General features: G+C 42.9%; 4 protein-coding genes, 2 long non-coding RNA genes, 14 other non-coding genes and 1 pseudogene across 20 annotated transcripts; 7 read left to right on the top strand and 14 right to left on the bottom strand.

Moving 5' to 3' along the window:
- The first annotated feature begins 50,938 nt into the window (after positions 1-50,938).
- LOC139382695 (uncharacterized) lies at positions 50,939-54,447 on the top strand. The gene is made up of 4 exons (XR_011628652.1): positions 50,939-51,263; positions 52,985-53,109; positions 53,796-53,893; positions 53,987-54,447. It is a non-coding gene; the product is annotated as an uncharacterized lncRNA (long non-coding RNA).
- A 621-nt stretch (positions 54,448-55,068) lies between these two features.
- trnag-gcc (transfer RNA glycine (anticodon GCC)) lies at positions 55,069-55,139 on the bottom strand. The gene has a single exon. It is a non-coding gene; the product is annotated as a tRNA-Gly (tRNA).
- A 696-nt stretch (positions 55,140-55,835) lies between these two features.
- On the bottom strand, positions 55,836-55,906 carry trnag-gcc (transfer RNA glycine (anticodon GCC)). Its single transcript has one exon. It is a non-coding gene; the product is annotated as a tRNA-Gly (tRNA).
- A 695-nt stretch (positions 55,907-56,601) lies between these two features.
- Positions 56,602-56,672, bottom strand: trnag-gcc (transfer RNA glycine (anticodon GCC)). Its single transcript has one exon. It is a non-coding gene; the product is annotated as a tRNA-Gly (tRNA).
- Positions 56,673-57,368: 696 nt separating this feature from the next.
- Positions 57,369-57,439, bottom strand: trnag-gcc (transfer RNA glycine (anticodon GCC)). Its single transcript has one exon. It is a non-coding gene; the product is annotated as a tRNA-Gly (tRNA).
- Positions 57,440-58,135: 696 nt separating this feature from the next.
- Positions 58,136-58,206, bottom strand: trnag-gcc (transfer RNA glycine (anticodon GCC)). The gene has a single exon. It is a non-coding gene; the product is annotated as a tRNA-Gly (tRNA).
- Positions 58,207-58,902: 696 nt separating this feature from the next.
- Positions 58,903-58,973, bottom strand: trnag-gcc (transfer RNA glycine (anticodon GCC)). The gene has a single exon. It is a non-coding gene; the product is annotated as a tRNA-Gly (tRNA).
- A 695-nt stretch (positions 58,974-59,668) lies between these two features.
- Positions 59,669-59,738, bottom strand: trnag-gcc (transfer RNA glycine (anticodon GCC)). The gene has a single exon. It is a non-coding gene; the product is annotated as a tRNA-Gly (tRNA).
- A 694-nt stretch (positions 59,739-60,432) lies between these two features.
- trnag-gcc (transfer RNA glycine (anticodon GCC)) lies at positions 60,433-60,503 on the bottom strand. The gene has a single exon. It is a non-coding gene; the product is annotated as a tRNA-Gly (tRNA).
- A 696-nt stretch (positions 60,504-61,199) lies between these two features.
- trnag-gcc (transfer RNA glycine (anticodon GCC)) lies at positions 61,200-61,270 on the bottom strand. The gene has a single exon. It is a non-coding gene; the product is annotated as a tRNA-Gly (tRNA).
- A 695-nt stretch (positions 61,271-61,965) lies between these two features.
- On the bottom strand, positions 61,966-62,036 carry trnag-gcc (transfer RNA glycine (anticodon GCC)). The gene has a single exon. It is a non-coding gene; the product is annotated as a tRNA-Gly (tRNA).
- A 695-nt stretch (positions 62,037-62,731) lies between these two features.
- trnag-gcc (transfer RNA glycine (anticodon GCC)) lies at positions 62,732-62,802 on the bottom strand. Its single transcript has one exon. It is a non-coding gene; the product is annotated as a tRNA-Gly (tRNA).
- A 5,974-nt stretch (positions 62,803-68,776) lies between these two features.
- On the bottom strand, positions 68,777-68,847 carry trnag-gcc (transfer RNA glycine (anticodon GCC)). The gene has a single exon. It is a non-coding gene; the product is annotated as a tRNA-Gly (tRNA).
- A 696-nt stretch (positions 68,848-69,543) lies between these two features.
- trnag-gcc (transfer RNA glycine (anticodon GCC)) lies at positions 69,544-69,614 on the bottom strand. The gene has a single exon. It is a non-coding gene; the product is annotated as a tRNA-Gly (tRNA).
- A 696-nt stretch (positions 69,615-70,310) lies between these two features.
- On the bottom strand, positions 70,311-70,381 carry trnag-gcc (transfer RNA glycine (anticodon GCC)). The gene has a single exon. It is a non-coding gene; the product is annotated as a tRNA-Gly (tRNA).
- A 2,951-nt stretch (positions 70,382-73,332) lies between these two features.
- LOC139382685 (uromodulin-like) lies at positions 73,333-77,451 on the top strand. The gene is made up of 9 exons (XM_071126781.1): positions 73,333-73,789; positions 73,908-73,950; positions 74,043-74,150; positions 74,230-74,438; positions 74,655-74,812; positions 75,711-75,953; positions 76,154-76,328; positions 76,884-76,989; positions 77,316-77,451. The coding sequence occupies exons 1-9, from the start codon at positions 73,766-73,768 to the stop codon at positions 77,432-77,434; spliced, it is 1,185 nt and encodes a 394-aa protein (XP_070982882.1). The 5' UTR covers positions 73,333-73,765; the 3' UTR covers positions 77,435-77,451.
- Positions 77,452-82,871: 5,420 nt separating this feature from the next.
- On the top strand, positions 82,872-87,034 carry LOC139382677 (uromodulin-like). Its single transcript, XM_071126768.1, has 9 exons — positions 82,872-83,375; positions 83,494-83,536; positions 83,629-83,736; positions 83,816-84,024; positions 84,241-84,398; positions 85,297-85,539; positions 85,740-85,914; positions 86,467-86,572; positions 86,899-87,034. The coding sequence occupies exons 1-9, from the start codon at positions 83,352-83,354 to the stop codon at positions 87,015-87,017; spliced, it is 1,185 nt and encodes a 394-aa protein (XP_070982869.1). The 5' UTR covers positions 82,872-83,351; the 3' UTR covers positions 87,018-87,034.
- Positions 87,035-87,327: 293 nt separating this feature from the next.
- Positions 87,328-90,353, top strand: LOC139374517 (uncharacterized). The gene is made up of 3 exons (XR_011627681.1): positions 87,328-88,142; positions 88,548-88,778; positions 89,660-90,353. It is a non-coding gene; the product is annotated as an uncharacterized lncRNA (long non-coding RNA).
- Positions 90,354-92,425: 2,072 nt separating this feature from the next.
- Positions 92,426-96,608, top strand: LOC139374506 (uromodulin-like). The gene is made up of 9 exons (XM_071115511.1): positions 92,426-92,929; positions 93,048-93,090; positions 93,183-93,290; positions 93,370-93,578; positions 93,795-93,952; positions 94,851-95,093; positions 95,294-95,468; positions 96,024-96,129; positions 96,456-96,608. Exons 1-9 carry the CDS (start codon positions 92,906-92,908, stop codon positions 96,572-96,574), a joined length of 1,185 nt encoding a protein of 394 aa, XP_070971612.1. The 5' UTR covers positions 92,426-92,905; the 3' UTR covers positions 96,575-96,608.
- A 5,426-nt stretch (positions 96,609-102,034) lies between these two features.
- Positions 102,035-106,200, top strand: LOC139374498 (uromodulin-like). The gene is made up of 9 exons (XM_071115506.1): positions 102,035-102,538; positions 102,657-102,699; positions 102,792-102,899; positions 102,979-103,187; positions 103,404-103,561; positions 104,460-104,702; positions 104,903-105,077; positions 105,633-105,738; positions 106,065-106,200. Exons 1-9 carry the CDS (start codon positions 102,515-102,517, stop codon positions 106,181-106,183), a joined length of 1,185 nt encoding a protein of 394 aa, XP_070971607.1. The 5' UTR covers positions 102,035-102,514; the 3' UTR covers positions 106,184-106,200.
- Positions 106,201-107,186: 986 nt separating this feature from the next.
- LOC139378277 (matrix metalloproteinase-15-like) lies at positions 107,187-113,124 on the top strand (annotated as a pseudogene).
- The last annotated feature ends 10,429 nt before the right edge of the window (positions 113,125-123,553 follow it).

The following is a 123,553-nucleotide window of genomic DNA, read 5'->3' as shown; positions in this document are numbered from 1 at the left end:
TCTTATGCAATTCAGGAGCCTAATTCTAGAATAAATTCAGATTTTGTATATGATCCACTGATGTGCTATCACGGATCTAACATAGTTACGCCCATTTCATTTTATTACATCTTTCCCATTTACATTTTGAGAGCTGCAAAAGAAAATTGGATGATAGATTGCCAATAACTATCCAAGTTATAGAACACAAACCTCAATGAAGCATTGGAGGAAGAAGTATAGTAATTTTGGGAGGGAGCAGAGCAGAGCACTCATGAATGTGCATTTGTGATGCAGCCGGAGTCTAATTAAATATTGGGTAGAACCACCAGAGATCTCTCAGTAATGAAAACGCTCAATTTAAATGACACGAGAGAGCAAATAGTGCCGAAATATTACAGTGATACATAATGTAAGCTTTTCATTAACACATATCTCAGCAGGCAACCAAACAAAGTCTGCCCTGGAACTTCAACAATCTGAACCACCACTATTCTCCACTGTCTTTCAGGTGTGTAGAGAAGTGGTTCCTCAAACGCTTTTATGCTGTGACCCGCCTAAAGCTTTTTGGGGTTTTCTTGCGTGACCCACTATGTAAACAAGACACAATCTAGCCAGTCATCCCTCTGACCTTACACTTGGAAAACACTAGTTTAGATATTTTGGACATGAAATTCACTTCTTTGTCAGTTATTACTAAGTGACCTCTTTAGGTGTCCTGCCAACAACTAAAATATTTGTATGTAATATTCAGTTGGGTACCTTAACTTTAAAAGGTAAAAGCCATCTATCATTGCATTCATAAATTAGGGCTCACTATCTCCCCTTCCCAGACGAGACTGTCTGCAGATTGCTGAGGAAATAGTGTTAAAAGTGAACGCATCACTGTCTCCATATTAATGAGGTCATTACCGGTTCCTGACGTGCTCTACTCTGAATGGCAACAGGAAGAAAGCAATATCTAATTTCATGTTCCAAACCATCCCACCAATCCAGACATATCCTGTCAAAGAAGGAAATCCAGATGATTACTGACACAATAAACATTTGTTTGTAGGCTACTCACTGAGTATAAGACAGCCATTTCATACCATTAGGGCATTCATCGAGATAACATGACAATTCATGTTCATTAACGCCTTAGTATTGGTCATTGTAATGTAAAGTGTTCAATAGTATTGCTGTTAAAGTGTATTTTCATTATATTATAGCGACCTTAACCCAACACCTAGCAACCTCATCAAGGGTTTAGGACCTCTTGGTGTAACAGTTAAGGCGTTGGCTTGGCAGTTATTGGACCTGGGTTTGAATCCCAGTTGGGGCTACCCCCTGAATTTGTTACACTGGTGTCAGAAGTGGGATAGTGCCTGTGAGGCCATCTGAGTGGCGTGTACACGTGAAGAACTTGGTATAGAGAAGCGTGGGGACACACTCTCCTGAAGAAAGGAGGTAAGATTGCTACTTTAACCTAACTCCTAGTGACCTCAACAAGTGGTTTGGACCTCCTGGTATAATGGTTAAGGTGTTGGCTTGACAGTCACTGTACCTGAGTTCGAGTCCCAGGTGGGGCTACCCCCTGATTTGCTAAAATATGATGTGCCCAAAGTAAACTGCCTGTTACTCAGGCCCAGAAGCCAGGATATGCATATAATTGGTAGCATTGGATAGAAAATACTTTGAAGTTTCTAAAACTGTTAAAATAAAGTCTGAGACTATAACAGAATTGATATGGCAGGCTAAATTCCAAAGGAAATCCATTTTTTCTTTTGAGCTCCCAGGCTCCTATAGTGGGAACCTATTGTTTCTATGTAAATCCGTCTCCCAGATTGCAATTCCACTAGATGTCAGTCTTTATTCAAGGTTTCAGGCTTGTTTTTTGAAAAACGAACAAGTATTTGGAGTTTTTGTGAGAAGAGCACCGGAACAATATCAGTCTTATGGCGGGCGAGGGAGAGGGCATGCGCTTACTAATTTTCCTTTCCTATTGAACATACTACTTTCCGTATGAAATATTATAGTTTATTTACATTTTAGAGTACCTGAGGATTACATAGAAACGTTGTTTGACTTAGCGGTAGCTTTTTGGACTCTTTTTGTCTGCACGTTGAATGAGTGGATTACTGAAATCGATGCGCCAAATAAACTGACTTTTGTGGATATAAAGAAGGATTTTATCTAACAAAACGACCATTCATGTTGTAGCTGGGACCTTTGGGATTGTAAACAGAGGAAGATCTTCAAAAGTAAATGATTTCTTTAATCACTATTTTTGATTTTGTGAAGCTTGTGCTGGTTGAAAAATGTTGATATGGGGCACCGTCCTCAGACAATCACATGGTATGCTTTCACCATAAGGCCTTTTTGAAATCGGCCAAAGCAGTTAGATTAACAAGAATTTAAGATTATAAATGATAGAAGATATAAGACTTATATGTTCATGAATGTTTAATATTACGATTATTTATTTGAATTGCGCACCCTCCAATTTCATGGAGGCGATGTTGTCGGCTTGTGTCCCGCTAGCTGGACGCCTATCCCTAAGATTAAAAGGTGTGAATGGTTTATGCTTGCATTTCTGACTTTTCATTCTACATCCCTTGTCTAGAAACAATTGATCCTTGATTGCGATAGGGTTTTGAAACTCCTGTGTAAATCTAGACAGGGTGGCCCACGATCTAGTGCTTCATATAAGGAATATCGCATCAAATATTTCATGCTTGGGTCTGATGACACTATGAGCACACAGTAATTCTCTCAGGAGCAGAGGGGACCTTTAGAAGCTCCATGTGCAATAAGGTCACACACATCAAGCACAAACCACACTGTTAGGGCCATGCATGTAAAAGTAATAGAGGAAGATGCTGGCAATGCAACTCATCTGACTCTAAGCATGTTAACAGGCACGAATGTACCTAACCATAAACATCAATGCCTTCCTTAAAATAAATACACAGAAGTACAGTGGGGCAAAAAAGTATTTAGTCTGCCACCAATTGTGCAAGTTCTCCCACTTAAAAAGATGAGAGGCCTTTTCATCATAGGTACACTTCAACTATGACAGACAAAATGAGAAGAAAAAAAATCCAGAAAATCACATTGTAGGATTTTTTATGAATTTATTTGCAAATTATGGTGGAAAATAAGTATTTGGTCACCTACAAACAAGCAAGATTTCTGGCTCTCACAGACCTAGAACTTCTTTAAGAGGCTCCTCTGTCCTCCACTCGTTACCTGTATTAATGGCACCTGTTTGAAGTTGTTATCAGTATAAAAGACACCTGTCCACAACCTCAAACAGTCACACTCCAAACTCCACTATGGCCAAGACCAAAGAGCTGTCAAAGGACACCAGAAACAAAATTGTAGACCTGCACCAGGCTGGGAAGACTGAATTTGCAATAGGTAAGCAGCTTGGTTTGAAGAAATCAACTGTGGGAGCAATTATTAGGAAATGGAAGACATACAAGACCACTGATAGTCTCCCTCGATCTGGGGCTCCACGCAAGATCTCACCCCGTGGGGTCAAAATGATCACAAGAACGGTGAGCAAAACTCCCAGAACCACACGGGGGGACCTAGTGAATGACCTGCAGAGAGCTGGGACCAAAGTAACAAAGCTTACCATCAGTAACACACTACGCCGCCAGGGACTCAAATCCTGCAGTGCCAGACGTGTCCCCCTGCTTAAGCCAGTACATGTCCAGGCCCGTCTGAAGTTTGCTAGAGAGCATTTGGATGATCCAGAAGAAGATTGGGAGAATATCAGATGAAACCAAAATATAACTTTTTGGTAAAAACTCAACTCGTCGTGTTTGGAGGACAAAGAATGCTGAGTTGCATCCAAATACCTACTGTGAAGCATGGGGGTGGAAACATCATGCTTTGGGGCTGTTTTTCTGCAAAGGGACCAGGACGGGCCTGGAACCGTACAGTAGCTGAAGGACAAGAAGGTGACTGTCCTTGAGTGGCCTAGTTAGAGCCCCGACCTAAATCCCATCGAGAATCTGTGGAATGACTTGAAGAGTGCAGTCCATGAGCGGTCACCATGCAATTTGACTGAGCTTGAACAATTCTGCAAGGAAGAATGGGACAATATTGCACAGTCTGTGTGTGCAAAGTTAGTAGAGATATATTCAAATAGACTCATGGATGGTTCCACCAAGTTTTAACTCAGGGTGTTCACTTATCCAAATAGGGTATTTTACTGTTTTAATTTTAATACATTGAGTTTTTTATAAAAATGTTTTACTTGGATATTGTGGGTTACTGTGTGTAGAGTGTGCAAAGCTGTCATCAAGGCAAAAGGTTTGAAGAATCTCAAATAAATATATTTGTCTAACACTTTTTTTTGGTTACTACATAATTCCATGTGTTATTTCATAGTTGATGTCTTCACTATTATTCTACAATGTAGAAAATAGTAAAAATAAAGAAAAACCATTGAATGAGTAGGTACTGGTACTGTACATAGAGGTTGGGTTGGGTTTAATGAGGCAAATTGCTGTCAATACTGCCGTGGTGGTTCTGACTAAAGTTTTGTAAATACTTTTAATTCTGATTTTATATTTCATTTTATAGCTACCACTTTAAATCTAGTATTTTATATCCAGTTTGTATTATTTATTTTGAATCCAGCAATGCGAATAGCCACAATACTGGGACCACGAGATTTGTCCCTGGATCCTTTTAGTAGCCTATTTAGCTAGGAAGAAAATTGGCTGAACTGAGTGAAGGGTGTTCTCTCCTGATTCAACCCAATGAAGGACGATTCTGAAAACTTCATCTGCGTCAAATGCCATGAATTAAATGCTGTCAAGAAGAGGATCATTACTTTACTAGAGGAAATTCAGTGTCTAATTATGAATAAGGACACCACGTTTAACTGCATTTGTTGATGCCTCTTTTCAAAAAGACAACTGTAATGGAACTTTTATGGATCTTGAGCATTTCCCCACCTTACGGCCTTCTGAACTTAGCCAAAAGTCAGATGCTATCAGCTCTACCCCTGGCGGGCGTGAATGGAGTGTGATTGGATCCAGGATGAGGAAGAGACATCACATTAAACTCTCAAATCGTGACATTAAACTCTGATTAAAAACCCTCAAGAACTCTCAAAATCAAATCAAATGTATTTATATAGCCCTTCGTACATCAGCTGATATCTCAAAGTGCTGTACAGAAACCCAGCCTAAAACCCCAAACAGCAAGCAATGCAGGTGTAGAAGCACGGTGGCTAGGAAAAACTCCCTAGAAAGGCCAAAACCTAGGAAGAAACCTAGAGAGGAACCAGGCTATGTGGGGTGGCCAGTCCTCTTCTGGCTGTGCCGGGTGGAGATTATAACAGAACATGGTCAAGATGTTCAAATGTTCATAAATGACCAGCATGGTCGAATAATAAGGCAGAACAGTTGAAACTGGAGCAGCAGCACAGTCAGGTGGACTGGGGACAGCAAGGAGTCATCATGTCAGGTATTCCTGGGGCATGGTCCTAGGGCTCAGGTCCTCCGAGAGAGAGAAAGAAAGAGAGAATTAGAGAGAGCATATGTGGGATGGCCAGTCCTCTTCTGGCTGTGCCGGGTGGAGATTATAACCGAACATGGCCAAGATGTTCAAATGTTCATAAATGACCAGCATGGTCGAATAATAAGGCAGAACAGTTGAAACTGGAGCAGCAGCACGGCCAGGTGGACTGGGGACAGCAAGGAGTCATCATGTCAGGTAGTCCTGGGGCATGGTCCTAGGGCTCAGTTCCTCCGAGAGAGAGAAAGAGAGAAGGAGAGAATTAGAGAACGCACACTTAGATTCACACAGGACACCGAATAGGACAGGAGAAGTACTCCAGATATAACAAACTGACCCTAGCCCCCCGACACATAAACTACTGCAGCATAAATACTGGAGGCTGAGACAGGAGGGGTCAGGAGACACTGTGGCCCCATCCGAGGACACCCCCGGACAGGGCCAAACAGGAAGGATATAACCCCACCCACTTTGCCAAAGCACAGCCCCCACACCACTAGAGGGATATCTTCAACCACCAACTTACCATCCTGAGACAAGGCTGAGTATAGCCCACAATGACCTCCGCCACGGCACAACCCAAGGGGGGGGGGGGGGGGGGGGGGGGGGCAACCCAGACAGGATGACCACATCAGTGAATCAACCCACTCAGGTGACGCACCCCCTCCAGGGACGGCATGAGAGAGCCCCAGTAAGCCAGTGACTCAGCCCCTGTAATAGGGTTAGAGGCAGAGAATCCCAGTGGAAAGAGGGGAACCGGCCAGGCAGAGACAGCAAGGGCGGTTCGTTGCTCCAGAGCCTTTCCGTTCACCCTCCCACTCCTGGGCCAGACTACACTCAATCATATGACCCACTGAAGAGATGAGTCTTCAGTAGAGACTTAAAGGTTGAGACCGAGTTTGCGTCTCTGACATGGGTAGGCAGACCGTTCCATAAAAATGGAGCTCTATAGGAGAAAGCCCTGCCTCCAGCTGTTTGCTTAGAAATTCTAGGGACAATTAGGAGGCCTGCGTCTTGTGACCGTAGCGTACGTGTAGGTATGTACGGCAGGACCAAATCAGAGAGATAGGTAGGAGCAAGCCCATGTAATGCTTTGTAGGTTAGCAGTAAAACCTTGAAATCAGCCCTTGCTTTGACAGGAAGCCAGTGTAGAGAGGCTAGCACTGGAGTAATATGATCAAATGTTTTGGTTCTAGTCAGGATTCTAGCAGCCGTATTTAGCACTAACTGAAGTTTATTTAGTGCTTTATCCGGGTAGCCGGAAAGTAGAGCATTGCAGTAGTCTAACCTAGAAGTGACAAAAGCATGGATTAATTTTTCTGCATCATTTTTGGACAGAAAGTTTCTGATTTTTGCAATGTTACGTAGATGGAAAAAAAGCCGTCCTTGAAATGGTCTTGATATGTTCTTCAAAAGAGAGATCAGGGTCCAGAGTAACGCCGAGGTCCTTCAGTTTTATTTGAGACGACTGTACAACCATTAAGATTAATTGTCAGATTCAACAGAAGATCTCTTTGTTTCTTGGGACCTAGAACAAGCATCTCTGTTTTGTCCGAGTTTAAAAGTAGAAAATCTGCAGCCATCCACTTCCTTATGTCTGAAACACATTCTTCTAGCAAGGGCAATTTTGGGGCTTCACCGTGTTTCATTGAAATGTACAGCTGTGTGTCATCCGCATAGCAGTGAAAGTTAACATTATGTTTTCGAATAACATCGCCAAGAGGTCAAATATATAGTGAAAACAATAGTGGTCCTAAAACGGTACCTTGAGGAACACCGAAATTTACAGTTGATTTGTCAGAGGACAAACCATTCAGAGACAAACTGATATCTTTCCGACAGATAAGATCTAAACCAGGCCAGAACTTGTCCGTGTAGACCAATTTGGGTTTCCAATCTCTCCAAAAGAATGTGGTAATCGATGGTATCAAAAGCAGCACTAATGTCTAGGAGCACGAGGACAGATGCAGAGCCTCGGTCCGATGCCATTAAAATGTCATTTACCACCTTCACAAGTGCCGTCTCAGTGCTATGATGGGGTCTAAAACCAGACTGAAGCATTTCGTATACATTGTTTGTCTTCAGGAAGGCAGTGAGTTGTTGCGCAACAGCCTTTTCTAAAATTTTTGAGAGGAATGGAAGATTTGATATAGGCCGATAGTTTTTTATATTTTCTGGGTCAAGGTTTGGCTTTTTCAAGAGAGGCTTTATTACTGCCACTTTTAGTGAGTTTGGTACACATCCGGTGGATAGAGAGCCATTTATTATGTTCAACATAGGAGGGCCAAGCACAGGAAGCAGCTCTTTTAGTAGTTTAGTTGGAATAGGGTCCAGTATGCAGCTTGAAGGTTTAGAGGCCATGATTATTTTCATAATTGTGTCAAGAGATATAGCACTAAAACACTTGAGCGTCTCTCTTGATCCTAGGTCCTGGCAGAGTTGTGCAGACTCAGGACAACTGAGCTTTGAAGGAATACGCAGATTTAAGGAGGAGTCCGTAATTTGCTTTCTAATAATCATAATCTTTTCCTCAAAGAAGTTCATGAATTTATCACTGCTAAAGTGAAAGTCATCCTCTCTTGGGGAATGCTGCTTTTTAGTTAGCTTTGCGACAGTATCAAAAAGGAATTTCGGATTGTTCTTATTTTCCTCAATTAAGTTAGAAAAATAGGATGATCGAGCAGCAGTAAGGGCTCTTCGGTACTGCACAGTACTGTCTTTCCAAGCTAGTCGGAAGACTTCCAGTTTGGTGTGGCGCCATTTCCGTTCCAAATTTCTGGAAGCTTGCTTCAGAGCTCTGGTATTTTCTGTGTACCAGGGAGCTAGTTTCTTATGAGAAATGTTTTTAGTTTTTAGGGTTGCAACTGCATCTAGGGTATTGCGCAAGGTTAAATTGAGTTCCTCAGTTAGGTGGTTAACTGATTTTTGTCCTCTGGCGTCCTTGGGTAGACAGAGGGAATCTGGAAGGACATCAAGGAATCTTTGTGTTGTCTGTGAATTTATAGCACAACTTTTGATGATCCTTGGTTGGGGTCTGAGCAGATTATTTGTTGCAATTGCAAACGTAATAAAATGGTGGTCCGATAGTCCAGGATTATGGAGGAAAAACATTAAGATCCACAACATTTATTCCATGGGACAAAACTAGGTCCAGCGTATGACTGTGACAGTGAGTGGGTCCAGAGACATGTTGGACAAAACCCACTGAGTCGATGATGGCTCCGAAAGCCTTTTGGAGTGGGTCTGTGGACTTTTCCATGTGAATATTAAAGTCACCAAAGATTAGAATATTATCCGCTATGACTACAAGGTCCGATAGGAATTCAGGGAACTCAGTGAGGAACGCTGTATATGGCCCAGGAGGCCTGTAAACAGTAGCTATAAAAAGTGATTGAGTAGGCTGCATAGATTTCATGACTAGAAGCTCAAAAGACGAAAACGTCTTTTTTTTTTTTGTAAATTGAAATTTGCTATCGTAAATGTTAGCAACACCTCCGCCTTTGCGGGATGCACAGGGGATATGGTCACTAGTGTAGCCAGGAGGTGAGGCCTCATTTAACACAGTAAATTCATCAGGCTTAAGCCATGTTTCAGTCAGGCCAATCACATCAAGATTATGATCAGTGATTAGTTCATTGACTATAATTGCCTTTGAAGTAAGGGATCTAACATTAAGTAGCCCTATTTTGAGATGTGAGGTATCATGATCTCTTTCAATAATGACAGGAATGGAGGTGGTCTTTATCCTAGTGAGATTGCTAAGGCGAACACCGCCATGTTTAGTTTTGCCCAACCTAGGTCGAGGCACAGACACGGTCTCAATGGTGATAGCTGAGCTGACTACACTGACTGTGCTAGTGGCAGACTCCACTATGCTGGCTAACAGCCTGCTGCCTGGCCTGCACCCTATTTCATTGTGGAGCTAGAGGAGTTAGAGCCCTGTATGTTGGTAGATAAAATGAGAGCACCCCTCCAGCTAGGATGGAGTCCTTCACTCCTCAGCAGGTCAGGCTTGGTCCTGTTTGTGGGTGAGTCCCAGAAAGAGGGCCAATTATCTACAAATTCTATCTTTTGGGAGGGGCAGAAAACAGTTTTCAACCAGCGATTGAGTTGTGAGACTCTGCGTACACGTACGCTACGGTCACAAGACGCAGGCCTCCTAATTGTCCCTAGAATTTCTAAGCAAACAGCTGGAGGCAGGGCTTTCTCCTATAGAGCTCCATTTTTATGGAACGGTCTGCCTATCCATGTCAGAGATGCAAACTCGGTCTCAACCTTTAAGTCTCTACTGAAGACTCATCTCTTCAGTGGGTCATATGATTGAGTGTAGTCTGGCCCAGGAGTGGGAAGGTGAACGGAAAGGCTCTGGAGCAACGAACCACCCTTGCTGTCTCTGCCTGGCCGGTTCCCCTCTTTTCACTGGGATTCTCTGCCTCTAACCCTATTACAGGGGCTCAGTCACTGGCTTACTGGGGCTCTCTCATGCCGTCCCTGGGGGGGGTGCGTCACCTGAGTGGGTTGATTCACTGATGTGGTCATCCTGTCTGGGTTGGCGCCCCCCCTTGGGTTGTGCCGTGGCGGAGGTCATTGTGGGCTATACTCAGCCTTGTCTCAGGATGGTAAGTTGGTGGTTGAAGATATCCCTCTAGTGGTGTGGGGGCTGTGCTTTGGCAAAGTGGGTGGGGTTATATCCTTCCTGTTTGGCCCTGTCCGGGGGTGTCCTCGGATGGGGCCACAGTGTCTCCTGACCCCTCCTGTCTCAGCCTCCAGTATTTATGCTGCAGTAGTTTATGTGTCGGGGCTAGGGTCAGTTTGTTATATCTGGAGTACTTCTCCTGTCGTATTCGGTGTCCTGTGTGAATCTAAGTGTGCGTTCTCTAATTCTCTCCTCTCTTTCTCTCTCTCGGAGGAACTGAGCCCTAGGACCATGCCCCAGGAATACCTGACATGATGACTCCTTGCTGTCCCCAGTCCACCTGACTGTGCTGCTGCTCCAGTTTCAACTGTTCTGCCTTATTATTCGACCATGCTGGTCATTTATGAACATTTGAACATCTTGACCATGTTCTGTTATAATCTCCACCCGGCACAGCCAGAAGAGGACTGGCCATCCCACATAGCCTGGTTCCTCTTTGTTTCTTCCTAGGTTTTGGCCTTTCTAGGGAGTTTTTCCTAGCCACCGTGCTTCTACACCTGCATTGCTTGCTGTTTAGGGTTTTAGGCTGGGTTTCTGTACAGCACTTTGAGATATCAGCTGATGTACGAAGGGCTATATAAATACATTTGATTTGATTTGTAGAGCTCATCACTCCCCCTAACTGGGAGGGGGCCAGAAACAATTACTCGATGCCGACACATCTTTCTAGCTGATTTACACGCAGAAGCTGTTGCGCTAGGTGATCTCTGACTGTTTCATCCTAACATCGTTGGTGCCGATGTGGATAACAATATCTCTATACTCTCTACACTCGCCAGTTTTAGCTTTAGCCAGCACCATCTTCAGATTAGCCTTAACGTCGGTAGCCCTGACCCCCGGTAAACAGTGTATGATCGCTGGATGATTCGTTTTAAGTCTAATACTGCGGGTAATGGAGTCGCCAATGACTCGAGTTTTCAATTTGTCCAGAGCTAATGGTGGGAAGCTTCGGCGTCTCAGACCCCATAACGGGAGGAGTAGAGACCAGAGAAGACTCGGCCTCTGACTCCGACCCGCTGCTTAATGGGGAAAACCGGTTGAAAGTTTCTGTCGGCTGAATGAGCGACACCGGTTGAGCGTTCCTACAGCATTTCCTTCCAGAAACCGTGAGAAAGTTGTCCGGCTGCGGGGACTGTGCCAGGGGATTTATACTACCATCTGTACTTACTGGTGGCACAGACGCTGTTTCATCCTTTCCTACACTGAAATTACCCTTGCCTAGCGATTGCGTCTGAAGCTGGGCTTGTAGCACAGCTATCCTCGCCGTAAGGCGAGTACAGCGACTGCAATTAGAAGGCATCATGTTAATGTTACTACTTAGCTTCGGCTGTTGGAGGTCCTGACGAATCGTGTCCAGATAAAGCGTCCGGAGTGAAAAGGTTGGGGAAAAAACAAAAATATAAACGGTAATTAAAAAGTAAAAAACATAAATTTGTCAGGTAGCAAAACAGGTTGGCAACAAAACGCACAGCCCTCACTGTCCCCGCCGTCTTACCCAGGGCGTACGGACACTGGGTACGCAGATGCTGCAGCTTCGACACTGACGACCACCTCCACTACAGGCTACACTATGGGCTCTCGTGTTCACGGTGCCAGGTGGTTGGCAATAGGGATCTACTCGGAAGTCTCCCCAGCCGTTTTCTGCGGCTCCTGCCGCTAATCGGAGAAACGGTAGTGGGGGGATCCGACCGGTGCTCATTATTGGAAGCTCGATGGTAAGGAATATCTCCTTGGCAGGGATTAGAACCCTATGCTATCCGGGTGCAAAAGTAAAGGATATCACTACGCTACTTCCTGAAGCCAAAAACCAAAATCCACAGACAGATACTGTTATAGTACAGTTGAAGTCGGAAGTTTACATACACCTTAGCCAAATACATTTAATCACAGTTTCACAATTGCTGACATTTAATCCTAGTACAAATTCCCTGTCTTATGTCAGTTAGGATCACCACTTTATTTTAAGAATGTGAAATGTCAGAATAATAGTAGAGAGAATGATTTATTTCATATTTTAGTTCTTTCATCACATTCCCAGTGGGTCAGAAGTTTACATACACTCAATTAGTATTTGCTAGCATTGCCTTTAAATTGTTTAACTTGGATCAAACATTACGGGTAGCCTTCCACAAACTTCCCACAATAAATTGGGTGAATTTTTGCCCATTTCTCCTGATGTGTAACTGAGTAGGCTTTGTAGGCCTCCTTGCTCACACACTTTTTTAGTTCTGCCCACAAATTCTCTATAGGATTGAGGTCAGGGCTTTGTGATGGCCACTCCAATACCTTGACTTTGTTGTCCTTAAGCCATTTTGCCACAACTTTGGAAGTATGCTTGGGGTCATTGTCCATTTGGAAGACCCATTTGCGACCAAGCTTTAACTTCCTGACTGATGTCTTGAGATGTTGCTTCAATACATAAACATAATTTTCCATCCTCATGATGCCATCTATTTTGTGAAGTGCACCAGTCCCTCCTGCAGCAAAGCTCCCCACAACATGATGCTGCCACCCCAATGCTTCACGGTTGGGATGGTGTCTTTTGGCTTGAAAGCCTCCCCCTTTTTCCTCCAAACATAACAATGGTCATTATGGTGTCGTGGAAATGTCCTGTATTACCAAATCATGAGAGCAAACCACACACAAGTCAGAGTTATAAAGTCCATCTTTAATTCTATGAGCTTCACCATAGCCCTGTGACTCTCAGATGAATTCAGTGTCTATAAATGAATTCTCTGAGAGTGCTTACATATTGGCAACTGAGATCCTTTATACTGCAGCAAAGACACACATAGCCAGACAGCATTGGCTATAAATTATCATTCAGTTTGGTCTCCTAAACTAAGTTCCTATCTCGTTCTTGGTACCACTTAGAACCAAAAACATTACCTCATCCAATGGCATATATCAAATACACCACCTCCTGGACAAGATCAGAAAAGACAGTGAGCCTCTTAGGTCATATACTAAATCAAGATAAGGGCAACCTCAGAGGGGACATGTAAATAGTTAAACACATTCCCAGAAGACAAGCCTAACCTCTCCCCAATGGGAAAAGTTTTCCCACATAAGCATACTTAGAAAAATGATTTCTATTATTTATAAATGTTACCTAAAGGATTCTGATTCTGCTACCACAATGACCAAACGGTTCTATTTTTGTTTCATCAGACCAGAGGACATTTCTCCAAAAAATGTGCAGTTGCAAACCGTAGTTTGGCTTTTTAATGGTGGTTTTGGAACAGTGGCTTCTTCCTTGCTGAGCGGCCTTTCAGGTTATGTCGATATAGGACTCGTTTTTACTGTGGATATAGATACTTTTGTACCTGTTTCCTCCAGCATCTTCACAAGGTTCTTTGCTGTTGTTCTGGGATTGATTTGCACTTTCGCACCAAGGTACGTTCATCTCTAGGAGACAGAACGCGTCTCCTTCCTGAGCGGTTTGACGGCTGCGTGGTCCCATGGTGTTTATACTTGCGTACTGTTGTTTGTACAGATGAACGTGGTACCTTCAGGCATTTGGAAATTGCTCCCAAGGATGAACCAGACTTGTGGAGGTCTACAATTTTTTCTGAGGAGGCACAGAGTTTGAAGGTAAACCTTGAAATACATCCACAGGTACACCTCCAATTGACTCAAATTATGTCAATTAGCCTATCAGAAGCTTCTAAAGCCATGAAATCATTTTCTGGAATGTTCCAAGCTGTTTAAAGGCATAGTCAACTTAGTGTATGTAAATGTCTGACCCATGGAATTGTGATACAGTGAATTAGAAGTGAAATAATCTGTCTGTAAACAATTTTTGGAAAAATTACTTGGGTCATGCACAAAGTAGACGTCCTAACCAACTTGCCAAAACCATAGTTTGTTAGCAAGAAATTTGTGGACTGGTTGAAAAACTAGTTTTAATGACTCCAACCTAAGAGTATGTAAACTTCCGACTTCAACTGTACATGTGGGATTTAATGACACTAAGTTGGCCAGGTCTGAACAGTTTAAAGTGACTTCATGGAATGAATTGCAAAACTGAAATACCTAAACAAGACGTGGATATGGTAGATTCAGTAGGTTGCTTTCACTTCAGGTCTGGCTAAAGAGTTAATGTAACTGTCAATGTGGTCTTTATTGATAACTTTGACACTTTTTGGAAAGGGAAAAGATTCTACAATGAAGACGGAATTCACCCAAACTATCTTGGGGCGGCATTAAATCCCTGAGCTGACAAGGTAAAAATCTATTGTTTTGTCCCTGAACAAGGCAGTTAACCCACTGTTCCCCGGTAGGCCGTCATTGTAAATAAAAATGTGTTCTTAACTGACTTGCCTAATTACATAAAAGTTAAATGATTTTAAGGCTCAGAGATGGACTGGGATATAACCTGCACTCTACCCAGGTTATCCCAACCACCATCACACAAACAGTTTCTGATGTTAAATACTCTAGTCAAGGAAATATACATGAGCCCCGTCTTAATTTCAATGGGTTTTAAACAGCCACCAAAAAGATGCATCGGGGCAAGCTTTGATAAATGAATTCCTATCCTATGAAATCTCCGGACTTACTTAAAACCTCTCTGAGATATGTGGGACGGTATCGTCCCACTTGGCCAAAAGCCAGAGAAAATGCAGAGCGCCGAATTCAAGTAAATTACTATAAAAATCAAACCTTCATGAAATCACACATGTAAAGATACCAATTTAAAGCTACAAGTGTTGTGAATCCAGCCAACATGTCAGATTTCAAAAAGGCTTTTCGGCGAAAGCAAACAATGCTATTATCCAAGGATAGCACCTCCATTAACAGAAAAGAGAAAACATTTCAACCCTGCAGGCGCGACATAAAACGCAGAAATAAAAATATAAATATCATGCCTTACCTTTGACAAGCTTCTTCTGTTGGCACTCCAATATGTCCCATAAACATCACAAATTGTCCTTTTGTATGATTAATTCCGTCCATATATATCCAAAATGTCAATTTATTTGGCGCGTTTGATCCAGACAAACACCGGTTCCAACTTGCGCAACGGGACTACAAAATATCTCAAAAGTTACCTGTAAACTTTGCCAAAACATTTCAAACTACTTTTGTAATACAACTTTAGGTATTTTTTAAAAGTCAATAATCAATAAAATTGAAGACGGGATGATCGATGTTCAGTACAGGAAGAAAACAAACTGAAGCATGCTTTCTGGTCATGCGCCTCTATCAAACAGTACACATGAAGGGACCCTCGTTCAAGATGGCCGTACTGCTTCATTACACAAAGGAATAACCTCAACCAATTTCTAAAGACTGGTGACATCCAGTGGAAGCGGTAGGAACTGCAAGCAAGTCCCTTAGAAATTTGGATTCCCAATGAAAAAAGAGTGACCTCAAAAAAAAAAAATCGGAATGTTTTGTCCTCTGGGTTTCGCCTGCTACATAAGTTCTGTTATACTCTCAGACATGATTCAAACAGTTTTAGAAACTTTAGTGTGTTTTCTATCCACATCTACTAATAATATGCACATCTTATCTTCTGGGGATGAGTAGCAGGCAGTTGAATTTGGGTATGCTTTTCATCCAAAATTCCAAATGCTGCCACCTATCCTAGAGAAGTTAATGTTTGTAATGACCTAGTTAGGGTAAATATGGACACTCCTGCTGTTAATTCATTTAAAGGGCTGGGTTTGTTTCATTTAAATGTGATAAGTATGATGTCAAAATGGACTTCAACGATATCTGGATGCATGTTGAACACAAACATTCTTGTTTTAAATTAGACTTGGTTAAATGATTTGATCATGGATAAGGACATTGACATTGTTAATTACAACATTTTCAGATGTGATCGGCAGAGAAAAGCTGTAGGGGTAGCGATGTATGTGAAATCCACTTTTGTCGTATCGTGTGCTCTTTATATCACTATACCCCAGAAATGTGAAATCCTAGTTTTAGATGTGACCATGAGCCAAAACATGCATGCATTTGTTGCTGGAGTGTACAGGCCTCCTGCTGCTTTACTTGATGCAATTAGTATCATAACTGAGCATTTAAAATGTTTCCTATCATCTGAACTGGTGGTCTTAGGTGTCAGCCAGTCCAAGTTAAAATCACCTCTCTCAGACAACTTTAAGAACATTTGTCTTGATCTTAATCTAACCCAGCTAATCACAAAACCCACTTGGTTAAATGTGAAAAATGTAGATAGATCCTCATTATTAGATTTAATTCTCACAAAGACATGTGAGAATTAGTACATGTCTTTTGGTGTGTTTGTAAGTGACCTTAGTGATAATTGTCCTATTATTAGAGATACTGCCACAGCATAATTCTGATCCCCGTATTATTAGGAAGAGACATTTTAAAAACTTCTAAGCGTTTATGCATGACTTGTACTTTTCTGAACTTTTCTCCATCAAGCACTTCTCATCTATTATTATATCACTGGCAGATAATCACGCTCCTTTTAAACGCTATATATCCTCTTGCTCAGTTGTGCACCGGGGCCCTCCCACTTTCTGTTCTGGTTAGAGACAGTTTGTGCTGTTTTGTGAAGGGAGTAGTACACAGTGTTCTTGGCAATTTCTCACATGGAATAGCCTTCATTTCTCAGAACAAGAATAGACTGACGAGTTTCAGAAGAAAGTTCATTGTTTCTGGCCATTTTGACCATGTAATCAAACTCACAAATGCTGATGCTCCAGACACTCAACTAGTCTAAAGAAGGCTTTGCTTCTTAAATCAGCACAAGTTTTCAGCTGTGCTAACATATTTGCAAAATGGTTTTCTAATGATCAATTATACTTTTAAAATGTTTATTTCACCTCTATTTAACCAGGTAGGCCAGTTGAGAACAAGTTCTCATTTACAACTGCGACCTGGCCAAGATAAAGCAAAGCAGTGCTACAAAAACAGACAATTACTTGACATTTATATTGAATGGTATCCAATTGGTATCATGGCACCGGAGAAGATGGTTGACATTTTACGTGCTCCCAACAAACTGTTTTTATTAGTTTTTTTGCGTTGTTTGTAACTTTGTTTTTAACTTATTCTGTACATAATGTTGCTGCTACCGTCTCTTATGACCAAAAATAACTTCTGGACATCAGAACAGCGAATACTCACCAAGAACTGGCAGAAGCTTTTTTTTCCTTTAAAGAGTGTGATATAAAAATTACATATTTATCTGATTTGTTTGATATTAATAGTTAGCAATTGATACTTAACATATAGGATTGTCAAGTTCGTTATAAAGATGAGACCAAAGCGCAGCATGAGCTCCAAATGTTAAGAAAACCAAAACTCAGCAAACCAACCGCTATACAAATAGTGCAGCCAGGCAACTAAACATCCCACAAACACCAAAGGGAAATGGCTACCTAAATATGATCCTCAATTAGAGACAATGATAAACAGCTGTCTCTGATTGGGAACCAAATCAGGCCAACATAGAATTACAAAAACCCCTAGACCTACAAAACTCTAGACATACAAATACCCTAGACATACAAATACCCTAGACAATACAAAAACCAGAGGTTCTACATTTGTTAAACAACAGTTTCATAATTTTACTAAATTAATGCAACAGGTTAAACTGATAAGATTACCGGAAAGGGGCTCTGGGATTGTTTATTTTACACGGGGTCGGTTCCACTTAATGGATTCTTGCTACCAGTACTGATGGAAGTCCAATACAGTATGTATGTTAATTAAGGGTGACGTAGGAGACCACGTCTCAAACAACTTTTTAATAGATGCCTGGGATCAAATATCACTGATTCCTTACGCTGAGAAATTGACTACATTTGCGACAGAAAAAAGTATTACATTTAGAGGGGTAACAGGAACAATCTAAGGCGAAACAGCTATTACATATGTTGTTGGACATTGGTCTAGTAACGATACCAGGATCATTTTACATGTTTATGAATGGAGAGACCAGTCATATAATACGATATGGGAGTGAATTGTTAGACTCGGTGGCGAGATACATGTTGTCGTGTCTAAGGGTAGAGCATGCTAAATTAAGTGCACATAAACGTTGGGGTACATTGAAACAAACAATTAATGATTTGAGGGAGTACAATGGACTTGGCATTATCATGTTTTGTTTGTAGTTAAAACCTTTGGGTTGCTGATTATGATATTGGTATAGTGAATGCTAAAGAAATGGACACTTTCACTTCCAGGAGAATGGGGGTAGTCATTTTCTCTCTCTTTGAAACGTTTCCTGAGGCTATGGTCTTGGAAGAGCGGTAAGTGAAATTCGACAGTTTTATAGGTATAAAGGTATCCGGATTCAGTGGTAAAGAGGAGTTAACAAATTAAATAAGGCCTGGCCATTTTTGTTTGTTTTTGCCATATGATTTGCCACACACACACACACCAGCACGCACACACAACTTACTGGTTATGAATATGGGTTAGTGCCGAGGTATCTTAAAGGGGCACACACACATTGAATTTTATATGTTCTAAGTTTTAATTGAACATATGAAGTATTCTGATAAAAACATGTACTGAAGACCTGGAAATTGAAATGTAGGAAATGTTTTGACAGGTTTTAAGAATTAGTCTAATATAGTAAGAGACACTTATTTGAAGGGTTTGAATGACCTCTGACCTCTGTCCTGTCTTTCTAGTGTGGTTTGATCACCCTCGCTAGAAAGCTGAGAGACGGGCCTCCCGGGTGGCGCAGTGGTTAAGGGCGCTGTACTGCAGCGCCAGCTGTGCCATCAGAGTCCTGGGTTCGCGCCCAGGCTCTGTCGTCCGGGAGGTCCGTGGGGCGACGCACAATTGGCCTAGCGTCGCCCGGGTTAGGGAGGGCTTGGTCGGTAGGAGTGTCATTGTCTCATCGCGCACCAGCGACTCCTGTGGCGGGCTGGGCGCAGTGTACGCTAGCCAAGGTGGCCAGGTGGCCGGCGCATTGGTGCGGCTGGCTTCCGGGTTGGATGTGCGCTGTGTTAAAGAAGCAGCGGCTTGGTTGGTTGTGTATCGGAGGACGCATGACTTTCAACCTTCGTCTCTCCCGAGCCCGTACGGGAGTTGTAGCGATGAGACAAGATAGTAGCTACTACAACAATTGGATACTACGAAATTGGGGAGAAAAAGGGGTAAAAAAATTCAAAAAAATAAAAATTTAAAAAAATTTAAAAAAAGCTGAGAGACATTGGATGATGATTTGAAGGTAATTTGTAATGATGATAATTACGGAGATTAATAGTTATATTTGTGATTCGGAAAGAGAGGGCTGCCCTTGAATAGCCTGGAGGCTGTCTAGGGTCTGTTTTTGCAATGAAGTTATGGGTACAAATGGTGAGTCGTGTCAAAATTGGGGAATTACTGGTCTTTTGAGGTTTTTGGATTCAAGTTTACACACCTTGAGTGATATATAGAAATGTGATGTATGAAGGAGTGTATTGTTGCGTTGTTTGTTCTGTTTTGTTTTGATAAATCTCACCAGATTGGGTCTGCTTGATGATCGGGATAATTTCCTGATCCTATCAAATCATATCAAATGTTATTAGTCACATGTGGCAAATACAACAGTGAAATGCTTACTTACGAGCCCCTAACCAACAACGCAGTTAAACAAATATAGATAAGAATAAGAAATAAAAGTAACAAGTAATTAAAGAGCAGCAGTAAAATAACAATAGCGAGACTATATACAGGGGGGTACGGGTACAGAGTCAATGTGCGGGGGGCACCGGATCATACCATGAGACTATCTGCCTTGACAGAATCTCTAGCCTACCTAAAGTGCAGTCTGGCTGAGGGAAGCTGCAAACTCCCGTTGTGGAGTGTAGAACTGAGGGTGAAATGTAAAATACACAAAAGGTAAATTAAAATATGTTTGTAGTGACACTGGTTGACTTGCAACAGTTAGGCTACGTTTACAAAGGCAGCCGAATTCTGATATTTTTTACACTAGTCTTTTGACTAATCACTTCAGATCTTTTCACATCAGATATTTTTCACAGCTGATCTGATTAGTGAAAAAAGATCAGAATTGGGCTGACTGTGTAAACACCGCCATAGAGGCAGATATAGCATGAGAGAGAGATGAAACCCAGGCTTTGAAGCAACCTCCTTTTGTTTGCAAATGGAGCACAATTATTGCCAAGTGTTGTGAATGAGAAGGCAGCTCTTCTAAAATTAGTTATCTAAGCCATGTATGTTTTCAGTGTTTTATCTTCATAGGAGAATCAGAAATCGGAAACCAAAATAAGTCCTCAGTAAGCCGACAATGGCATAAGCAATGGCCCTGACAAAACTGCCCTGGCAATACACAACACATTTGAAGGCCAAAACCCACACAATTCCAGTCTGATTATTAAATCATATGCTACATGTTATTCCTAATCATAACATACACTGCTCAAAAAAATAAAGGGAACACTTAAACAACACAATGTAACTCCAAGTCAATCACACTTCTGTGAAATCAAACTGTCCACTTAGGAAGCAACACTGATTGACAATAAATTTCACATGCTGTTGTGCAAATGGAATAGACAACAGGTGGAAATTATAGGCAATTAGGAAGACACCCCCAATAAAGGAGTGGTTCTGCAGGTGGTTACCACAGACCACTTCTCAGTTCCTATGCTTCCTGGCTGATGTTTTGGTCACTTTTGAATGCTGCCGGTGCTTTCACGCTAGTGGTAGCATGAGACGGAGTCTACAACCCACACAAGTGGCTCAGGTAGTGCAGCTCATCCAGGATGGCACATCAATGCGAGCTGTGGCAAGAAGGTTTGCTGTGTCTGTCAGCGTAGTGTCCAGAGCATGGAGGCGCTACCAGGAGACCAGTACATCAGGAGACGTGGAGGAGGCCATAGGAGGGCAACAACCCAGCCGCAGGACCGCTACCTCCGCCTTTGTGCAAGGAGGAGCAGGAGAAGCACTGCCAGAGCCCTGCAAAATGACCTCCAGCAGGCCTCAAATGTGCATGTGTCTGCTCAAACGGTCAGAAACAGACTCCATGAGGGTGGTATGAGAGCCCGACGTCCACAGGTGGGGGTTGTGCTTACAGCCCAACACCGTGCAGGACATTTGGCATTTGCCAGAGAACACCAAGATTGGCAAATTCGCCACTGGCGCCCTGTGCTCTTCACAGATGAAAGCAGGTTCACACTGAGCACATGTGACAGACGTGACAGAGTCTGGAGATGCCGTGGAGAACGTTCTGCTGCCTGCAACATCCTCCAGCATGACCGGTTTGGCCGTGGGTCAGTCATGGTGTGTGGTGGCATTTCTTTGGGGGGCCGCACTGCCCTCCATGTGCTCGCCAGAGGTAGCCTGACTGCCATTAGGTACCGAGATGAGATCCTCAGACCCCTTGTGAGACCATATGCTGGTGCATTTGACCCTGGGTTTCTCCTAATGCAAGACAATGCTAGACCTCATGTGGCTGGAGTGTGTCAGCAGTTCCTGCAAGAGGAAGGCATTGATGATATGGACTGGCCCGCTCGTTCCCCAGACCTGAATCCAATTGAGCACATCTGGGACATCATGTCTCGCTCCATCCACCAACGCCACGTTGCACCACAGACAGTCCAGGAGTTGGCGGATGCTTTAGTCCAGGTCTGGGAGGAGATCCCTCAGGAGACCATCCGCCACCTCATCGGGAGCATGCCCAGGCGTTGTAGGGAGGTCATACAGGCATGTGTAGGCCACACACACTACTGAGCCTCATTTTGACTTGTTTTAAGGACATTACATCAAAGTTGGATCAGCCTGTAGTGTGGTTTTCCACTTTAATTTTGAGTGTGACTCCAAATCCAGACCTCCACGGGTTGATAAATTTGATTTCCATTGATCATTTCTGTGTGATTTTGTTGTCAGCACATTCAACTATGTAAGGAAAAAAGTATTTAATAAGAATATTTCATTCATTCAGATCTAGGATGTGTTATTTTAGTGTTCCCTTTATTTTTTTGAGCAGTGTATATGGCAACCAATAATTTGTGTGCGTGGTGTGGGTGTGTGTGCATGGCGTGCATGTGCGAGAGCCTCCTGTGACAGGCCTTGTGGGTAATCCTCAGACATGATGGATAATGGTGGTGCTCTGACTGCAGAGAGAGGTGATCCATAGCCGACAGAGAGGGCTTTAGGACAGATGAACAGAGTGAAATACGATGCCCATTTGGACAGATAAATAAAGCCCTTGATTCTTTCTGATCTCAACAAGATAAGTAATACATTCTACGTAATGATGCCACATCAAAACTTGAGCCATAAGTTTAAAGTCACCATGGTATTGGCAGGTAGTCTACCGGTTAGAGCATTGGGCCAGTGAACATAAGGTCACTAGTTTGAATCCCTGAGCCAAGGTGAAAAATATGTTGATGTGCCCTTGAGCAAGGCACTTACCTTAATTGCTCCAGGGTTGCTATTGATAATGGCTGGCCGTGACCCCACTCTCCGAGTGTGTATCGGGGCAGTTGGGATATGCCAAAAAACAAATTTCCAATTCACACATGTATAATGCTCACTTGTACATGAGTAATATAGGACAAATATTACATTTTTTTTAAATTGTGCAATTTTTCTCCCTAATTTTGTGGTATCCAATTGGTAGTTATAATCTTGTCCCATTACTGCAACTCTCGTACGGACTCGTGAGAGGCGAAGGTCGAGAGTTGTGCGTCCACCGAAACACAACCCAGCCAAGCAACACTGTTTCTTGACACAACGCACGCTTAACTCAGAAGCACCAATGTGTCAGAGGAAACACCGAACACCTGGCGACCGTGTCAGCATGCATTGCACTTGGCCTGCCACAGGAGTCGCTAGTACGCCAGCTGCGACAGAGCCTGGACTCCAACCAGGATCTCTAGTGGCACAGCTAGCACTGCGATGCAGTGCCTTAGACGACTGAGCCACTCGGGAGGCAATATAGAACAAACATAAGCACCACCTTATTATTATTATTATCATATTGGATGTACATCCTTTAACACTCACAAACCTTTACAGTAAGCATAAGGTGATGCTTTGCTCCGCTAAATTAGATCTATGGTGTTTAAGGTCTGACAGTAATACACCATGATACCTTGCCTTCACACTACATACAATATTGTTCTCTCTTGTAACGTTAAACGGATTCATCAATTGACATTGCCCATTGGACAATCAGAAGAATCTGTCAAATGTTTTAGGATAAACGGCCAAAGATTCTTGCATCACAAGTTTCTCTGAATACGTTGGTGCTGTTACATTGGCTGTAACATATCAATCTAAAATCTCTCCCTGTAACTGTAGTCTTCTGAAGGACACATTTCCATATCTTTCATCAATCCCAGCCCCGAATGGAAAGCATGAAACAAAGGATAATGAGAGAAGGCAGAGAGATAGGTGACATGTCAATCACAACACCATCAGCACCTTTCAACTTCAAGACAAAAGAGATCCCATGAGCACCTATTTCCCGGTGTGAATCATTTCTACAGAGACCATGAAATGACATTGGGTGTCCTATTCGTATTCTGTACCTGGTTGTATAGAGAGGTGGAAGAGGAATATCTAACCCTCTGGCTGAAACCCCCTTCTCCCCTTTTAGACTCTTTTAACGAATTGTTTTATCTACGCTTAGTGTACAAAACATTAAGATCCTTTTGTCTTCAGAACAGCCACAATTTTTAAAAATGTTATGTGTGTGAATTTGACCCTTTTTTCATGGTATCCAATTGTTTTAGTAGCTACTATACTTGTCTCATCGCTACAACTCCCGTACAGGCTTGGGAGAGAAGAAGGTTGAAAGTCATGCGTCCTCCGATACGCACTGCTTTAACACAGCGCCAGCCACACCAATGTGTCGGAGGAAACACTGTGCAACCTTGGTTAGCACGAACTGCGCCCAGCCTGCCACAGGAGTCGCTGGTGCACGATGAGACAAGGATTTCCCTACCGGCCAAACCCTCCCTAACCTGGACGACTCTAGGACAATTGTGCGTCGTACCACAGACCTCCCGGTCTTGGGCGGTTACGACAGAGCCTGGGTGCGAACCCAGAGTCTCTTGTGGCACAACTGGTGCTACAATACAGCACCCTTAACCACTGCGCCACCCGGGAGGCCCTAGAACAGCCGCAATTTGTCGTGGCAAAGTGTTGAAAGCGTTCCACAGGGATGCTGGCCCATGTTGACTCCAGTGCTTCCCACAGTTGTGTCAAGTTGGCTGGGTGGTGGACCATTCTTGATATACATGGGAAACTGTTGAGTGTGAAAAACCCAGCAGCATTGCAGTTATTGACACAAACCGGTGTGCCTGACATCTACTACCATATCCCTTTCAAAGGCACTTAAATCTTTTGTCTTCCCCATTCACCCTCTGAAGGGCACACACCCAATCCATGTCTCAATTGTCTCAAGGCTTAAAAATGATTTTTTAATTGTCTTTGCCACCTTCATCAACAGTGATTGAAGTGGATTTAACAAGTGACATCAATAAGGGATCATAGCTTTCACCTGATTTGATTTGGATTCATCCAGTGTTCATAATGTTTTGTACACTCAGTGTATATACAAACAGATAAGTAAACAAACCCTGTTATTGCATGTGATACATGCAATCATGATGGCAAACCTATGTTAAAGGCCTAGTGCAGTCAAAAACCTGATCTTCCTGTGTTTTATATATATTTCCACACTATGAGGTTGGAATAATACTGTGAACTGTGAAAATGATAATAATGCCCTTTTAGTGTAAGATACGTTTGAAAAGAATGCCTGAAATCTCAGCCTGTTTTAGTGGGATGGAGTTTTGGCCTGCCTGGGGACATCACAAGGTGGTAAATTAGTTAATAGACCAATAAGAAAGAGTTCCAAAACTCTCTGCCAACAACAGCTAGTTTTCAGTTTCTCCTCCTCACTCAGACCACTCCCAGATAGTCATAGCAAAATTCTTGCTTGAGAAATTGCTCTTTACTAAGAATATATTTTTGTTTCTATTTAACCATTTTAATTGAAAACAATCACAGTAAGGTACTTAACTTTTACTCAGAAATGATTTGATATTGAGATAAGAATGGCTGCATTGGGCAAGTGTTAAGTGATACACTGATTTTGACCTATGGTAGCCCTAGAGTTCCAATTAAAAGTTAGACCATGGAGAGAGACAAGAGGAGAGGGATTGGTATTTCAACAGAATATTAGTTAGACAGTGAAATAGATTTGGAAAATAATCCATGAATACGTTAGCATTCGGTATATGACATTGCCCTGTTGATCCCGAGTTTACAGGTCGCCATGGCCACCAACTGGAGGCACAAGGTGATCTAATGCCTAGGATGTCTTAGGCATAAATAATTACGGTTCCTTTCTACAGAGTGGAATGTTAGCTAAAGAGACTGGTACTCAGGCTATAGTCTGCCTGGTAAGAAATGACATTGGGCTGCCTAGATGGCTCTGGCGTAGTAAATATAAATGTGCCAGTGAGCCTGAGAAATGATGAAAATATGTCAGAAGAATTATTCAGCTGAGTGAAATGTAATAAAGCAATATGAAGGATACCAAGCCACAGCGGACAACCCCTGGCATCTGGCAATGTGTGTATTCTTCATTTTATGGCTCTCAATTCATCATAAGCTTGAATTTATATGAATGTTCTGAGCTGTGCCTTGGCCGCCAAGTGTTAATTACCCAAGCACCCACGACTTAAAGCTAATTTCTTTTTGCAATGGAACACTAAGTCAAAGTTGCTAATTAGTAAGATAGGGATGAAATGCTATTATATCTACATTTGGATGTCATCCATTCCAATGTGATGGCTACAAGACCTAAACCTGAACCTGAATAAGATCTGTAAGATAAACTATAAACCCAACAGTTTTGAGTGTGTTTGTGGTGTTTTTCACCTAATCCCGATAGGAGTGGCTACTGGCTACAGCACAGCACTTTGCAAAAGAAAGAAGACAGAAATTATACTAGCAATGCTATCCCTTAATCAGTCGTTAATGTATTTGATTTGGGAGCGCCAAGAGTGTTTCCATCCCTTTAATGAGAGAAGAAGTTGTATCTAAAGAAGAGGAGAAGGCCACTGGGCAGACTGTAACAGGAAGGGGAAATGAGACAGTTGGATGTGTCTGTGTGGCTGTCAGGTGCCTAATTTGCTCCTATGTGAATCTTGTAGAAAACTTGGCAGAGCCTCTTACCCCAGTCTTTAATTAAGAGTAAGTGGCCTTGCAGTGCCCTGCATTTACACTCCATGCTTCTGTAATCTTTCTGAGCATAAATACCAACTCACGTTGCTCTGGCCGGCTCTATTTAATCATGAGATTTTCACTGGTCTGCTTGACACTTGTCCTGTGCTTCCAAATGTTGAACGGAAATCTCCACAAGTGGAGGTTTGCTGCTGGGATTTAGCTGGACAAAAATTGAAATATTTTTATTTCAGTAAATTTGCAACTAATACTGGTCCTTAGATGGTTGAGGAGCCTACAGGCACAACGTCAGATAGCAGAGTTGGGATTAGCAAAGATTGTCTATAGATTTTCCAGCGCAGCCAAGAGGATTACTCTGTTCCAAGGACTTCTAGATTGTATCTCCAGAATGAGAAGGACTACTTTTAGTTAAAGATGAGGGCACCTGACATAAGGTCTATCCCTACGCAAGTCTAGTCCTGATCAATATCTTGTGTAAGAGTATCCCTCTAGAATGTAAACATGTTTGTGAATGTGTACATCCAATGATCAGCTCATGTTGGACAGCACGATAAATTCAATAAATACAATCTAACAGTGGAAGTCCTTGGCAGTCTGGAACAACTTGCAAAAACATCAGCCTTTTTAAAAACGTACTTGTAAACACAAACAATCCGATTCTGCTTGACTTGAATTTACTACCCTGCTCTCAAACTCACATTCAGTTTTGTCTGTTCATACTTCACTACGCACTAGAGTTCCCATGTTATATTGACATTGACAGGCCAAATTCCCTTAATACAGCTAATTAGTTACAAAAACAAGGACAGCGATGTAATAATGAGTAGGCATTGCCTCTTTGCTAAAGCAGACTACTGTGATGGTCAGGTAAGTACGACAAGTTTTAAATACAATGTAGCCAGGGCAACAGTGTTATGAAACCAGAGTATGTTTGATGGATGTGAGATTGAATGCGGGATTTGACATCTCGGTTGAGAGCCTGGGCACAGCTAGTTTCTATAGCACTTTAGACCACAAAGGCAGTGACAATGCTGAGGAAAGGAAAAACACAATACTTGATATGGTAATTGACCAGGTATTTTCTATAAAAACTGTGTTTTTATTCCTATACATTGCAGTATAAAACTAATAATAGTGTTCAGATAATGTACTGAAGGATAAATCGGTCATTGTGCAAAACAGTAAGTATTTTTCCCTGCAGTGCATCACTAATAAATCAAAGCCTTTATAAACATTAGGGCAGGAAATTGCTTTTTTAATGTTGAAATGGGAGGATTATTTTCTCTTTGTATTCTGTTAATAACATTAAATTCTAAAAGTCAAAATAGTCATTTTTTAAATAAAATCTTGATATATTCTGTCTGTAAGACTCCAACCAGCCCCAGGCATTTTACAAAGAGATACAAATTTGGGCTGATGAATATAGATCCTACACATAGACAGTAGTTTAATCGAATAAGTCCTCACAGTAGATGGTGTGTTGTTCAAAGGGCTTCCCAACTGAGACATAGTTCACCTTGGGTGAGAGTTTATGAATATCACATAAGCAATATGAGGAAAGGTTCATTGGCACACTGGTAGCACAGCACAGCATGGCACAGGTACATACTGTAGCTGCTATCCTCATTTTTGTAATTGAATGATGTTCATTAAATAGGCTTTTGTTAAACAACACAACAAAAATGGTATTCAATGAAGGCAGTGAACGCTACAGACAGTCAGTAGGCAACAGCTTGCTGTTATGAAGTGCTGTCAACTCAGTTCATAATCTGGCAAGTACCACACACACACACACACACACACACGCAGATGATTTAAATCTTGGTTGAGTATGTTTTCTTAGAAGTCCTGTGGTTCGCCATTAAGGATTATTTCTATAGTGCAATGTAATGAAGAAAAAATTATGCAAATGATCCGGTAGTAGTCTGTTACATACTGTGCAGCTGATGAGAACAACCACCATCGCCTATAGTGCACCGAGCCGAGCCATAAGTCAAAGGGGTACCGCTACACTGCCAGAGTCACCTGAAAATAAAACAAGGCAACAGTAAACATGTCGTCCCCCACGAATGATGCGGTACCCCTATGGGCCTTGGAACATTTTGTAAATTACGGTGCTCTATGGCTAAACACATCATTCACCCAGGTTTCATCAAAATCGGTCCAGTGGTATCTGATATATCACGTGGGTTAGCTAGACTCATATCCCTGAGCATGTGTGCCAAATGTCATCACTCTGAGTCAAACAGACCAAGAGATAAACATGTGCCTGTTATAGCTCCACCATGAGGTCGATATGAATGTTCTTGCATATGTTGAATCATGGCAGTGTTTGCAATATGTAATACGAATATCATTGACGGATTTATATGCATTTATGTGCCAGACCACGCAAACGTGAATGTTTATTGGTCAATAACGGCCATGTTGTTTTAGGTACTAGTATGGAAAATATTGCGTTGAGAGACCTTTGTCCATAGATGCCACATATCAAGTTTTGTGCAGATCGGTCATTCGGTGAAAGAAAAGTAGCATTTTAAGTGTTTTATCACAAAATGGTGGAAAATGAGGGGCGTGACCTTTCAAAGTTTGCATTTTCAATCTTTTATTATAGCGCCAAGATCTGGTCAAACAGGTGCATCATTCACCCAGTTCTGTGAGATTTCGCGTGTGACTAACATACGAACAAACGTACTAACATACTAACGCCATAACAGACGGACACTGATCAACAGTCCCCTCCACGATTTCACAGTGGGGGAGAACAAAAGGAAATATTTTGACTGGATGTCAGAAAAGCTTACAAAATCATTCATTTCCACCGAGCTGCCCGAAGGGGATCCGTTTTAGACAGAATGCCAGCCAAGCAAATGCCCCCTTGTTTTGTCCACAGTGAAGTGGAAAGTGATGAGATGAGATGAAGGTACTGTGGACTGGACTACATCTGTGGTTTATTGTCTTGTCGTCTACTCAATCGTTATTAGACCGGGGTCACACTGAGCTGCTCCTGCTGGGGTAGTGACACAGACTCGTTAAAGAGCCCATTTTCCTCTCCCCTTCTGGGAGGGCAAAGATAGAAAAACATCATGAAGAGATCTGTCATCATTACTCTCAAATACATCAGTACACCTCAGTAAGACCACGACCAAGTGCAACAAGAAGTTGATGAAGGTTTGGATGGATTGGCAAAGGAGAAATACTGACTAACAGGGATGTAAAGCTTTTTGTTCGCATGGAACATTTCTGAGATCTTTTATTTCAGCTCATGAAACAGTGGACCAACACTTTATATGTTACGTTTATATTTTTGTTCAGTGTAATTTACTGCAATTCTACACATTTTGCCATGTGGCTGAGAAAGAATTTGCAGTCCGAAACAAATTTCCTGCAATTATACACATTTTTCCATGGCTTATGCCATGTTCTTATGCTACCTAAGTGACTCAAACATGGCCCATTCAATGACATTTTTTTTTTACATTTTAGATTCTCCCTAACTGTCAAGTTTTTATTTTGGTAATTGTTAATTCTCAAAGATGATCTTATTTTGAAATATATTGCTCCATTATCTTTACTCCATACTTTATATCTGGTTTTAATCATTTAAGTTTACACTGAAAACATTTTACCATCCCCAAATATATATTTTTTTGCAGTGGTGGCCACAATTTAGCAGAGGCAGTGCGCTGCTGCTTAATGGCAGGCATAAGCTGACAACAAACACGCATTTTATCGATGGCAATTTGAATGCACAGAGATACCGTGACGAGATCCTGAGGCCAATGTCGTGCCATTCATCCCCCTCCATCACCTCATGTTTCAGCATGATAATGCAAGGCTCCATGTCGCAGTTCTCCCATGGCCTGCATACTCACCAGACATGTCATCCATTGAGCATGTTTTGGATACTCTGTATCGACGTGTACGACAGCGTGTTCCAGTTCCTGCAAATATCCAGCCATTGAAGAGGAGTGGGACAACATTCCACAGGCCACAATCAACAGCCTGATCAATTCTACGTGAAGGAGATGTCGCGCTGCCTGAGGCAAATGTTGATCACACCAGATACATGCTAGTTTTCTGAGCCACGCCCCTACTTTTTTTGTAAAGGTATCTCTGACCAACAGATGCATATCTGATTCCCAGTCAAGTGAAATCAATAGATTAGGGGCTAATTAATTTGTTTCAATGGACTGATTTCCTTATATGAACTGTAAACTCAGTAACATCTTTGAAATTGTTGCATACTGCGTTTATATTTTTGTTCAGTACTAGCCATAAGGACTTGATATTTCATGATATTTCTGGAGGTACTGTTGTAGGGGAATATCCTGGATCAAACAGCAGCTGTTTGCTGTAATTTGATGTTTCATAACTTTTTAAATTACAGTGTATTGATTCAGAAAACAATCTATGAGAAAATAAATTGGTTTAGCTATATGAGCCAGTCAAGTGGGACAAATACTTTACTTGTGATTGGTTGATTAACTTATCAGAACTGGTTGGGAAAGCCAAGCTTTAGCAAGAGACGTTATTATTTTTTCATTTTACTTGTACAGAAACTGTCTTTAGTCAGCAATGTGTTCTGTGTGTAATAGCTGTAGGGGGTAATGTGAGAAACAAAATGTTACAAAGACAAAGGTGAGCATTTAAATTCCCATTTAGTTTAGGGTAAAGTACAGAACAAAAACTGTAATCCCTGTCTATCTATGTAAGTGAGGGTCAGAGAATGATCATACACATGTACTGTATGTCCATGGGAAATTTTTCAAGTTATCAAATCAAAAGTATTGCATAAAGTATAACCTGGCAGTGAACCAACTAAAACCATGGACTGTGTAGAGTTCTGTACAATACAGTAAGGATCCAACTAGAGAGGAGGGGAACTAGGAATACTGAATGTGTTCTGTTCTGCCAAAGCAGTGGGCCTTCAGACTCTGCTTGTGCAGCGTACAGGGGGAAAGAGAGCATCTGCACACTGCATATCAAAGCTCTTCACCACACACAATCCATATTTAATTCCATATCATCAATATCCCGGAGGAAAACATCAGTGTTCACATGAAAAGCGTTCTTCACTCTGACCACATTTGATCAAAGCACAAGAGCATCTGAATGAATAAAGATTTTTCTTGTATTATTAGAACTGGCAAATCTCCTAAAACTGATATCCATGAAATGGAAATGCTTCAGTAACATTGACATACAGTGTTATATCTTCTGGGGTAAGGCAGGTAAGGAGTTGAGAGTATTTGGTTTGAATAATAAAGAGACATGAATGTCAAATAGGATGACACAAAATGTATAAATTAGTGGTATATGTTCTATTAAATGCATGAATAACTGCATACAGTTTAAAATAATTTACTGGATCATATTGTACCTCCTCCCATTATAAACTTCACCACCAAAGCTATGGTCAAATAAAGTTTCATTCATGAATTCAGCAGGGCTCAAGACTCCAGAGCACCTGTACTCTGATGATTAGATGGCTTAGTTTATTGGAAATGGACCATACAGTATAAATTGCCTTGCGTTGGTTCCGTTTTTCTGGGCTCCGTTTTATTTACTTAACAAATAAGGAATACTCAAAATGTGCACTTATAAATCATATCAATTTTAATCAAAATACAGCTGTAGACAGAAGTCAAAGATCATTCATCAAACATACAACTGATGTCTCTCATGAGCTGCCCCATAGGAAAAGTCCAAGTTGCTTTTATCATGCTTGTAGTCAACCCCCTGTGATGTCACTGCATACGTTGTTACCTGCTGCTCCTCAGACCAAGCCCATGCATACACAGCTATACAAACTTGCAAGAGATACAATAGTTCCAATGTTTTCTAAGGTTCAGCAGTAAATGTTTTAATAAGAGGCAGACTTAGAAAAGACTGTGGAATAATTATAAAATCTTACAATGAATATATATATTGTTAATCTGTAGTCTAGGACCCTATAAATGTAGAGGAGGAGGGGTCCCATAGCCCCTCCCCTTCTATTAAGACAACATAAGCATAATCAATTATTATAATACATCAAACATTTGGTGCAGCCCCTATCATGACCCCAATTTGACCCCATCACCTATAAGCCAATTAAAGTACCCAGACATTCACTTAACTGGACAACCATGAGTAAACAATTTTGAGTTCTCACATGCAAAACTTTTAATTGCTCAAAAATCTGTTTGGCATGTTAAACACAGTTTGTGTGTTTGTCTGCCTGCATTTACACAGGTAGACAATTAAGATTTTTTTCCCTCCACTAACTGATATCAAATCAGATATTTTTTAGAAATCAGAATTGGGCTGCCTCTACGCAGCCTAAGATCAACGCATAATGTGAAGAAATGGATAGGAAAACACTATGACTGCGTTTACACATGCAGCCCAATTCTGTTTTTTTCTCACTATTTGGTATTTTGACCAATCAGATTTTCTCTGAAACACCTCTGATGTGATTGGTCGAAAGACCAATTACTGGAGAAAACAAATCACAATTGGGCTGCCTATGTAAACATAGCCTGTGTAGTTTGTAGAACCATACAAGACATTACTTTTTTGTGTGTCTCGTCAAAAATTCAGAACTGTAATTGCATCCTAATATTTTCTACTCTGGAAACATCTGAACATACTGCTCCAGAGACTTATCTGCCCTAGTTTCCTCCACCAATCATTGAAGGATTATCTCAAATGGTTGCACCTGAGTAAGTTCCACCTTGCTGGTTTTGATTACCACCAGGTTAAGCTGCTTGAGAATTTGACAAATATACTTTCCATGACACCAACCAAATGTTTCTGTCAGCACAATAGTCTGTGGTGTTAAACACACATTTTTGGAAACAGATAACGAAACGCCAGCATAGCTTGTGTGCTGCAGCTCATTCATGATGGCTGTGTCTGTCTACCTTTTAAGGTAACTATGTTTCTATTTTAGTTTTTTCTTCACTTCTAAATTTCAATTCGATAGCCTAGTAATTATTTTGAAGTGATTTCTGTCCTCTTTTGCTGCATGGTTCTGTTTTGCCTGTTAAATGTAGCAGTAAACTGGATCTTTTCCAAGAGGTATGGGAATGTTCAATTGTCAATAAAAATAAATGTAAAAAAAGCTACAGTCTGGGATTGTCACATCCATGAAAATAATAATTATTCTGTTAACCCCATCTGAACCCAAAATATAATTGATGTTTGTAAACAATTTGTTTACAATTATTTTATGTAAAGCGTTAAAACATGGTAAATTTGGATCTCATGGACTTTCAATCCCTGCATCTAGACTACAGTCTGAATTTGAGGGATTACATTTTCCTAGCGTCATTCCTCAACTGATTAATGTAACAAGGGGTGGAATGGCTTCTTTAGAAAAATGTCATCCCAGGATGAGCCTTTTTAACCACTAGGAGATTGCACATAATCTTAGAACATCTGTATTTATTTGAATCTCCTAGTATGTTATACTAAAAGTATTCATTTATTTCAGGCTGCAGTTATGGCCATGCTGCGTGTACAGCGTCTCACTGTGGTGCCCCAGTACTACAGAGCTGCACATTATCCCAGCCAGCATGACCAGGTCCACAGTTCCTCAGCCTGGAGTAGCACTTTTCCTGCTGAACTCCGGTCAAAAAGTGTTCCAGTAGATTTCCGCTTAACTATACCCTTCCAACGCCTCTCAAGTCCACCGACAACCTCTACCAGTAGTCCTGGCTCTAATCAGAAAGGCGGCACCCCTTGTGCTGGTCCTGCTCAAACCAAGATTAGTCTGCCCCCAATGGCTCTGACACCCAGAGAGAAGTTTCCCATAGCCCCATTGGAAAGATCCAAGGTGTAAAGGGCAGTTGTTTTTTTTATCCCAGATAAGATGGAGCTAACGGATTTGACCAAACCCCAAACTGGAAAGACCAGCTGTGCCATTTACCCTATTCCCTTAGCCATTGGTCCCCCCCAGTATGAGACAAATCGCAGTGGCTATTACTCGCATACCACATCTTTCCCCATGTATTATTCAAACCCAACTTCTTCAGTTTACCCTGTTCCAATGTGGTATGGTCCCATTCAGGATGTTACGGTTCCCAATGGTTATAACCCAGGTCAGGTAAAGCCTCCCACTAACTTTGGCAAAGGACCATTTCTCCCAAACCAATCACTGCAGCTGGTCCTGCACCAGTTGGCTCAAGTATCCCCTCAGCCTGGAAATGTTCCTAGTGGACATTACCAAGGTCTGAAGAACCCCACTACTACCCAATTTGGGACACCCTAGACTGGAGGAGGACAGGCTGATAAGAAATCCTCTCCTGTCCAGACAGGAAATAAACCTGATTCCTCCAGAATGGAAAGCTCTCAAAACCTGCACTCCAGCGATATACCCCCAGCTATGGCCCTCCTTATAGTGTAGGTTAGTATAAATATAAACCCCCAACTCCAATCAAACCTGACCCTGTGCCCACCAATGTTGGCTATGGCCAAAATGGAGGAGCTCCTAGTGGTTACTACTACCTGGGTCAGGAAAACCTCTCCCCAGGTTATTTTGGCAAAAGACTGACTGAACAAACTATGCCTCCAAAACCTACTGTTGACCCTGTACCCAATACCACTGATCCTATCCACTATGGAAACTATTTTCTAGTTCAAACTAAACCTTCCATCTCAAATTCAGGAATAGGCCAGGCTGGTAAGAAACCTTCAGTCCAGAAAGGTAGTGAACTTGGTCCACCAAGCCCCCAAATAAGACCTGCCCCCCCAGAATTATACCCAAGCTATGGCTCTCCTTACAGTATGGATAGCCAATATACATCCCCCCCCCCCCCCCCCCCCCCCCTTAGACAGCAAACCTGCACCACGGAGTTATACCCCCACCTAAGATGCTCCTTATAGTGTTGGTAGCCAATATACCTGCCGAAGGCCAGTCAATCCTGACAAAACAGACTATCATTGAGTCCCTGTGCGCTCCAATGTTGGCTATGGCCAAAATGTAGCTCCTAGTGGCTACTACTCAGGTCAGCATCAACCCTCCACCAACTATTTTAGTCATGGACTGACTTGGCCAACCTATGCTTCCCATATCCATATTTGATGTCGGCCCTGTCCACTATCCTACCCACTATAGAACCTTTTACCCATGGCAGATGCAACTTTCCACCACCAATTCAGGAGGAAGTGGCCAGGTTGGTAAGAATCCCTCTCTAGGTCAGCAAGGTAGTGAACATGGTTCCCCAACCCGCAAATACAGCAGGCCTGTGCCCCCTACTTATAGCCCCATCTTAAAGCACAAGTGCCCCAAGGTCAGTAACTGCCCAAACAGACTACTACCTTGTGCCGTCCAATATTGGCTATAGCCAGAATGGAGGAGTGCCTATTAGCTACTACTACTCAAGTCAGGAAAACCCTTCCACCAGTTAGTTATATTGAACAAAACATTCCTCCCAAAGCTTTCATTAAAGCAAAACCTTACCCCAGCCAACGTTCCTCTGCACAAAGTATAGATGACCCAAGTAGGAACTCTCAGCCACCTTTTCACAGTACTTGGACCACAAACCTGCTTTGGAAGTCAACACGTTTGCACCTTTTCACAGTGGATTAAACCCAAATGCAGCCAACCAGTTTGCCCAGATTACCAGTGACTCAAGCATGGAGGCTGAGAGTGGTGAAGAGCCTAGTCCTGTCCAACCCACTCCTGAACCAGATGTAGGTGCAGGTCCCAGAGGATTTATGCCACAATACTTCCTCAGAGAAACTACGCCCATTCCTAGAGTGGAGGCTCCCGTGGTGATGTCGTTCTAGGAAGACCTGAATTCAGGATGACTTAAGTGCAGATATGATTGGCTTATTGACATCACAATTTTATTGTAGTTTCAAGATTAAGTTTATTTGTCTGCGTATTCCATAGATGGAAAGAGGACAAATATTTGTATCTGTGCCATTATGGTGTCTGTGATGGTACCATTGTGGCCATCTCCATGTTAAAGTAGTGAATTTTCATATAGTTTTAAAATAAACAAAATACATGCAATGCTAGTAAGGTATACACAGCATGCAGTGCTGGAGTGCTGAGCCAAATATTGTCATTTATTGTGGTCACTAGATTGAGGTGATGCAGCTTAAAGACATTTACAATTCATGGGCAACCCAATTTTAAAGAATGCTCTGATCATTGGCTAATCACTCCCATCACTCTATAGGAATCACCAACCCAGTTTGCTACTTTAAATTGGTGGAAGCCCTCAATGGCAATGTCATGCTATGACTGGTTGTATCAATCTACAGGCTTCTTTCTACCTCTATGGTCTATTCACATGTAATTCTGGGCACATTCATAAAGCAGAGTAAGAGTGGTGCTCTGGGATCGGTTTTAGATTATAATGCATGGACAGTGGGGACCTCATCCTAGATAGGCACTCTTACCCGGAGACACTTGAGGAATATGGGATCTGGTTTCTTATGGTCTAAAGGTATTCCAATTTATGCTGTAGCTTATTGTGTACTATATTAACTATACTTTGTATCTGACATGCTCGGTGATCTCCTGACCATGGACTTCAATTCTCTACAGCACTTTGATTACTAATAAATAATTCAATATTTCACTGGAGGTCCTTTGTCTATTAACTATGTGGGCTATTGGCTCTGACCAGTAAGAAACTTGGTCTAAACATGGCTCTTAAAGCTTTAGGGGCTTTGCGTGTCAAGAGTATCCAATATGGGTTACACTCAACCCAAGTTAGAGAAATATTTATTTAGTTGGTTTAAATGCATCTGCAGGGGTCTCATTACTTGCTTTGTTCTTTAGTAGTAAATACACTTTAATTTAATTAAATCAGATTTGTACAGCCAAAGCAGTGTTGGGCAAAACTGCATGTTAAAGCCCATGGCAATCAACAAGCTTTTTCTGTGTTTTATATACATTTCCACACTGAGGTTGGAATAATGTGAAAATAATGCAGTTTTGAAAAGAACACCTGAAATTTCAGCCTGTTTTGGTGGGATTGAGTTTTGGAAGTTAGACCAATTACTTTCAAACCTATGTCAATAATGGATAGTTTTTAGGTTACAGATCCCTCCCAATTAGGCCCTTCACTCAGTCCTAGCAAAATTCTTGCTTGAGAAATTGCTCTTTGCTAAGAAGCTTTTAAAAACCCATTTCTGACCATATCAATTGAAGATAACAGTATGAAGGTAATTCATTGTTACCTGAATTATTTTATATTGAGGTAAACTGCTGCATTGGACCTTGAAAGAATGGCATAAGCTTGAATGCACTAGGTGTGAGGAAATACCATTTGATTTTTGTTCAAACATCCTTAACATTTCTGGGATTACATCTTTATAATGAGGACTAGAAGTAACTCCACAGGGTTTAAGCTAACACTGCAATTACATTCTGTACACAACTGGAATTCACAGATTTGTGAAATACAATGGATGTCAAAAGTTGTCATGAGATGCCTTGCTCTATGGTCCATATCAGCTGCAAGAAACCTTTGGCACCATTACAAATGAGGATATTGTCTATTCAACCATGTATGATTTTGTCACTGAGTTGTAGCTGTGGGTGGCAGGTGTGGTAATTTGACTTGTCACGTGTATGGCATTTATGTGATAAGATGTCGCACTGCGCAGTTGCCGACATTGCATAGAGGGTGTGTTCAAAAGAACTCCAGATCAAAGAAATGCTCTTTTATTGGGGCGTCTCACAGGAGACACGTTAACTTCAAAGACTAACGAGTTGGAGCTCTTCCTTTGCTTGTTGCAATAGGTCTGGGCGGCATCACTGAAGCACATCAGCTGTAAACAAACCCTGCATATTCATAGGAACTGACATACCATGTCATCATTCTTGTTTAACATGAGCCCCCACCTATTTGGTCCTGTCCCACTTGTTACTGCTCTGGCTGCTAGCTACTGTATGACAAATAGTGATAATGGTAACTTTTTCAGTGTTTTGTTTTGTGGAACCCAGGAAGAATCGCTTTGGCAAAAGCTAATAGCGATCTGAATAAAACTTCTAATTCCTTGTATCTTAAATGGGCTAAAAGTGTAGTTGTGTAAATTATTTATTGGGAATCTACATAACACCTACCACAGATCAATCACTATCTATAAAAGTATGACTGACGCCACCTACTGTTCAGAAACTGATGCATAGAGTATACAAGCTAATGGAAAGTAAAATTATTACACATGGTCAACTTTATTTTTTAAAGTTTCACTTGATAAGACATCTGTCTGCAGCAGGGTTGCCCAGGAAGCAGATGTTAGCAATAAGAAGAGGAAGGTAACAAGCGTTCGAAAGAGAAAAAGGCTGTCAGTGAGGGGAAGAGACTGGCTGAAGAGAGGAGTATGAAATTAGAATGTGAGAGAGGGGAAGGATGGATTAGGGGGGCAAAAGAGAGGTTTTAATACTGTTCAAGAAGCATGTCCAGTTAAGCTTTGAGCAACAGAAAGAGCATAAAATTAGTCTGAGGAGCATAATCGTGCTGTCTCCATTGTACAGGGCTTTTGGGACCATTGCGGAATATGAGCTTGCCAAGTAACAAGCCTTTTAAATAGTAAGAAAAAACAAACGATGCAAGCGGTTTCCCCTGCCCTGAATTCAAGTTTGGATTGTCCTCCAGTCACAATAAGGTCCTCTCACTTCTCACAACTAGGGTTGGGTGGGCCTAAACTAATGTCCCAGCAGGGTTAAACAGGAAGGTATGTGCAGTGTCTGCATGAGAGTTTATGTATGCAACTCAACAAAAAAGCACTTAAAGGGATGCTTCTGGATTTTGGAAATGAGGCCTTTATCTACTTCCCCAGAGTCAGATGAACTCATGGATACAATTTTTATGTGTGTGTCCAGTATGAAGGAAGTTAGGGGTAGTTTTGCGAGCCAATGCTAACTAGCATTAGCGCAATGACTGAAAGTCTATAGTTATCTGCTAGCATGCTTACAATTCTTAAATGGTGTCCACGGGTTCATCTGACTCTGGGGAAGTAGATAAAGGGCTTACTTGTCAAAATCCCAAAGTATCCATTTAAAAAAATGATTGTTTAAAAAATAAAATCCACTCAATGTTCTTCATGCCTACAGTATTTATAAAGGCTAAAAACGATATAAGCACAAAGGTGCTTCTATATGAGTGGTGAGCAGTCTTCAATCAGTCCTTTAAGTTTGTGGTTGGTTGGGGTGTTTGCGTCTCCATCCGTGGGTGAAGGCTTGACGCAGTGCCCTGCCTCAGGGGTCAAAGTTTGTCCCACCGTGTCACAGCACCAACTTCCTGTCTCTGTGATTGGCACGGCTTGAGTGCTGGTGGCGCACCTCCAGGTGTTTGCTCATTGTAATCCATGTAAGCGTATGCCGGAAGCTTGATGCTAACAGACTTAGACTCAATGTACTTCGACTTATCCCTGAAACCAAAAACATGGGGATGAAATAAATAACTGTATAGGGAATAATATTGTAGTGGTAGTGGCCATGGGAATGGAATGCTGCACACTGTAGGCACACCAAATGAACACAATCATTAGTACTACTCACACTGTCCTCATGAGCTCTGGGTTAGGCATACAGCGCAGGCGGTGAGAGAGAAGCTGCAAGGCTCTGAAGCAGTAGCATCATCAGCAGGCCGTACAGGGCCTTGATCAGGTACGGATTGTTCTCCACCTCCAGCAGCTGAAGATATAAGTCTAGACAAACACAGAAAGATAAGAGACAGGTGTGTGTGTAGTGCTGTGTGATGCCGTTCAGTGTGTGTGTTCAGGTCTAATATTGGTGCTGTGAGACTCACAGGTAATGATGGAGCTCTTGATCAACTGAACAAGCTTGTCCACTTCCATGAGGAATTCCACAGTCACCTCCAAGTCACCACTACATGGCTAACATAAAGGAAATATAGTATAATATACACACCAATAGAAATACACTATGAGGTGTAATAATACTGATATGCAAAATGTATATCAAAGACAAGCAGAAAGGATACAACTTCTGGATGAGGTCGTAGGCATGGCGATAGTTCTTTGTCAGGAAGCAGTGGGACAAGGTGGCCACAGGGTTGTAACACCAGGAGCAGTACAGGCAGCAGAACAGGGCATTGCTCTCCTGCAGGGGGTGCCAGACACACACAAGGGCACCAGACACACATTACAACTCAATCCATTCAATAAATACATTGAAATTCAAGTCCTCTGTCACTTTTTCCCAATTCTTAATTTGTTTTATTTGGAAACTTCCTGAATTGAAAATGACCCAGATCCAGGTGGCCAGCCATACAGCATCATCCACTCAGATATTACAACTCTGCTTTCAACACCATAGTGCCCACAAAGCTCATCCCTAAGGTAAGGACCATGGCTCTAAACACCTCCCTCTGCAACTTGATCCTGGACTTCCTGACGGGCCGCCCCCAGGTGGTAAGGGGAGGTAACAACACATCTGCCACGCTGATCCTCAACACTGGGGCCCCTCATGGGTGCGTGCTCAGTCCTGTCCTCTACTCCCTGTTCACTCATGACTGCATGGCCAAGCACGACTTCAACACCATCATTAAGTTTGCCGATGACACAACAGTGGTAGGCCTGATCACCGACAACGATGAGACGGCCTATAGGGAGGAGGTCAGAGACCTGGCCATGTGGTGCTAGGACAACAACCTCTCCCTCAACGTGATCAAGACAAAGGAGATTATCGTGGACTACAGGAAAAGGAGGGCCGAGCATGATCTCATCGATGGGACTGTATTTCGTATTTGTATTTATGGATCCCCATTAGCTGCTGCCAAAGCAGAAGCTACTCTTCCTGGGGTCCAGCAAAATTAAGGAAGTTTAAAAACATTACAATACATTCACAGATTTCACAACACACTGTGTGCACTCAGACTCCTACTCCACCACTACCACATATCTACAGTACTAAATCCATGTGTATGTATAGTGTGTATGTGTGTGTGTGTGTGTGTGTGTGTGTGTGTGTGTGTGTGTGTGTGTGTGTGTGTGTGTGTGTGTGTGTGTGTGTGTGTGTGTGTGTGTGTGTGTGTGTATGCCTGTGTCTGTGCCAATGTTTGTGTTGCTTCACAGTCCCCGCTGTTCCAGAAGGTGTTTTTTAATCTGTTTTTATTCAATCTAATTTTACTGCTTGCGTCAGTTAGATATAGAGTTCCATGTAGTCATGGCTCAAAGTAGTACTGTGTGCCTCCCATAGTCTGTTCTGGACTTGGGAACTGTGAAGAGACCTCTTGCAGCATGTCTTGTGGGGTATGCATGGGTGTCCGAGCTGTGTGGCAGTAGTTTAGACAGAGTTTGCATTCAACAAACTCTCATAAATAAAAGTAGTGATGAAGTCAATCTCTCCTACACTTTCAGCCAGGAGAGATTGACATGCATATTATTAATATTAGCTCTCTGTGTACATCCAAGGGCCAGCCGTGCTGCCCTGTTCTGAGCCATTTGCAATTTTCCAAGTGATTTTTGAGCCAGGTGATTTTTCGTGGCACCTGACCACACGACTGAACAGTAGTCGAGGTGCGACAAAACGAGGACCTGTAGGACCTGCCTTGTTGATAGTGTAGTTAAGAAGGCAGAGCATCGCTTTATTATAGACAGCCTTCTCCCCATCTTAGCTACTACTGCATCAATATGTTTTGACCATGACAGTTTACAATATGGGTTACTCCAAGCAGTTTAGTCAGCTCAACTTATAAGATTTAGTTGAGGTTTAGGGTTGCGTGAGTGTTTTGTTCCAAATACAATGCTTTTAGTTTTAGAAATATTTAGGGCTAACTTATTCCTTGCCACCCACTCTGAAACTAACTGCAGCTCTTTGTTGAGGTTTGCAGTCATTTCAGTCGCTGTAGTAGCTTACGTGTATAGTGTTGAGTGAAATGAAATACATAGACACTCTGGCTTTACTCAAAGTCAGTGGCGTGTCATTAGTAAAAATGGGAAAAAAGCAAGGGGCCTAAACATCTACCCTGGGGAATTCCTGATTCTAACGGGATTATATTTGAGATGCTTCCATTAAAGAACACACTCTGTGATCTGCTAGACAAGTAACTCTTTATCCACATTATAGCAGGGGGTGTAAAGCCATAACACATACGTTTTTCCAGCAGCAGACTATGATCGATAATGTCAGAAGCTGCACTGAAGTCTAACAAGACAGCCCCCACAATAATTTTATCATCAATTTCTCTCCGCCAATCGTCAGTTATTTGTGTAAATGCTGTGCTTGTTGAGTGTTCCTCCCTATAAGCATGCTGAAATTCTGTTGTCTATTTGTTTACTGTGAAATATGATTGTATCTGGAGTGGAGCAGGTTGAGAGCTCCAAGATCCTTGGTGTCCACATCACCAACGAACTGTCATAGTCCAAACACACCAAGACAGTCGTGAAGAGGGAACGACAACGCCTATTCCCCATCAGGAGATTGAAAATACTTGGCATGGGTCCTCAGATCCTCCAAATGTTCTACAGTTGCACCATTAAGAGCATCACCGCCTGGTATGGCAACTGCTCGGTCTCCGACTGCAAGGTACTACAGAGGTTAGTGTGTACGGCCCAGTACACCACTGGGGACAAGCTTCCTGCCATCCAGGACCTCTATACCAGGTGGTGTCAGGGGAAGGTCCTAAAAATTGGTTGCATCACCGTCTGGTATGGCAACTGCTCGGCCTCCGACTGCAAGGTACTACAGAGGTTAGTGCGTACGGCCCAGTACACCACTGGGGACAAGCTTCCTGCCATCCAGGACCTCTATACCAGGTGGTGTCAGAGGAAGGTCCTAAAAATTGCCAAAGACCCCAGCCACCCTAGTTTGTAAGTAACCATTTCACTGTAAGGTCTACACCTATTGTATTCGGCGCATGTGACAAATACAATTTGATATTACCTGAGTGCGCAGGTGTTTGAGCTGGTTGCGCAGCTGAAAGAGCTATGCGGAGATGAGCAGGATGGTGTTGAGCCTCTGCACCATGGTGGAGGCAAACTTCAGGTCCTCCTCCTTCAGCAGGATGTCTGCCATGGAGTGGAAGATGTTCTCCGCGTGCAGGAGCAGACAGAGCTGCCTGGAGGGACGGAGAGCAAGGAGAGAGCAGTAACGTGAAACAAACTACAAACAATCCCAGAAGAGAGAGAGGTAATGGATAACAAACTACAAACAATCCCAGTGGCGAGAAAGGTAAGGCGTAACAAACTACAAACAATCCCAAAGTAATGGGTAACAAACTACCAACAATCCCAAGGGGTGGAACATTTGTGTGTCTTTAGTTGAAAGTTTATTAAATGTTTAGATATGTCTGTAATGTCTATGTTGTTTTTAAATGTATGTTAATTGTAAAGTATTTTTGTCTGTAATGTATTTTTCAGAAAATCTGGACCCTCTCTTTATAAAATTAACCGCCGCCATTGTTGCAACCCCTATTACTAGTCTGTTCAACCTCTCCTTCGTATCGTCCGAGATTCCTAAAGACTGGAAAGCGGCCACGGTCATCCCCCTCTTCAAACGGGGGAGACACTCTAGACCCAAACTGTTACAGACCTATATCCATCCTGCCCTGCCTTTCTAATGTCTTTGAAAGCCAAGTTAACAAACAGATCACTGACCATTTAGAATCCTACCGTACCTTCTCCACTGTGCAATTCGGTTTCCGAGCTGGTCACGGGTGCACCTCAGCCACGCTCAAGGTACTAAACGGTATCATAACCACCATCGATAAAAGACATTACTGTGCAGCCGTCCTCATCGACCTGGCCAAGGCTTTCGACTCTGTCAATCACCGTATTCTTATCGGCAGACTCAACAGCCTTGGTTTCTCAAATGACTGCCTCGCATGGTTCACTAACTACATCTCAGATAGAGTTCAGTGTGTCAAATCAGAGGGCCTGTTGTCCGGACCTATGGCAGTCTCTATGGGGGTGCCACAGGGTTCAATTCTCGGGCCGACACTTTTCTCTGTATATATCAATCATGTCTCTCTTGCTGCGGGTGATTCCTTGATCCACCTCTATGCAGACGACACCATTCTGAATACATCAGGCCCTTCTTTGGACACTGTGTTAACAAACCTCCAAACAAGCTTCAATGCCATACAACACTCCTTCCGTGGCCTCCAACTGCTCTTAAATGCTAGTAAAACTAAATGCATGCTCTTCAACCGATTGCTGCCTGCACCCGCCCCCCCGACTAGCATCACTACTCTGGACGGTTCTGACTTAGAATATGTGGACAACTACAAATACCTAGGTGTATGGTTAGACTGTAAACTCTCCGTCCAGACTCACATTAAGCATCTCCAATTCAAATTAAATCTAGAATCGGCTTCCCATTTCGCAACAAAGCATCCTTCACTCACGCTGCCAAACATACCCACGTAAAGTGACTATCCTACCGATCCTTGACTTTGGCGATGTCATTTACAAAATAGCCTCCAACACTCTACTCAGCAAACTGGATGCAGTCTATCACAGAGCCATCCGTTTTGTCACCAAAGTCCCTTATACCACCCACCACTGCGACCTGTATGCTCTCGTCGGCTGGCGCTCACAACATATTAGTTGCCAGACCCACTGGCTCCAGGTCATCTACAAGTATTTTCTAGGTAAAGCTCCACCTTATCTCAGCTGGTCACCATAACAAAACCCACCCGTAGCACGCGCTCCAGCAGGCATATCTCACTGGTCATCCCAAAAGCCAACACCCACTTTGGCTGCGTTTCCTTCCAGTTCTTTGCTGCCAATGACTGGAACAAATTACAAAAATCGCTGAAGTTGGAGACTTATATCTCCCTCACTAACTTTAAGCATCAGCTATCTGAGCAGCTTACCGATCGCTGCAGCTGTACATAGCCCATCTGTAAATAGCCCACCCAACTACCTACCTCATCCCCATATTGTTTTTATTTACTTTCTTGCTCTTTTTGCACACCAGTATTTGTACTTGCAGATCATCATCTGCACATCTATCACTTCAGTGTTAATTTGCTAAATTGTAATTACTTCGCTACTACGGCCTATTTATTGCCTTACCTCCTTACTCCATTTGCACACACTGTATATAGATTTTTCTATTGTGTTATTGACTGTACTTTTGTTTATCCTATGTGTAACTCTGTGTTGTTTTTTTGTCACACTGCTTTGCTTTATCTTGGCCAGGTCGCAGTTGTAAATGAGAACTTGTTCTCAAGTGGCATACCTGGTTAAATAAAGGTGAAATAAAAAATGTGTAAAATATTTACAAATTATGTGTCGTACCCCAGGAAGACTAGATGTTGCCATTAGCGCCGGCTAATGGGGAACCTAACAAAATCATAGGTTCCAAAACTATTTTTATCAGTGTTCTCTTGAGAAGCTTGTACTTATTCAAAAGCCTTTTCAAAATCAGCTATGAAAACCAGGCCTGGTGTCCCTGGTATTTCATTTTTATTCCATTGTTTCCAGTACTTGTCTTAAATTATCTCCAATGTATTGTCCATGTAAAAAACCTGTCTGATTAGGATTAATAATATATGACAATACTTTTTAAATTCTATGCGCCAAGCATTTTTTTAGGATTTTTGCATCACAACACTGAAGTGTAAGAGGTCTCCAGTTTTTTAAATGGACTGGATCTTTATATATACCATTTGGGTCCTGTTTCGGTAATAATGATATCAGACCTTCTTGTTGCATGTCTGATAATCTACCGTTTATATAGGAGTGGTTAAAACATGCTAATAATGGTCCTCTGAGCATCTCAAAAAAAGTTTTGTATGCTTCCACTGGTATGCCATCCAGCCCTGGAGTTTTCCCATCCTTAAAGGCCCCAATTGCATCAAGAAGTTCCTCTGTAATTTGGCCTTCACATGAGTCTTTCTGTACAGATGTTAATTTTACATTATTATTAGGGGAAAAAAACATACAATTAATTTCAGTTAGTGGAGATGGAGGAGACTGAAACGAAAACATATTCTTAAAGTACTTTACTTCCTTTTTCAAAATATAATTTGATGAATCATGCGTGACTCCATCAATAATTTTTGGGGGGTTGTCACGCTCGTCATAATGATTGGACCAAGGCGCGCGTGCGTAGAGTTCCACATATTTTAATTCATCGAAATTCACCAAACAAAACAAACAAGCACAAACAAAACATGAAGCTACTTGTGTGCACACAGGCAGATAGATAAGATCCCACAAAGCACAATGAGGAAATGGCTACCTAAATATGATCCCCAATCAGAGTCAACGATAAACAGCCCACTCTGACTGGGAACCATACCAGGCCAACATAAACCATTAATCACCTAGATGACCCACCCTAGTCACTATCATGCCCCAACCAACAGAGAATAAACAGCTCTCTATGGTCAGGGCATGACAGTACCCCCCCAAAGGTGCGGACTCCAACCGCAAAACCTGACTCAATAGGGGAGGGTCCGGGTGGGCATCTACTGTTGGGGGCGGCTCCGGTGCGGGGCGTAGTACCCACTCTGCTCGCAGATACGACGTCTTCCTCCATGGCGGCTCTGGTGCGGGGATCATCGCCGGAAGCTCCGGACCATGGATCATCGGCGGAGGCTCCAGACAGTGGATCGTGGCCGGAGGAACCGGACTGTAGATTGTCGCAGGAGGCTCTGGACTGAGAAACCCTGCTGAAGGCTCGGGACTGCAAACTGTCACTGGAGGTTCCGGACAGTAAGACCGTCTCAGGAGGTTCCGGACCATGGACCGTCTCAGGAGGTTCTGGACCGTGAAACGTCTCAGGAGGTTCCGGACTGTGAAATGTCACCGAAAGCTCTGGACCAGGAATCACCGGAAGCGTCGCCGGAAGCTCTGGACTGGGAACTGTCGCCGGAAGCTCTGGACTGGGAACTGTCGCCAGAAGCTCTGGACTGTGGAGGCGCACTGGAGGCCTGATGCATGGGACCGGTACAGGTTGCACCGGGCTGGTGACACGTACCTAAGGACGAGTGCGGAGAGGAGGCACAGGACGTACTGGACTGTGAAGGCACACTGGAGACACAGTATGTATGGCCGACGCAGGATATACTGGGCCGTGGAAGCGCACTGGAGGTCTGGAGCGTAGAGCAGGCACAACTCATCCTGACTGGATGCTCACTTTAGCCCAGCAAGTGCGGGGTGCTGGCACAGGACGCACTGGGCTGTGAAGGTGCACTGGCGATACAGTGCGTAGAGCCGGCGCAGGATATCCTGGACCGAGGAGACGTACTGGAGACCAGGAGCGCTGAGCCGGCACAACCCGTCCTGGCTGGATGCTCTCTTTCGCACGGCAAGTGCGAGGAGCTGGCACAGAATGCACCAGGCTGTGGATGCGCACTGGAGACACATTGCGTATCTCCGCAAAACGTGGTGACTGACTAGTCCCACGCTCCTCACGGAGACTGTCTTTCTCCAGACACCAAACCATCCACTCTACCTCATCACTCCCCTCAACTATCTCACAATACTCTTCGCTCAGTCTATCCCAATATTCCTCTTCGCTATCAGACTCGCCCCTCGGCTTCGCCGACCAACCCGTGTGCCCCCCTCCAAATTTTGGGGGGGGCTGTCTCTCGGGCTTCTGTCGTGGTCATGAACTTCGGAGTCGCCGTTGATCCTCCTTCGTTGCCTCTGTCTGCTTCCATGGCAGGGTCTTGTCCCCTGCCATAGCTTCCTCCCATGTCCATGATGTCCTCCACTCACTTTTCTCCTGGGCCCAGGATCCCTGCTCTTCCTGACCACGCTGCTTGGTCCTTTGTTGCTGGGATCTTCTGTCACGCTCGTCATAATGATTGGACCAAGGCGCAGCGTGCGTAAACCAAACCAAAACCAAACAAAACAAACAAGCACAAACAAACCATGAAGGGGCGGCAGGGTAGCCTAGTGGTTAGAGCGTTGGGTTAGTAACCGAAAGGTTGAAGTTCAAATCCCTGAGCTGACAAGGTACAAATCTGTCGTTCTGCCCCTGAACAAGGCAGTTAACCCACTGTTCCTAGGCTGTCATTGAAAATAAGAATTTGTTATTAACTGACTTGCCTAGTTAAATAAAGGTAATAAAATAAAAGCTACTGGTGTGCACACAGGCAACTATCCATAGACAAGATAGCACAATGAGGAAATGGCTGCCTAAATATGATCCCCAATCAGAGACAACAATAAACAGCTGTCTCTGATTGGGAACCATAGCAACCATTAATCACCTAGATGACCCACCCTAGTCACTATCATGCCCCAACCAACAGAGAATAAACAGCTCTCTATGGTCAGGGCGTGACATTGGTAGCATTTCTATATTGAAAATTGAAAAATAATTTGGTGCATTTTTCCCCAGATGGCTGTATGGAGGACAAGTAGTTTGAGAAACAGACACGTCATAAGTCCTCAACTTTTAAATAGTACCCGCAAAACAACAATATCAACAGCAAAGAGGCAACTCTGGGATGCTGGCCTTCTAGGCAATGTCTGTGTTATTTTGCCCATCTTAAAATGGCCAGAAACAAAGAACTTTCTTCTGAAACTCGTCAGTTTCTTTTTGTTCTGAGAAATGAAGGCAATTCCATGCGATAAATTGCCAAGAAACTGAAGATCTAGTACAACACTGTATACTACTCCCTTCACTGGCAAACTGGCGCTGTTCTGCCAGAATAGAAAGAGGAGTGAATATCTTGGCCATGTTCAGTTATAATCTCCACCCGGTACAGCTATAAGAAGACTGGCCACTCCTCATAGCCTGGTTTCTCTCTAGGTTTCTTCCTAGGTTTTGGCCTTTCTAGGGAGTTTTTCCTAGCCACCGTGCTTCTACACCTGCATTGCTTGCTGTTTGGGGTTTTAGGCTGGGTTTTAGGCTGGGTTTCTGTACAGCACTTTAATATATCAGCTGATGTAAGAAGGGCTATATAAATAAATACATTTGACTTGATTTTGAGTGGGAGGCCCCAGGGCACAACTAAGCAAGAAGACAAGTTCATTAGAGTGTCTAGTTTGAGAAACAGACGCCTCACAAGTCCTCATCTGGTCGCAAAACACCAGTCTCAACGTCAGCAGTGAAGAGGCAACTCCGGGATGCTGGCCTTCTAGGCAGAGTTCCTCTGTCCAGTGTCTGTGTTATTTAATATTTTATTTTTATTGGTCAGTCTGAGATATGGCTCTTTCTTTGCAACTCTGCTTAGAAGGCCAGTATCCCGGAGTCGCCTCCTCACTGTTGACATTGAGACTGGTGTTTTGCAGGTACTACTGTTTCTCAAACTAGACACTCGAATGTACTTGTCCTCTTGCTCAGTTGTGCACCGGGGCCTCCCACTCCTCATTCTATTCTAGTTAGAGCCAGTTTACACTGTTCTGTGAAGGGAGTAGTACACAGCGTTGTACAAGATCTTCAGTTTCTTGGCAATTTGGAATAGCCTTTATTTCTCAGAACAAGAACAGACTGATGAGTTTCAGAAGAAAGTTCTTTGTTTCTAGCCATTTTGAGCCTGTAATCGAACCCGCAAATAGTGATACTGCAGATACACAACTAGTCTAAAGAAGGCCACTTGGGTTAGCTAACACAACGTGCCATTGGAACAAAGGAGTGATGGTTGCTGATAATGGTCCTCTGTACGCCTATGTAGATATTCCACTAAAAATCAGCCGTTTTCAGCTACAATACTCATTTACAGCATTAACAATGTCTACACTGTATTTCTGATCAATTGTATGTTATTTTAATGGGAAAATGTGCTTTTCTTTCAAAAACAAGGACATTTCTAAGTGACCCCAAACTTTCGAACGGTAGTGTATGTAATAACTCAAAACATTTTCTGGGCTAATAATGTAAGAAATAACAGAAGAAGAAAAAAACGCAAAGTTGCCATCATACCATTACCATTAGGACAACTCAGAGTATGCTATTCTGTTTTTCTGAAATAGACTACATTTTCTTCATATCATGTTTCTTTAGACCTATCTAAAATAAATAATGGATTTATTGTGAAGGTGTAGGCTATACTAAATGGATTTATTAGACTTTTTAAAATGTAGATGTGGACAATCAAACAGCACTTTAATTTATATCTTAATTTTTTTGTTTCTTAATGAAACTGATCTAATGACTAAATGCACCATTCAAAATCACTTAGCACTTACCTTGTGGGAGTGAGAAGCAGATGTTGCTAAAACCCAGACTCCTGTGATGCAGAGCAAATCTGAAATCAAACAGAGGTTGTTTAAAATCAGAGCTATCAGAAAACTCTTTCAAGCAAAATAGCTGGGTGCACCTCTAGGTGTAAATGATGAATTGATTATTGCCAGTGATCACATTGAATGAAACAGAGCAATGTGATTACTGGAAATATTGTGCACTGGAAAACCATCAGAGGACAATAAACTAAAATATAAAAAAAAATTTTGGGGGGGAATACAGTAGAAACCTTTATTGAATCTGTTCATGGTACAAGACACAGCAATGCCAAATGTGTAATCCATGTACACAAATCCAGTACCAGAGCAAAAGGTGTGCGTGCATTGGCCGTGAATCAAACCCGGGCCTCGCGTGGGGATTATTTTGCTAAACCGCCCTGAACAGTTTCCAATGCATTGTCAATGTGGTTTGTAAACCAACCCGAATGTAATATAATTCTGGGCACATGTTGACTCATTGGCGCTTCTCCATGCGTGCTGCATGGAGGGGAGAGGGACGCACACTCTGTAAACAGGAATAGGTGATTCACTGGTCACTGAGCTGGCAAGCTAAAGTTAGCTAGTTAGTCACAGAAATGTACGTCCAGCCTGTTAATTATTTCAGTCCGATTTGATTTATCTTACGAAGTCAGCATGGCATAGTTTCTTTCGTTTTTGACCTTGACATAGTTGCTGGATATATACTTTAATTTCTGACATACTGGCGCTGCTAGCTAATGCTAACGACGCCAGCTGACCTCATATCTGGATGCCTCACTCTAGTCCCTGAGAGAGCAGCATACTGGTAAGTCAACTTTGCTTTCAAACTTTGTAATCATCTGTAAAGTTGTTTTACATGCAATCTTACAAGCTAGATATATATATTTGGTTTAAAAGCCTGTTGTCATTCGTTCTTTCTTTGGAGCTAGCTCTGCTATCACTAGCTAGCTAGGTGGGTAATAATGTGATGTACAGTAAGTTAAGCTAAAGTAACGTAACAGTTTTAACGTTACTGAATGACAACAATATAGCCTTGTCACTACTATTTGGCAAGTTGGTTGATTGTGGGGTGCAGTAGTAGGCTAGCGTCGTTGTTATTCGTTGGGTCCCTTGACAAAAGGGGCGGCAGGGTAGCCTAGTGGTTAGAGCGTTGGACTAGTAACCGGAAGTTCAAACCCCCGAGCTGACAAGGTACAAATCTGTCGTTCTGCCCCTGTTCCTAGGCCGTCATTGTAAATAAGAATTTGTTCTTAACTGACTTAACTGACTCAAATGTATTTTATAAAGCCCTTTTTACATCAGCAGCTGTCACAAAGTGCTTATACAGCCTAAAACCCCAAACAGCAAGCAATGCAGACAAAGAAGCACAGTGGCTAGGAAAAACTCCCTAGGAAGAAACCTAGAGGAACCAGGCTCTGAGGGGTGGCCAGTCCTCTTCTGGCTGTGCTGGTGGAGATTATAAAAGAGTACAACCATTTAGCCAGATTATTCTTCAAGACGTTTAAACATTCATAGATGACCAGCAGTGTCAAATTATAGAGGGTGCAATAGTTCAGCACCTCAAGAGTAAATACCAGTTAGCTCTTCATAGCTGAGCATTTAGAGGTTGAGACAGTAGGTCCGGTAGAGAGACAGGATCAAACAGCGGGTCTGGGACGAGTTAGCACCTCCGGTGAGCCTTGAGCAGGTCAGGGTTCCATAGCTGCAGACAGAAACAGCAGAGACTGGATAAGCAGCACAACTAGGTGGACTAGAGACAGGGACAGTCAGGAGTCATCATGCCAGGTAGTCCTGAGGCATGGTCCTAGAGCTCATGTCTTGCATCCTTTATTTAACTTGAGTGTAGCCTAATCCCTAGAGGTTTATAACTTCACATGATTTAGCCTAGTTGTCAATCCAGATTTGAATATTTTATATCCTTTTTACTGAACACTGTTGATAGTAATTTTTCCCTAGCTAATCACTGATTTCCTTCTACAAGGATGTGGTCAGGTTGACACTTCTAAGTCATAATAACACAACACACACACCAGATTGCAAGGGCAAGTACAATGAGCAGTTGGGAAAATTAAGTCTGCTACGTGGGTTGCCAGATACACACATACTTAATTAATTTGTTGTATTTATTATGGATCCCCATTAGCTGCTGCCAAGACAGCAGTTACTCTTCTTCGGGTCCAGCAAAATTAAGGCAGTTATACAATTTTTAAAAACATTACAATACATTCACAACACATCAAATGTGTGCCCTCAGGCCACTACTCTACTACCACATATCTACAACACAAAATATTTGTGTACAGTGTGTATGCATGTGTGTCTTCATAGTCCCTGCTGTTCCATAAGGTGTATTGTTAACCGTTTTTTAAATCTAATTTTACTGTTTGCATGAGTTACTTGATGTGGAACAGAGTTCCATCTAGTCATGGCTCTATGTACTACTATGCGCCTCCCATAGTTTGTTCTGTGTAGGTTAGTGTGTCGTATAGGCTTTGTCATTAAAATTATATTGTGCCTATTTTTCAGATCTTCCAACCTGCTCGGTGGGTGACTGGTAACCAACCGTCTTTCCACCATGCTGTTCCAGGCCTGGAGTGGCACGCTGGAACTTCCAGATGCTTGTAGACCTGAAGCAGTGTGATGTATTCCAGGTATTTATCAAACACACATATACACACTCAATCTGTTTTGTATAATTATTTTAATTTAAGAAAATTGTTCTTCTTTTAAATCTGACAACCACCGTCTTCACAGCTGCAGTCGTTTGCCCCTGCATCTGCTACACCGGCATGTATACACACATGCACACTCTCCCTTACTTGGGGCTCTATTCAATCACGTCCGCTTTAGCCGACATCCACATAGAGGTCGTTTTGGCGGTGTCTGAGGTGGAACTGTGTTAGAGCTGTCAAATTCACAAGCGGCTCCTGGCATTATACCTAACAGAGTCGCATTAACAGAAATCTCATGCAGCCCTGTTTACAAGTTAGAACACTGGAATTTGAGATGTAATCTACACCTCGATTAGGCTGATTGAAATCCTCATTATTTAGTTTAATGATTTTGAATTTGAGCGTCATTGTTTCTATATAACCTATACTTTCTAGTTTTGAACTTAATGCGAGTAGGACTGGTGTAGTTTTGTGACAATGATCAAGAACTACCGATTTGACAGATCCAACGCAGTTACACCTCAGACACCGCCAAAACATCTGTTATGCAGGTGTTGGTTATCGCCGGTTAACGCTTGATCTGATTGAATCTAGGTCTTCCACTCATTCAGTCTATTTAGTTGTATGATTATTGTCGTTAAGAAAATTGTGCCTCTCTATTTTAGATCTGCCATGCTCAGCAGTTCAGCTGCAGACACAGCAGTCCACTGGTGTGGTATTTAGTTTACCAGCTGCACTTTTAAGGATTACCAGATGGATACAGGTAATTCAGAATTATATTACATATGCTCACCCACACCAACAGACATGTTGTTGAGCTGTATACTTACTGTCACTTTGTGCCTCTGTCTTTCAGATCTGCCATCCTCTCCACCACTGCCTGACAGCTTCACCCAGAAGTGCATACACTGGGCCTATCAAGACTGACAAAGCAGAGATGGGTGGCTGACAAGGAAAAATAAAAAAACATGCACACACATTATCCACAATGTAAATAAGTTGTAATTACTTGTTTCTTTAATATTTGCTCCATGTTATTTTAGGATTGGAGATATCTACTCCTATATATCCATTATCAATATTTGCTCTAAATATCTATCAAATCAACGTGTGATTGATAATATTGTAAAAGACTTGTGTGTACAGTTTTAGGAAATTCTGTGTACTTTTTTCTGAGTTGAAAAATATGCCTCCCTCTCACACACACACACTAGCTAGACCCAATGTAAATCAATTGTAATAACTTGTTTATTTGATGTATGCTACATTTTATTTGAGGAAAATATCTTCAATAAAGTACATTTACAGTTAAAGCAATGTCTTTTGGTTTATTGGATATTTCTCCTAATACAATGTGTGACCAGAAGGAAGTCGGCAGACCTGCAACCCTTGGACTGTGTGCAGGTTTTGTCATCTGGAGCTTAAAAATAGAGTAGTGAGGAGAGATAGGGAAGGATGGGAGGAAGAGTGCAGTTTAAAGGTTTATCATTAAAAACTGACACAATTCTATAATTAATACATGTTATAATTGACCAAAAGTCACTATATTATGATTGTTTAGTGTTTTAGTTACTCAATCAAGTAGTGCCCCAAGGAGGGATCGATTGATTCCGTCTTACCCCCTCGCCGCTGCTAAAAGAGCTCGAAGACTCTTCTACATAAATATTTAGGGCTAACTTACTCCTTGCTACCCACTCAGAAACTAACTGCAGCTCTTTGTTGAGTGTTGCAGTCATTTCAGTCGCTGTAGTAGATGACGTGTATAGTGTAGAGTCATCTGCATACACATGGCTTTACTCAAAGTCAGTGGCATGTTGTTAGTAAAAATGTACACAAGGTCCAAAAGGAATTTGGCTTCCGCTCTAGTCCACGACTATTTTACAAGTAACAGTCACTGTCGAGTTCTGAAAACACTACCTGCCGCCCTAAAATTGGACATGCATTGGCCGGGAATCGAACCCGGGCCTCCCGCGTGGCAGGCGAGAATTCTACCACTGAACCACCAATGCTTAGATAGTGTGTTCAATGGGCTTCCCGGCCTCAAACAATGCGAGTAGGTGGAGTGACTAAAAGCAGAAGAACACCATTGTCAGGGAACAAGGAATTTCTCAAACTCCGTTGTGCCCGATTTTCCCGGTCAAACAGTACCCGTCAAAAAGTAGTCAAGGTGCAACAAAACTGTAGAAACTGCCTTGTTGATAGTGTTGTTAAGAAGGTAGAGCATCGCTTTATTATAGACAGACTTCTCCCAGTCTTAGCTACTACTGCGTCAATATGTTTTGACCATGACAGTTTACAATCTAGGGTTACTCCAAGCAGTTTAGTCATCTCAACTTGCTCAATTTCCACGTGACTTATTACAAGATTTAGTTGAGCTTTAGGGTTTAGTGAGTGTTTTGTCCCAAATACAATGCTTTTAGTTTTATAAATATTTAGGGCTAACTTACTCCTTGCTACCCACTCAGAAACTAACTGCAGCTCTTTGTTGAGTGTTGCAGTCATTTCAGTCGCTGTAGTAGCTGACGTGTATAGTGTAGAGTCATCTGCATACACATGGCTTTACTCAAAGTCAGTGGCATGTCGTTAGTAAAAATGTACACAAGGTCCAAAAGGAATTTGGCTTCCGCTCTAGCCCTAAGACTATTTTACAAGTAACAGTCACTGGCGAGTTCTGAAAACACTACCTGCCGCCCTAAAATGGAACATGCATTGGCCGGGAATCGAACCCGGGCCTCCCGCGTGGCAGGCGAGAATTCTACCACTGAACCACCAATGCTTAGATAGTGTCTTCCATGGGCTTCCCGGCCTCAAACAATGCGAGTAGGTGGAGTGACTAAAAACAGAAGTACACCATTGTCAGGGAACAAGGAATTTCTCAAACTCCTTGTGCCCGATTTTCCCGGTCAAACAGTACCCTTCAAACAGTAGTCAAGGTGCAACAAAACTGTAGAAACTGCCTTGTTGATAGTGTTGTTAAGAAGGTAGAGCATCGCTTTATTATAGACAGACTTCTCCCAGTCTTAGCTACTACTGCGTCAATATGTTTTGACCATGACAGTTTACAATCTAGGGTTACTCCAAGCAGTTTAGTCATCTCAACTTGCTCAATTTCCACGTGACTTATTACAAGATTTAGTTGAGCTTTAGGGTTTAGTGAGTGTTTTGTCCCAAATACAATGCTTTTAGTTTTATAAATATTTAGGGCTAACTTACTCCTTGCTACCCACTCAGAAACTAACTGCAGCTCTTTGTTGAGTGTTGCAGTCATTTCAGTCGCTGTAGTAGCTGACGTGTATAGTGTAGAGTCATCTGCATACACATGGCTTTACTCAAAGTCAGTGGCATGTCGTTAGTAAAAATGTACACAAGGTCCAAAAGGAATTTGGCTTCCGCTCTAGCCCTAAGACTATTTTACAAGTAACAGTCACTGTCGAGTTCTGAAAACACTACCTGCCGCCCTAAAATGGAACATGCATTGGCCGGGAATCGAACCCGGGCCTCCCGCGTGGCAGGCGAGAATTCTACCACTGAACCACCAATGCTTAGATAGTGTCTTCAATGGGCTTCCCGGCCTCAAACAATGCGAGTAGGTGGAGTGACTAAAAGCAGAAGAACACCATTGTCAGGGAACAAGGAATTTCTAAAACTCCGTTGTGCCCGATTTTCCCGGTCAAACAGTACCCTTCAAACAGTAGTCAAGGTGCAACAAAACTGTAGAAACTGCCTTGTTGATAGTGTTGTTAAGAAGGTAGAGCATCGCTTTATTATAGACAGACTTCTCCCAGTCTTAGCTACTACTGCGTCAATATGTTTTGACCATGACAGTTTACAATCTAGGGTTACTCCAAGCAGTTTAGTCATCTCAACTTGCTCAATTTCCACGTGACTTATTACAAGATTTAGTTGAACTTTAGGGTTTAGTGAGTGTTTTGTCCCAAATACAATGCTTTTAGTTTTATAAATATTTAGGGCTAACTTACTCCTTGCTACCCACTCAGAAACTAACTGCAGCTCTTTGTTGAGTGTTGCAGTCATTTCAGTCGCTGTAGTAGCTGACGTGTATAGTGTAGAGTCATCTGCATACACATGGCTTTACTCAAAGTCAGTGGCATGTCGTTAGTAAAAATGTACACAAGGTCCAAAAGGAATTTGGCTTCCGCTCTAGCCCTAAGACTATTTTACAAGTAACAGTCACTGGCGAGTTCTGAAAACACTACCTGCCGCCCTAAAATGGAACATGCATTGGCCGGGAATCGAACCCGGGCCTCCCGCGTGGCAGGCGAGAATTCTACCACTGAATAACCAATGCTTAGATAGTGTCTTCAATGGGCTTCCCGGCCTCAAACAATGCGAGTAGGTGGAGTGACTAAAAGCAGAAGAACACCATTGTCAGGGAACAAGGAATTTCTAAAACTCCGTTGTGCCCGATTTTCCCGGTCAAACAGTACCCTTCAAACAGTAGTCAAGGTGCAACAAAACTGTAGAAACTGCCTTGTTGATAGTGTTGTTAAGAAGGTAGAGCATCGCTTTATTATAGACAGACTTCTCCCAGTCTTAGCTACTACTGCGTCAATATGTTTTGACCATGACAGTTTACAATCTAGGGTTACTCCAAGCAGTTTAGTCATCTCAACTTGCTCAATTTCCACGTGACTTATTACAAGATTTAGTTGAACTTTAGGGTTTAGTGAGTGTTTTGTCCCAAATACAATGCTTTTAGTTTTATAAATATTTAGGGCTAACTTACTCCTTGCTACCCACTCAGAAACTAACTGCAGCTCTTTGTTGAGTGTTGCAGTCATTTCAGTCGCTGTAGTAGCTGACGTGTATAGTGTAGAGTCATCTGCATACACATGGCTTTACTCAAAGTCAGTGGCATGTCGTTAGTAAAAATGTACACAAGGTCCAAAAGGAATTTGGCTTCCGCTCTAGCCCTAAGACTATTTTACAAGTAACAGTCACTGGCGAGTTCTGAAAACACTACCTGCCGCCCTAAAATGGAACATGCATTGGCCGGGAATCGAACCCGGGCCTCCCGCGTGGCAGGCGAGAATTCTACCACTGAATAACCAATGCTTAGATAGTGTCTTCAATGGGCTTCCCGGCCTCAAACAATGCGAGTAGGTGGAGTGACTAAAAGCAGAAGAACACCATTGTCAGGGAACAAGGAATTTCTAAAACTCCGTTGTGCCCGATTTTCCCGGTCAAACAGTACCCTTCAAACAGTAGTCAAGGTGCAACAAAACTGTAGAAACTGCCTTGTTGATAGTGTTGTTAAGAAGGTAGAGCATCGCTTTATTATAGACAGACTTCTCCCAGTCTTAGCTACTACTGCGTCAATATGTTTTGACCATGACAGTTTACAATCTAGGGTTACTCCAAGCAGTTTAGTCATCTCAACTTGCTCAATTTCCACGTGACTTATTACAAGATTTAGTTGAGCTTTAGGGTTTAGTGAGTGTTTTGTCCCAAATACAATGCTTTTAGTTTTATAAATATTTAGGGCTAACTTACTCCTTGCTACCCACTCAGAAACTAACTGCAGCTCTTTGTTGAGTGTTGCAGTCATTTCAGTCGCTGTAGTAGCTGACGTGTATAGTGTAGAGTCATCTGCATACACATGGCTTTACTCAAAGTCAGTGGCATGTCGTTAGTAAAAATGTACACAAGGTCCAAAAGGAATTTGGCTTCCGCTCTAGCCCTAAGACTATTTTACAAGTAACAGTCACTGGCGAGTTCTGAAAACACTACCTGCCGCCCTAAAATGGAACATGCATTGGCCGGGAATCGAACCCGGGCCTCCCGCGTGGCAGGCGAGAATTCTACCACTGAATAACCAATGCTTAGATAGTGTCTTCAATGGGCTTCCCGGCCTCAAACAATGCGAGTAGGTGGAGTGACTAAAAACAGAAGTACACCATTGTCAGGGAACAAGGAATTTCTCAAACTCCTTGTGCCCGATTTTCCCGGTCAAACAGTACCCTTCAAACAGTAGTCAAGGTGCAACAAAACTGTAGAAACTGCCTTGTTGATAGTGTTGTTAAGAAGGTAGAGCATCGCTTTATTATAGACAGACTTCTCCCAGTCTTAGCTACTACTGCGTCAATATGTTTTGACCATGACAGTTTACAATCTAGGGTTACTCCAAGCAGTTTAGTCATCTCAACTTGCTCAATTTCCACGTGACTTATTACAAGATTTAGTTGAGCTTTAGGGTTTAGTGAGTGTTTTGTCCCAAATACAATGCTTTTAGTTTTATAAATATTTAGGGCTAACTTACTCCTTGCTACCCACTCAGAAACTAACTGCAGCTCTTTGTTGAGTGTTGCAGTCATTTCAGTCGCTGTAGTAGCTGACGTGTATAGTGTAGAGTCATCTGCATACACATGGCTTTACTCAAAGTCAGTGGCATGTCGTTAGTAAAAATGTACACAAGGTCCAAAAGGAATTTGGCTTCCGCTCTAGCCCTAAGACTATTTTACAAGTAACAGTCACTGGCGAGTTCTGAAAACACTACCTGCCGCCCTAAAATGGAACATGCATTGGCGGGAATCGAACCCGGGCCTCCCGCGTGGCAGGCGAGAATTCTACCACTGAACCACCAATGCTTAGATAGTGTCTTCAATGGGCTTCCCGGCCTCAAACAATGCGAGTAGGTGGAGTGACTAAAAACAGAAGTACACCATTGTCAGGGAACAAGGAATTTCTCAAACTCCTTGTGCCCGATTTTCCCGGTCAAACAGTACCCTTCAAACAGTAGTCAAGGTGCAACAAAACTGTAGAAACTGCCTTGTTGATAGTGTTGTTAAGAAGGTAGAGCATCGCTTTATTATAGACAGACTTCTCCCAGTCTTAGCTACTACTGCGTCAATATGTTTTGACCATGACAGTTTACAATCTAGGGTTACTCCAAGCAGTTTAGTCATCTCAACTTGCTCAATTTCCACGTGACTTATTACAAGATTTAGTTGAGCTTTAGGGTTTAGTGAGTGTTTTGTCCCAAATACAATGCTTTTAGTTTTATAAATATTTAGGGCTAACTTACTCCTTGCTACCCACTCAGAAACTAACTGCAGCTCTTTGTTGAGTGTTGCAGTCATTTCAGTCGCTGTAGTAGCTGACGTGTATAGTGTAGAGTCATCTGCATACACATGGCTTTACTCAAAGTCAGTGGCATGTTGTTAGTAAAAATGTACACAAGGTCCAAAAGGAATTTGGCTTCCGCTCTAGTCCACGACTATTTTACAAGTAACAGTCACTGTCGAGTTCTGAAAACACTACCTGCCGCCCTAAAATTGGACATGCATTGGCCGGGAATCGAACCCTGGCCTCCCGCGTGGCAGGAGAGAATTCTACCACTGAACCACCAATGCTTAGATAGTGTGTTCAATGGGCTTCCCGGCCTCAAACAATGCGAGTAGGTGGAGTGACTAAAAGCAGAAGAACACCATTGTCAGGGAACAAGGAATTTCTCAAACTCCGTTGTGCCCGATTTTCCCGGTCAAACAGTACCCGTCAAAAAGTAGTCAAGGTGCAACAAAACTGTAGAAACTGCCTTGTTGATAGTGTTGTTAAGAAGGTAGAGCATCGCTTTATTATAGACAGACTTCTCCCAGTCTTAGCTACTACTGCGTCAATATGTTTTGACCATGACAGTTTACAATCTAGGGTTACTCCAAGCAGTTTAGTCATCTCAACTTGCTCAATTTCCACGTGACTTATTACAAGATTTAGTTGAGCTTTAGGGTTTAGTGAGTGTTTTGTCCCAAATACAATGCTTTTAGTTTTATAAATATTTAGGGCTAACTTACTCCTTGCTACCCACTCAGAAACTAACTGCAGCTCTTTGTTGAGTGTTGCAGTCATTTCAGTCGCTGTAGTAGCTGACGTGTATAGTGTAGAGTCATCTGCATACACATGGCTTTACTCAAAGTCAGTGGCATGTCGTTAGTAAAAATGTACACAAGGTCCAAAAGGAATTTGGCTTCCGCTCTAGCCCTAAGACTATTTTACAAGTAACAGTCACTGGCGAGTTCTGAAAACACTACCTGCCGCCCTAAAATGGAACATGCATTGGCCGGGAATCGAACCCGGGCCTCCCGCGTGGCAGGCGAGAATTCTACCACTGAACCACCAATGCTTAGATAGTGTCTTCAATGGGCTTCCCGGCCTCAAACAATGCGAGTAGGTGGAGTGACTAAAAACAGAAGTACACCATTGTCAGGGAACAAGGAATTTCTCAAACTCCTTGTGCCCGATTTTCCCGGTCAAACAGTACCCTTCAAACAGTAGTCAAGGTGCAACAAAACTGTAGAAACTGCCTTGTTGATAGTGTTGTTAAGAAGGTAGAGCATCGCTTTATTATAGACAGACTTCTCCCAGTCTTAGCTACTACTGCATCAATGTGTTTTGACCATGACAGTTTACAATCTAGGGTTACTCCAAGCAGTTTAGTCATCTCAACTTGCTCAATTTCCACGTGACTTATTACAAGATTTAGTTGAGCTTTAGGGTTTAGTGAGTGTTTTGTCCCAAATACAATGCTTTTAGTTTTATAAATATTTAGGGCTAACTTACTCCTTGCTACCCACTCAGAAACTAACTGCAGCTCTTTGTTGAGTGTTGCAGTCATTTCAGTCGCTGTAGTAGCTGACGTGTATAGTGTAGAGTCATCTGCATACACATGGCTTTACTCAAAGTCAGTGGCATGTCGTTAGTAAAAATGTACACAAGGTCCAAAAGGAATTTGGCTTCCGCTCTAGCCCTAAGACTATTTTACAAGTAACAGTCACTGGCGAGTTCTGAAAACACTACCTGCCGCCCTAAAATGGAACATGCATTGGCCGGGAATCGAACCCGGGCCTCCCGCGTGGCAGGCGAGAATTCTACCACTGAACCACCAATGCTTAGATAGTGCCTTCAATGGGCTTCCCGGCCTCAAACAATGCGAGTAGGTGGAGTGACTAAAAACAGAAGAACACCATTGTCAGGGAACAAGGAATTTCTCAAACTCCTTGTGCCCGATTTTCCCGGTCAAACAGTACCCTTCAAACAGTAGTCAAGGTGCAACAAAACTGTAGAAACTGCCTTGTTGATAGTGTTGTTAAGAAGGTAGAACATCGCTTTATTATAGACAGACTTCTCCCTGTCTTAGCTACTACTGCGTCAATATGTTTTGACCATGACAGTTTACAATCTAGGGTTACTCCAAGCAGTTTAGTCATCTCAACTTGCTCAATTTCCACGTGACTTATTACAAGATTTAGTTGAGCTTTAGGGTTATGTGAGTGTTTTGTCCCAAATACAATGCTTTTAGTTTTATAAATATTTAGGGCTAACTTACTCCTTGCTACCCACTCAGAAACTAACTGCAGCTCTTTGTTGAGTGTTGCAGTCATTTCAGTCGCTGTAGTAGCTGACGTGTATAGTGTAGAGTCATCTGCATACACATGGCTTTACTCAAAGTCAGTGGCATGTCGTTAGTAAAAATGTACACAAGGTCCAAAAGGAATTTGGCTTCCGCTCTAGCCCTAAGACTATTTTACAAGTAACAGTCACTGGCGAGTTCTGAAAACACTACCTGCCGCCCTAAAATGGAACATGCATTGGCCGGGAATCGAACCCGGGCCTCCCGCGTGGCAGGCGAGAATTCTACCACTGAACCACCAATGCTTAGATAGTGTCTTCAATGGGCTTCCCGGCCTCAAACAATGCGAGTAGGTGGAGTGACTAAAAACAGAAGAACACCATTGTCAGGGAACAAGGAATTTCTCAAACTCCTTGTGCCCGATTTTCCCGGTCAAACAGTACCCTTCAAACAGTAGTCAAGGTGCAACAAAACTGTAGAAACTGCCTTGTAAATAGTGTTGTTAAGAAGGTAGAGCATCGCTTTATTTTTACAGGCAATCTCCCATAGTCCATGCCACTACCTGTACCCGTGATGCAACTGTAATTGCCCCCATATGCCTTAACACCCCAAGGGGCCCAGTAAGGAGGTACTGTAGGAAACACAAGGCTCAAAGAGGAACAGAGGGTTGAATTGGTCTGAACCTGGTAAAAACCTCTCAGAATACACAACCACCCCTCTCCTTCTCCTATAGCAAATGGGTGTGTAGCCAGAACAAGTCTAGCATGACTACAAATAGTGCAGTCCTTTCTTCTCAGGGTTTTAGCTGTGTACCTCATATAAGACAGCCACAAATTGTCCCTACCATCAAAACCAGTCTCAGTGCCTAATTGATCAATAGCTGTGTAGTCTCTAACATTAATTACCTGAATGGGATTTTTTAACACAGTGGTGGTAGGTGGCAGGTTCGGTCCAGGTGTGGTAGAGGAGTGTGTCTGCCCTGGTTCGTCTGGGACCTCTGGTTTTGGCAGCTCCCTAATAGAAAACACACCCATCGTGTCTGTCCCGGTCCTTTGTAGTCCGAGGGTGTAAGTGCCTGCATCAGAGAGCTTAATAGTTTTGATGGTTAGTAGGATTTCATCACCTTTACAAAGTTCAACAGTGCTCCCAGGTTTTCCCCATATGATGGAAAACCTATCCACCTTTGTGGGATCCCCTATGCTATAAGAATACCCTCTTCTCCAATCCTAGAATTGTCCCAAGTTGGTTATCATGTAATCCCCATATGGACACCCTCCCCCATTACACAGGTACACTGACACTCCTGTAAAGCCCCACCCTCTCCCAGAGAACACATCACTAGCAAGAGCCAGACACATCTTCGCTTCTATGAACAAAAACAGGGGTGACAGGACAGGGAGGGTTACTTCATTTGAGAGATGGCCCCCGGAATCCTGTTAATTCCAGTTCTCCTCTCGAACACTGTTTATTGTTCGACAGTGTTAGTGTGTCCTACCCTCCCCCGTGCGATATGAATCCGGGTAGCTCTTTCAGCTAGCTGTCACCAGGAGTCCTTGTATGGTCCCCCCAACAAGCCTCTGGGACTGGATTGAGTGACTTCACCTGTAGTTCACCTGTAATGCATAAAATCCTGGACATACAGGCTTGGTTAACAAACAGTTTCTCATATGTTTTATCTGATTATATCTTTAGTTTCTTATCCAATAGGCCCCATCCTATCCTAGACCACAATTTACCCATCCCCCTTTTGATACCTGGCTCTGCCCAGGTAACAACCTTACCTACTCTAAATAATGACTTAGGTAAGATTAGTATATTATCCTTCTGTTCTGACATTATCATGTAGGAGCGCCCCTTTCATTTTCCACATGTCCAATTCTCCCTTTTGTCTCCACTCAGTAACTGTTATCTACACATTCTGTTATCTTTGCTCGTCCTGGCTCCCTTTTAAAACTTCTCCTCTCTGCTCTCCAACCTTCAAGGTCTCTGCAGTGCAGGGGAGGGCTCTTCTGTCTGCCTTTTCCCCTTATCTGTTTGTAGCTCGTTTTCTCATGTTTCCAAATTTGAACTAAATGTCTCACTGTTTGGCTTTATCTAAACTCATGGATTTTTTTTAGAAAAACATGTCTATGGTGGCACTTTCTAAAGTCCTTATATAGGTTAATTAAACCCCACTATAATAAAAAAATTAAAAAAAACGTATTACCCATGACCACAAATTAAATATTCAAATGGCACCCCCTATACACAGGTGTTAAAACCAAACACAAATATCTCAATTTCTTCCCTGCCCTGTTGGCTCAAAATATGTCCCAAATACTTAACATGAGTCTACCATAAATAAAACTTATCCTAGCTAAATTTTCACACCACGTTCATCAGAGAAAATATATTGACACTATAATGTAAATTTCACTGCCTTTTTGTATTAAATTACCTTAATATCAGTATTACAAATTACCCTAGATTCTCCATCCAAATGGCTTTCCAATGAGGCTGATCAGACCACAAAGGAAAGTTACAATGGAGGTCATAAGTCATACCACCCCTTCAAAGAAGTGTTTCTTACTATATTAAACAACATTCCTCTATCAAAAGATTTCACCTATTTAATTAAGACTCAGAAAATAAAAACGTATAGTATTTCATATGTGAGTGTACCCCTTTAAGATATCTTGTCTCTGGGAACATGGAAATCCCCTTAAACCCAAAACGTTTGCTACAAACAAAACCTAATAATTATAATAATACCTTCAAATAATTTGTTTTAAATTTCCTCAATGTTTCATGTAACTCATTCAGTCTTTAAAGGATTGTCTCCCCAAAATGCTTTATACCCTGCCAATAAACTCACACAATTGTGATAAACGTGCACTGTCCCTTTAACATAAAATAATATCAGCCTGCAATCCACTCTGCGGGCCTTTCATTGTTCCCCATAATGAAAACAGATTCTAATGTTAGTATACCTTAACCTCCTGTTTAATTTCAGTGGTGTTATCTGAACAATCAAACCAAAATCAATAACCGGGAAGTACTTGTGTAAATTAATTAAAAGAACAAAATAAATCTACCTTATTTCTCAGCACTTGGTTAGAACATCACTCCCGTTTTACATCGACCACACCCTTCGCCCCGTCCCTAGTGTATATCTTATCTATTATTCAGTGGCTCAATTAATGTTTAACGTAAGTATGTTCAGATGTTGATTATGTAATTCTACAATATTAGTATAGTTCAAACCTCATAATATAAATCTACACACAGAATTTTACGTTAATAGAGTTTAACACTTTTTCCAACAGTCATGCACACCCCCTCAATATTCTATGATATAACTCCCATCAGCAAGCCTGCAACTTTTTCAACATTCTCACCGGTACCACATCATTCATACCGATATTAGTTCCCGACTGAATATCAAGCGTATTTCATGCACCCCAGCAAGCAGACCAGTGGGAGACACAATGGCCCCGCCTTCTGTCCATTCTCCGTACAGCTTCTCACCCCGTCTCTTCCACTCCTTACCCTCTCTGCCTTCATTCAATTCTAGAGTGGACTTCAGCGTTTTCAACACCTTTTCTATATTCAACGATATTTTATGTACATTACAATACTGTCAACAACCTATGCCTTTACTAAAACTGCCTCACTCAAACTTGGTAGTCAGTGCGCCGACTTTACTACCCGATGTACTTCACACACACACCTATGCTTTGTTAGGACCTTAGAGAGACCCTTTCCCAAAGGCTAAATCGGTCTCAAGTCCGAGTAATCAATTCAAATATCCGTCATTCACACTTGGCCCTGCCTAGTACATCACATTCGCATCATATGGCTTTCCATTCGCACTTTGGTGGTCACTCGTTACCCACCATTCATACATGTAGTAAGTGTTCTCTGTTACCACCTACCAGCCAGGCATACTAGTACATCCCATACACAATGCACCATTAAGTATTGTCGATCAATAATAAAATTGCAGTTGCCAATAGAGATATTACTTTCTCAACTATTTTCCAATCTCACACATCATAATAGTTTAAATTTAGTAATTTACATCAAACAGCAGAGAGGGATTTGGCGACATCTCCTGAGGGAGGTCCGTCAGCTCATCTTCCCCCTCTGTGGGAGTAACCACCCCCATCATTTCTGGTTTCTTATTCAGTTGCACTCTGCGCGTCTCCTCGATAGCCCAAGTTCCTATTTTTTAGTTCCGCTTCTGCTCTTTCTCTCTGTTTAGTCCCTTGATTCTTAAATAAACGGCTCTTGTTTCTTTCTACCTCCTTGTCTTTAGCCTCCTGCAACGTCTCTCTTAACCCACATTCCATTGTTTTCAACTGGGCCCCTGTTGGCGGCCCCCCTCCTAGATAACCTGCTTGTGTCCATCTTAACTTCAATCCCTCCCAAACTTTCTTGATATGCTTCCATTGTTCCTTTCCCCCTGATCTATATTCCATTTTTTGGTCTAGGAAATCATTACATTTCAGCTTAGGAGTGTTAGGGGTCGCCATGGTGAATTTGCTTTAATCGGAATTAAATGTATCTTAATTTGAATTTAATCGGAATTTAATCGGAATTCTCACAGACTACCTGAACATACTTAGCCCGTCGTTAGTTAATATCAACGATGTATTCTTGGAGACACTATTGCTCGTACTCTGCCTTATCTCAGAGCTTCTCCTTCGTATATCCAGAATTTTCAACAATAATGGTTTAATGATTGGATAATACTTTTAGAATTTAGGAAATAATAACAGGGTCTTGTGAAACTCCGTTTACATTTATACTATAGTCGATACACGAACATTCTTACATACATATAGAATTAACACAACATATTTTGCGACTTCTCACAATTTTACATTTATCACATCATTTCACTGTTCACATATTATTTCATCATTCTCATTTCAAGGACCTGACTGGGCGCTGCCAGACCGGACACACTAGCCGGACTATCGGTCCACTACGTATTTACTTTTTATAGACCACCTTACCGGACTCTGCCGGACCGGACACAATGCCGGACTGTCGGTGTTACAAATCTATTGCCCAATTATAGACCACCTTACCGTCTGCCGGACCGGTCACTAGCCGGACTATCGGTGTTACAAATCTATATTGACTATATTTTATTCCTTACTGGTCGCTGCCAGACCGGTCACAGCCGGACTATCGGAATATTCTATATCTACTATCACTTATCCCTGACCGGACACTACCGGACCGGACACAAGCCGGACTATCGGGATATTCTAATTCCCACATATGTTTACTTCACTGTCAATTTCAAGTCAATTATTTATGTTAAATTTACACAAAAATTCTTACCCACACTCGGTACTACTGATCGTAATTTGGTATGACTATTCGACAATATGCAAAGTTCGATTTAACCGGTTTTGCTTACCTTATTTTGTGGTCGACCAGAGATCAGTTTCCCGAGTTGAGCAGAATTGTTGTCCTCCCCCTAAAGTTTTCACCTGTCCTCCGGGAACCGTCCTTTCACCAACTCGCCCCCTCACACCCACATCAACCACTCTGGACTGGGTCGTTAGTAAACCATCCTCTGCTACCAAGATTCTGTTGATAATGGGATATGTAGGAGGGTGAGCCGGCCAAGGATCGATTCAGACAAGGTGGTCTATTGTATGACAAGTGACAGTTTAATTATGAGTAAAGATATCTGGTACAACGTATACGGGCCCATTTCATTCGGTTCTTAAGGAACCAGCAGAAAAGAAGCCCCGATAACAGAGTGCATGTATGTTATATACAGTACAGAAAGTAGGTTGAGTCTAGAAGTTCTGGTCTTCTGGTTGGTCCTGTTGGGCCGTCCGTCATCCCTCTGAGTTTTGTCGTGCCGTTCCTTGTCACACAATGTTCAGCTAAGAACGAGATTAGGTGTGTGCGCTGTCCTCAGTCACACAATGTTCGGCTAGAAAGGAGATTTGGTGTGTGCGCTGGTTTCTGCAAGTCAAGGCTGTCTCTTCCTCCCAATGTGTGGGTGTATGTCTTATCTGTGTGTCCTCGGCGGTTAGTGTGTGTAATGTGTGTGTGCTGTGTGTGTGGGTGTGGGAGCTATCCTGTATGGGACCTAACATGTTTTACTGTGAAAATACGTTGTCTCAGTTATAGCAATGTAATAGCAGTAGGCTGGTCACCTGCATAAGAAATAGCACTTCCTTACACTTCCGCTCTAGCCCTAAGACTATTTTACAAGTAACAGTCACTGGCGAGTTCTGAAAACACTACCTGCCGCCCTAAAATGGAACATGCATTGGCCGGGAATCGAACCCGGGCCTCCCGCGTGGCAGGCGAGAATTCTACCACTGAACCACCAATGCTTAGATAGTGTCTTCAATGGGCTTCCCGGGCTCAAACAATGCGAGTAGGTGGAGTGACTAAAAACAGAAGAACACCATTGTCAGGGAACAAGGAATTTCTCAAACTCCGTTGTGCCCGATTTTCCCGGTCAAACAGTACCCTTCAAACAGTAGTCAAGGTGCAACAAAACTGTAGAAACTGCCTTGTTGATAGTGTTGTTAAGAAGGTAGAGCATCGCTTTATTATAGACAGACTTCTTCCTTGCTTAGCTACTACTGTGTCAATATGTTTTGACCATGACAGTTTACAATCTAGGGTTACTCCAAGCAGTTTAGTCATCTCAACTTGCTCAATTTCCACGTGACTTATTACAAGATTTAGTTGAGCTTTAGGGTTTAGTGAGTGTTTTGTCCCAAATACAATGCTTTTAGTTTTATAAATATTTAGGGCTAACTTACTCCTTGCTACCCACTCAGAAACTAACTGCAGCTCTTTGTTGAGTGTTGCAGTCATTTCAGTCGCTGTAGTAGCTGACGTGTATAGTGTAGAGTCATCTGCATACACATGGCTTTACTCAAAGTCAGTGGCATGTCGTTAGTAAAAATGTACACAAGGTCCAAAAGGAATTCGGCTTCCGCTCTAGCCCTAAGACTATTTTACAAGTAACAGTCACTGTCGAGTTCTGAAAACACTACCTGCCGCCCTAAAATTGGACATGCATTGGCCGGGAATCGAACCCGGGCCTCCCGCGTGGCAGGCGAGAATTCTACCACTGAACCACCAATGCTTAGATAGTGTCTTCAATGGGCTTCCCGGGCTCAAACAATGCGAGTAGGTGGAGTGACTAAAAGCAGAAGAACACCATTGTCAGGGAACAAGGAATTTCTCAAACTCCGTTGTGCCCGATTTTCCCGGTCAAACAGTACCCGTCAAAAAGTAGTCAAGGTGCAACAAAACTGTAGAAACTGCCTTGTTGATAGTGTTGTTAAGAAGGTAGAGCATCGCTTTATTATAGACAGACTTCTCCCAGTCTTAGCTACTACTGCGTCAATATGTTTTGACCATGACAGTTTACAATCTAGGGTTACTCCAAGCAGTTTAGTCATCTCAACTTGCTCAATTTCCACGTGACTTATTACAATATTTAGTTGAGCTTTAGGGTTTAGTGAGTGTTTTGTCCCAAATACAATGCTTTTAGTTTTATAAATATTTAGGGCTAACTTACTCCTTGCTACCCACTCAGAAACTAACTGCAGCTCTTTGTTGAGTGTTGCAGTCATTTCAGTCGCTGTAGTAGCTGACGTGTATAGTGTAGAGTCATCTGCATACACATGGCTTTACTCAAAGTCAGTGGCATGTCGTTAGTAAAAATGTACACAAGGTCCAAAAGGAATTTGGCTTCCGCTCTAGCCCTAAGACTATTTTACAAGTAACAGTCACTGGCGAGTTCTGAAAACACTACCTGCCGCCCTAAAATGGAACATGCATTGGCCGGGAATCGAACCCGGGCCTCCCGCGTGGCAGGCGAGAATTCTACCACTGAACCACCAATGCTTAGATAGTGTCTTCAATGGGATAATGGCTGTAAAAAAAAAAATGGAGGGAGGCTATAGACACTGAGCTGAGAGGGGAAAGGGTTTGGACACATGGAATGCCTGGCAAAGGTTGTCTAACGCAGGTATCTCATAATTCCTCCTCTCCCACCAAAGTCCCACCCCAGCTAATGCTTTTCAAAGCTGTTTCCTATAGTGAATAAACAACTATTCCATTTTCATCAAAAGGGATAGGTACTTGTGAAGGAGAATTAAAAATAGTCTCTAGTCCAAGTGAAGGCTTCTCCTTCACAGTACTGTAACTATTACTAATGGTGAACAGGACTAGCACAGGTCTGCAATGACAGTATCCTGTGAACTGTGATGAACTTGTCAAGAGTTGGAGCAGAAGATGCATACCCAAAGAAGGTTAACAGACTAATGACTCAAACTTGAAAAAATGAACAAATAGCATTTCCACAGTAAATTCCCTCTGTGCTTTTCAACATTTGCATCAACAATATTTGTCTTCCCTACCCAGCTTACACATACTTCTACAAGCGCTCCAGGGACTGGAGGTTTGATAACCAGAAGATGAAGGATGACCCAGACTACCCCAGATCCATCCTTAAAGACTTTATGGGCTGTGATGGAGCCCCAGGCGTGGACCCAGATACATATGACACAGTTACAGGCCGCAAGTGGCCAACAGTGGACCAGCCAAAACCACAACCACCAGTTGGCTCAGTCCCGGATGAGGTGGACAGAGAGACCAATTAGGATTACACCAACGATGTGGATTATGAACCTGATGCGAAGGACAAAGGGGTGGATGTGGTGGTGAGGATGGCTGAGAACGAGGCCAAGGTTATCACCCTGATCATAGTGACCGTGCCCCTGGTCCTGGTGCTGTTCATCCTACTATTGATCTATGCTATTATCAACACCCTGCAGAAGAAAGAGGCGCACATTCCATTTGAACACATATATACACACAAGCATTACATAACAATACAAGCACACAGTTTCCCTATCTTTCCTCTATGGTGCTTTACCCGATCTTGATTTAAGCCTGTTTATAACAGATAATATGCACCGTGTTTAGATTTTTGTTAGTTGCGGTTGTAGTTTTAAGCGTGTTTAGCTACAGATTTCCGTGAATGTCCTTATAAAACAAGAGTGGTGGTGCGTGAATGTCTAACAGTTGTGTGTTCTGTAAACACAAGACCACCGTCTCCCACTGTGTCTCTCACATAGGCAACGCGCACACACGCATCGAAACGTTTCACTACGTTATCTAGAGTAGACAACTCAAAAATAGTTTCCCCCCACGTTTACATTTGAAATTCAATGCCACTTGTGTGCAATACACGTAATCACTAGCGAGGTTTCCATCTAATTTGCAACATGTTTTCATGCAAATATTCTAAAATGTGCTTTACATTTTTTTAAATTTCCCACCAGAAATGCATTTCTATCAATAGGATTTATTGAGGATAGAAGTCTGTGAGCGATGGTGTAGTGAACATAACAATTACTTTTGTGGTTAAATTCCCATTTTACATTTGAAAAATACAAGTTAAATGGGTTTCCATGATGGTTTTGTCACAAAATCTGTTATATAGCAAATGGGGTCTTGGCACGTGTGCTCCAGACAACAGCTGGCAAATACAGTTGAGACAGGCTAACTACATTATGAAATGACATATAAGAGCAATATCCATTACACAATGCAGATAGCCCGGTTAGCCAATGTGCAGGAGCACTGGTTGGTCGGCCCAATTGAGGTAGTATGTACATGAATGTATAGTTAAAGTGACTATGCATATATGATAAACAGAGTAACAGCAGCGTAACAAGAGGGGTTGGTGGGGGCACACAATGCAAATAGTCCGGGGAGCTATTTGATTACCTATTCAGGAGTCTAATGGCTTGGGGTAAAAACTGTTGAGAAGCCTTTTTGTCCTAGACTTGGCACTCCGGTACCGCTTGCCATGCGGTATAGAGAGAACAGTCTATGACTTGGGTGGCTGGGGTCTTTGACCATTTTTATAGCCTTCCTCTGACACCGCCTGGTGTAGAGGTCCTGGATGGCAGGCAGCTTAGCCCCAGTGATGTAATGGGCCGTACGCACTACCCTCTGTAGTGCCTTGCGGTCAGAGGCCGAGCAATTGCCATACCAGGCAGTGATTCAACCATGCTCTCGATGTTGCAGCTGTAGAACCTTTTGAGGATCTCAGGACCCATGCCAAATCCTTTTAGTTTCCTGAGGGGGAATAGGCTTTGTCGTGCCCTCTTCACAACTGTCTTGGTGTGTTTGGACCATTCTAGTTTGTTGTTGATGTGGACACCAAAGAACTTGAAGCTCTCAACATGCTCCACTACAGCCCTGTCGATGAGAATGGAGGAGTGCTCGGTCCTCCTTTTCCTGTAGTCCACAATCATCTCCTTAGTCTTGGTTACGTTGAGGGTTCGGTTGTTATTCTGGCACCACCCAGCCAGGTCTCTGACCTCCTCCCTATATGCTGTCTCATCGTTGTCGGTGCAAACTTAATGATGGTATTGGAGTCGTGCCTGGCCATGCAGTCATGGGTGAACAGGGAGTACAGGAGGGGACTGAGCACACACCCCTGTGGAGCTGTGTTGAGGATCAGCATGGCAGATGTGTTTTCATTCCTACCCTCACCACCTGGGGGGCGGCCCGTCAGGAAGTCCAGGATCCAGTTGCAGAGGGAGGTGTTTAGTCCCAGGGTCCTTAGCTTAGTGATGAGCTTTGAGGGTACTATGGTGTTGAACGCTGAGCTGTAGTCAATGAATAGCATTCTCACATAAGTGTTCCTACCTACCCTCACCACCTGGGGGCAGCCCTAGAGTAGAGCAGAGTACCCTTGCAGAGCTATAGCCTATGCAGACTAGTAGGCCTAGGCCATCTCCATTGGAAGACCATACATTTTTTTGACAAACATTGTGAAAATAAAATTCCCTAAATTATCAACCTCTCTATTAAGCCATGTCTCTCCCTGCAATGTTTGTTCTTCTGAATAGGAGGGGTTCTTCAATTGACTGGTGCAATTAGGTTGCTGATAGGCTGGGAAAGATGGGGTGACTTAATTTCTGTGCTTGGCCAATGAGGTTACTCGATGGAAGTTGGGGCGCTCCGAGGGAAATGAAGGTGTGTGACTGGGGGTAGGCTTATTGCTCAGATACAAATAAACAGGTGTTTTACATTCAGGTAATCACCTAGGTCTATGGTAATTACAGCTCCAGGCCTTTCGATCTGTTGAGTATATAAGGCTACGTTTTATTTTTTGTATTCTTCAGACAGGGCTATGTTACTTTGACCTTCCAGTAATTCAAGTCAGTACAAAAATAAATATATATTTTGGAAACAGATTGCAAATAACCAATGGCGCTCAAATTCAACTTGAAGGTGTGTAGATACTGTTATGCTTGTATTGAAAGAAAAGGACACGTTTAGAAACTACAATGTAGAAAATTAATTAAACCTGTTAAATGTCATGTAGGTTAATTGCTGTGGAATTTACCAGGTATTTTTGGTCCTCGTCATTTTCTGCTGTGACTGTGTCCTTGGTGAGAAACACATTTGTCTGATTTCAATAGCTTGCGAGTATTTACTTGATCATTTCATGAGTGGCCTCCATTGATGTCATGTTTTCTCTCAGGAATATGCACTGTCACACACTGCACTGACACAACCAAGTGTTTGCTATCCCTCGACAAAAGCAACTGCAAATGTGCTGTTGGCTACTATGGAGACCTGTGTGACAAAGGTTTAAACATTTTGGTAGACCAGAATAACTACAATAGTTCTATTGGAATTTGTTCTAAAACTGTTTTAATTTATTTTAGTTGCTACCATCAATGTCATGTGTGGCAAAGACTACATTACTATCATGGTGAATGAGGACTTTTTCCAGTACTACAAAGTACCTATGGAATCTCTGCACTTGAAGAATGAGTCTTGTCGTGCCCAAAAGGAGGTTATGTCTGATGTCCCATACTACATTGTGCGGATATCAAAGGATCAGTACGTTTCCTGTGGCGGTAAACCACTGGAGGTAAGTATGATTCATCCCACACTTCATATTATCCTTTGATAATCCTGTCTCAGAAAAGGCCTAATCTCAAGGCTCAACACTGATCTATAGTTGTCATGTGCCGATTTTGAGGGCAGGAGTTTTTACCCTTGTTATCGCAGCAAGTCCAAGTGGTGACTTATTTATGAAGCTGGAAGTTTGTTTTTACTGGCATTGTGCTCTCTCTTTTTACAACAGAAAAACATCACTCACATTGCATACGCCTTAACTCTCATGTCGGCCCCTCAAGTCTATGGAAATATAATAAGAGACCCAATGATAAAAATTGAGTACACGTGTATCTACCCATACATCCGCACTGTCAGTTTGCCGTACCCCATCATCCCCTTCTCTAGGTAAGGCCCACTCTCTAAAAATGGACTTGATCACAACTTAATGTACTTAAAGTTTGTCTTGGTCTATTACTGGAACGACCTAACAAGTAGACTCACTTGAGATGCAATTTGTCACATTGCCTTATTTGATACTCGGGTTTCCTCTCCAGGAACAATTCTGGGCTCTAGTTTGAGCCTGTACAATAGGTCCAGGAGTTATTCTTGCTAGTCTGACATTACTGATGTTCCAGCTGTTGATGGTGTTAAGGGTAAATGTTATACTAATCTTGGTTATTATTTCTCAATTCCCTTCGTGAAAGCCACCACTGTCTTGTAACCCTCCATGGCTAGTTGTAGGTGGTTGGTTGGAATTTAGAAAATGCTGTTTATTTCACTTTTGCCATGTGACGCAATCTTGATTTCAATTATTCTCATTGATTGAGACAGGTGGGTGTCCACACAAGTGCTGCATGTCATGAGTGTGACTCAGAAATAAAGCTTTGTGTTGAATGACACTTGTCTGTCTCAATGGGAGAAGATTTGAAATGGGGAAGATGGTGGCATACACCGTTGTTGCATTACTTCCTTGAGGATAATGTATTGACTTTAACTGGGCATTTTCTAAATTCCAACAAACCACCTGCACCTAGCCGTGAACTTTTAGAAGACAGTTGTGGCTTTCAAGTGGGGCATTGAGGAATATTCACTTAGTGAGTGTTGGTAGAATATTTTGCTTATCCTTAATTTGTTTTATTTTTACCTTTATTAATACTACCTAGGTAGCAACGTCTATCCGCCATCTGGGACAGCGAGTAATGTCGGACTAACCACTGATTTATAAGCAGGAGTTCTTTCGGTTCAGGTAATGTGGATATGACCAGCATTTCTCTCACAGTAATCCTGTGCTGTTTTGGTTCAGTGAGACTGTGATGCGGATGGGTGAGTTGGATGCCAAGGTGGAGATGGCCCTCTTCACAGATCACACCTACACAGAGGCGTTCCAAAGCTCACCGCTGATCCACCTCCGGGACAGGGTGTATGTGGAGATCAAGGTCGTGGAGCTGGAGGACGTCTTCCACTTGAGGGTGAATGAATGCTGGGCCACACAGTCCCCCAAACCCAACCAGACAGACGGCTCTGTTCACACCCTGCTGCGCAATGGGTGAGTGGACAATCAACATTTATCCCTGGGAACATGTACGCCTACTTCTGCTCTTGAAACATGGCATGAACAAATCATTTAGCATGCTGTGAGCAATTCAGTTGAGCTCAATTTGCCATGTCTGACTAATTGTGGCAGATCAGTGTTAAATTTGATGAAGGTCTTGGATTTATTCAACCCAAGACACTCCCCCCTCACAGGTGTGTGAATGACGACACTGTCACCTTTCTCAATACGACAATGGGCGCCAATGGAGAGGCCTCAACCATCCGGTACAGCTTTGACATGTTCCGCTTTGTTGTGGAGCCTCATGACCTGTACCTGCACTGCACAGTGCGCTTGTGCTCCCTGGACGATGACGAACCCTGCATTCCTGTAAGTTCACTGGCCTTTGGTGCAGCGGGCTAAGGCACTGCATAGCGGTGCTAGCTGTGTCACTACAGATCCTGGTTCGATTCCAGGTTTTGTCGCTGTGAACGGGAGACCCATGAGGCGGCGCACAATTGGCCCAGTGTTGTCCGGGTTAGGGGAGGGTTTGGCTGGCCGGGTTGTCCTTGTCCCATCGTGCTCTAGCGACTCTTGTGGCAGGCCAGGCGCAATGCACACTGACACGGTCGCCAGGTGTACGGTGTTTCCTTCGACACGTTGGTGCGGCTGACTTCCGGGTTAAGTAAGCATTGTCAAGAAGCAGTGCGGCTCGGCGGGGTTGTGTTTCGGAGGACGCACAGCTCTCGCCCTTCGCCTCTCCCCAGTCCGTACGGGAGTCGCAGCAATGGGACTAGACTGTAACTACCACTTGGATACAATGAAATTGGGATGACAAAAGGGGTTAAAAATGCTCAAATATTATTTCTATTCATGAAGAAAATGCCTTTTCAGAAGTTTGCATGGCATACAAGATTGTCTTTTATTAATGCTTTACTGCTACAGGAGTGCAAATCTATAACCAAGAGGGCAGCAGTGCGTGGAGACCCAACTCAAGGTCTACTGTCATATGGACCAATCAGGATTGACATACCAGACCGACCCCAATCTAGTAAGGATTTGTGTTTCGTTATCTACGTAAGATTAAAATATATTTTCTTGCCGGGCTCAAATGTTGCCCTTGCTCACTCTACTTGCCTGCATTTCTTTTTTTTAATGATTGTGACGTAGACCAGAGGGCTATACTACAAAAGCTCAACATGGGTATATGTTTTTGGTTGAGTCATTCTTTCACTTTTCAAAATGGTTATGTAAGACTTTAGGCACGTTAGCTGGCTAAATCATTGATCCTACATTGTAGTATACCCCTCTGGGCTCATGTTGCAGCTAGAGGCAGGGTGGTGTGAGGTGTTTTCAACAGTCTTGACTTTGTTCCAGATCTGCTGCTGCTGATGATTCCTGTGGCTGGCATCTGGGTCCTGGGCCTCTTCCTCCTCGCCCTAATCACCATCGCTAAGGCAGGAAACCGACGACTGTCACAGCTAGCAAACCGCTGACATCCAACTTGAATAAAAATAATTTCTATGACAATTAAATGAGTCCCTCTCACATTTTATAAACATGACTTACCACAGAGCTCTGAGCATTCAGCCCTGTAGTTCAGTGTGGCTGTGGGTTACAAACAAGTTCAAACATTCATCAAAAACCAACTCCTATTATAGTGTCACTCGATTTGATCAAATGGTGTAGTGATTCTTAGCTATCAGCAGATGGCAATAGGAGCCAACTGAGGGGTCAGTCTATAATTCATCCCCAGGGGGAGGGGAGTTTATTTTCAAGAGAAATTGCTTTGTCTAATAGACTTCCCACAGTATCTAGGCTACATTAACTTTCCTCCCGATTTTCTCTAGCAGAGTCACTGCTCTGTTTGTATTCTCAGACGGCAGTGAGTTTATTGGACTATCAATGTAATCCAGGATAGCCTGCAAGAGGCATGCGGTGGTTTAACTCAAATCTAACAGACTTTCTGGATACTTGGAAGTAACTTGTAAGACAATTGTATTTTGTTTGAGGGTATCCTCCACAATTACGTTCCGAGTATAGTACGGCTACATTTTACCAAGAACAAAACATGACGCTTGACACCTTTTTTCTCTCTACTCTTCCCTCATCGTGCAGGAAAGCTATTGACTGAAGGGGAAGTAGGTAACACACGTGCCAGAAGAAATGCTGTTCTTACCTTTAGCTCGTGTGGGCCATTAGGAACTGGGCATAAATGGACAACTGACTCAGGCTTTAAATAACCCATGATCACATATTTGGGGATAATTTCTACCAGTTCTAATCCGAGCTGTTTCGCAAACGATCCGATTTCAGCGCGCCACGACCCAATGCCCAGTGGTTGAACTGCGGAGAGAACTTCAACACAAACTGGATTTTGAACTTAACCAAAGAGTTTGACTATGCAGTCACATAGCAGATCACTCATCACTTGACGGCAATTTTCAATCACATCTGAATGACAGTCCATTGCACGGGCGAACGAGGCTGCATAAAAATGGCATCTCTCTGGAGAAGCGCTTCTCCGGGGCTGTGGAAACAAATAATGGCCTCAATCGTCTTGCTCTTGTGCAACAGGCTTGTTACCAATGAGGACGAAGGCCATTTCAACGCAGAGGTACAGTATGTTGTATACGTGTGTCCTTTAATGTCAAAATATGGACGTTTTTATGGTGCGTAAATATGTAGAATTGTGGCCGTCGCCTTATGAACTTAGTTTCCTTTAACTGAAACGTTGCATGAACATGATCTCTATTATCCTGGTCAGGAAATCTAAACTGATCTTGCATTTTATGTGATCTAATGACTTCTCATGCGCTGATTCATGGACATATTTGATGCACACATGACCCTTGACCTTTCCAATAATGGATATTGGGCAACATTCCCACTTCATGCATGGCAGGCATATTATTAGGAGTAATTGTGTGTTGTGTAAAAGTTTGACCTCTATGGTTAAACCCTATTTACATGCTTGTAAACCACAATGTGTTCCTCATCTACTGTACTGCTTATCCTGCAGGCATGTTGTGCAAGATATCCAGAAGGAGGCCAATTCCTCCTTTGGTCGTCTTTCCTTCCAGTTCTCTGCTGCCCATGACTGGAACGAATTGCAAAAATCTCTGAAGCTGGAGGCTCACATCTCCCTCACTAGCTTTAAGCACCAGCTGTCAGAGCAGCTTACAGATCACTGCACCTGTACATAGCCCATCTGTAAACAGCCCATCTATCTACCTACCTCATCCCCATACTGGTATTTATTTATTTATTTTGCTCATTTGCACCCCAGAATCTCTACCTGCACATTCATCTTCTGCCGATCTACCATTCCAGTGTTTAATTGCTATGTTGTAATTACTTCGCCACCATGGCCTATTTATTTCCTTAACTTACCTCATTTGCATTCACTGTATATAGACTTTTTGTTTTCTTTTGATCTACTGTATTATTGACTGTTTTGTTTATTCCATGTGTAACTCTGTGTTGTTGTATGTGTCGAATTGCTACGCTTTATCTTGGCCAGGTCGCAGTTGCAAATGGGAACTTGTTCTCAACTAGCCTACCTAGTTAAATAAAGGTGAAATAAATAAATAAAGGAGCCTTCCTCAGCGATGATGGCGGTGAGTGAGTTGTTATAGGGGATAATGGCTGTAAAAAATGGAGGGAGGCTATAGACACTGAGCTGAGAGGGGAAAGGGTTTGGACACATGGAATGCCTGGCAAAGGTTGTCTAACGCAGGTATCTCATAATTCCTCCTCTCCCACCAAAGTCCCACCCCAGCTAATGCTTTTCAAAGCTGTTTCCTATAGTGAATAAACAACTATTCCATTTTCATCAAAAGGGATAGGTACTTGTGAAGGAGAATTAAAAATAGTCTCTAGTCCAAGTGAAGGCTTCTCCTTCACAGTACTGTAACTATTACTAATGGTGAACAGGACTAGCACAGGTCTGCAATGACAGTATCCTGTGAACTGTGATGAACTTGTCAAGAGTTGGAGCAGAAGATGCATACCCAAAGAAGGTTAACAGACTAATGACTCAAACTTGAAAAAATGAACAAATAGCATTTCCACAGTAAATTCCCTCTGTGCTTTTCAACATTTGCATCAACAATATTTGTCTTCCCTACCCAGCTTACACATACTTCTACAAGCGCTCCAGGGACTGGAGGTTTGATAACCAGAAGATGAAGGATGACCCAGACTACCCCAGATCCATCCTTAAAGACTTTATGGGCTGTGATGGAGCCCCAGGCGTGGACCCAGATACATATGACACAGTTACAGGCCGCAAGTGGCCAACAGTGGACCAGCCAAAACCACAACCACCAGTTGGCTCAGTCCCGGATGAGGTGGACAGAGAGACCAATTAGGATTACACCAACGATGTGGATTATGAACCTGATGCGAAGGACAAAGGGGTGGATGTGGTGGTGAGGATGGCTGAGAACGAGGCCAAGGTTATCACCCTGATCATAGTGACCGTGCCCCTGGTCCTGGTGCTGTTCATCCTACTATTGATCTATGCTATTATCAACACCCTGCAGAAGAAAGAGGCGCACATTCCATTTGAACACATATATACACACAAGCATTACATAACAATACAAGCACACAGTTTCCCTATCTTTCCTCTATGGTGCTTTACCCGATCTTGATTTAAGCCTGTTTATAACAGATAATATGCACTTTTAACATCCCGTGTTTAGATTTTTGTTAGTTGCGGTTGTAGTTTTAAGCGTGTTTAGCTACAGATTTCCGTGAATGTCCTTATAAAACAAGAGTGGTGGTGCGTGAATGTCTAACAGTTGTGTGTTCTGTAAACACAAGACCACCGTCTCCCACTGTGTCTTTCCTCTAGTCTACCCCCTCGACCACAACAGCCCAGACTTTATCCACAAAGGGGAAACATTTGATAGACTCCCTCGGGCGAGATTAAATGCGGGGGTTATTATCATATACATCGTGCACATATTTAGGAAGGGTTAAAGCCTGATAGAACAGAGCTGGGTCTGGGTTACATTTCCCAGATGTTGCTAATTTAGTTGTTTTGGGTGCAGAGCCAGGGAGGGGTTAGGAGGCATGCCAGCATTTATTTTGCCCAAGTTAGAGTTCTAACAGGCTTGCTCATGTAGCCATACTACCCGGCTCACATGACTTCCTTGAAGGGCGGCTAGTCAAGCGCCGATGTGGAGATCTGTTTTGAACAGCACGTGCAAATAAATGGGAGCGCTGTAAAATCTGTGGAATGACGTCTCACATAGGCAACACGCACACACGCATCGAAACGTTTCACTACGTTATCTAGAGTAGACAACTCAAAAATAGTTTCCCCCCACGTTTACATTTGAAATTCAATGCCACTTGTGTGCAATACACGTAATCACTAGCGAGGTTTCCATCTAATTTGCAACATGTTTTCATGCAAATATTCTAAAATGTGCTTTACATTTTTTTTAATTTCCCACCAGAAATGCATTTCTATCAATAGGATTTATTGAGGATAGAAGTCGGTGAGCGATGGTGTAGTGAACATAACAATTACTTTTGTGGTTAAATTCCCATTTTACATTTGAAAAATACAAGTTAAATGGGTTTCCATGATGGTTTTGTCACAAAATCTGTTATATAGCAAATGGGGTCTTGGCACGTGTGCTCCAGACAACAGCTGGCAAATACAGTTGAGACAGGCTAACTACATTATGAAATGACATATAAGAGCAATATCCATTACACAATGCAGATAGCCCGGTTAGCCAATGTGCAGGAGCACTGGTTGGTCGGCCCAATTGAGGTAGTATGTACATGAATGTATAGTTAAAGTGACTATGCATATATGATAAACAGAGTAACAGCAGCGTAACAAGAGGGGTTGGTGGGGGCACACAATGCAAATAGTCCGGGGAGCTATTTGATTACCTATTCAGGAGTCTAATGGCTTGGGGTAAAAACTGTTGAGAAGCCTTTTTGTCCTAGACTTGGCACTCCGGTACCGCTTGCCATGCGGTATAGAGAGAACAGTCTATGACTTGGGTGGCTGGGGTCTTTGACCATTTTTATAGCCTTCCTCTGACACCGCCTGGTGTAGAGGTCCTGGATGGCAGGCAGCTTAGCCCCAGTGATGTAATGGGCCGTACGCACTACCCTCTGTAGTGCCTTGCGGTCAGAGGCCGAGCAATTGCCATACCAGGCAGTGATTCAACCATGCTCTCGATGTTGCAGCTGTAGAACCTTTTGAGGATCTCAGGACCCATGCCAAATCCTTTTAGTTTCCTGAGGGGGAATAGGCTTTGTCGTGCCCTCTTCACAACTGTCTTGGTGTGTTTGGACCATTCTAGTTTGTTGTTGATGTGGACACCAAAGAACTTGAAGCTCTCAACATGCTCCACTACAGCCCTGTCGATGAGAATGGAGGAGTGCTCGGTCCTCCTTTTCCTGTAGTCCACAATCATCTCCTTAGTCTTGGTTACGTTGAGGGTTCGGTTGTTATTCTGGCACCACCCAGCCAGGTCTCTGACCTCCTCCCTATATGCTGTCTCATCGTTGTCGGTGCAAACTTAATGATGGTATTGGAGTCGTGCCTGGCCATGCAGTCATGGGTGAACAGGGAGTACAGGAGGGGACTGAGCACACACCCCTGTGGAGCTGTGTTGAGGATCAGCATGGCAGATGTGTTTTCATTCCTACCCTCACCACCTGGGGGGCGGCCCGTCAGGAAGTCCAGGATCCAGTTGCAGAGGGAGGTGTTTAGTCCCAGGGTCCTTAGCTTAGTGATGAGCTTTGAGGGTACTATGGTGTTGAACGCTGAGCTGTAGTCAATGAATAGCATTCTCACATAAGTGTTCCTACCTACCCTCACCACCTGGGGACAGCCCTAGAGTAGAGCAGAGTACCCTAGCAGAGCTATAGCCTATGCAGACTAGTAGGCCTAGGCCATCTCCATTGGAAGACCATACATTTTTTTGACAAACATTGTGAAAATAAAATTCCCTAAATTATCAACCTCTCTATTAAGCCATGTCTCTCCCTGCAATGTTTGTTCTTCTGAATAGGAGGGGTTCTTCAATTGACTGGTGCAATTAGGTTGCTGATAGGCTGGGAAAGATGGGGTGACTTAATTTCTGTGCTTGGCCAATGAGGTTACTCGATGGAAGTTGGGGCGCTCCGAGGGAAATGAAGGTGTGTGACTGGGGGTAGGCTTATTGCTCAGATACAAATAAACAGGTGTTTTACATTCAGGTAATCACCTAGGTCTATGGTAATTACAGCTCCAGGCCTTTCGATCTGTTGAGTATATAAGGCTACGTTTTATTTTTTGTATTCTTCAGACAGGGCTATGTTACTTTGACCTTCCAGTAATTCAAGTCAGTACAAAAATAAATATATATTTTGGAAACAGATTGCAAATAACCAATGGCGCTCAAATTCAACTTGAAGGTGTGTAGATACTGTTATGCTTGTATTGAAAGAAAAGGACACGTTTAGAAACTACAATGTAGAAAATTAATTAAACCTGTTAAATGTCATGTAGGTTAATTGCTGTGGAATTTACCAGGTATTTTTGGTCCTCGTCATTTTCTGCTGTGACTGTGTCCTTGGTGAGAAACACATTTGTCTGATTTCAATAGCTTGCGAGTATTTACTTGATCATTTCATGAGTGGCCTCCATTGATGTCATGTTTTCTCTCAGGAATATGCACTGTCACACACTGCACTGACACAACCAAGTGTTTGCTATCCCTCGACAAAAGCAACTGCAAATGTGCTGTTGGCTACTATGGAGACCTGTGTGACAAAGGTTTAAACATTTTGGTAGACCAGAATAACTACAATAGTTCTATTGGAATTTGTTCTAAAACTGTTTTAATTTATTTTAGTTGCTACCATCAATGTCATGTGTGGCAAAGACTACATTACTATCATGGTGAATGAGGACTTTTTCCAGTACTACAAAGTACCTATGGAATCTCTGCACTTGAAGAATGAGTCTTGTCGTGCCCAAAAGGAGGTTATGTCTGATGTCCCATACTACATTGTGCGGATATCAAAGGATCAGTACGTTTCCTGTGGCGGTAAACCACTGGAGGTAAGTATGATTCATCCCACACTTCATATTATCCTTTGATAATCCTGTCTCAGAAAAGGCCTAATCTCAAGGCTCAACACTGATCTATAGTTGTCATGTGCCGATTTTGAGGGCAGGAGTTTTTACCCTTGTTATCGCAGCAAGTCCAAGTGGTGACTTATTTATGAAGCTGGAAGTTTGTTTTTACTGGCATTGTGCTCTCTCTTTTTACAACAGAAAAACATCACTCACATTGCATACGCCTTAACTCTCATGTCGGCCCCTCAAGTCTATGGAAATATAATAAGAGACCCAATGATAAAAATTGAGTACACGTGTATCTACCCATACATCCGCACTGTCAGTTTGCCGTACCCCATCATCCCCTTCTCTAGGTAAGGCCCACTCTCTAAAAATGGACTTGATCACAACTTAATGTACTTAAAGTTTGTCTTGGTCTATTACTGGAACGACCTAACAAGTAGACTCACTTGAGATGCAATTTGTCACATTGCCTTATTTGATACTCGGGTTTCCTCTCCAGGAACAATTCTGGGCTCTAGTTTGAGCCTGTACAATAGGTCCAGGAGTTATTCTTGCTAGTCTGACATTACTGATGTTCCAGCTGTTGATGGTGTTAAGGGTAAATGTTATACTAATCTTGGTTATTATTTCTCAATTCCCTTCGTGAAAGCCACCACTGTCTTGTAACCCTCCATGGCTAGTTGTAGGTGGTTGGTTGGAATTTAGAAAATGCTGTTTATTTCACTTTTGCCATGTGACGCAATCTTGATTTCAATTATTCTCATTGATTGAGACAGGTGGGTGTCCACACAAGTGCTGCATGTCATGAGTGTGACTCAGAAATAAAGCTTTGTGTTGAATGACACTTGTCTGTCTCAATGGGAGAAGATTTGAAATGGGGAAGATAGTGGCATACACCGTTGTTGCATTACTTCCTTGAGGATAATGTATTGACTTTAACTGGGCATTTTCTAAATTCCAACAAACCACCTGCACCTAGCCGTGAACTTTTAGAAGACAGTTGTGGCTTTCAAGTGGGGCATTGAGGAATATTCACTTAGTGAGTGTTGGTAGAATATTTTGCTTATCCTTAATTTGTTTTATTTTTACCTTTATTAATACTACCTAGGTAGCAACGTCTATCCGCCATCTGGGACAGCGAGTAATGTCGGACTAACCACTGATTTATAAGCAGGAGTTCTTTCGGTTCAGGTAATGTGGATATGACCAGCATTTCTCTCACAGTAATCCTGTGCTGTTTTGGTTCAGTGAGACTGTGATGCGGATGGGTGAGTTGGATGCCAAGGTGGAGATGGCCCTCTTCACAGATCACACCTACACAGAGGCGTTCCAAAGCTCACCGCTGATCCACCTCCGGGACAGGGTGTATGTGGAGATCAAGGTCGTGGAGCTGGAGGACGTCTTCCACTTGAGGGTGAATGAATGCTGGGCCACACAGTCCCCCAAACCCAACCAGACAGACGGCTCTGTTCATACCCTGCTGCGCAATGGGTGAGTGGACAATCAACATTTATCCCTGGGAACATGTACGCCTACTTCTGCTCTTGAAACATGGCATGAACAAATCATTTAGCATGCTGTGAGCAATTCAGTTGAGCTCAATTTGCCATGTCTGACTAATTGTGGCAGATCAGTGTTAAATTTGATGAAGGTCTTGGATTTATTCAACCCAAGACACTCCCCCCTCACAGGTGTGTGAATGACGACACTGTCACCTTTCTCAATACGACAATGGGCGCCAATGGAGAGGCCTCAACCATCCGGTACAGCTTTGACATGTTCCGCTTTGTTGTGGAGCCTCATGACCTGTACCTGCACTGCACAGTGCGCTTGTGCTCCCTGGACGATGACGAACCCTGCATTCCTGTAAGTTCACTGGCCTTTGCAGCGGGCTAAGGCACTGCATAGCGGTGCTAGCTGTGTCACTACAGATCCTGGTTCGATTCCAGGTTTTGTCGCTGTGAACGGGAGACCCATGAGGCGGCGCACAATTGGCCCAGTGTTGTCCGGGTTAGGGGAGGGTTTGGCTGGCCGGGTTGTCCTTGTCCCATCGTGCTCTAGCGACTCTTGTGGCAGGCCAGGCGCAATGCACACTGACACGGTCGCCAGGTGTACGGTGTTTCCTTCGACACGTTGGTGCGGCTGACTTCCGGGTTAAGTAAGCATTGTCAAGAAGCAGTGCGGCTCGGCGGGGTTGTGTTTCGGAGGACGCACAGCTCTCGCCCTTCGCCTCTCCCCAGTCCGTACGGGAGTCGCAGCAATGGGACTAGACTGTAACTACCACTTGGATACAATGAAATTGGGATGACAAAAGGGGTTAAAAATGCTCAAATATTATTTCTATTCATGAAGAAAATGCCTTTTCAGAAGTTTGCATGGCATACAAGATTGTCTTTTATTAATGCTTTACTGCTACAGGAGTGCAAATCTATAACCAAGAGGGCAGCAGTGCGTGGAGACCCAACTCAAGGTCTACTGTCATATGGACCAATCAGGATTGACATACCAGACCGACCCCAATCTAGTAAGGATTTGTGTTTCGTTATCTACGTAAGATTAAAATATATTTTCTTGCCGGGCTCAAATGTTGCCCTTGCTCACTCTACTTGCCTGCATTTCTTTTTTTTAATGATTGTGACGTAGACCAGAGGGCTATACTACAAAAGCTCAACATGGGTATATGTTTTTGGTTGAGTCATTCTTTCACTTTTCAAAATGGTTATGTAAGACTTTAGGCACGTTAGCTGGCTAAATCATTGATCCTACATTGTAGTATACCCCTCTGGGCTCATGTTGCAGCTAGAGGCAGGGTGGTGTGAGGTGTTTTCAACAGTCTTGACTTTGTTCCAGATCTGCTGCTGCTGATGATTCCTGTGGCTGGCATCTGGGTCCTGGGCCTCTTCCTCCTCGCCCTAATCACCATCGCTAAGGCAGGAAACCGACGACTGTCACAGCTAGCAAACCGCTGACATCCAACTTGAATAAAAATAATTTCTATGACAATTAAATGAGTCCCTCTCACATTTTATAAACATGACTTACCACAGAGCTCTGAGCATTCAGCCCTGTAGTTCAGTGTGGCTGTGGGTTACAAACAAGTTCAAACATTCATCAAAAACCAACTCCTATTATAGTGTCACTCGATTTGATCAAATGGTGTAGTGATTCTTAGCTATCAGCAGATGGCAATAGGAGCCAACTGAGGGGTCAGTCTATAATTCATCCCCAGGGGGAGGGGAGTTTATTTTCAAGAGAAATTGCTTTGTCTAATAGACTTCCCACAGTATCTAGGCTACATTAACTTTCCTCCCGATTTTCTCTAGCAGAGTCACTGCTCTGTTTGTATTCTCAGACGGCAGTGAGTTTATTGGACTATCAATGTAATCCAGGATAGCCTGCAAGAGGCATGCGGTGGTTTAACTCAAATCTAACAGACTTTCTGGATACTTGGAAGTAACTTGTAAGACAATTGTATTTTGTTTGAGGGTATCCTCCACAATTACGTTCCGAGTATAGTACGGCTACATTTTACCAAGAACAAAACATGACGCTTGACACCTTTTTTCTCTCTACTCTTCCCTCATCGTGCAGGAAAGCTATTGACTGAAGGGGAAGTAGGTAACACACTAATGTGCCAGAAGAAATGCTGTTCTTACCTTTAGCTCGTGTGGGCCATTAGGAACTGGGCATAAATGGACAACTGACTCAGGCTTTAAATAACCCATGATCACATATTTGGGGATAATTTCTACCAGTTCTAATCCGAGCTGTTTCGCAAACGATCCGATTTCAGCGCGCCACGACCCAATGCCCAGTGGTTGAACTGCGGAGAGAACTTCAACACAAACTGGATTTTGAACTTAACCAAAGAGTTTGACTATGCAGTCACATAGCAGATCACTCATCACTTGACGGCAATTTTCAATCACATCTGAATGACAGTCCATTGCACGGGCGAACGAGGCTGCATAAAAATGGCATCTCTCTGGAGAAGCGCTTCTCCGGGGCTGTGGAAACAAATAATGGCCTCAATCGTCTTGCTCTTGTGCAACAGGCTTGTTACCAATGAGGACGAAGGCCATTTCAACGCAGAGGTACAGTATGTTGTATACGTGTGTCCTTTAATGTCAAAATATGGACGTTTTTATGGTGCGTAAATATGTAGAATTGTGGCCGTCGCCTTATGAACTTAGTTTCCTTTAACTGAAACGTTGCATGAACATGATCTCTATTATCCTGGTCAGGAAATCTAAACTGATCTTGCATTTTATGTGATCTAATGACTTCTCATGCGCTGATTCATGGACATATTTGATGCACACATGACCCTTGACCTTTCCAATAATGGATATTGGGCAACATTCCCACTTCATGCATGGCAGGCATATTATTAGGAGTAATTGTGTGTTGTGTAAAAGTTTGACCTCTATGGTTAAACCCTATTTACATGCTTTTAAACCACAATGTGTTCCTCATCTACTGTACTGCTTATCCTGCAGGCATGTTGTGCAAGATATCCAGAAGGAGGCCAATTCCTCCTTTGGTCGTCTTTCCTTCCAGTTCTCTGCTGCCCATGACTGGAACGAATTGCAAAAATCTCTGAAGCTGGAGACTCACATCTCCCTCACTAGCTTTAAGCACCAGCTGTCAGAGCAGCTTACAGATCACTGCACCTGTACATAGCCCATCTGTAAACAGCCCATCTATCTACCTACCTCATCCCCATACTGGTATTTATTTATTTATTTTGCTCATTTGCACCCCAGAATCTCTACCTGCACATTCATCTTCTGCCGATCTACCATTCCAGTGTTTAATTGCTATGTTGTAATTACTTCGCCACCATGGCCTATTTATTTCCTTAACTTGCCTCATTTGCATTCACTGTATATAGACTTTTTGTTTTCTTTTGATCTACTGTATTATTGACTGTTTTGTTTATTCCATGTGTAACTCTGTGTTGTTGTATGTGTCGAATTGCTACGCTTTATCTTGGCCAGGTCGCAGTTGCAAATGGGAACTTGTTCTCAACTAGCCTACCTAGTTAAATAAAGGTGAAATAAATAAATAAAGGAGCCTTCCTCAGCGATGATGGCGGTGAGTGAGTTGTTATAGGGGATAATGGCTGTAAAAAATGGAGGGAGGCTATAGACACTGAGCTGAGAGGGGAAAGGGTTTGGACACATGGAATGCCTGGCAAAGGTTGTCTAACGCAGGTATCTCATAATTCCTCCTCTCCCACCAAAGTCCCACCCCAGCTAATGCTTTTCAAAGCTGTTTCCTATAGTGAATAAACAACTATTCCATTTTCATCAAAAGGGATAGGTACTTGTGAAGGAGAATTAAAAATAGTCTCTAGTCCAAGTGAAGGCTTCTCCTTCACAGTACTGTAACTATTACTAATGGTGAACAGGACTAGCACAGGTCTGCAATGACAGTATCCTGTGAACTGTGATGAACTTGTCAAGAGTTGGAGCAGAAGATGCATACCCAAAGAAGGTTAACAGACTAATGACTCAAACTTGAAAAAATGAACAAATAGCATTTCCACAGTAAATTCCCTCTGTGCTTTTCAACATTTGCATCAACAATATTTGTCTTCCCTACCCAGCTTACACATACTTCTACAAGCGCTCCAGGGACTGGAGGTTTGATAACCAGAAGATGAAGGATGACCCAGACTACCCCAGATCCATCCTTAAAGACTTTATGGGCTGTGATGGAGCCCCAGGCGTGGACCCAGATACATATGACACAGTTACAGGCCGCAAGTGGCCAACAGTGGACCAGCCAAAACCACAACCACCAGTTGGCTCAGTCCCGGATGAGGTGGACAGAGAGACCAATTAGGATTACACCAACGATGTGGATTATGAACCTGATGCGAAGGACAAAGGGGTGGATGTGGTGGTGAGGATGGCTGAGAACGAGGCCAAGGTTATCACCCTGATCATAGTGACCGTGCCCCTGGTCCTGGTGCTGTTCATCCTACTATTGATCTATGCTATTATCAACACCCTGCAGAAGAAAGAGGCGCACATTCCATTTGAACACATATATACACACAAGCATTACATAACAATACAAGCACACAGTTTCCCTATCTTTCCTCTATGGTGCTTTACCCGATCTTGATTTAAGCCTGTTTATAACAGATAATATGCACCGTGTTTAGATTTTTGTTAGTTGCGGTTGTAGTTTTAAGCGTGTTTAGCTACAGATTTCCGTGAATGTCCTTATAAAACAAGAGTGGTGTTGCGTGAATGTCTAACAGTTGTGTGTTCTGTAAACACAAGACCACCGTCTCCCACTGTGTCTTTCCTCTAGTCTACCCCCTCGACCACAACAGCCCAGACTTTATCCACAAAGGGGAAACATTTGATAGACTCCCTCGGGCGAGATTAAATGCGGGGGTTATTATCATATACATCGTGCACATATTTAGGAAGGGTTAAAGCCTGATAGAACAGAGCTGGGTCTGGGTTACATTTCCCAGATGTTGCTAATTTAGTTGTTTTGGGTGCAGAGCCAGGGAGGGGTTAGGAGGCATGCCAGCATTTATTTTGCCCAAGTTAGAGTTCTAACAGGCTTGCTCATGTAGCCATACTACCCGGCTCACATGACTTCCTTGAAGGGCGGCTAGTCAAGCGCCGATGTGGAGATCTGTTTTGAACAGCACGTGCAAATAAATGGGAGCGCTGTAAAATCTGTGGAATGACGTCTCACATAGGCAACGCGCACACACGCATCGAAACGTTTCACTACGTTATCTAGAGTAGACAACTCAAAAATAGTTTCCCCCCACGTTTACATTTGAAATTCAATGCCACTTGTGTGCAATACACGTAATCACTAGCGAGGTTTCCATCTAATTTGCAACATGTTTTCATGCAAATATTCTAAAATGTGCTTTACATTTTTTTTAATTTCCCACCAGAAATGCATTTCTATCAATAGGATTTATTGAGGATAGAAGTCGGTGAGCGATGGTGTAGTGAACATAACAATTACTTTTGTGGTTAAATTCCCATTTTACATTTGAAAAATACAAGTTAAATGGGTTTCCATGATGGTTTTGTCACAAAATCTGTTATATAGCAAATGGGGTCTTGGCACGTGTGCTCCAGACAACAGCTGGCAAATACAGTTGAGACAGGCTAACTACATTATGAAATGACATATAAGAGCAATATCCATTACACAATGCAGATAGCCCGGTTAGCCAATGTGCAGGAGCACTGGTTGGTCGGCCCAATTGAGGTAGTATGTACATGAATGTATAGTTAAAGTGACTATGCATATATGATAAACAGAGTAACAGCAGCGTAACAAGAGGGGTTGGTGGGGGCACACAATGCAAATAGTCCGGGGAGCTATTTGATTACCTATTCAGGAGTCTAATGGCTTGGGGTAAAAACTGTTGAGAAGCCTTTTTGTCCTAGACTTGGCACTCCGGTACCGCTTGCCATGCGGTATAGAGAGAACAGTCTATGACCATTTTTATAGCCTTCCTCTGACACCGCCTGGTGTAGAGGTCCTGGATGGCAGGCAGCTTAGCCCCAGTGATGTAATGGGCCGTACGCACTACCCTCTGTAGTGCCTTGCGGTCAGAGGCCGAGCAATTGCCATACCAGGCAGTGATTCAACCATGCTCTCGATGTTGCAGCTGTAGAACCTTTTGAGGATCTCAGGACCCATGCCAAATCCTTTTAGTTTCCTGAGGGGGAATAGGCTTTGTCGTGCCCTCTTCACAACTGTCTTGGTGTGTTTGGACCATTCTAGTTTGTTGTTGATGTGGACACCAAAGAACTTGAAGCTCTCAACATGCTCCACTACAGCCCTGTCGATGAGAATGGAGGAGTGCTCGGTCCTCCTTTTCCTGTAGTCCACAATCATCTCCTTAGTCTTGGTTACGTTGAGGGTTCGGTTGTTATTCTGGCACCACCCAGCCAGGTCTCTGACCTCCTCCCTATATGCTGTCTCATCGTTGTCGGTGCAAACTTAATGATGGTATTGGAGTCGTGCCTGGCCATGCAGTCATGGGTGAACAGGGAGTACAGGAGGGGACTGAGCACACACCCCTGTGGAGCTGTGTTGAGGATCAGCATGGCAGATGTGTTTTCATTCCTACCCTCACCACCTGGGGGGCGGCCCGTCAGGAAGTCCAGGATCCAGTTGCAGAGGGAGGTGTTTAGTCCCAGGGTCCTTAGCTTAGTGATGAGCTTTGAGGGTACTATGGTGTTGAACGCTGAGCTGTAGTCAATGAATAGCATTCTCACATAAGTGTTCCTACCTACCCTCACCACCTGGGGACAGCCCTAGAGTAGAGCAGAGTACCCTAGCAGAGCTATAGCCTATGCAGACTAGTAGGCCTAGGCCATCTCCATTGGAAGACCATACATTTTTTTGACAAACATTGTGAAAATAAAATTCCCTAAATTATCAACCTCTCTATTAAGCCATGTCTCTCCCTGCAATGTTTGTTCTTCTGAATAGGAGGGGTTCTTCAATTGACTGGTGCAATTAGGTTGCTGATAGGCTGGGAAAGATGGGGTGACTTAATTTCTGTGCTTGGCCAATGAGGTTACTCGATGGAAGTTGGGGCGCTCCGAGGGAAATGAAGGTGTGTGACTGGGGGTAGGCTTATTGCTCAGATACAAATAAACAGGTGTTTTACATTCAGGTAATCACCTAGGTCTATGGTAATTACAGCTCCAGGCCTTTCGATCTGTTGAGTATATAAGGCTACGTTTTATTTTTTGTATTCTTCAGACAGGGCTATGTTACTTTGACCTTCCAGTAATTCAAGTCAGTACAAAAATAAATATATATTTTGGAAACAGATTGCAAATAACCAATGGCGCTCAAATTCAACTTGAAGGTGTGTAGATACTGTTATGCTTGTATTGAAAGAAAAGGACACGTTTAGAAACTACAATGTAGAAAATTAATTAAACCTGTTAAATGTCATGTAGGTTAATTGCTGTGGAATTTACCAGGTATTTTTGGTCCTCGTCATTTTCTGCTGTGACTGTGTCCTTGGTGAGAAACACATTTGTCTGATTTCAATAGCTTGCGAGTATTTACTTGATCATTTCATGAGTGGCCTCCATTGATGTCATGTTTTCTCTCAGGAATATGCACTGTCACACACTGCACTGACACAACCAAGTGTTTGCTATCCCTCGACAAAAGCAACTGCAAATGTGCTGTTGGCTACTATGGAGACCTGTGTGACAAAGGTTTAAACATTTTGGTAGACCAGAATAACTACAATAGTTCTATTGGAATTTGTTCTAAAACTGTTTTAATTTATTTTAGTTGCTACCATCAATGTCATGTGTGGCAAAGACTACATTACTATCATGGTGAATGAGGACTTTTTCCAGTACTACAAAGTACCTATGGAATCTCTGCACTTGAAGAATGAGTCTTGTCGTGCCCAAAAGGAGGTTATGTCTGATGTCCCATACTACATTGTGCGGATATCAAAGGATCAGTACGTTTCCTGTGGCGGTAAACCACTGGAGGTAAGTATGATTCATCCCACACTTCATATTATCCTTTGATAATCCTGTCTCAGAAAAGGCCTAATCTCAAGGCTCAACACTGATCTATAGTTGTCATGTGCCGATTTTGAGGGCAGGAGTTTTTACCCTTGTTATCGCAGCAAGTCCAAGTGGTGACTTATTTATGAAGCTGGAAGTTTGTTTTTACTGGCATTGTGCTCTCTCTTTTTACAACAGAAAAACATCACTCACATTGCATACGCCTTAACTCTCATGTCGGCCCCTCAAGTCTATGGAAATATAATAAGAGACCCAATGATAAAAATTGAGTACACGTGTATCTACCCATACATCCGCACTGTCAGTTTGCCGTACCCCATCATCCCCTTCTCTAGGTAAGGCCCACTCTCTAAAAATGGACTTGATCACAACTTAATGTACTTAAAGTTTGTCTTGGTCTATTACTGGAACGACCTAACAAGTAGACTCACTTGAGATGCAATTTGTCACATTGCCTTATTTGATACTCGGGTTTCCTCTCCAGGAACAATTCTGGGCTCTAGTTTGAGCCTGTACAATAGGTCCAGGAGTTATTCTTGCTAGTCTGACATTACTGATGTTCCAGCTGTTGATGGTGTTAAGGGTAAATGTTATACTAATCTTGGTTATTATTTCTCAATTCCCTTCGTGAAAGCCACCACTGTCTTGTAACCCTCCATGGCTAGTTGTAGGTGGTTGGTTGGAATTTAGAAAATGCTGTTTATTTCACTTTTGCCATGTGACGCAATCTTGATTTCAATTATTCTCATTGATTGAGACAGGTGGGTGTCCACACAAGTGCTGCATGTCATGAGTGTGACTCAGAAATAAAGCTTTGTGTTGAATGACACTTGTCTGTCTCAATGGGAGAAGATTTGAAATGGGGAAGATGGTGGCATACACCGTTGTTGCATTACTTCCTTGAGGATAATGTATTGACTTTAACTGGGCATTTTCTAAATTCCAACAAACCACCTGCACCTAGCCGTGAACTTTTAGAAGACAGTTGTGGCTTTCAAGTGGGGCATTGAGGAATATTCACTTAGTGAGTGTTGGTAGAATATTTTGCTTATCCTTAATTTGTTTTATTTTTACCTTTATTAATACTACCTAGGTAGCAACGGCTATCCGCCATCTGGGACAGCGAGTAATGTCGGACTAACCACTGATTTATAAGCAGGAGTTCTTTCGGTTCAGGTAATGTGGATATGACCAGCATTTCTCTCACAGTAATCCTGTGCTGTTTTGGTTCAGTGAGACTGTGATGCGGATGGGTGAGTTGGATGCCAAGGTGGAGATGGCCCTCTTCACAGATCACACCTACACAGAGGCGTTCCAAAGCTCACCGCTGATCCACCTCCGGGACAGGGTGTATGTGGAGATCAAGGTCGTGGAGCTGGAGGACGTCTTCCACTTGAGGGTGAATGAATGCTGGGCCACACAGTCCCCCAAACCCAACCAGACAGACGGCTCTGTTCACACCCTGCTGCGCAATGGGTGAGTGGACAATCAACATTTATCCCTGGGAACATGTACGCCTACTTCTGCTCTTGAAACATGGCATGAACAAATCATTTAGCATGCTGTGAGCAATTCAGTTGAGCTCAATTTGCCATGTCTGACTAATTGTGGCAGATCAGTGTTAAATTTGATGAAGGTCTTGGATTTATTCAACCCAAGACACTCCCCCCTCACAGGTGTGTGAATGACGACACTGTCACCTTTCTCAATACGACAATGGGCGCCAATGGAGAGGCCTCAACCATCCGGTACAGCTTTGACATGTTCCGCTTTGTTGTGGAGCCTCATGACCTGTACCTGCACTGCACAGTGCGCTTGTGCTCCCTGGACGATGACGAACCCTGCATTCCTGTAAGTTCACTGGCCTTTGGTGCAGCGGGCTAAGGCACTGCATAGCGATGCTAGCTGTGTCACTACAGATCCTGGTTCGATTCCAGGTTTTGTCGCTGTGAACGGGAGACCCATGAGGCGGCGCACAATTGGCCCAGTGTTGTCCGGGTTAGGGGAGGGTTTGGCTGGCCGGGTTGTCCTTGTCCCATCGTGCTCTAGCGACTCTTGTGGCAGGCCAGGCGCAATGCACACTGACACGGTCGCCAGGTGTACGGTGTTTCCTTCGACACGTTGGTGCGGCTGACTTCCGGGTTAAGTAAGCATTGTCAAGAAGCAGTGCGGCTCGGCGGGGTTGTGTTTCGGAGGACGCACAGCTCTCGCCCTTCGCCTCTCCCCAGTCCGTACGGGAGTCGCAGCAATGGGACTAGACTGTAACTACCACTTGGATACAATGAAATTGGGATGACAAAAGGGGTTAAAAATGCTCAAATATTATTTCTATTCATGAAGAAAATGCCTTTTCAGAAGTTTGCATGGCATACAAGATTGTCTTTTATTAATGCTTTACTGCTACAGGAGTGCAAATCTATAACCAAGAGGGCAGCAGTGCGTGGAGACCCAACTCAAGGTCTACTGTCATATGGACCAATCAGGATTGACATACCAGACCGACCCCAATCTAGTAAGGATTTGTGTTTCGTTATCTACGTAAGATTAAAATATATTTTCTTGCCGGGCTCAAATGTTGCCCTTGCTCACTCTACTTGCCTGCATTTCTTTTTTTTAATGATTGTGACGTAGACCAGAGGGCTATACTACAAAAGCTCAACATGGGTATATGTTTTTGGTTGAGTCATTCTTTCACTTTTCAAAATGGTTATGTAAGACTTTAGGCACGTTAGCTGGCTAAATCATTGATCCTACATTGTAGTATACCCCTCTGGGCTCATGTTGCAGCTAGAGGCAGGGTGGTGTGAGGTGTTTTCAACAGTCTTGACTTTGTTCCAGATCTGCTGCTGCTGATGATTCCTGTGGCTGGCATCTGGGTCCTGGGCCTCTTCCTCCTCGCCCTAATCACCATCGCTAAGGCAGGAAACCGACGACTGTCACAGCTAGCAAACCGCTGACATCCAACTTGAATAAAAATAATTTCTATGACAATTAAATGAGTCCCTCTCACATTTTATAAACATGACTTACCACAGAGCTCTGAGCATTCAGCCCTGTAGTTCAATGTGGCTGTGGGTTACAAACAAGTTCAAACATGAGTTACTGGTTTAAATCATAACTGGTCTCATCAAAAGCCAACTCCTATTATAGTGTCACTCGATTTGATCAAATGGTGTAGTGATTCTTAGCTATCAGCAGATGGCAATAGGAGCCAACTGAGGGGTCAGTCTATAATTCATCCCCAGGGGGAGGGGAGTTTATTTTCAAGAGAAATTGCTTTGTCTAATAGACTTCCCACAGTATCTAGGCTACATTAACTTTCCTCCCGATTTTCTCTAGCAGAGTCACTGCTCTGTTTGTATTCTCAGACGGCAGTGAGTTTATTGGACTATCAATGTAATCCAGGATAGCCTGCAAGAGGCATGCGGTGGTTTAACTCAAATCTAACAGACTTTCTGGATACTTGGAAGTAACTTGTAAGACAATTGTATTTTGTTTGAGGGTATCCTCCACAATTACGTTCCGAGTATAGTACGGCTACATTTTACCAAGAACAAAACATGACGCTTGACACCTTTTTTCTCTCTACTCTTCCCTCATCGTGCAGGAAAGCTATTGACTGAAGGGGAAGTAGGTGACACACTAATGTGCCAGAAGAAATGCTGTTCTTACCTTTAGCTCGTGTGGGCCATTAGGAACTGGGCATAAATGGCCAACTGACTCAGGCTTTAAATAACCCATGATCACATATTTGGGGATAATTTCTACCAGTTCTAATCCGAGCTGTTTCGCAAACGATCCGATTTCAGCGCGCCACGACCCAATGCCCAGTGGTTGAACTGCGGAGAGAACTTCAACACAAACTGGATTTTGAACTTAACCAAAGAGTTTGACTATGCAGTCACATAGCAGATCACTCATCACTTGACGGCAATTTTCAATCACATCTGAATGACAGTCCATTGCACGGGCGAACGAGGCTGCATAAAAATGGCATCTCTCTGGAGAAGCACTTCTCCGGGGCTGTGGAAACAAATAATGGCCTCAATCGTCTTGCTCTTGTGCAACAGGCTTGTTACCAATGAGGACGAAGGCCATTTCAACGCAGAGGTACAGTATGTTGTATACGTGTGTCCTTTAATGTCAAAATATGGACGTTTTTATGGTGCGTAAATATGTAGAATTGTGGCCGTCGCCTTATGAACTTAGTTTCCTTTAACTGAAACGTTGCATGAACATGATCTCTATTATCCTGGTCAGGAAATCTAAACTGATCTTGCATTTTATGTGATCTAATGACTTCTCATGCGCTGATTCATGGACATATTTGATGCACACATGACCCTTGACCTTTCCAATAATGGATATTGGGCAACATTCCCACTTCATGCATGGCAGGCATATTATTAGGAGTAATTGTGTGTTGTGTAAAAGTTTGACCTCTATGGTTAAACCCTATTTACATGCTTGTAAACCACAATGTGTTCCTCATCTACTGTACTGCTTATCCTGCAGGCATGTTGTGCAAGATATCCAGAAGGAGGCCAATTCCTCCTTTGGTCGTCTTTCCTTCCAGTTCTCTGCTGCCCATGACTGGAACGAATTGCAAAAATCTCTGAAGCTGGAGACTCACATCTCCCTCACTAGCTTTAAGCACCAGCTGTCAGAGCAGCTTACAGATCACTGCACCTGTACATAGCCCATCTGTAAACAGCCCATCTATCTACCTACCTCATCCCCATACTGGTATTTATTTATTTATTTTGCTCATTTGCACCCCAGAATCTCTACCTGCACATTCATCTTCTGCCAATCTACCATTCCAGTGTTTAATTGCTATGTTGTAATTACTTCGCCACCATGGCCTATTTATTTCCTTAACTTACCTCATTTGCATTCACTGTATATAGACTTGTTTTCTTTTGATCTACTGTATTATTGACTGTTTTGTTTATTCCATGTGTAACTCTGTGTTGTTGTATGTGTCGAATTGCTACGCTTTATCTTGGCCAGGTCGCAGTTGCAAATGGGAACTTGTTCTCAACTAGCCTACCTAGTTAAATAAAGGTGAAATAAATAAATAAAGGAGCCTTCCTCAGCGATGATGGCGGTGAGTGAGTTGTTATAGGGGATAATGGCTGTAAAAAATGGAGGGAGGCTATAGACACTGAGCTGAGAGGGGAAAGGGTTTGGACACATGGAATGCCTGGCAAAGGTTGTCTAACGCAGGTATCTCATAATTCCTCCTCTCCCACCAAAGTCCCACCCCAGCTAATGCTTTTCAAAGCTGTTTCCTATAGTGAATAAACAACTATTCCATTTTCATCAAAAGGGATAGGTACTTGTGAAGGAGAATTAAAAATAGTCTCTAGTCCAAGTGAAGGCTTCTCCTTCACAGTACTGTAACTATTACTAATGGTGAACAGGACTAGCACAGGTCTGCAATGACAGTATCCTGTGAACTGTGATGAACTTGTCAAGAGTTGGAGCAGAAGATGCATACCCAAAGAAGGTTAACAGACTAATGACTCAAACTTGAAAAAATGAACAAATAGCATTTCCACAGTAAATTCCCTCTGTGCTTTTCAACATTTGCATCAACAATATTTGTCTTCCCTACCCAGCTTACCCAGCTTACACATACAGGGACTGGAGGTTTGATAACCAGAAGATGAAGGATGACCCAGACTACCCCAGATCCATCCTTAAAGACTTTATGGGCTGTGATGGAGCCCCAGGCGTGGACCCAGATATATATGACACAGTTACAGGCCGCAAGTGGCCAACAGTGGACCAGCCAAAACCACAACCACCAGTTGGCTCAGTCCCGGATGAGGTGGACAGAGAGACCAATTAGGATTACACCAACGATGTGGATTATGAACCTGATGCGAAGGACAAAGGGGTGGATGTGGTGGTGAGGATGGCTGAGAACGAGGCCAAGGTTATCACCCTGATCATAGTGACCGTGCCCCTGGTCCTGGTGCTGTTCATCCTACTATTGATCTATGCTATTATCAACACCCTGCAGAAGAAAGAGGCGCACATTCCATTTGAACACATATATACACACAAGCATTACATAACAATACAAGCACACAGTTTCCCTATCTTTCCTCTATGGTGCTTTACCCGATCTTGATTTAAGCCTGTTTATAACAGATAATATGCACTTTTAACATCCCGTGTTTAGATTTTTGTTAGTTGCGGTTGTAGTTTTAAGCGTGTTTAGCTACAGATTTCCGTGAATGTCCTTATAAAACAAGAGTGGTGGTGCGTGATTGTCTAACAGTTGTGTGTTCTGTAAACACAAGACCACCGTCTCCCACTGTGTCTTTCCTCTAGTCTACCCCCTCGACCACAACAGCCCAGACTTTATCCACAAAGGGGAAACATTTGATAGACTCCCTCGGGCGAGATTAAATGCGGGGGTTATTATCATATACATCGTGCACATATTTAGGAAGGGTTAAAGCCTGATAGAACAGAGCTGGGTCTGGGTTACATTTCCCAGATGTTGCTAATTTAGTTGTTTTGGGTGCAGAGCCAGGGAGGGGTTAGGAGGCATGCCAGCATTTATTTTGCCCAAGTTAGAGTTCTAACAGGCTTGCTCATGTAGCCATACTACCCGGCTCACATGACTTCCTTGAAGGGCGGCTAGTCAAGCGCCGATGTGGAGATCTGTTTTGAACAGCACGTGCAAATAAATGGGAGCGCTGTAAAATCTGTGGAATGACGTCTCACATAGGCAACGCGCACACACGCATCGAAACGTTTCACTACGTTATCTAGAGTAGACAACTCAAAAATAGTTTCCCCCCACGTTTACATTTGAAATTCAATGCCACTTGTGTGCAATACACGTAATCACTAGCGAGGTTTCCATCTAATTTGCAACATGTTTTCATGCAAATATTCTAAAATGTGCTTTACATTTTTTTTAATTTCCCACCAGAAATGCATTTCTATCAATAGGATTTATTGAGGATAGAAGTCGGTGAGCGATGGTGTAGTGAACATAACAATTACTTTTGTGGTTAAATTCCCATTTTACATTTGAAAAATACAAGTTAAATGGGTTTCCATGATGGTTTTGTCACAAAATCTGTTATATAGCAAATGGGGTCTTGGCACGTGTGCTCCAGACAACAGCTGGCAAATACAGTTGAGACAGGCTAACTACATTATGAAATGACATATAAGAGCAATATCCATTACACAATGCAGATAGCCCGGTTAGCCAATGTGCAGGAGCACTGGTTGGTCGGCCCAATTGAGGTAGTATGTACATGAATGTATAGTTAAAGTGACTATGCATATATGATAAACAGAGTAACAGCAGCGTAACAAGAGGGGTTGGTGGGGGCACACAATGCAAATAGTCCGGGGAGCTATTTGATTACCTATTCAGGAGTCTAATGGCTTGGGGTAAAAACTGTTGAGAAGCCTTTTTGTCCTAGACTTGGCACTCCGGTACCGCTTGCCATGCGGTATAGAGAGAACAGTCTATGACTTGGGTGGCTGGGGTCTTTGACCATTTTTATAGCCTTCCTCTGACACCGCCTGGTGTAGAGGTCCTGGATGGCAGGCAGCTTAGCCCCAGTGATGTAATGGGCCGTACGCACTACCCTCTGTAGTGCCTTGCGGTCAGAGGCCGAGCAATTGCCATACCAGGCAGTGATTCAACCATGCTCTCGATGTTGCAGCTGTAGAACCTTTTGAGGATCTCAGGACCCATGCCAAATCCTTTTAGTTTCCTGAGGGGGAATAGGCTTTGTCGTGCCCTCTTCACAACTGTCTTGGTGTGTTTGGACCATTCTAGTTTGTTGTTGATGTGGACACCAAAGAACTTGAAGCTCTCAACATGCTCCACTACAGCCCTGTCGATGAGAATGGAGGAGTGCTCGGTCCTCCTTTTCCTGTAGTCCACAATCATCTCCTTAGTCTTGGTTACGTTGAGGGTTCGGTTGTTATTCTGGCACCACCCAGCCAGGTCTCTGACCTCCTCCCTATCTGCTGTCTCGTCGTTGTCGGTGCAAACTTAATGATGGTATTGGAGTCGTGCCTGGCCATGCAGTCATGGGTGAACAGGGAGTACAGGAGGGGACTGAGCACACACCCCTGTGGAGCTGTGTTGAGGATCAGCATGGCAGATGTGTTTTCATTCCTACCCTCACCACCTGGGGGGCGGCCCGTCAGGAAGTCCAGGATCCAGTTGCAGAGGGAGGTGTTTAGTCCCAGGGTCCTTAGCTTAGTGATGAGCTTTGAGGGTACTATGGTGTTGAACGCTGAGCTGTAGTCAATGAATAGCATTCTCACATAAGTGTTCCTACCTACCCTCACCACCTGGGGACAGCCCTAGAGTAGAGCAGAGTACCCTAGCAGAGCTATAGCCTATGCAGACTAGTAGGCCTAGGCCATCTCCATTGGAAGACCATACATTTTTTTGACAAACATTGTGAAAATAAAATTCCCTAAATTATCAACCTCTCTATTAAGCCATGTCTCTCCCTGCAATGTTTGTTCTTCTGAATAGGAGGGGTTCTTCAATTGACTGGTGCAATTAGGTTGCTGATAGGCTGGGAAAGATGGGGTGACTTAATTTCTGTGCTTGGCCAATGAGGTTACTCGATGGAAGTTGGGGCGCTCCGAGGGAAATGAAGGTGTGTGACTGGGGGTAGGCTTATTGCTCAGATACAAATAAACAGGTGTTTTACATTCAGGTAATCACCTAGGTCTATGGTAATTACAGCTCCAGGCCTTTCGATCTGTTGAGTATATAAGGCTACGTTTTATTTTTTGTATTCTTCAGACAGGGCTATGTTACTTTGACCTTCCAGTAATTCAAGTCAGTACAAAAATAAATATATATTTTGGAAACAGATTGCAAATAACCAATGGCGCTCAAATTCAACTTGAAGGTGTGTAGATACTGTTATGCTTGTATTGAAAGAAAAGGACACGTTTAGAAACTACAATGTAGAAAATTAATTAAACCTGTTAAATGTCATGTAGGTTAATTGCTGTGGAATTTACCAGGTATTTTTGGTCCTCGTCATTTTCTGCTGTGACTGTGTCCTTGGTGAGAAACACATTTGTCTGATTTCAATAGCTTGCGAGTATTTACTTGATCATTTCATGAGTGGCCTCCATTGATGTCATGTTTTCTCTCAGGAATATGCACTGTCACACACTGCACTGACACAACCAAGTGTTTGCTATCCCTCGACAAAAGCAACTGCAAATGTGCTGTTGGCTACTATGGAGACCTGTGTGACAAAGGTTTAAACATTTTGGTAGACCAGAATAACTACAATAGTTCTATTGGAATTTGTTCTAAAACTGTTTTAATTTATTTTAGTTGCTACCATCAATGTCATGTGTGGCAAAGACTACATTACTATCATGGTGAATGAGGACTTTTTCCAGTACTACAAAGTACCTATGGAATCTCTGCACTTGAAGAATGAGTCTTGTCGTGCCCAAAAGGAGGTTATGTCTGATGTCCCATACTACATTGTGCGGATATCAAAGGATCAGTACGTTTCCTGTGGCGGTAAACCACTGGAGGTAAGTATGATTCATCCCACACTTCATATTATCCTTTGATAATCCTGTCTCAGAAAAGGCCTAATCTCAAGGCTCAACACTGATCTATAGTTGTCATGTGCCGATTTTGAGGGCAGGAGTTTTTACCCTTGTTATCGCAGCAAGTCCAAGTGGTGACTTATTTATGAAGCTGGAAGTTTGTTTTTACTGGCATTGTGCTCTCTCTTTTTACAACAGAAAAACATCACTCACATTGCATACGCCTTAACTCTCATGTCGGCCCCTCAAGTCTATGGAAATATAATAAGAGACCCAATGATAAAAATTGAGTACACGTGTATCTACCCATACATCCGCACTGTCAGTTTGCCGTACCCCATCATCCCCTTCTCTAGGTAAGGCCCACTCTCTAAAAATGGACTTGATCACAACTTAATGTACTTAAAGTTTGTCTTGGTCTATTACTGGAACGACCTAACAAGTAGACTCACTTGAGATGCAATTTGTCACATTGCCTTATTTGATACTCGGGTTTCCTCTCCAGGAACAATTCTGGGCTCTAGTTTGAGCCTGTACAATAGGTCCAGGAGTTATTCTTGCTAGTCTGACATTACTGATGTTCCAGCTGTTGATGGTGTTAAGGGTAAATGTTATACTAATCTTGGTTATTATTTCTCAATTCCCTTCGTGAAAGCCACCACTGTCTTGTAACCCTCCATGGCTAGTTGTAGGTGGTTGGTTGGAATTTAGAAAATGCTGTTTATTTCACTTTTGCCATGTGACGCAATCTTGATTTCAATTATTCTCATTGATTGAGACAGGTGGGTGTCCACACAAGTGCTGCATGTCATGAGTGTGACTCAGAAATAAAGCTTTGTGTTGAATGACACTTGTCTGTCTCAATGGGAGAAGATTTGAAATGGGGAAGATGGTGGCATACACCGTTGTTGCATTACTTCCTTGAGGATAATGTATTGACTTTAACTGGGCATTTTCTAAATTCCAACAAACCACCTGCACCTAGCCGTGAACTTTTAGAAGACAGTTGTGGCTTTCAAGTGGGGCATTGAGGAATATTCACTTAGTGAGTGTTGGTAGAATATTTTGCTTATCCTTAATTTGTTTTATTTTTACCTTTATTAATACTACCTAGGTAGCAACGGCTATCCGCCATCTGGGACAGCGAGTAATGTCGGACTAACCACTGATTTATAAGCAGGAGTTCTTTCGGTTCAGGTAATGTGGATATGACCAGCATTTCTCTCACAGTAATCCTGTGCTGTTTTGGTTCAGTGAGACTGTGATGCGGATGGGTGAGTTGGATGCCAAGGTGGAGATGGCCCTCTTCACAGATCACACCTACACAGAGGCGTTCCAAAGCTCACCGCTGATCCACCTCCGGGACAGGGTGTATGTGGAGATCAAGGTCGTGGAGCTGGAGGACGTCTTCCACTTGAGGGTGAATGAATGCTGGGCCACACAGTCCCCCAAACCCAACCAGACAGACGGCTCTGTTCACACCCTGCTGCGCAATGGGTGAGTGGACAATCAACATTTATCCCTGGGAACATGTACGCCTACTTCTGCTCTTGAAACATGGCATGAACAAATCATTTAGCATGCTGTGAGCAATTCAGTTGAGCTCAATTTGCCATGTCTGACTAATTGTGGCAGATCAGTGTTAAATTTGATGAAGGTCTTGGATTTATTCAACCCAAGACACTCCCCCCTCACAGGTGTGTGAATGACGACACTGTCACCTTTCTCAATACGACAATGGGCGCCAATGGAGAGGCCTCAACCATCCGGTACAGCTTTGACATGTTCCGCTTTGTTGTGGAGCCTCATGACCTGTACCTGCACTGCACAGTGCGCTTGTGCTCCCTGGACGATGACGAACCCTGCATTCCTGTAAGTTCACTGGCCTTTGGTGCAGCGGGCTAAGGCACTGCATAGCGGTGCTAGCTGTGTCACTACAGATCCTGGTTCGATTCCAGGTTTTGTCGCTGTGAACGGGAGACCCATGAGGCGGCGCACAATTGGCCCAGTGTTGTCCGGGTTAGGGGAGGGTTTGGCTGGCCGGGTTGTCCTTGTCCCATCGTGCTCTAGCGACTCTTGTGGCAGGCCAGGCGCAATGCACACTGACACGGTCGCCAGGTGTACGGTGTTTCCTTCGACACGTTGGTGCGGCTGACTTCCGGGTTAAGTAAGCATTGTCAAGAAGCAGTGCGGCTCGGCGGGGTTGTGTTTCGGAGGACGCACAGCTCTCGCCCTTCGCCTCTCCCCAGTCCGTACGGGAGTCGCAGCAATGGGACTAGACTGTAACTACCACTTGGATACAATGAAATTGGGATGACAAAAGGGGTTAAAAATGCTCAAATATTATTTCTATTCATGAAGAAAATGCCTTTTCAGAAGTTTGCATGGCATACAAGATTGTCTTTTATTAATGCTTTACTGCTACAGGAGTGCAAATCTATAACCAAGAGGGCAGCAGTGCGTGGAGACCCAACTCAAGGTCTACTGTCATATGGACCAATCAGGATTGACATACCAGACCGACCCCAATCTAGTAAGGATTTGTGTTTCGTTATCTACGTAAGATTAAAATATATTTTCTTGCCGGGCTCAAATGTTGCCCTTGCTCACTCTACTTGCCTGCATTTCTTTTTTTTAATGATTGTGACGTAGACCAGAGGGCTATACTACAAAAGCTCAACATGGGTATATGTTTTTGGTTGAGTCATTCTTTCACTTTTCAAAATGGTTATGTAAGACTTTAGGCACGTTAGCTGGCTAAATCATTGATCCTACATTGTAGTATACCCCTCTGGGCTCATGTTGCAGCTAGAGGCAGGGTGGTGTGAGGTGTTTTCAACAGTCTTGACTTTGTTCCAGATCTGCTGCTGCTGATGATTCCTGTGGCTGGCATCTGGGTCCTGGGCCTCTTCCTCCTCGCCCTAATCACCATCGCTAAGGCAGGAAACCGACGACTGTCACAGCTAGCAAACCGCTGACATCCAACTTGAATAAAAATAATTTCTATGACAATTAAATGAGTCCCTCTCACATTTTATAAACATGACTTACCACAGAGCTCTGAGCATTCAGCCCTGTAGTTCAATGTGGCTGTGGGTTACAAACAAGTTCAAACATTCATCAAAAACCAACTCCTATTATAGTGTCACTCGATTTGATCAAATGGTGTAGTGATTCTTAGCTATCAGCAGATGGCAATAGGAGCCAACTGAGGGGTCAGTCTATAATTCATCCCCAGGGGGAGGGGAGTTTATTTTCAAGAGAAATTGCTTTGTCTAATAGACTTCCCACAGTATCTAGGCTACATTAACTTTCCTCCCGATTTTCTCTAGCAGAGTCACTGCTCTGTTTGTATTCTCAGACGGCAGTGAGTTTATTGGACTATCAATGTAATCCAGGATAGCCTGCAAGAGGCATGCGGTGGTTTAACTCAAATCTAACAGACTTTCTGGATACTTGGAAGTAACTTGTAAGACAATTGTATTTTGTTTGAGGGTATCCTCCACAATTACGTTCCGAGTATAGTACGGCTACATTTTACCAAGAACAAAACATGACGCTTGAGACCTTTTTTCTCTACTCTTCCCTCATCGTGCAGGAAAGCTATTGACTGAAGGGGAAGTAGGTAACACACTAATGTGCCAGAAGAAATGCTGTTCTTACCTTTAGCTCGTGTGGGCCATTAGGAACTGGGCATAAATGGACAACTGACTCAAGCCTTAAATAACCCATGATCACATATTTGGGGATAATTTCTACCAGTTCTAATCCGAGCTGTTTCGCAAACGATCCGATTTCAGCGCGCCACGACCCAATGCCCAGTGGTTGAACTGCGGAGAGAACTTCAACACGAACTGGATTTTGAACTTAACCAAAGAGTTTGACTATGCAGTCACATAGCAGATCACTCATCACTTGACGGCAATTTTCAATCACATCTGAATGACAGTCCATTGCACGGGCGAACGAGGCTGCATAAAAATGGCATCTCTCTGGAGAAGCGCTTCTCCGGGGCTGTGGAAACAAATAATGGCCTCAATCGTCTTGCTCTTGTGCAACAGGCTTGTTACCAATGAGGACGAAGGCCATTTCAACGCAGAGGTACAGTATGTTGTATACGTGTGTCCTTTAATGTCAAAATATGGACGTTTTTATGGTGCGTAAATATGTAGAATTGTGGCCGTCGCCTTATGAACTTAGTTTCCTTTAACTGAAACGTTGCATGAACATGATCTCTATTATCCTGGTCAGGAAATCTAAACTGATCTTGCATTTTATGTGATCTAATGACTTCTCATGCGCTGATTCATGGACATATTTGATGCACACATGACCCTTGACCTTTCCAATAATGGATATTGGGCAACATTCCCACTTCATGCATGGCAGGCATATTATTAGGAGTAATTGTGTGTTGTGTAAAAGTTTGACCTCTAGGGTTAAACCCTATTTACATGCTTGTAAACCACGATGTGTTCCTCATCTACTGTACTGCTTATCCTGCAGGCATGTTGTGCAAGATATCCAGAATGAGCACTCTATGAGTCACCATTTTGGTGGCCTGAAGCTGTTTTTATTTCTCTCTCTCTTGCCCTCTCTCTGTGTGTGTGTGTGTATGGGTCTATGTGTGCAGGTGTGCAGTGCATGCTTGTTTACAGAGAAAGTATGAGCTCTCTGGTTGTGCTCAGTGGGCCCATTTGTTTTTAAATTCCCCTGTCAAGGCTTTTGCAAGGCAAGCTCTCTGTGCTGTCTTGGCTGGGTCTCTTGTTTCCATTGGATTATCAATGGTATATTAATATTGTACGCCAGACTTTACAGCCAGACACACGTCTGCTTGTGGCTATATTAATGGTATATATTGTACAGTCGAATTTAGACGGTTTATGTAGAATTTTTGTTGTAATTTACATGGATTAAAATCTGTATATCAGTGTTTTGTTTTGGGTTAAATGCTTACATTCCAAAGCTTTTACTCTTACACCCAATGACGTCTGCTCTATCCTATTATCTGTTGGGCCGACCCTGAGGTTATCTAAACTGCCAATAAGAAGGTGTGACTCAAAGAGTAATGCCATGAAGTAATATAAACCATCTGTTTCTCTGTCCTCTCTCTATATATTTTAACTGCTCTCCCTTTGATGTTGCTCTCAATCTCTCAATTCTCTTGTCTCTCTATTTGTCTCTCTTTCTCTAGCTCTCACGCCATCTATCTATCTGTTGTATAATTGTAGTCGTGGTTGCGGAGGTTTGGCTACCTGTCTCAAGCCAGCAGACAGATATCAACCATGCAGTCCTCTCAAATTCTGCCCAATGCCGTCAGTGACATGCAGCGCTTCTATGGCCTAGAGGTCACTGGAGAGATGGACCCTGCCGCACTGAAGTATGGATGCCACTGGCAGCCTCAGTTATACTGTACAGACTGATAGAAACTAAATTGATAATGATGTCAAGATAATGTAATGTACTGTCATGATTACATTATAGAGCTATTCTGAGACAGAGAAAAGTTGCACCTCCTGGTCTAGCACTGTGGAACCACTCTAGCCTTAAATGAACAATGTATCTGATCCTATATATCTATGTGGTTATCTGGGCTCTATTCAATTGTGTTTTCCACTCCCCTTTTAGGGCCATGAGAAGGCCTCGCTGTGGAGTCCCAGACAAATCTGTGTAGCAGGCTGAGAATGGTGTGAGGCGGAAACGCTACGCTCTCACTGGCCAGAAGTGGGACAAGAACCTTCTGACTTACAGGTGTGTGGTAGGCCTATGTATGCTGGGGGATTCTAAGAAAACCATGTAGGGAATCTCAAACAGATTTCCCCCTGACTGGCATGCAAAGCGTCAGTATAAACAACACTGCAATGAGACCTGAATTTCCATATGTGTATAGACCACTGACAACATACGTAATTTGTAATGACCCTCTGTATATACACTACCGGTGAAAAATATATTTTCTATTTGAGATTCTTCAAAGTAGCCACCCTTTGCCTTGATGACAGCTTTGCACACTCTTGGCATTCTCTCAACCAGCTTCACCTGGAATGCTTTTCCAAGGAGTTCCCACATATGCTGAGCACATATTGGCTGCTTTTCCTTCACTCTGCGGTCCGACTCATCCCAAACCATCTTAATTTGGTTGAGGTCAGGGGATTGCGGAGGCCAGGTCATGTGATGCAGCACTCCATCACTCTCTTTCTTGGTAAAATAGCCCTTACACTGCCTGGAGGTGTGTTAGGTCATTGTCCTGTTGTAAAACAAATTATCGTCCCACTATGCCCAAACCAGATGGGATGGCGTATTGCTGCAGAATGCTGTGGTAGCCATGCTTGTTAAGTGTGCCTTGAATTCTAAATACATCCCAGACAGTCTCGCCTTTAAAACACCCCCACACCATAACACCTCCTTCTCCATGCTGTAGGGTGGAAAATACACATGCAGAGATCATCCATTCACCCACACCACATCTCACAAAGACACGGCTGTTGGAAACAAAAATCTCCAATTTGGACTCCAAACCAAAGGACACATTTCTACTGGTCTAATGTCCATTGCTCATGTTTCTTGGCCCAAGCACGTTTCTTCTTATTATTGGTGTCCTTTAGTAGTGGTTTCTTTGCAGCAATTCAACCATGAATAACTGATTAACACAGTCTCCTCTGAACAGTTGATGTTGAGATGTGTCTGTTACTTGAACTCTGAAGCATTTATTTGGGCAGCAATTTCTGAGGCTGGTAACTCTAATGAACTTATCCTCTGCAGCAGAGGTAACTCTGGTAACATTCCTGTGGCATTCCTCATGATAGCCAGTTTTATCATAGCGCTTGATGGTTTTTGCAACTTTCAATGTTCTTGAAATTGACCTATTTTCCGTATTGACTGACAGTAATAATGGACTGTCGTTTCTCTTTGCTTATTTGAGCTGTTCTTGCCAAAATATGGACTTGGTCGTTGACCAAATAGGGCTATCTTCTGTATACCACCCCTACCTTTTCACAACATAACTGATTGGCTCAAATGCATTAAGAAGGAAAGAAATTCCACAAATTAACTTTTAAGAAGGCACACCTGTTAATTGAAATGCATTCCAGGTGACTACCTCATGAAGCTGGCGAAGAGACTGCCAAGAGTGTGCAAAGCTGTCATCAAGGCTAAGGGTGGCTATTTGAAGAATCTCAAATGTAAAATATATTTTGATTTGTTTAACCATTTTTTGGTTACTACATGATTCCATATGTGTTATTTCATAGTTTTGATGTCTTTACTATTATTCTACAATGTAGAAAATAGTAAAAAATAAATCAAGAAAAACCCTTGAATTAGTAGGTGTTCTAAAACTTTTGACCGGTAGTGTATGTGCTAAGAATATTTTGTCTTATCCTCAACCCCCTCTCCCAGCATTATGAACACCACCCCAAAGGTTGGTGAGGTTTGGACACTGGAGGCCATCCGCAGAGCTTTCGAGGTGTGGGAGCGCGTGACTCCACTGAGCTTTGAAGATGTTGCTTTCCAAGACATCACTAACAGCAGCCAGGACACGCTAGATATCATGCTGTTGTTTGCATCTGGTTTCCATGGAGACATGTCTCTGTTTGAGGGCGAGTGGGGGTCTCCGGCTCATTCCTACTACCCAGGGTCTGGGATGGGCGGAGACACGCACTTTGACGCTGATGAACCCTGGACCCTTGACAACCACGATCCATCAGGTTAGATAGACATTTCGTCCCGTTTTCCCCCATTTCCCCCCCAATCACTATTACTGCTACTATTTCCTTGTTCAAAATGAATATCCTATTGATATCTTTTGATATTCTTTTTCTTTCTTTCTCCTCTTCCTATCTGTGTATGTGACCAATACCATTTTATTTCATTTTATTTACCCTACCATAACTGATCTCAACTGACTGACTGATGAGCTATCTTTTTAAATCTTAAATGTTATTGATAAATATCATTCATCTAGTCAAGGGAAAACAGATTTAGCCCTGAGTGTTAAAAGACAGAGACCTGAAGAAAAGGGCGTTTCTTGTGAGAGTCATTAGTCCTTTGTACCACACGGTTTCATGATCGTTTCACACCGGTGACAGCGACTACCGGAAACCTGTCTCCAGGTGGGGCAAGGTCCCATCCTCTCCTAAAGGAGCCTTCCTCAGCGATGATGGCGGTGAGTGAGTTGTTATAGGGGATAATGGCTGTAAAAATGGAGGGAGGCTATAGATACTGAGCTGAGAGGGGAAAGGGTTTGGACCCATGGAATGCCTGGCAAAGGTTGTCTAACGCAGGTATCTCATAATTCCTCCTCTCCCACCAAAGTCCCACCCCAGCTAATGCTTTTCAAAGCTGTTTCCTATAGTGAATAAACAACTATTCCATTTTCATCAAAAGGGATAGGTACTTGTGAAGGAGAATTAAAAATAGTCTCTAGTCCAAGTGAAGGCTTCTCCTTCACAGTACTGTAACTATTACTAATGGTGAACAGGACTAGCACAGGTCTGCAATGACAGTATCCTGTGAACTGTGATGAACTTGTCCAGAGTTGGAGCAGATGATGCATACCCAAAGAAGGTTAACAGACTAATGACTCAAACTTGAAAAAAATGAACAAATAGCATTTCCACAATAAATTTCCTCTGTGCTTTTCAACATTTGCCTCAACAATATTTTTCTTCCCTACCCAGTTTACACATACTTCTACAAGGGCTCCAAGTACTGGAGGTTTGATAACCAGAAGATGAAGGATGACCCAGACTACCCCATATCCCCAGCGTGGACCCAGATACAGATGACACAGTTACAGGCCGCAAGTGGCCAACAGTGGACCAGCCAAAACCACAACCACCAGTTGGCTCAGTCCCGGATGAGGTGGACAGAGAGACCAATTAGGATTACACCAACGATGTGGATTATGAACCTGATGCGAAGGACAAAGGGGTGGATGTGGTGGTGAGGATGGCTGAGAACGAGGCCAAGGTTATCACCCTGATCATAGTGACCGTGCCCCTGGTCCTGGTGCTGTTCATCCTACTATTGATCTATGCTATTATCAACACCCTGCAGAAGAAAGAGGCGCCCAGACTTTTGGTCCACTGCAAACGATCCCTGCAGGAGTGGGTTTGATCTGCTCCAGAAATGGATTCACACACACGCAAACACATACACACACCATACATAGGCACCTTCCATTTGAACACATATATACACACAAGCATTACATAACAATACAAGCACACAGTTTCCCTATCTTTCCTCTATGGTGCTTTACCCAATCTCTCCCTTTGTTACCAACTCTTTGTGTGCCAACTTCTCTCATTCAGAGACCAAATACTTTTTATACAACACCCAGAGTGCAATTGTTGTATTGTGCAATTGACAGATGAAGACCAATAGTTAAAGGTTTTTCCTCAGCAAAGACACTATCACATGTAAAAAACAATGGTCGTATATACTTCAGGTTTGTGGTCAATTTTGTATCAACAGTGTTCTGTCATTTATTGTTTGTGTTTTGTATTGGTTGGCTGTTGGAGAGGAAGGAATACTTGAAATTGTAGTTGTACAAAAATGTTTTTATTCCAGTTTTTAAAATTTGTACATTTGTAATGTGCTCTCTGTTCGTTAGCAGAGTTCAATGATGCATGCAGGACATGCTCTGTGAAGCTTTTACACAAATATATAAAGATTTTGCAATAAAACATGAATTAAGGCAAACCATGCATGCAATATTGGGTGAAAATGCTATTAGGAGTAGGCAGACTATAGTGCATTCAATGTATTTATATATACAGTTGAAGTCGGAAGTTTACATACTCCTCGTTTTTCAACCACTCCACAAATGTTTGGTTAACAAACTATAGTTTTGGCAAGTCGGTTAGGGCATCTACTTTGTACATGAACCAAGTAATTTTTCCAACAATTGTTTACAGACAGATTATTTCACTTATAATTCACTGTATCACAATTCCATTGGGTCAGAAGTTAACATACACCAAGTTGACTGTGCCTTTAAACAGCTTGGAAAATTCCAGAAAATTATGTCATGGCTTTAGAAGCTTCTGATAGGCTAATTGACATAATTTGAGTCAATTGGAGGTGTACCTGTGGATGTATTTCAAGGCCTACCTTCAAACTCAGTGCCTCTTTGGGAAAAAAACATTATGGGGAAATCAGCCAAGACCTCAGAAAAACAATTGTAGACCTCCACAAGTCTGGTTCATCCTTGGGAGCAATTTCCAAACGCCTGAAGGTACCACGCTCATCTGTACAAACAGTAGTAGGCAAGTATAAACACCATGGGACCACGCAGCCATCAAACCGCTCAGGAAGGAGATGTGTTCTGTCTCCTAGAGATGAACGTACTTTGGTGCAAAAAGTGCAAATCAATCCCAGAACAACAGCAAAGGACCTTGTCAAGATGCTGGAGGAAACAGGTACAAAAGTATCTATATCCACAGTAAAACGCGGAAACCTGAAAGGCCGCTCAGCAAGGAAGAAGCCACTGCTCCAAAACCGCCATGTCGTGTTTTTGGCATCATTAAACTGAAGACTGTTATTTTATCAAATCAATTCTCTGTAACTATTATTACGTGATTAACCTCTCTTTGGTAGGGGGCAGTATTTTGATCTCTGGATGAAAAGCGTGCCCAAAGTAAACTAACTGTTACTCAGGCCCAGAAGCTAGGATATGCATATAATTGATAGATTAGGATAGGAAACACAAAGTTTATTAAAATGTTAAAATTATGTCTGTGAGTATAACAGAACTGATATGGCAGGCGAAACCCAGAGGACAAACCACCCACCCAAAAAAAATTTGGGGGCCCACCACTATTTTCAATGGCTATCACTTTTATTATAAGGCCAAGTCCTCCCAGATTGCAGTTCCTAGGGCTTCCACTAGATGTCAACAGTCTTTAGAAAGTGTTTCAGGCTGGTTTTTGGAAAAATGAGCCAGAAATTGTAGTTTTTCTAAAATGGTGTAGTACATTTTGGCTGTAGTGTTTCCAAGCAAGTGGAAGAGAGCGCGTTCTTTGGTATTTTTCTCTGGTAAAGACAATAACGATTCTCTGTCTTATATTTTATCGTTTATTTACGTATTAGGGTACCTACGGTTTGATTATAAACGTTGTTTGACTTGTTTGGAAAAGTTTTTATTAGTAACGTTTGGGATTCATTTTGTATGTATTTTGATGGAGGGAAACTGGGTGGATTATTGACTCAAGCGCACCAGCTAAGCTGAGTTTTTATGGATATAAAGGACATTATCGAACAAAAGGACAATTTGTAATGTAACTGGGACCTTTTGGAGTGTCAACATTAGAAGATAATCAAAGGAAAGACATTTTTTAAATGGCTATTTCTGACTTTCGTGTCGCATCTGCCTGGTAGAAATGTGTTTTTCATGTGTTTGTATGTGGGGCGCTGTCCTCAGATAATCGCATGGTGTGCGTTCGCTGTAAAGCCTTTTTGAAATCTGACACAGCGGCTGGATTAACAAGAAGTTAAGCTTTATTTTGATGTATTACACTTGTGATTTTATGAAAGTTAAATATTTATAATACTGTAGTTTGAATTTCGGGCACTGCAATTTCACCGGATGTTGGCCAAGTGGGACGTAAATGTAATTAACTAGGAAGTTTGGGCACCAAGGAAAATATTCAGATTACAAAGTTATCATTTTCCTAATATAACTTTCAGATATTTTAATATCTGATCAATTAGTCTTCTAATTAATGAATTATTCTCATTCCAAACGCTGTAAATTGTTGGTTATCTGCACGAACCCAGTCTTCACTATGAATCATCCATAAATCAATTGTCTCAATCATTTATTTACTAACTAACTAAATAATCACATAAATGCATAAACAAACAAACAAAGTAGATATGGTTACAGGGAAATGATAGGGAATGTGCCCTAGTGGGCTAAACCGGTATGGTGGCTTGGTAGACAAAGGGACTGAAGGGCACGAAAGACAAAAGACACTACAGAGTTGATAATTCTAACAATTGAAATGCTAATCCTTTGCACATGAACGCTCACTCATTTGGGAATAATTGCAATCAATATACACTGCTCAAGAAAATAAAGGGAACACGTAAACAACACAATGTAACTCCAAGTCAATCACACTTCTGTGAAATCAAACTGTCCACTTAAGAAGCAACACTGATTGACAATAAATGTCACATGCTGTTGTGCAAATGGAATAGACAACAGGTGGAAATTATAGGCAATTAGCAAGACACCTCCAATAAAGGAGTGGTTCTGCAGGTGGTGACCACAGACCACTTCTCAGTTCCTATGCTTCCTGGTTGATGTTTTGGTCACTTTTGAATGCTGGCGGTGCTTTCACTCTAGTGGTAGCATGAGACGGAGTCTACAACCCACACAAGTGGCTCAGGTAGTGCAGCTCATCCAGGATGGCACATCAATGCGAGCTGTGGCAAGAAGGTTTGCTGTGTCTGTCAGCGTAGTGTCCAGAGCATGGAGGCGCTACCAGGAGACAGGCCAGTACATCAGGAGACGTGGAGGAGGCCGTAGGAGGGCAACAACCCAGCAGCAGGACCGCTACCTCCGCCTTTGTGCAAGGAGGAGCAAGAGGAGCACTGCCAGAGCCCTGCAAAATTACCTCCAGCAGGCCACAAATGTGCGTGTCTGCTCAAACGGTCAGAAACAGACTTCATGAGGATGGTATGAGGACCCGACGTCCACAGGTGGGGATTGTGCTTACAGCCCAACACCGTGCAGGACGTTTGGCATTTGCCAGAGAACGTTCTGCTGCCTGCAACATCCTCCAGCATGACCGGTTTGGCGGTGGGTCGGTCATGGTGTGGGGTGGCATTTCTTTGGGGGGCCGCACAGCGCTCCATGTGCTCGCCAGAGGTAGCCTGACTGCCATTAGGTACCGAGATGAGATCCTCAGACCCCTTGTGAGACCATATGCTGGTGCGGTTGGCCCTGGGTTCCTCCTAATGCAAGACCATGCTAGACCTCATGTGGCTGGATTGTGTCAGCAGTTCCTGCAAGAGGAAGGCATTGATGCTATGGACTGGCCCGCCCGTTCCCCAGACCTGAATCCAATTGAGCACATCTGGGACATCATGTCTCGCTCCATCCACCAACGCCACGTTGCACCACAGACATCAGGAGCATGCCCAGGCGTTGTAGGGAGGTCATACAGGCACGTGGAGGCCACACACACTACTGAGCCTCATTTTGACTTGTTTTAAGGACATTACATCAAAGTTGGATCAGCCTGTAGTTTTGGTTTTCCACTTTAATTTTGATTGTGACTCCAAATCCAGACCTCCATGGGTTGATAAATTTGATTTCCATTGATAATTTTTGTGTGATTTTGTTGTCAGCACATTCAACTATGTAAAGAAAAAAGTATTTAATAAGGATATTTCATTCATTCAGATCTAGGATGTGTTATTTTAGTGTTCCCTTTATTTTTTTGAGCAGTGTATATCCTTACTCTAGGAGCAGAATTACTGTCTTACCTCAATTAGCCACGAAATCCCTAGTTTGAAAGCAGCTGTTTACTGGAAGCTGTGCAGCGCAATTTTCCTTACATTTTCCCCCAAGTGTGCCAGCCCCCTAGCAATTTGAGTTCCAGTTAGGGCTGTGGTAGTCATGAAATGTTGTCAGCTGGTGATTGTCATTCAAACAACTGCTTGTCTCACGGTAATTGACCTTAATTAACATAAACACTTTTAGCATCTCCAGCTTCCATGCATTGCCTACAAGCCACTTATGCTGACATTTGGAACACCTACATTTTAAAAAGTCTAATAATGTGTGGAATTATTTTTTAAATTTAGAATGGCCCACAAAAAAACATCATCCATAGCCTGCACTGGAATAGCGAATGGAGTTCATGTGTAGTTACTTTTTTAATATGCCAGGTATGCTACACCGTTTGTAAAGCGGATTAATGTGCTTCATTTTTAACAATTGAGCAATACATTTAGCAGCACGAGAAAGCTGGTATCCACTTTTGTTATATATTGGCCAGTCAAAACTCTGCTTTCACACGCAATTGCTCAATGACTGGGCTTATAAATTGGGTTTATAAATTGGGTTTGTAAATTCCTCTGTTTTATTTCCCAATCAAAATAAACACTCTGTCAATGCATTCGAAGGGTTTGTAAGACCCTATATTTTATAAGAATGGACAGAGCCCCGGTCTTAAAAGTCAGGTAACAGCCTTTAATTCAAGAGAGTACTAAGTTCATACACATTTTGCAACTGAAAATGACTGAAAATGACGTCAGCGTTTTCTAAATGTTCCGTCTCTTCTTGACACTGGTAGAAAGGCTCTATAGCTCTCAAGCCTTCCCTCCTCGCCTAGAGCCAAGGTCAGCCAGTGTAGATTAGCATTCTAGACAGTCTGGAGATAGTTTATTCATTTGTACAAAGGAACAGACCGTCATTGTACTAAACTCCTGACTACATTATATTCAATACTGAGAGCAACAGAGAAAATTCATACATGTACAGTAACATACGTCTTTTAATTCATCCTGATTGAAATGTATACATAATTAGTCATTATAGATAAAAATTCCCTTAACAGACGTTTAAACCAGGTGATGTCACCGCATATGTGGGAGGTGGAACCAAATGGTTGGTTAAGGCATATTGAGCAGGGCTAGAGGCTCTACAGTGAAATAAATCAATAATCATTAACCAGAACAGTAATGGACAAGGCATATTGACATTAGGGAGAGGCATGTGTAGCCGGGTCATCATAGGGGTCCAGCGAGTGGTTAGGCTGGCTGGAGACTCAGCATTTCAGACAGCTAGCAGGCCGGTGCTAGCAAGCTAGCAGAAGGGCCTTAGAGGGACGTAGAGGAAAGTCTGTTTTAGCCTCCGCGTGTGGTGACGTCAATAGACCAGTCGTGATGGATTAGTAGGGTTCCGAGTAGCAGAGGGGTCCAAGTCTAATTGGCAAAATAGGTATAGTGGCTCAAGAAATTGGCCGATGGATCTATCCAGCTAACAGTCCAACAGGCTGCGGCTAGCAGGCTAGCAGATTGACATTCAGGGGACGTTGCGATTTAGGGGCCAGTTGAGTACCCCCTTGAGCAGATTACGTTGTAATCCAGTCGTGAAGGATCGGTAGGGTTCCGTGCCCCGTACTGGCAGTAGAAGGGGTCCAGGTATTGTAGCCCACGAGTGGCTGATGGGCCTCTTCAGCTAGCTGGGAGAATGGGCATAGCATGGGCTAGCTCCAGGCTAATTGGTGCTTGCTTCGGGACAGATGATTAGCCAGGAGTAGTCACTTGGATAGCAGCGAGCTAGCTGTGATGATCCAGGTGAAAAGGCCCAGCGCTTGCGGTAGGAATCCGGGGATATGGAGAGAAAATAGGTCCGGTATGCTCTGGTTTGAGTTGCGTTGTACAAACTGGCGAGAGCTTTCCGAGCTAAAGGTTAGCTGATGACCGCTAGCAGTGGTTAGCTGACTACTAGCTAGTAGCTAGTGAGCTGACTAGCTTCTGTTGGGGGATTCCGGTTCCGAGGTGAATAAAAATACTTCAGAAAAAACAGATCCACACCACATTTGGGTGAGGAGAGTATTTTGAAGTTGAGGTTCTACGGAGGGCCGAGTGTCTGCAGGTTTTTGTTTTTTCCTTTCAATTAAGACCTAGACAATCAGATGAGAGGAGTTTCTTACTAGTTAGTGACCTTAATTCATCCATCAAGTACAAAGGTGGAGCGAAAACCCACAGACACTCTGCCGTCCGTGGAATGAGTTTGACACAGCAATCGCAAATGGCTGCATGTTTTCCAGAAATCTGTGGATGGTTTATATCATCTGCAGAAGTCAATTAATAGTCCCTGTCTGCAGGGGCCTTTTGTAGGGTCTGTTAGATCCTCTATAACTCCGGTCCTCGAGTACCCCCAAGTTTGCACATTTATTTTTCTATCCCCACATAGGCAAATCTGATTCAACTACTCAACTAATCATGAAGCCCTTGGGTTAGTGGAATCAGCTGTGCATATGTGGTGCTAGAAAAACAATGTGCAAACTTGCAGAGTATCCACAAGTGGAGAAAATGAGAAACTATTTTCTATGGCTCTGTCCCTAGGTGGAGTTGTATAGGACTGAGCAGCTAAAAGGCAGGAGATCCCATAAAGAGATAAAGAAAGGATAAGCCAGGAGTAATAAGGCTATGACCAGAATGGAAGAACAAACATGGTGGTGCAATTACTGTCCTTGCATCTGATTGGATAACATGTAGTGGAGACAGTTAGTTAGATTAGATTTGTTTTATTCATTGCTTTAGCACACTCTGCAAACCCGGATGTCCTAGCCATGTCTGAATCCTGGCTTAGGAAGACCACCAATACCCCTGAAATTTCCATCCCTAACTATAACATTTTCCGACAAGATAGAACTGCCAAAGGGGGCGGTGATGCAATCTACTGCAGAGAGAGCCTGCAGAGTTCTGTCTTACTATCCAGGTCTGTACCCAAACAATTCAAGCTTCTACTTTTAAAAATCCACCTTTCCAGAAACAAGTCTCTCACCGTTGTCACTTGCTATAGACCACCCTCTGCCCCCAGCTGTGCCCTGGACACCATATGTGAATTGATTGCCCCCCATCTATCTTCAGAGCTTGTGCTGCTAGGGACATGCTTAACACCCTGGTCATTCTACAATCTAAGCTTGATGCCCTCAATCTCACACAAATGATCAATGAACCCACCAGGTACAACCCCAAATCCATAAACACGGGCACCCTCATAGATATCATCCTAACCAACTTGCCCTCCAAATACATCTCTGCTGTTTTCAACCAAGATCTCAGCGATCACTGCCTCATTGCATGCATCCGTAATGGGTCTGCGGTCAAACGATCACCCCTCATCACTGTCAAACACTCCCTAAAACACTTCAGTGAGCAGGCCTTTCTAATCGACCTGGCCCGGGTATCCTGGAAGGACATTGACCTCATCCCGTCAGGAGAGAATGCCTGGTTATTCTTTAAAAGTGCCTTCCTCACCATCTTAAATAAGCATGCCCTATTCATAAAAAATGAACCAGGAACAGATATAGCCCTTGGTTCTCTCCAGACCTGACTGCCCTTGACCAGCACAAAAACATCCTTTGGTGTTCTGCATTAGTATCAAATAGCCCCCGTGATATGCAGCTTTTCAGGGAAGTTAGGAACTAATATACACAGGCAGTTAGGAAAGCTAAGGCTAGCTTTTTCAAGCAGAAATAAATCCACTATAATTGAGAATTTCCATAAGCATTTTCCTACGGCTGGACATGCTTTCCACCTGGCTACCCATACCCCGATCACAGTCCTCCGCCCCCCACAGCAACTCGCCCAAGCTTCCCCCATTTCTCCTTCAACTAAATCCAGATAGCTGATGTTCTGAAAGAGCTGCCAAATCTGGACCCCTACAAATCAGCTGTGCTAGACAATCTGGACCCTCTCTTTCTAAAATGATCTGCCGAAATTGTTGCAACCCCTGTTACTAGTCTGTTCAATCTCTCTTTCGTATCATCTGAGATTCCCTGTTGATAGAATTTATATGAATGACTAGAATAATCCACCCTGAACCCTGAAGCCGTATAATCGTATGAGTATGAAATGTATTAGAATGATGTATAACATAGTCTAGAAATGTTGTTTGAATAACAGACAGACTGTCTGAGCAAGATTCGGTGCCGACCTTGGCTGGGGCCACTGAGAGTACTTCCCAGCGTCTCCCTATCTTGAGGGAGGATGGGGAGTAAGTCTCCCGGAATCCCCTAATCTTTGTCGGATGGGTAGCAGGACATGAGAAGCCAGTATAAAATGAATTGTTTTGTACAATAGAGGAGCTCGCTCTCATCAATAGATTTTCTGACTGTTGTAGCTGGGCCTCTGGGTTTCAGGCTGAGTAGTTAATTGAATTGGGTTTATGAACATTGAGAACATATTCTCTTAACAATTGGTCCTTCGAGCCTGATCTCAATACCTGCCTCTGTCGTCCCAAGGAACTGCTGAAAACCGTGCACGGGCGGATCCAGGATCCGTAAGACAAAGACCTGACCTCTGAATTGAGGGTTTATTTCAGGCCAGTGGTGAACTGGTACACGACAGAGGGGGTGACGAGATCCAACCTACATTGCTTTTCCCAGTCTACGAGAAGGTCAGTAAATCTTTATTCACGAATTTGGGGAATTGACACTCGGGCTACATTCAGAAATATATTTGATTGTTTTTGTGTAGTTTAAGTGTTGATTTTAAAAATCCCACAGGGCATTCTTACCTGGTGACCTATTTTTAGAATTTTGTGTCAAGAACCCTGATATAGGTAATATTCTAGGCAATTGGAAAATAGGAATTGGGTGTAGAGCCACCTAGGCAGCAGGAGAAGGGGGTCCGTAACGACCCAAGGTATCTGTGGCCACTACCAATAAACTATCTAATGTTGAGACCTAACCGCTAAATTGGTCAAGATACATTAGCCGGTCTAACATACTAAGAGCTAACAGCAATTAATCTGGAGTATATTAGCAGAAAGGTGAGAGTCAGAGCTACGCACATCTAGGTCTGATCATCCAACGAAGAAGGGAAGCCTAATATAGCGGAGGGAGATACGAGATATTAACGTCAAAAGAACAGGCAACAACAGAAAAATAGGCTGCTGACTAGGGATTTACGATCCCTGGAAAATAGCTTATAGTTGTGTACGGGTGAGACCTAATGTCCGATCGACACCTCTATAGATAAAGTTTCAAGAAAGGAATTTAGCAACATAGGTGCAAAATAGGTCTGACTATTCCACGAAAGGAGAGACCCACATAGATTAAGAGATTAAAGAGACCACACACATAGTCAGGCAGGAGAGCAACTATAGTAATTGGATATAATTAAAGAGCACATACATAGATCATAGAAATACATACACATAGATTGTGAGAATGAGACAGATACATAAGGCATGTGGAGACAAGGCAGATAAACAACAGGCCGAAGGGCTAGACATAGAGAGGGTCAAAGGCAAGAACAGAGAGAAAGGTCAGGCGCCTACAGCCAGACCCAGAGGAGGAAAAGAAAGAAGCAGATCACCTCAAGATAATTGTAGATAAGCATGAAGGATGCTTTAAGGAAAAGGAAGAAAGAACAGACAGGAGCAGAATGTTTCATCGCCACTCTTGGAGAAAGAGCAGGAAAGATTTTAAACATAAGGGGACATACAGGGAAAAAGAGAGAGGCAGAGACAACGAGAGAGAGAGAGAGTAAGGAGAATCCTCGCTGGGGAAACGCTTGGACCTTTAAATTAGGGCTATTTCCTGGGAATTGTCTCGGGTAGTATGCGACAGAGTTTGCGACTACAGACAATTATAATAATAGGGTTGTTTGCGGGGAGGCGTCGTCATTCCAATAGTGATGGTGGTCCAGCGGTAAAATTCTTGCCTACAACGCGGGAGACTTGGGTTTGTATCTCAGCCTATGCATCAATAGACTAAAATTCATTCTGATTGTAATTCAAATATTGATATGTTTTGCCGGGAGAGATACAGTTGTTAGTGTTTGTTTAAGATATAAGCTGAACGTTTTAATTGCTCTTTTATGTTAATTTGAAGGACTAATTCATTCTAAATAATAGCGAGGCGATTTCGATGTAATACGTTGTCTTGCCTAAATGGTCCGCTGGAATAACGTATTGAGAATGGAGTCGTATTTAAACGGCTGAATCATAGAAGAGACAGTTACCTAAATCTAATGAATTATTTTGGATTGACTGACATACGTTATACATTTAGCGAAGTACATGGTACTTTTACATTTTGGAGTAGAGAAAGTTGGAAACTTTGGTTTTACTCTTACGATAGAATTTAAGCAGAACTCAGTCTGAGTAGGGGTATATTTTTGCATAGAGGCAGGAATACGAGAGTTGGTTGCAGTGTTGCCAACTAATTTTCAGGGTAAATTGCTGGAGGCAGGTTGATTTGTTGCTAAATGACGTTGTGATATCATTGCGCGATAACGTGAAACTGCGTCATTACGTAGAATACACAATAATGTTACTCAAATTGATTTGACAGTTGTTCAGGTACAGACTCCCACTTTTTGCTGTACTTCTGGCAGTACAATTTTGATTGAGAGATGTTGATTGATGTTGTAAGTTCTGTTCAAGATCAAACCTTCGTGACCAACTATATTCATTGGGTTTGGCTTGTCGAACCCGTACTACTGCTGCTGCAGTCAGCCAACAATGATTTCCAATTCTCTGAAATTGCTGCCGCCTGCTGCTGACGTCACTCACAATGCACTTTTGCAGCCAAGCAATGATGTTGTGACTGAGGGTGTGACAGGGAAAATTGTTTGTCATTTAGATG

This window comes from Oncorhynchus clarkii, chromosome 2, assembly GCF_045791955.1.
Source record: "Oncorhynchus clarkii lewisi isolate Uvic-CL-2024 chromosome 2, UVic_Ocla_1.0, whole genome shotgun sequence".
NCBI classification, from domain to species: domain Eukaryota; kingdom Metazoa; phylum Chordata; class Actinopteri; order Salmoniformes; family Salmonidae; genus Oncorhynchus; species Oncorhynchus clarkii.
Note: the sequence above shows the minus strand (reverse complement) of the source record. Positions and strands in the feature narration are given on the sequence as shown.

Coding starts and splice junctions, on each gene's coding strand:
- LOC139382685 (XM_071126781.1), top strand. CDS start 73,766: ATGGCGCTCAAATTCAACTTGAAG. Junction 73,790..73,907: donor CGCTCAAATTCAACTTGAAG/GTGTGTAGATAC, acceptor GGAATTTACCAG/GTATTTTTGGTCCTCGTCAT. Junction 76,990..77,315: donor ACCAGACCGACCCCAATCTA/GTAAGGATTTGT, acceptor ACTTTGTTCCAG/ATCTGCTGCTGCTGATGATT.
- LOC139382677 (XM_071126768.1), top strand. CDS start 83,352: ATGGCGCTCAAATTCAACTTGAAG. Junction 84,025..84,240: donor GTGGCGGTAAACCACTGGAG/GTAAGTATGATT, acceptor TTTTTACAACAG/AAAAACATCACTCACATTGC. Junction 85,540..85,739: donor CATACCCTGCTGCGCAATGG/GTGAGTGGACAA, acceptor CCCCCCTCACAG/GTGTGTGAATGACGACACTG.
- LOC139374506 (XM_071115511.1), top strand. CDS start 92,906: ATGGCGCTCAAATTCAACTTGAAG. Junction 95,469..96,023: donor ATGACGAACCCTGCATTCCT/GTAAGTTCACTG, acceptor TTACTGCTACAG/GAGTGCAAATCTATAACCAA. Junction 96,130..96,455: donor ACCAGACCGACCCCAATCTA/GTAAGGATTTGT, acceptor ACTTTGTTCCAG/ATCTGCTGCTGCTGATGATT.
- LOC139374498 (XM_071115506.1), top strand. CDS start 102,515: ATGGCGCTCAAATTCAACTTGAAG. Junction 103,188..103,403: donor GTGGCGGTAAACCACTGGAG/GTAAGTATGATT, acceptor TTTTTACAACAG/AAAAACATCACTCACATTGC. Junction 103,562..104,459: donor CCCATCATCCCCTTCTCTAG/GTAAGGCCCACT, acceptor GTTTTGGTTCAG/TGAGACTGTGATGCGGATGG.